Raw genomic sequence first — 141,951 nt, forward strand, 5'->3', positions numbered from 1 at the left:
TTACAGAGGCCATTCGATTATGGACAGCTCTCGTGGAGGTGGACAAAAAGCGGGTCAACTACCAGCCTCGGCACCAGCCTCAGCTTTCACACGGCCGCTTTAAGGCACCAAAACGCTCCGGGGTGACACCAGGAGTGGAAAGTGTGAAAAGGTGTCTCATTGGACATCCTGGGGGTCCAGCTCAGTGGCCAAGCACCAGCCGCTTGGTTGAGGCTATTTGCATTAAGCTTAGCCGTTTGCACAAGACGCCCACCAAGAAGGCTGGAGTTAGCACCCCAAGGTGGTCCAAAATCCTCAGGGATTACCACCATATCCGGGATTTAGTGCTAAGCAGTCGAAGGCTGATGGAGGAAACAATGATCCAGCTGTTTGAGCTCAATCAGAGGACACTCATTCAGTGGTGAGCACAGCGCCTTATTTTATTCTATTTCAATGACTTTTTCAAAACATTATCATAATACCGTTGATTCATTTCAGGTTTCAGCGGCGGCAGAAAAACCAAGAAAGGAGTGTCCTCGCCCAGGGATTGACACCACCCGAGCCAGTTGCTGTAGCTGCAAGCGACCTTCCTGCTCCAAGGCAAAAAATGGATGAGGCACCATCCACATCTGGGCCCAAATTCAAATTCATTCTTCCTCTAAATAGAGCAGGACAGGCTCCTATTCTGAGACCAGGTCGCAGGCCTGCTGCTGCTACTGCTACTGCTACTGCTTCTTCCTCTGCTGCTGCTGCTGACAGTAGGATGTGCCCCATCACACCTGCCACCAGTGTAACTGCTTTTATTCCACCTGTGTCAGCACCTGGATTATTGTTGGGGACCATAATTCCTTTCCCAGTTATGGCTGTGCCAACCGCTTATCTATTTCCTGGAGCAACAACAAGCAGTGCAGGCTTCGTTCCACCTGCGACTGCCCCAGCTGTCCCTACTGTCCCTGTGTCACGCTCCACACAGAAGAACAGCCAAAGACGGGCCTTGGAGGAAGAAAGTGGCATCCACAAAAGAAAATACATACGAGGAGTGAACTATAATACGTGCAGCAAATGTGGACAGCCCAAAACAAAAGAATACGGTCATAGTCGCTACAAAAATGCCACATTTTGCTCGCGGGCTTCAAATGGACGATCATTGGATGACTGGTTGGCAGAACAGCGCCAACAGCACAAACGCAGATCACCTCCTCCTCCTCCTCTTTCATAGGTACTCTTCGGTAATATCATCGTAATGTAGATGGTAAATTATTGTTGTATGTACATTCTTTAGTTATTTAAAAAATTTTTTTTTTTTGTTATTTTCTAATATTTACTTTTTGTCAATGTGATTCATGTTAGTTTTCTGTGTCTTCATTTTAATAAAACATTTTACATTTGAAGTATCATTTGTCTGGTCAAATAAAGCTACAAAATTTCCCAGAATTTGTCCCCTCCACACCCCACTCAAGAAAAAAAGAAGAAAAGATTTTTTTTTTTAAATCTGTTATGTTTAATAATGTAAACATGTCAAAGGCTTCTTTTTTTTGGGAAAATAATACAATTCGAAAGCTGTAAATAGGTTTTGTGACACGTCACAGACAACTTGTAAAAACAAAGTAATAAAATACATAAATAATATGTAACTATCATATGTATTATACAGTTATAGATAATTATACAGCCGCAAAAAGGTCCTGCACACAAGTGTCAACACAAAGAAACATTCATTTATTGTCAAAATAAGCAAGTTAACATGCTTCTTTTGCATTAATATCCATGGCATAATAGTAATAATCGATAAATAACTTGTGAAAACTGCAGAAGACATGAGCTTGCATATTTATCAATGAAGAAAGATTCATGATAACATGACTGAGCGTCTGAGCATTAGCGTTTTACGTTTCAAATACGTCATCCGAAAGACGGCGACGAACAGCGTCCTTGGATACCTGAGCGGACGGACAGACCTTCGGTTCGAGTCCAGCTTCGGGAGAGAGTCTCGTTTCACATATTACTGAAAACGATCCACAATATGTAGACGTATATCCAGAGTCTTTCAGCGTGAAAACCGCGCCAAAGATTTCCGGTTTGCGCGTGCTTTTGCCTCGTGGGCGAGCGGGAAGATCAGCCCCCTGCTGTTGCGCAGCGAGCGCTCTACAATTTTAACTAATTCCCCCACACTTCTAGTGGAATCTTTTGAAATTGAAACTTTTGCATGTTTACAGCACAAGTCTTTTGAACTTTGTTGCAAACCCAAACACCGTGGTTTTAACTTTTACTCATAAAAATCTCAACTTGCTCCAGTGGTTGCGAACCACAGGATTGCGTAGTATCCACAGTGACAAAGCTTTTGCCCGCACGCTTGGTGGCACCACATTAACAAAAGATAAATATGTGGGCCATTTAAAAAAAACAGCTAGATTGTAAGTTGACCCATCACCTATTTAGTTCTGCCAAATAAAACATCCTAGTCCACCAGCTTTTCCTGATGTTTGCCTTTCCTAAGGAGCAATCTGCATGCATTTTTTTTCAGTTATTCACTTCTTGTGAGCATGTAAATAGACTCATTTGTTACCATGATCTGGTGTCTTCAATCAGTCTCAGTCTTGCATTTTGTACAGCATACTTGATTTCAATCATTGACATAAACATCTGAAAGCCAGCAGGGCACTGGCCCTGAGGACCAGCAAGCCCTGATCAAGAAGCTTTCACAAACGTTACAAGCCATACCAACAACAGACTTAAGTCTTCTACTCATGCCTTAATGTCTTGATCCATTAGCTTTTAAAGGCTTAAATACAAAGGAGAACATTTAAACATCTTCACAATTAAAACTGTCATTTATTTGGTGATGAAGAAAAATCTTTACAGTAACTTTCATGAACTTTTCCGCTTGTTTCTTTGTTTTCTGATTTCATTGTTTGGTCTTGGTCATAATGATGGTGCAGATTCTCAGTCATCTAGGTCACGATAAAATAAAAAGTTGTGAAAAATTCAACTGGACAAAATTTCTGGTTTGAAGACTCATCCGAGGGGCTTCTTACATTCCTGACTTCACATAACAGCATACACCTCGCTGCTCAGTTTGTCTTGGGTTTTTTGTCCTTGGGCCGGACTAGTCTTTGCCTCAAGGTGTTCCCTGGTTTGATGACGGGATGTTGTGGCTCACTATCCAGATGTGAAACCCAGGACAGGTGAGAAAACTTGGCGACATGGGGGACAACCACTCAGTGGTTAGGGGACTTTGTTGGCCATCATCCAGAAAGGAGAATATTTACATGTCTAGCTCAACACCAGTCAGACAGCACGGAAGAAGCTGCTCGGATAAAAGGCGAAACGTCTTCAAACCAGAAATTTTGTCCAGATGAATTTTCTGAACTTTTACCTTCGTCGCAATATTAAAACAAATGGCAGTGGCTGTCGGCAAGCTGACTGACCTACTTGCACGAAAACAGAAACAACGTCTGGAAGAAGTATATTGTGTTGCAGTACTAGGGTATTTTGAAAAGCATTGCTATTTATTTTACAGAGATCACAGGCTTCTGTTCAGGAGAATGAGAGCATCGATGCCTCTGCCCGTCGCCTGCAAAACAAGTGCTCTGCCATTTGCGCTAATACCCCAAGAAAAGCCTACAATTTTTTGCTCAAATTCGAAAACACTTTTTGCCTTACTGATAGCACAGCTCCTGCAAACCTTGTTGCATACCACAAGGTTTTGTCTATTTTTTCGTTCCTTCTAAAATGTTCCAACTTGGTGGAGTGGCTGGAATGAACAGGCTACCTCAAGATAACACATGCCATAGAAAGCCTGTGACACCAGTGATGTGTGCAAAGGTACTTCGTGGCAAGATGGGGTGTCCGAGTGGTTAAGGAGATGGACTGCTAATCCATTGTGCTTTGCACGCATGGGTTCAAATCCCATCCTCATCGCACATGCTGTTTTGTTTTACAAGGAAAACAGGCTCTTCCAGTCATTTGTTGGTGTCTACGTGTTGTGGTCACATACAGTTTAAAGAACCTTGAGCACATCAACAATGCCCAAAGGAAAAAGATGTTGGAAATGAGACTGGTCTTGTACATGTGTTACCATGTCTCTGTCAAATCCATGTGTCATTTCATTGTCAATGTTTACACTGAATAGGTCTTTGAGAACTTGTTGTAAAGAACCTTGGAAAACGCACTGGAATAAAGGCATTTGTCATGAAAAACGGACAACTACAAGCGTCCAACATGTTAGGCCGCATTTATACTGCATGGTTCAAGTGACCCAATTGTGATATTTTCCTCTTACAGATCGGATATGACCGGTGAACTTGTAAGCAGGAAAAAAAAACATGGATTCCGTTTTACTCAGATCGGAATCAGGCCTCACTCCTATGTGTAAATAAATCGGACATGAATCGTATACGAGCATTTGCGTGTGCCATGTAAGAAGACAAATCGGGTATTCCACAGTAAATGCGAGTTGTAGGTGAGTGAGGTCAACCCAGGACACCACCAACTGAGATCACATGACTTTTTAAGGTGCTTTTGTGTGCTGATTTTGCTGTTCGAGGACAGCTGGAGCCCCATCAGCGTGTTAGCTTTCAGCCTTAGGCTTCGTTATTTCCGGTCCGGTCCCGGTCGGGATGCAAACGGTAACTAATCAAGCGGGACACCGTTGCTCTGGAACAGGCTAGAAGCCGTTTATTTCTTTGCTTGGATCAAACTGTTAGTACAGCACAACATCTGCAAACACTTCCTCATTCAAAACTCAGCAAGAGCACATAAGCCGGCCGAGCAGCCCTTCTTTTCCCACTCCCGCGCATCCCCTCAGGAGCGCCCAAGGCAACGCCTCCTTCCGTGGCTGCGTTGCCTCCATGACAACAGGAGTCACACAAAAGTCCAAAGGAGGTCCGCGGATGGCGGAAATGCTGCTACGCAGTGCTCAGAACATGTACATTTGATAGTTTCAGCATTGTATAGTGTAAATGCAAAAATCGGATACGGGTCACTTTTAATAGTTGATGTGAGCGGGTCGTCAAAAAAATCGGATATAGTCAGAAAATCGGATTTGGGCATCAAGACCTGCAGTGTCAATGCAGCCTTAGTGACAATGAGGCAGTGTTGACAAAGGAGATTGTTTGCCTTTTGGGTAAGTCCAACAAAAGGGCAGTTAATGAACTTTGCACAAGATCAGGGCACACATATTGGAGAATGAGGGCATCGATCCCTCTACCTCTCACACGCTAAGCGAGCGCTCTACCATTTGAGCTAATTCCCCCAAACTTCTAATGGAATCTTTTGAAATTGAAACTTTTGCATGTTTACAGCACAAGTCTTTTGAACTTTGTTGCAAACCCAAACACCGTGGTTTTAACTTTTACTCATAAAAATCTCAACTTGCTCCAGTGGTTGCGAACCACAGGATTGCGTAGTATCCACAGTGACAAAGCTTTTGCCCGCACGCTTGGTGGCACCACATTAACAAAAGATAAATATGTGGGCCATTTAAAAAAAACAGCTAGATTGTAAGTTGACCCATCACCTATTTAGTTCTGCCAAATAAAACATCCTAGTCCACCAGCTTTTCCTGATGTTTGCCTTTCCTAAGGAGCAATCTGCATGCATTTTTTTTCAGTTATTCACTTCTTGTGAGCATGTAAATAGACTCATTTGTTACCATGATCTGGTGTCTTCAATCAGTCTCAGTCTTGCATTTTGTACAGCATACTTGATTTCAATCATTGACATAAACATCTGAAAGCCAGCAGGGCACTGGCCCTGAGGACCAGCAAGCCCTGATCAAGAAGCTTTCACAAACGTTACAAGCCATACCAACAACAGACTTAAGTCTTCTACTCATGCCTTAATGTCTTGATCCATTAGCTTTTAAAGGCTTAAATACAAAGGAGAACATTTAAACATCTTCACAATTAAAACTGTCATTTATTTGGTGATGAAGAAAAATCTTTACAGTAACTTTCATGAACTTTTCCGCTTGTTTCTTTGTTTTCTGATTTCATTGTTTGGTCTTGGTCATAATGATGGTGCAGATTCTCAGTCATCTAGGTCACGATAAAATAAAAAGTTGTGAAAAATTCAACTGGACAAAATTTCTGGTTTGAAGACTCATCCGAGGGGCTTCTTACATTCCTGACTTCACATAACAGCATACACCTCGCTGCTCAGTTTGTCTTGGGTTTTTTGTCCTTGGGCCGGACTAGTCTTTGCCTCAAGGTGTTCCCTGGTTTGATGACGGGATGTTGTGGCTCACTATCCAGATGTGAAACCCAGGACAGGTGAGAAAACTTGGCGACATGGGGGACAACCATTCAGTGGTTAGGGGACTTTGTTGGCCATCATCCAGAAAGGAGAATATTTACATGTCTAGCTCAACACCAGTCAGACAGCACGGAAGAAGCTGCTCGGATAAAAGGCGAAACGTCTTCAAACCAGAAATTTTGTCCAGATGAATTTTCTGAACTTTTACCTTCGTCGCAATATTAAAACAAATGGCAGTGGCTGTCGGCAAGCTGACTGACCTACTTGCACGAAAACAGAAACAACGTCTGGAAGAAGTATATTGTGTTGCAGTACTAGGGTATTTTGAAAAGCATTGCTATTTATTTTACAGAGATCACAGGCTTCTGTTCAGGAGAATGAGAGCATCGATGCCTCTGCCCGTCGCCTGCAAAACAAGTGCTCTGCCATTTGCGCTAATACCCCAAGAAAAGCCTACAATTTTTTGCTCAAATTCGAAAACACTTTTTGCCTTACTGATAGCACAGCTCCTGCAAACCTTGTTGCATACCACAAGGTTTTGTCTATTTTTTCGTTCCTTCTAAAATGTTCCAACTTGGTGGAGTGGCTGGAATGAACAGGCTACCTCAAGATAACACATGCCATAGAAAGCCTGTGACACCAGTGATGTGTGCAAAGGTACTTCGTGGCAAGATGGGGTGTCCGAGTGGTTAAGGAGATGGACTGCTAATCCATTGTGCTTTGCACGCATGGGTTCAAATCCCATCCTCATCGCACATGCTGTTTTGTTTTACAAGGAAAACAGGCTCTTCCAGTCATTTGTTGGTGTCTACGTGTTGTGGTCACATACAGTTTAAAGAACCTTGAGCACATCAACAATGCCCAAAGGAAAAAGATGTTGGAAATGAGACTGGTCTTGTACATGTGTTACCATGTCTCTGTCAAATCCATGTGTCATTTCATTGTCAATGTTTACACTGAATAGGTCTTTGAGAACTTGTTGTAAAGAACCTTGGAAAACGCACTGGAATAAAGGCATTTGTCATGAACAACGGACAACTACAAGCGTCCAACATGTTAGGCCGCATTTATACTGCATGGTTCAAGTGACCCAATTGTGATATTTTCCTCTTACAGATCGGATATGACCGGTGAACTTGTAAGCAGGAAAAAAAAACATGGATTCCGTTTTACTCGGATCGGAATCAGGCCTCACTCCTATGTGTAAATAAATCGGACATGAATCGTATACGTGCATTTGCGTGTGCCATGTAAGAAGACAAATCGGGTATTCCACAGTAAATGCGAGTTGTAGGTGAGTGAGGTCAACTCAGGACACCACCAACTGAGATCACATGACTTTTTAAGGTGCTTTTGTGTGCTGATTTTGCTGTTCGAGGACAGCTGGAGCCCCATCAGCGTGTTAGCTTTCAGCCTCAGGCTTCGTTATTTCCGGTCTGGTGCCGGGTCCGGTCCCGGTCGGGACGCAAACGGTAACTAATCAAGCGGGGCACCGTTGCTCTGGAACAGGCTAGAAGCCGTTTATTTCTTTGCTTGGATCAAACTGTAAGTACAGCACAACAACTGTAAAGACTTCCTCATTCAAAACTCAGCGAGAGCACATAAGCCGGCCGAGCAGCCCTTCTTTTCCCACTCCCGCGCATCCCCTCAGGAGCGCCCAAAGCAACGCCTCCTTCCGTGGCTGCGTTGCCTCCATGACAACAGGAGTCACACAAAAGTCCAAAGGAGGTCCGCGGATGGCGGAAATGCTGCTACGCAGTGCTCAGAACATGTACATTTGATAGTTTCAGCATTGTATAGTGTAAATGCAAAAATCGGATACGGGTCACTTTTAATAGTTGATGTGAGCGGGTCGTCAAAAAAATCGGATATAGTCAGAAAATCGGATTTGGGCATCAAGACCTGCAGTGTAAATGCAGCCTTAGTGACAATGAGGCAGTGTTGACAAAGGAGATTGTTTGCCTTTTGGGTGAGTCCAACAAAAGGGCAGTTAATGAACTTTGCACAAGATCAGAGCACACATATTGGAGAATAAGGGCATGGATCCCACTACCTCTCACACGCTAAGCGAGCGCTCTACCATTTGAGCTAATTCCCCCACAGTTCTAGTGGAATCTTTTGAAATTGAAACTTTTGCATGTTTACAGCACAAGTCTTTTGAACTTTGTTGCAAACCCAAACACCGTGGTTGTAACTTTTACTCATAAAAATCTCAACTTGCTCCAGTGGTTGCGAACCACAGGATTGCGTAGTATCCACAGTGACAAAGCTTTTGCCCACACGCTTGGTGGCACCACATTAACAAAAGATAAATATGTGGGCCATTTAAAAAAAACAGCTAGATTGTAAGTTGACCCATCACCTATTTAGTTCTGCCAAATAAAACATCCTAGTCCACCAGCTTTTCCTGATGTTTGCCTTTCCTAAGGAGCAATCTGCATGCATTTTTTTTCAGTTATTCACTTCTTGTGAGCATGTAAATAGACTCATTTGTTACCATGATCTGGTGTCTTCAATCAGTCTCAGTCTTGCATTTTGTACAGCATACTTGATTTCAATCATTGACATAAACATCTGAAAGCCAGCAGGGCACTGGCCCTGAGGACCAGCAAGCCCTGATCAAGAAGCTTTCACAAACGTTACAAGCCATACCAACAACAGACTTAAGTCTTCCACTCATGCCTTAAACTCTTAATCCATTAGCTTTTGAAAGCTTAAATACAAAGGAGAACATTTAAACATCTTCACAATTAAAACTGTCATTTATTTGGTGATGAAGAAAAATCTTTACAGTAACTTTCATGAACTTTTCCGCTTGTTTCTTTGTTTTCTGATTTCATTGTTTGGTCTTGGTCATAATGATGGTGCAGATTCTCAGTCATCTAGGTCACGATAAAATGAAAAGTTGTGAAAATTTCAACTGGACAAAATTTCTGGTTTGAAGACTCATCCGAGCGGCTTCTTACATTCCTGACTTCACATAACAGCATACACCTCGCTGCTCAGTTTGTCTTGGTTGGTTTTGTCCTTGGGCCGGACTAGTCTTTGCCTCAAGGTGTTCCCTGGTTTGATGACGGGATGTTGTGGCTCACTATCCAGATGTGAAACCCAGGACAGGTGAGAAAACTTGGCGACCTGGGAGACAACCACTCAGTGGTTAGGGGACTTTGTTGGCCATCATCCAGAAAGGAGAATATTTACATGTCTAGCTCAACACCAGTCAGACAGCACGGAAGAAGCTGCTCGGATAAGAGGCGAAACGTCTTCAAACCAGAAATTTTGTCCAGATGAATTTTCTGAACTTTTAACTTCGTCGCAATATTAAAACAAATGGCAGTGGCTGTCGGCAAGCTGACTGACCTACTTGCACGAAAACAGAAACAACGTCTGGAAGAAGTATATTGTGTTGTAGTACTAGGGTATTTTGAAAAGCATTGCTATTTATTTTACAGAGAGCACAGGCTTCTGTTCAGGAGAATGAGAGCATCGATGCCTCTGCCCGTCGCCTGCAAAACAAGTGCTCTGCCATTTGCGCTATTACCCCAAGAAAAGCCTACAATTTTTTGCTCAAATTCGAAAACACTTTTTGCCTTACTGATAGCACAGCTCCTGCAAACCTTGTTGCATACCACAAGGTTTTGTCTATTTTTTCGTTCCTTCTAAAATGTTCCAACTTGGTGGAGTGGCTGGAATGAACAGGCTACCTCAAGATAACACATGCCATAGAAAGCCTGTGACACCAGTGATGTGTGCAAAGGTACTTCGTGGCAAGATGGGGTGTCCGAGTGGTTAAGGAGATGGACTGCTATTCCGTTGTGCTTTGCACGCATGGGTTCAAATCCCATCCTCATCGCACATGCTGTTTTGTTTTACAAGGAAAACAGGCTCTTCCAGTCATTTGTTGGTGTCTACGTGTTGTGGTCACATACAGTTTAAAGAACCTTGAGCACATCAACAATGCCCAAAGGAAAAAGATGTTGGAAATGAGACTGGTCTTGTACATGTGTTACCATGTCTCTGTCAAATCCATGTGTCATTTCATTGTCAATGTTTACACTGAATAGGTCTTTGAGAACTTGTTGTAAAGAACCTTGGAAAACGCACTGGAATAAAGGCATTTGTCATGAACAACGGACAACTACAAGCGTCCAACATGTTAGGCCGCATTTATACTGCATGGTTCAAGTGACCCAATTCTGATATTTTCCTCTTACAGATCGGATATGACCGGTGAACATGTAAGCAGGAAAAAAAAACATGGATTCTGTTTTACTCAGATCGGAATCAGGCCTCACTCCTATGTGTAAATAAATCGGACATGAATCGTATACGTGCATTTGCGTGTTCCATGTAAGAAGACAAATCGGGTATTCCATAGTAAATGCGAGTTGTAGGTGAGTGAGGTCAACTCAGGACACCACCAACTGAGATCACATGACTTTTTAAGGTGCTTTTGTGTGCTGATTTTGCTGTTCGAGGACAGCTGGAGCCCCATCAGTGTGTTAGCTTTCAGCCTCAGGCTTCGTTATTTCCGGTCTGGTCCCGGGTCCGGTCCCGGTCGGGACGCAAACGGTAACTAATCAAGCGGGACACCGTTGCTCTGGAACAGGCTAGAAGCCGTTTATTACTTTGCTTGGATCAAACTGTTAGTACAGCACAACATCTGCAAACACTTCCTCATTCAAAACTCAGCGAGAGCACATAAGCCGGCCGAGCAGCCCTTCTTTTCCCACTCCCGCGCATCCCCTCAGGAGCGCCCAAGGCAACGCCTCCTTCCGTGGCTGCGTTGCCTCCATGACAACAGGAGTCACACAAAAGTCCAAAGGAGGTCCGCGGATGGCGGAAATGCTGCTACGCAGTGCTCAGAACATCTACATTTGATAGTTTCAGCATTGTATAGTGTAAATGCAAAAATCGGATACGGGTCACTTTTAATAGTTGATGTGAGCGGGTCGTCAAAAAAATCGGATATAGTCAGAAAATCGGTTTTGGGCATCAAGACCTGCAGTGTAAATGCAGCCTTAGTGACAATGAGGCAGTGTTGACAAAGGAGATTGTTTGCCTTTTACGCTAAGCGAGCGCTCTACCATTTGAGCTAATTCCCCCACACTTCTAATGGAATCTTTTGAAATTGAAACTTTTGCATGTTTACAGCACAAGTCTTTTGAACTTTGTTGCAAACCCAAACACCGTGGTTTTAACTTTTACTCATAAAAATCTCAACTTGCTCCAGTGGTTGCGAATCACAGGATTGCGTAGTATCCACAGTGACAAAGCTTTTGCCCGCACGCTTGGTGGCACCACATTAACAAAAGATAAATATGTGGGCCATTTAAAAAAAACAGCTAGATTGTAAGTTGACCCATCACCTATTTAGTTCTGCCAAATAAAACATCCTAGTCCACCAGCTTTTCCTGATGTTTGCCTTTCCTAAGGAGCAATCTGCATGCATTTTTTTTCAGTTATTCACTTCTTGTGAGCATGTAAATAGACTCATTTGTTACCATGATCTGGTGTCTTCAATCAGTCTCAGTCTTGCATTTTGTACAGCATACTTGATTTCAATCATTGACATAAACATCTGAAAGCCAGCAGGGCACTGGCCCTGAGGACCAGCAAGCCCTGATCAAGAAGCTTTCACAAACGTTACAAGCCATACCAACAACAGAGTTTAGTCTTCCACTCATGCCTTAAACTCTTAATCCATTAGCTTTTGAAAGCTTAAATACAAAGGAGAACATTTAAACATCTTCACAATTAAAACTGTCATTTATTTGGTGATGAAGAAAAATCTTTACAGTAACTTTCATGAACTTTTCCGCTTGTTTCTTTGTTTTCTGATTTCATTGTTTGGTCTTGGCCATAATGATGGTGCAGATTCTCAGTCATCTAGGTCACGATAAAATGAAAAGTTGTGAAAAATTCAACTGGACAAAATTTCTGGTTTGAAGACTCATCCGAGCGGCTTCTTACATTCCTGACTTCACATAACAGCATACACCTCGCTGCTCAGTTTGTCTTGGGTTGTTTTGTCCTTGGGCTGGACTAATCTTTGCCTCAAGGTGTTAACTGGTTTGATGACGGGATGTTGTGGCTCACTATCCAGATGTGAAACCCAGGACAGGTGAGAAAACTTGGCGACCTGGGGGACAACCACTCAGTGGTTAGGGGACTTTGTTGGCCATCATCCAGAAAGGAGAATATTTACATGTCTAGCTCAACACCAGTCAGACAGCACGGAAGAAGCTGCTCGGATAAGAGGCGAAACGTCTTCAAACCAGAAATTTTGTCCAGATGAATTTTCTGAACTTTTAACTTCGTCGCAATATTAAAACAATGGCAGTGGCTGTCGGCAAGCTGACTGACCTACTTGCACGAAAACAGAAACAACGTCTGGAAGAAGTATATTGTGTTGCAGTACTAGGGTATTTTGAAAAGCATTGCTATTTATTTTACAGAGAGCACAGGCTTCTGTTCAGGAGAATGAGAGCATCGATGCCTCTGCCCGTCGCCTGCAAAACAAGTGCTCTGCCATTTGCGCTAATACCCCAAGAAGAGCCTACAATTTTTTGCTCAAATTCGAAAACACTTTTTGCCTTACTGATAGCACAGCTCCTGCAAACCTTGTTGCATACCACAAGGTTTTGTCTATTTTTTCGTTCCTTCTAAAATGTTCCAACTTGGTGGAGTGGCTGGAATGAACAGGCTACCTCAAGATAACACATGCCATAGAAAGCCTGTGACACCAGTGATGTGTGCAAAGGTACTTCGTGGCAAGATGGGGTGTCCGAGTGGTTAAGGAGATGGACTGCTAATCCATTGTGCTTTGCACGCATGGGTTCAAATCCCATCCTCATCGCACATGCTGTTTTGTTTTACAAGGAAAACTGGCTCTTCCAGTCATTTGTTGGTGTCTATGTGTTGTGGTCACATACAGTTTAAAGAACCTTGAGCACATCAACGATGCCCAAAGGAAAAAGATGTTGGAAATGAGACTGGTCTTGTACATGTGTTACCATGTCTCTGTCAAATCCATGTGTCATTTCATTGTCAATGTTTACACTGAATAGGTCTTTGAGAACTTGTTGTAAAGAACCTTGGAAAACGCACTGGAATAAAGGCATTTGTCATGAACAACGGACAACTACAAGCGTCCAACATGTTAGGCCGCATTTATACTGCATGGTTCAAGTGACCCAAATCTGATATTTTCCTCTTACTGATCGGATATGACCGGTGAACTTGTAAGCAGGAAAAAAAAACATGGATTCCGTTTTACTCAGATCGGAATCAGGCCTCACTCCTATGTGTAAATAAATCGGACATGAATCGTATACGAGCATTTGCGTGTGCATTGTAAGAAGACAAATCGGGTATTCCACAGTAAATGCGAGTTGTAGGTGAGTGAGGTCAACCCAGGACACCACCAACTGAGATCACATGACTTTTTAAGTCATGTGATCTCAGTTGGTGCTTTTGTGTGCTGATTTTGCTGTTCGAGGACAGCTGGAGCCCCATCAGCGTGTTAGCTTTCAGCCTTAGGCTTCGTTATTTCCGGTCCGGTCCCGGTCGGGATGCAAACGGTAACTAATCAAGCGGGACACCGTTGCTCTGGAACAGGCTAGAAGCCGTTTATTTCTTTGCTTGGATAAAACTGTTAGTACAGCACAACATCTGCAAACACTTCCTCATTCAAAACTCAGCGAGAGCACATAAGCCGGCCGAGCAGCCCTTCTTTTCCCACTCCCGCGCATCCCCTCAGGAGCGCCCAAGGCAACGCCTCCTTCCGTGGCTGCGTTGCCTCCATGACAACAGGAGTCACACAAAAGTCCAAAGGAGGTCCGCAGATGGCGGAAATGCTGCTACGCAGTGCTCAGAACATGTACATTTGATAGTTTCAGCATTGTATAGTGTAAATGCAAAAATCGGATACGGGTCACTTTTAATAGTTGATGTGAGCGGGTCGTCAAAAAAATCGGATATAGTCAGAAAATCGGATTTGGGCATCAAGACCTACAGTGTCAATGCAGCCTTAGTGACAATGAGGCAGTGTTGACAAAGGAGATTGTTTGCCTTTTGGGTAAGTCCAACAAAAGGGCAGTTAATGAACTTTGCACAAGATCAGGGCACACATATTGGAGAATGAGGGCATCGATCCCTCTACCTCTCACACGCTAAGCGAGCGCTCTACCATTTGAGCTAATTCCCCCACACTTCTAATGGAATCTTTTGAAATTGAAACTTTTGCATGTTTACAGCACAAGTCTTTTGAACTTTGTTGCAAACCCAAACACCGTGGTTTTAACTTTTACTCATAAAAATCTCAACTTGCTCCAGTGGTTGCGAACCACAGGATTGCGTAGTATCCACAGTGACAAAGCTTTTGCCCGCACGCTTGGTGGCACCACATTAACAAAAGATAAATATGTGGGCCATTTAAAAAAAACAGCTAGATTGTAAGTTGACCCATCACCTATTTAGTTCTGCCAAATAAAACATCCTAGTCCACCAGCTTTTCCTGATGTTTGCCTTTCCTAAGGAGCAATCTGCATGCATTTTTTTTCAGTTATTCACTTCTTGTGAGCATGTAAATAGACTCATTTGTTACCATGATCTGGTGTCTTCAATCAGTCTCAGTCTTGCATTTTGTACAGCATACTTGATTTCAATCATTGACATAAACATCTGAAAGCCAGCAGGGCACTGGTCCTGAGGACCAGCAAGCCCTGATCAAGAAGCTTTCACAAACGTTACAAGCCATACCAACAACAGACTTAAGTCTTCCACTCATGCCTTAAACTCTTAATCCATTAGCTTTTGAAAGCTTAAATACAAAGGAGAACATTTAAACATCTTCACAATTAAAACTGTCATTTATTTGGTAAAGAAGAAAAATCTTTACAGTAACTTTCATGAACTTTTCCGCTTGTTTCTTTGTTTTCTGATTTCATTGTTTGGTCTTGGTCATAATGATGGTGCAGATTCTCAGTCATCTAGGTCACGATAAAATGAAAAGTTGTGAAAATTTCAACTGGACAAAATTTCTGGTTTGAAGACTCATCAGAGCGGCTTCTTACATTCCTGACTTCACATAACAGCATACACCTCGCTGCTCAGTTTGTCTTGGGTTGTTTTGTCCTTGGGCCGGACTAATCTTTGCCTCAAGGTGTTTCTGGTTTGATGACGGGATGTTGTGGCTCACTATCCAGATGTGAAACCCAGGACAGGTGAGAAAACTTGGCGGGACAACCACTCAGTGGTTAGGGGACTTTGTTGGCCATCATCCAGAAAGGAGAATATTTACATGTCTAGCTCAACACCAGTCAGACAGCACGGAAGAAGCTGCTCGGATAAGAGGCGAAACGTCTTCAAACCAGAAATTTTGTCCAGATGAATTTTCTGAACTTTTAACTTCGTCGCAATATTAAAACAAATGGCAGTGGCTGTCGGCAAGCTGACTGACCTACTTGCACGAAAACAGAAACAACGTCTGGAAGAAGTATATTGTGTTGCAGTACTAGGGTATTTTGAAAAGCATTGCTATTTATTTTACAGAGAGCACAGGCTTCTGTTCAGGAGAATGAGAGCATCGATGCCTCTGCCCGTCGCCTGCAAAACAAGTGCTCTGCCATTTGCGCTAATACCCCAAGAAGAGCCTACAATTTTTTGCTCAAATTCGAAAACACTTTTTGCCTTACTGATAGCACAGCTCCTGCAAACCTTGTTGCATACCACAAGGTTTTGTCTATTTTTTCGTTCCTTCTAAAATGTTCCAACTTGGTGGAGTGGCTGGAATGAACAGGCTACCTCAAGATAACACATGCCATAGAAAGCCTGTGACACCAGTGATGTGTGCAAAGGTACTTCGTGGCAAGATGGGGTGTCCGAGTGGTTAAGGAGATGGACTGCTAATCCATTGTGCTTTGCACGCATGGGTTCAAATCCCATCCTCATCGCACATGCTGTTTGGTTTTACAAGGAAAACAGGCTCTTCCAGTCATTTGTTGGTGTCTACGTGTTGTGGTCACATACAGTTTAAAGAACCTTGAGCACATCAACAATGCCCAAAGGAAAAAGATGTTGGAAATGAGACTGGTCTTGTACATGTGTTACCATGTCTCTGTCAAATCCATGTGTCATTTCATTGTCAATGTTTACACTGAATAGGTCTTTGAGAACTTGTTGTAAAGAACCTTGGAAAACGCACTGGAATAAAGGCATTTGTCATGAACAACGGACAACTACAAGCGTCCAACATGTTAGGCCGCATTTATACTGCATGGTTCAAGTGACCCAATTGTGATATTTTCCTCTTACAGATCGGATATGACCGGTGAACTTGTAAGCAGGAAAAAAAAACATGGATTCCGTTTTACTCAGATCGGAATCAGGCCTCACTCCTATGTGTAAATAAATCGGACATGAATCGTATACGAGCATTTGCGTGTGCCATGTAAGAAGACAAATCGGGTATTCCACAGTAAATGCGAGTTGTAGGTGAGTGAGGTCAACCCAGGACACCACCAACTGAGATCACATGACTTTTTAAGGTGCTTTTGTGTGCTGATTTTGCTGTTCGAGGACAGCTGGAGCCCCATCAGCGTGTTAGCTTTCAGCCTTAGGCTTCGTTATTTCCGGTCCGGTCCCGGTCGGGATGCAAACGGTAACTAATCAAGCGGGACACCGTTGCTCTGGAACAGGCTAGAAGCCGTTTATTTCTTTGCTTGGATCAAACTGTTAGTACAGCACAACATCTGCAAACACTTCCTCATTCAAAACTCAGCAAGAGCACATAAGCCGGCCGAGCAGCCCTTCTTTTCCCACTCCCGCGCATCCCCTCAGGAGCGCCCAAGGCAACGCCTCCTTCCGTGGCTGCGTTGCCTCCATGACAACAGGAGTCACACAAAAGTCCAAAGGAGGTCCGCGGATGGCGGAAATGCTGCTACGCAGTGCTCAGAACATGTACATTTGATAGTTTCAGCATTGTATAGTGTAAATGCAAAAATCGGATACGGGTCACTTTTAATAGTTGATGTGAGCGGGTCGTCAAAAAAATCGGATATAGTCAGAAAATCGGATTTGGGCATCAAGACCTGCAGTGTCAATGCAGCCTTAGTGACAATGAGGCAGTGTTGACAAAGGAGATTGTTTGCCTTTTGGGTAAGTCCAACAAAAGGGCAGTTAATGAACTTTGCACAAGATCAGGGCACACATATTGGAGAATGAGGGCATCGATCCCTCTACCTCTCACACGCTAAGCGAGCGCTCTACCATTTGAGCTAATTCCCCCAAACTTCTAATGGAATCTTTTGAAATTGAAACTTTTGCATGTTTACAGCACAAGTCTTTTGAACTTTGTTGCAAACCCAAACACCGTGGTTTTAACTTTTACTCATAAAAATCTCAACTTGCTCCAGTGGTTGCGAACCACAGGATTGCGTAGTATCCACAGTGACAAAGCTTTTGCCCGCACGCTTGGTGGCACCACATTAACAAAAGATAAATATGTGGGCCATTTAAAAAAAACAGCTAGATTGTAAGTTGACCCATCACCTATTTAGTTCTGCCAAATAAAACATCCTAGTCCACCAGCTTTTCCTGATGTTTGCCTTTCCTAAGGAGCAATCTGCATGCATTTTTTTTCAGTTATTCACTTCTTGTGAGCATGTAAATAGACTCATTTGTTACCATGATCTGGTGTCTTCAATCAGTCTCAGTCTTGCATTTTGTACAGCATACTTGATTTCAATCATTGACATAAACATCTGAAAGCCAGCAGGGCACTGGCCCTGAGGACCAGCAAGCCCTGATCAAGAAGCTTTCACAAACGTTACAAGCCATACCAACAACAGACTTAAGTCTTCCACTCATGCCTTAAACTCTTAATCCATTAGCTTTTGAAAGCTTAAATACAAAGGAGAACATTTAAACATCTTCACAATTAAAACTGTCATTTATTTGGTAAAGAAGAAAAATCTTTACAGTAACTTTCATGAACTTTTCCGCTTGTTTCTTTGTTTTCTGATTTCATTGTTTGGTCTTGGTCATAATGATGGTGCAGATTCTCAGTCATCTAGGTCACGATAAAATGAAAAGTTGTGAAAATTTCAACTGGACAAAATTTCTGGTTTGAAGACTCATCCGAGCGGCTTCTTACATTCCTGACTTCACATAACAGCATACACCTCGCTGCTCAGTTTGTCTTGGGTTTTTTGTCCTTGGGCTGGACTAATCTTTGCCTCAAGGTGTTCCCTGGTTTGATGACGGGATGTTGTGGCTCACTATCCAGATGTGAAACCCAGGACAGGTGAGAAAACTTGGCGACATGGGGGACAACCACTCAGTGGTTAGGGGACTTTGTTGGCCATCATCCAGAAAGGAGAATATTTACATGTCTAGCTCAACACCAGTCAGACAGCACGGAAGAAGCTGCTCGGATAAGAGGCGAAACGTCTTCAAACCAGAAATTTTGTCCAGATGAATTTTCTGAACTTTTAACTTCGTCGCAATATTAAAACAAATGGCAGTGGCTGTCGGCAAGCTGACTGACCTACTTGCACGAAAACAGAAACAACGTCTGGAAGAAGTATATTGTGTTGCAGTACTAGGGTATTTTGAAAAGCATTGCTATTTATTTTACAGAGAGCACAGGCTTCTGTTCAGGAGAATGAGAGCATCGATGCCTCTGCCCGTCGCCTGCAAAACAAGTGCTCTGCCATTTGCGCTAATACCCCAAGAAGAGCCTACAATTTTTTGCTCAAATTCGAAAACACTTTTTGCCTTACTGATAGCACAGCTCCTGCAAACCTTGTTGCATACCTCAAGGTTTTGTCTATTTTTTCGTTCCTTCTAAAATGTTCCAACTTGGTGGAGTGGCTGGAATGAACAGGCTACCTCAAGATAACACATGCCATAGAAAGCCTGTGACACCAGTGATGTGTGCAAAGGTACTTCGTGGCAAGATGGGGTGTCCGAGTGGTTAAGGAGATGGACTGCTAATCCATTGTGCTTTGCACGCATGGGTTCAAATCCCATCCTCATCGCACATGCTGTTTGGTTTTACAAGGAAAACAGGCTCTTCCAGTCATTTGTTGGTGTCTACGTGTTGTGGTCACATACAGTTTAAAGAACCTTGAGCACATCAACAATGCCCAAAGGAAAAAGATGTTGGAAATGAGACTGGTCTTGTACATGTGTTACCATGTCTCTGTCAAATCCATGTGTCATTTCATTGTCAATGTTTACACTGAATAGGTCTTTGAGAACTTGTTGTAAAGAACCTTGGAAAACGCACTGGAATAAAGGCATTTGTCATGAACAACGGACAACTACAAGCGTCCAACATGTTAGGCCGCATTTATACTGCATGGTTCAAGTGACCCAATTGTGATATTTTCCTCTTACAGATCGGATATGACCGGTGAACTTGTAAGCAGGAAAAAAAAACATGGATTCCGTTTTACTCAGATCGGAATCAGGCCTCACTCCTATGTGTAAATAAATCGGACATGAATCGTATACGAGCATTTGCGTGTGCCATGTAAGAAGACAAATCGGGTATTCCACAGTAAATGCGAGTTGTAGGTGAGTGAGGTCAACCCAGGACACCACCAACTGAGATCACATGACTTTTTAAGGTGCTTTTGTGTGCTGATTTTGCTGTTCGAGGACAGCTGGAGCCCCATCAGCGTGTTAGCTTTCAGCCTTAGGCTTCGTTATTTCCGGTCCGGTCCCGGTCGGGATGCAAACGGTAACTAATCAAGCGGGACACCGTTGCTCTGGAACAGGCTAGAAGCCGTTTATTTCTTTGCTTGGATCAAACTGTTAGTACAGCACAACATCTGCAAACACTTCCTCATTCAAAACTCAGCAAGAGCACATAAGCCGGCCGAGCAGCCCTTCTTTTCCCACTCCCCCGCATCCCCTCAGGAGCGCCCAAGGCAACGCCTCCTTCCGTGGCTGCGTTGCCTCCATGACAACAGGAGTCACACAAAAGTCCAAAGGAGGTCCGCGGATGGCGGAAATGCTGCTACGCAGTGCTCAGAACATGTACATTTGATAGTTTCAGCATTGTATAGTGTAAATGCAAAAATCGGATACGGGTCACTTTTAATAGTTGATGTGAGCGGGTCGTCAAAAAAATCGGATATAGTCAGAAAATCGGATTTGGGCATCAAGACCTGCAGTGTCAATGCAGCCTTAGTGACAATGAGGCAGTGTTGACAAAGGAGATTGTTTGCCTTTTGGGTAAGTCCAACAAAAGGGCAGTTAATGAACTTTGCACAAGATCAGGGCACACATATTGGAGAATGAGGGCATCGATCCCTCTACCTCTCACACGCTAAGCGAGCGCTCTACCATTTGAGCTAATTCCCCCAAACTTCTAATGGAATCTTTTGAAATTGAAACTTTTGCATGTTTACAGCACAAGTCTTTTGAACTTTGTTGCAAACCCAAACACCGTGGTTTTAACTTTTACTCATAAAAATCTCAACTTGCTCCAGTGGTTGCGAACCACAGGATTGCGTAGTATCCACAGTGACAAAGCTTTTGCCCGCACGCTTGGTGGCACCACATTAACAAAAGATAAATATGTGGGCCATTTAAAAAAAACAGCTAGATTGTAAGTTGACCCATCACCTATTTAGTTCTGCCAAATAAAACATCCTAGTCCACCAGCTTTTCCTGATGTTTGCCTTTCCTAAGGAGCAATCTGCATGCATTTTTTTTCAGTTATTCACTTCTTGTGAGCATGTAAATAGACTCATTTGTTACCATGATCTGGTGTCTTCAATCAGTCTCAGTCTTGCATTTTGTACAGCATACTTGATTTCAATCATTGACATAAACATCTGAAAGCCAGCAGGGCACTGGCCCTGAGGACCAGCAAGCCCTGATCAAGAAGCTTTCACAAACGTTACAAGCCATACCAACAACAGACTTAAGTCTTCCACTCATGCCTTAAACTCTTAATCCATTAGCTTTTGAAAGCTTAAATACAAAGGAGAACATTTAAACATCTTCACAATTAAAACTGTCATTTATTTGGTAAAGAAGAAAAATCTTTACAGTAACTTTCATGAACTTTTCCGCTTGTTTCTTTGTTTTCTGATTTCATTGTTTGGTCTTGGTCATAATGATGGTGCAGATTCTCAGTCATCTAGGTCACGATAAAATGAAAAGTTGTGAAAATTTCAACTGGACAAAATTTCTGGTTTGAAGACTCATCAGAGCGGCTTCTTACATTCCTGACTTCACATAACAGCATACACCTCGCTGCTCAGTTTGTCTTGGGTTGTTTTGTCCTTGGGCTGGACTAATCTTTGCCTCAAGGTGTTCCCTGGTTTGATGACGGGATGTTGTGGCTCACTATCCAGATGTGAAACCCAGGACAGGTGAGAAAACTTGGCGGGACAACCACTCAGTGGTTAGGGGACTTTGTTGGCCATCATCCAGAAAGGAGAATATTTACATGTCTAGCTCAACACCAGTCAGACAGCACGGAAGAAGCTGCTCGGATAAGAGGCGAAACGTCTTCAAACCAGAAATTTTGTCCAGATGAATTTTCTGAACTTTTAACTTCGTCGCAATATTAAAACAAATGGCAGTGGCTGTCGGCAAGCTGACTGACCTACTTGCACGAAAACAGAAACAACGTCTGGAAGAAGTATATTGTGTTGCAGTACTAGGGTATTTTGAAAAGCATTGCTATTTATTTTACAGAGAGCACAGGCTTCTGTTCAGGAGAATGAGAGCATCGATGCCTCTGCCCGTCGCCTGCAAAACAAGTGCTCTGCCATTTGCGCTAATACCCCAAGAAGAGCCTACAATTTTTTGCTCAAATTCGAAAACACTTTTTGCCTTACTGATAGCACAGCTCCTGCAAACCTTGTTGCATACCACAAGGTTTTGTCTATTTTTTCGTTCCTTCTAAAATGTTCCAACTTGGTGGAGTGGCTGGAATGAACAGGCTACCTCAAGATAACACATGCCATAGAAAGCCTGTGACACCAGTGATGTGTGCAAAGGTACTTCGTGGCAAGATGGGGTGTCCGAGTGGTTAAGGAGATGGACTGCTAATCCATTGTGCTTTGCACGCATGGGTTCAAATCCCATCCTCATCGCACATGCTGTTTTGTTTTACAAGGAAAACAGGCTCTTCCAGTCATTTGTTGGTGTCTACGTGTTGTGGTCACATACAGTTTAAAGAACCTTGAGCACATCAACAATGCCCAAAGGAAAAAGATGTTGGAAATGAGACTGGTCTTGTACATGTGTTACCATGTCTCTGTCAAATCCATGTGTCATTTCATTGTCAATGTTTACACTGAATAGGTCTTTGAGAACTTGTTGTAAAGAACCTTGGAAAACGCACTGGAATAAAGGCATTTGTCATGAACAACTGACAACTACAAGCGTCCAACATGTTAGGCCGCATTTATACTGCATGGTTCAAGTGACCCAATTGTGATATTTTCCTCTTACAGATCGGATATGACCGATGAACTTGTAAGCAGGAAAAAAAAACATGGATTCCGTTTTACTCAGATCGGAATCAGGCCTCACTCCTATGTGTAAATAAATCGGACATGAATCGTATACGAGCATTTGCGTGTGCCATGTAAGAAGACAAATCGGGTATTCCACAGTAAATGCGAGTTGTAGGTGAGTGAGGTCAACCCAGGACACCACCAACTGAGATCACATGACTTTTTAAGGTGCTTTTGTGTGCTGATTTTGCTGTTCGAGGACAGCTGGAGCCCCATCAGCGTGTTAGCTTTCAGCCTTAGGCTTCGTTATTTCCGGTCCGGTCCCGGTCGGGATGCAAACGGTAACTAATCAAGCGGGACACCGTTGCTCTGGAACAGGCTAGAAGCCGTTTATTTCTTTGCTTGGATCAAACTGTTAGTACAGCACAACATCTGCAAACACTTCCTCATTCAAAACTCAGCAAGAGCACATAAGCCGGCCGAGCAGCCCTTCTTTTCCCACTCCCCCGCATCCCCTCAGGAGCGCCCAAGGCAACGCCTCCTTCCGTGGCTGCGTTGCCTCCATGACAACAGGAGTCACACAAAAGTCCAAAGGAGGTCCGCGGATGGCGGAAATGCTGCTACGCAGTGCTCAGAACATGTACATTTGATAGTTTCAGCATTGTATAGTGTAAATGCAAAAATCGGATACGGGTCACTTTTAATAGTTGATGTGAGCGGGTCGTCAAAAAAATCGGATATAGTCAGAAAATCGGATTTGGGCATCAAGACCTGCAGTGTCAATGCAGCCTTAGTGACAATGAGGCAGTGTTGACAAAGGAGATTGTTTGCCTTTTGGGTAAGTCCAACAAAAGGGCAGTTAATGAACTTTGCACAAGATCAGGGCACACATATTGGAGAATGAGGGCATCAATCCCTCTACCTCTCACACGCTAAGCGAGCGCTCTACCATTTGAGCTAATTCCCCCAAACTTCTAATGGAATCTTTTGAAATTGAAACTTTTGCATGTTTACAGCACAAGTCTTTTGAACTTTGTTGCAAACCCAAACACCGTGGTTTTAACTTTTACTCATAAAAATCTCAACTTGCTCCAGTGGTTGCGAACCACAGGATTGCGTAGTATCCACAGTGACAATGCTTTTGCCCGCACGCTTGGTGGCACCACATTAACAAAAGATAAATATGTGGGCCATTTAAAAAAAACAGCTAGATTGTAAGTTGACCCATCACCTATTTAGTTCTGCCAAATAAAACATCCTAGTCCACCAGCTTTTCCTGATGTTTGCCTTTCCTAAGGAGCAATCTGCATGCATTTTTTTTCAGTTATTCACTTCTTCTGAGCATGTAAATAGACTCATTTGTTACCATGATTTGGTGTCTTCAATCAGTCTCAGTCTTGCATTTTGTACAGCATACTTGATTTCAATCATTGACATAAACATCTGAAAGCCAGCAGGGCACTGGCCCTGAGGACCAGCAAGCCCTGATCAAGAAGCTTTCACAAACGTTACAAGCCATACCAACAACAGACTTAAGTCTTCCACTCATGCCTTAAACTCTTAATCCATTAGCTTTTGAAAGCTTAAATACAAAGGAAAACATTTAAACATCTTCACAATTAAAACTGTCATTTATTTGGTAAAGAAGAAAAATCTTTACAGTAACTTTCATGAACTTTTCCGCTTGTTTCTTTGTTTTCTGATTTCATTGTTTGGTCTTGGTCATAATGATGGTGCAGATTCTCAGTCATCTAGGTCACGATAAAATGAAAAGTTGTGAAAATTTCAACTGGACAAAATTTCTGGTTTGAAGACTCATCCGAGCGGCTTCTTACATTCCTGACTTCACATAACAGCATACACCTCGCTGCTCAGTTTGTCTTGGGTTGTTTTGTCCTTGGGCTGGACTAATCTTTGCCTCAAGGTGTTCCCTGGTTTGATGACGGGATGTTGTGGCTCACTATCCAGATGTGAAACCCAGGACAGGTGAGAAAACTTGGCGACATGGGGGACAACCACTCAGTGGTTAGGGGACTTTGTTGGCCATCATCCAGAAAGGAGAATATTTACATGTCTAGCTCAACACCAGTCAGACAGCACGGAAGAAGCTGCTCGGATAAGAGGCGAAACGTCTTCAAACCAGAAATTTTGTCCAGATGAATTTTCTGAACTTTTAACTTCGTCGCAATATTAAAACAAATGGCAGTGGCTGTCGGCAAGCTGACTGACCTACTTGCACGAAAACAGAAACAACGTCTGGAAGAAGTATATTGTGTTGCAGTACTAGGGTATTTTGAAAAGCATTGCTATTTATTTTACAGAGAGCACAGGCTTCTGTTCAGGAGAATGAGAGCATCGATGCCTCTGCCCGTCGCCTGCAAAACAAGTGCTCTGCCATTTGCGCTAATACCCCAAGAAGAGCCTACAATTTTTTGCTCAAATTCGAAAACACTTTTTGCCTTACTGATAGCACAGCTCCTGCAAACCTTGTTGCATACCACAAGGTTTTGTCTATTTTTTCGTTCCTTCTAAAATGTTCCAACTTGGTGGAGTGGCTGGAATGAACAGGCTACCTCAAGATAACACATGCCATAGAAAGCCTGTGACACCAGTGATGTGTGCAAAGGTACTTCGTGGCAAGATGGGGTGTCCGAGTGGTTAAGGAGATGGACTGCTAATCCATTGTGCTTTGCACGCATGGGTTCAAATCCCATCCTCATCGCACATGCTGTTTGGTTTTACAAGGAAAACAGGCTCTTCCAGTCATTTGTTGGTGTCTACGTGTTGTGGTCACATACAGTTTAAAGAACCTTGAGCACATCAACAATGCCCAAAGGAAAAAGATGTTGGAAATGAGACTGGTCTTGTACATGTGTTACCATGTCTCTGTCAAATCCATGTGTCATTTCATTGTCAATGTTTACACTGAATAGGTCTTTGAGAACTTGTTGTAAAGAACCTTGGAAAACGCACTGGAATAAAGGCATTTGTCATGAACAACGGACAACTACAAGCGTCCAACATGTTAGGCCGCATTTATACTGCATGGTTCAAGTGACCCAATTGTGATATTTTCCTCTTACAGATCGGATATGACCGGTGAACTTGTAAGCAGGAAAAAAAAACATGGATTCCGTTTTACTCAGATCGGAATCAGGCCTCACTCCTATGTGTAAATAAATCGGACATGAATCGTATACGAGCATTTGCGTGTGCCATGTAAGAAGACAAATCGGGTATTCCACAGTAAATGCGAGTTGTAGGTGAGTGAGGTCAACCCAGGACACCACCAACTGAGATCACATGACTTTTTAAGGTGCTTTTGTGTGCTGATTTTGCTGTTCGAGGACAGCTGGAGCCCCATCAGCGTGTTAGCTTTCAGCCTTAGGCTTCGTTATTTCCGGTCCGGTCCCGGTCGGGATGCAAACGGTAACTAATCAAGCGGGACACCGTTGCTCTGGAACAGGCTAGAAGCCGTTTATTTCTTTGCTTGGATCAAACTGTTAGTACAGCACAACATCTGCAAACACTTCCTCATTCAAAACTCAGCAAGAGCACATAAGCCGGCCGAGCAGCCCTTCTTTTCCCACTCCCGCGCATCCCCTCAGGAGCGCCCAAGGCAACGCCTCCTTCCGTGGCTGCGTTGCCTCCATGACAACAGGAGTCACACAAAAGTCCAAAGGAGGTCCGCGGATGGCGGAAATGCTGCTACGCAGTGCTCAGAACATGTACATTTGATAGTTTCAGCATTGTATAGTGTAAATGCAAAAATCGGATACGGGTCACTTTTAATAGTTGATGTGAGCGGGTCGTCAAAAAAATCGGATATAGTCAGAAAATCGGATTTGGGCATCAAGACCTGCAGTGTAAATGCAGCCTTAGTGACAATGAGGCAGTGTTGACAAAGGAGATTGTTTGCCTTTTGGGTAAGTCCAACAAAAGGGCAGTTAATGAACTTTGCACAAGATCAGGGCACACATATTGGAGAATGAGGGCATCGATCCCTCTACCTCTCACACGCTAAGCGAGCGCTCTACCATTTGAGCTAATTCCCCCAAACTTCTAATGGAATCTTTTGAAATTGAAACTTTTGCATGTTTACAGCACAAGTCTTTTGAACTTTGTTGCAAACCCAAACACCGTGGTTTTAACTTTTACTCATAAAAATCTCAACTTGCTCCAGTGGTTGCGAACCACAGGATTGCGTAGTATCCACAGTGACAAAGCTTTTGCCCGCACGCTTGGTGGCACCACATTAACAAAAGATAAATATGTGGGCCATTTAAAAAAAACAGCTAGATTGTAAGTTGACCCATCACCTATTTAGTTCTGCCAAATAAAACATACTAGTCCACCAGCTTTTCCTGATGTTTGCCTTTCCTAAGGAACAATCTGCATGCATTTTTTTTTTCAGTTATTCACTTCTTGTGAGCATGTAAATAGACTCATTTGTTACCATGATTTGGTGTCTTCAATCAGTCTCAGTCTTGCATTTTGTACAGCATACTTGATTTCAATCATTGACATAAACATCTGAAAGCCAGCAGGGCACTGGCCCTGAGGACCAGCAAGCCCTGATCAAGAAGCTTTCACAAACGTTACAAGCCATACCAACAACAGACTTAAGTCTTCCACTCATGCCTTAAACTCTTAATCCATTAGCTTTTGAAAGCTTAAATACAAAGGAGAACATTTAAACATCTTCACAATTAAAACTGTCATTTATTTGGTAAAGAAGAAAAATCTTTACAGTAACTTTCATGAACTTTTCCGCTTGTTTCTTTGTTTTCTGATTTCATTGTTTGGTCTTGGTCATAATGATGGTGCAGATTCTCAGTCATCTAGGTCACGATAAAATGAAAAGTTGTGAAAATTTCAACTGGACAAAATTTCTGGTTTGAAGACTCATCCGAGCGGCTTCTTACATTCCTGACTTCACATAACAGCATACACCTCGCTGCTCAGTTTGTCTTGGGTTTTTTGTCCTTGGGCTGGACTAATCTTTGCCTCAAGGTGTTCCCTGGTTTGATGACGGGATGTTGTGGCTCACTATCCAGATGTGAAACCCAGGACAGGTGAGAAAACTTGGCGACATGGGGGACAACCACTCAGTGGTTAGGGGACTTTGTTGGCCATCATCCATAAAGGAGAATATTTACATGTCTAGCTCAACACCAGTCAGACAGCACGGAAGAAGCTGCTCGGATAAGAGGCGAAACGTCTTCAAACCAGAAATTTTGTCCAGATGAATTTTCTGAACTTTTAACTTCGTCGCAATATTAAAACAAATGGCAGTGGCTGTCGGCAGGCTGACTGACCTACTTGCACGAAAACAGAAACAACGTCTGGAAGAAGTATATTGTGTTGCAGTACTAGGGTATTTTGAAAAGCATTGCTATTTATTTTACAGAGAGCACAGGCTTCTGTTCAGGAGAATGAGAGCATCGATGCCTCTGCCCGTCGCCTGCAAAACAAGTGCTCTGCCATTTGCGCTAATACCCCAAGAAGAGCCTACAATTTTTTGCTCAAATTCGAAAACACTTTTTGCCTTACTGATAGCACAGCTCCTGCAAACCTTGTTGCATACCACAAGGTTTTGTCTATTTTTTCGTTCCTTCTAAAATGTTCCAACTTGGTGGAGTGGCTGGAATGAACAGGCTACCTCAAGATAACACATGCCATAGAAAGCCTGTGACACCAGTGATGTGTGCAAAGGTACTTCGTGGCAAGATGGGGTGTCCGAGTGGTTAAGGAGATGGACTGCTAATCCATTGTGCTTTGCACGCATGGGTTCAAATCCCATCCTCATCGCACATGCTGTTTGGTTTTACAAGGAAAACAGGCTCTTCCAGTCATTTGTTGGTGTCTACGTGTTGTGGTCACATACAGTTTAAAAAACCTTGAGCACATCAACAATGCCCAAAGGAAAAAGATGTTGGAAATGAGACTGGTCTTGTACATGTGTTACCATGTCTCTGTCAAATCCATGTGTCATTTCATTGTCAATGTTTACACTGAATAGGTCTTTGAGAACTTGTTGTAAAGAACCTTGGAAAACGCACTGGAATAAAGGCATTTGTCATGAACAACGGACAACTACAAGCATCCAACATGTTAGGCCGCATTTATACTGCATGGTTCAAGTGACCCAATTGTGATATTTTCCTCTTACAGATCGGATATGACCGGTGAACTTGTAAGCAGGAAAAAAAAACATGGATTCCGTTTTACTCAGATCGGAATCAGGCCTCACTCCTATGTGTAAATAAATCGGACATGAATCGTATACGAGCATTTGCGTGTGCCATGTAAGAAGACAAATCGGGTATTCCACAGTAAATGCGAGTTGTAGGTGAGTGAGGTCAACCCAGGACACCACCAACTGAGATCACATGACTTTTTAAGGTGCTTTTGTGTGCTGATTTTGCTGTTCGAGGACAGCTGGAGCCCCATCAGCGTGTTAGCTTTCAGCCTTAGGCTTCGTTATTTCCGGTCCGGTCCCGGTCGGGATGCAAACGGTAACTAATCAAGCGGGACACCGTTGCTCTGGAACAGGCTAGAAGCCGTTTATTTCTTTGCTTGGATCAAACTGTTAGTACAGCACAACATCTGCAAACACTTCCTCATTCAAAACTCAGCGAGAGCACATAAGCCGGCCGAGCAGCCCTTCTTTTCCCACTCCCGCGCATCCCCTCAGGAGCGCCCAAGGCAACGCCTCCTTCCGTGGCTGCGTTGCCTCCATGACAACAGGAGTCACACAAAAGTCCAAAGGAGGTCCGCGGATGGCGGAAATGCTGCTACGCAGTGCTCAGAACATGTACATTTGATAGTTTCAGCATTGTATAGTGTAAATGCAAAAATCGAATACGGGTCACTTTTAATAGTTGATGTGAGCGGGTCGTCAAAAAAATCGGATATAGTCAGAAAATCGGATTTGGGCATCAAGACCTGCAGTGTAAATGTAGCCTTAGTGACAATGAGGCAGTGTTGACAAAGGAGATTGTTTGCCTTTTGGGTAAGTCCAACAAAAGGGCAGTTAATGAACTTTGCACAAGATCAGGGCACACATATTGGAGAATGAGGGCATCGATCCCTCTACCTCTCACACGCTAAGCGAGCGCTCTACCATTTGAGCTAATTCCCCCACACTTCTAATGGAATCTTTTGAAATTGAAACTTTTGCATGTTTACAGCACAAGTCTTTTGAACTTTGTTGCAAACCCAAACACGGTGGTTTTAACTTTTACTCATAAAAATCTCAACTTGCTCCAGTGGTTGCGAACCACAGGATTGCGTAGTATCCACAGTGACAAAGCTTTTGCCCGCACGCTTGGTGGCACCACATTAACAAAAGATAAATATGTGGGCCATTTAAAAAAAACAGCTAGATTGTAAGTTGACCCATCACCTATTTAGTTCTGCCAAATAAAACATCCTAGTCCACCAGCTTTTCCTGATGTTTGCCTTTCCTAAGGAACAATCTGCATGCATTTTTTTTTTCAGTTATTCACTTCTTGTGAGCATGTAAATAGACTCATTTGTTACCATGATCTGGTGTCTTCAATCAGTCTCAGTCTTGCATTTTGTACAGCATACTTGATTTCAATCATTGACATAAACATCTGAAAGCCAGCAGGGCACTGGCCCTGAGGACCAGCAAGCCCTGATCAAGAAGCTTTCACAAACGTTACAAGCCATACCAACAACAGACTTAAGTCTTCCACTCATGCCTTAAACTCTTAATCCATTAGCTTTTGAAAGCTTAAATACAAAGGAGAACATTTAAACATCTTCACAATTAAAACTGTCATTTATTTGGTAAAGAAGAAAAATCTTTACAGTAACTTTCATGAACTTTTCCGCTTGTTTCTTTGTTTTCTGATTTCATTGTTTGGTCTTGGTCATAATGATGGTGCAGATTCTCAGTCATCTAGGTCACGATAAAATGAAAAGTTGTGAAAATTTCAACTGGACAAAATTTCTGGTTTGAAGACTCATCCGAGCGGCTTCTTACATTCCTGACTTCACATAACAGCATACACCTCGCTGCTCAGTTTGTCTTGGGTTGTTTTGTCCTTGGGCTGGACTAATCTTTGCCTCAAGGTGTTCCCTGGTTTGATGACGGGATGTTGTGGCTCACTATCCAGATGTGAAACCCAGGACAGGTGAGAAAACTTGGCGACATGGGGGACAACCACTCAGTGGTTAGGGGACTTTGTTGGCCATCATCCAGAAAGGAGAATATTTACATGTCTAGCTCAACACCAGTCAGACAGCACGGAAGAAGCTGCTCGGATAAGAGGCGAAACGTCTTCAAACCAGAAATTTTGTCCAGATGAATTTTCTGAACTTTTAACTTCGTCGCAATATTAAAACAAATGGCAGTGGCTGTCGGCAAGCTGACTGACCTACTTGCACGAAAACAGAAACAACGTCTGGAAGAAGTATATTGTGTTGCAGTACTAGGGTATTTTGAAAAGCATTGCTATTTATTTTACAGAGAGCACAGGCTTCTGTTCAGGAGAATGAGAGCATCGATGCTTCTGCCCGTCGCCTGCAAAACAAGTGCTCTGCCATTTGCGCTAATACCCCAAGAAGAGCCTACAATTTTTTGCTCAAATTCGAAAACACTTTTTGCCTTACTGATAGCACAGCTCCTGCAAACCTTGTTGCATACCACAAGGTTTTGTCTATTTTTTCGTTCCTTCTAAAATGTTCCAACTTGGTGGAGTGGCTGGAATGAACAGGCTACCTCAAGATAACACATGCCATAGAAAGCCTGTGACACCAGTGATGTGTGCAAAGGTACTTCGTGGCAAGATGGGGTGTCCGAGTGGTTAAGGAGATGGACTGCTAATCCATTGTGCTTTGCACGCATGGGTTCAAATCCCATCCTCATCGCACATGCTGTTTTGTTTTACAAGGAAAACAGGCTCTTCCAGTCATTTGTTGGTGTCTACGTGTTGTGGTCACATACAGTTTAAAGAACCTTGAGCACATCAACAATGCCCAAAGGAAAAAGATGTTGGAAATGAGACTGGTCTTGTACATGTGTTACCATGTCTCTGTCAAATCCATGTGTCATTTCATTGTCAATGTTTACACTGAATAGGTCTTTGAGAACTTGTTGTAAAGAACCTTGGAAAACGCACTGGAATAAAGGCATTTGTCATGAACAACGGACAACTACAAGCGTCCAACATGTTAGGCCGCATTTATACTGCATGGTTCAAGTGACCCAATTGTGATATTTTCCTCTTACAGATCGGATATGACCGGTGAACTTGTAAGCAGGAAAAAAAAACATGGATTCCATTTTACTCAGATCGGAATCAGGCCTGACTCCTATGTGTAAATAAATCGGACATGAATCGTATACGAGCATTTGCGTGTGCCATGTAAGAAGACAAATCGGGTATTCCACAGTAAATGCGAGTTGTAGGTGAGTGAGGTCAACCCAGGACACCACCAACTGAGATCACATGACTTTTTAAGGTGCTTTTGTGTGCTGATTTTGCTGTTCGAGGACAGCTGGAGCCCCATCAGCGTGTTAGCTTTCAGCCTTAGGCTTCGTTATTTCCGGTCCGGTCCCGGTCGGGATGCAAACGGTAACTAATCAAGCGGGACACCGTTGCTCTGGAACAGGCTAGAAGCCGTTTATTTCTTTGCTTGGATCAAACTGTTAGTACAGCACAACATCTGCAAACACTTCCTCATTCAAAACTCAGCGAGAGCACATAAGCCGGCCGAGCAGCCCTTCTTTTCCCACTCCCGCGCATCCCCTCAGGAGCGCCCAAGGCAACGCCTCCTTCCGTGGCTGCGTTGCCTCCATGACAACAGGAGTCACACAAAAGTCCAAAGGAGGTCCGCAGATGGCGGAAATGCTGCTACGCAGTGCTCAGAACATGTACATTTGATAGTTTCAGCATTGTATAGTGTAAATGCAAAAATCGGATACGGGTCACTTTTAATAGTTGATGTGAGCGGGTCGTCAAAAAAATCGGATATAGTCAGAAAATCGGATTTGGGCATCAAGACCTGCAGTGTAAATGCAGCCTTAGTGACAATGAGGCAGTGTTGACAAAGGAGATTGTTTGCCTTTTGGGTAAGTCCAACAAAAGGGCAGTTAATGAACTTTGCACAAGATCAGGGCACACATATTGGAGAATGAGGGCATCGATCCCTCTACCTCTCACACGCTAAGCGAGCGCTCTACCATTTGAGCTAATTCCCCCAAACTTCTAATGGAATCTTTTGAAATTGAAACTTTTGCATGTTTACAGCACAAGTCTTTTGAACTTTGTTGCAAACCCAAACACCGTGGTTTTAACTTTTACTCATAAAAATCTCAACTTGCTCCAGTGGTTGCGAACCACAGGATTGCGTAGTATCCACAGTGACAAAGCTTTTGCCCGCACGCTTGGTGGCACCACATTAACAAAAGATAAATATGTGGGCCATTTAAAAAAAACAGCTAGATTGTAAGTTGACCCATCACCTATTTAGTTCTGCCAAATAAAACATCCTAGTCCACCAGCTTTTCCTGATGTTTGCCTTTCCTAAGGAGCAATCTGCATGCATTTTTTTTCAGTTATTCACTTCTTGTGAGCATGTAAATAGACTCATTTGTTACCATGATCTGGTGTCTTCAATCAGTCTCAGTCTTGCATTTTGTACAGCATACTTGATTTCAATCATTGACATAAACATCTGAAAGCCAGCAGGGAACTGGTCCTGAGGACCAGCAAGCCCTGATCAAGAAGCTTTCACAAACGTTACAAGCCATACCAACAACAGACTTAAGTCTTCCACTCATGCCTTAAACTCTTAATCCATTAGCTTTTGAAAGCTTAAATACAAAGGAGAACATTTAAACATCTTCACAATTAAAACTGTCATTTATTTGGTAAAGAAGAAAAATCTTTACAGTAACTTTCATGAACTTTTCCGCTTGTTTCTTTGTTTTCTGATTTCATTGTTTGGTCTTGGTCATAATGATGGTGCAGATTCTCAGTCATCTAGGTCACGATAAAATGAAAAGTTGTGAAAATTTCAACTGGACAAAATTTCTGGTTTGAAGACTCATCAGAGCGGCTTCTTACATTCCTGACTTCACATAACAGCATACACCTCGCTGCTCAGTTTGTCTTGGGTTGTTTTGTCCTTGGGCTGGACTAATCTTTGCCTCAAGGTGTTCCCTGGTTTGATGACGGGATGTTGTGGCTCACTATCCAGATGTGAAACCCAGGACAGGTGAGAAAACTTGGCGACCTGGGGGACAACCACTCAGTGGTTAGGGGACTTTGTTGGCCATCATCCATAAAGGAGAATATTTACATGTCTAGCTCAACACCAGTCAGACAGCACGGAAGAAGCTGCTCGGATAAGAGGCGAAACGTCTTCAAACCAGAAATTTTGTCCAGATGAATTTTCTGAACTTTTAACTTCGTCGCAATATTAAAACAAATGGCAGTGGCTGTCGGCAAGCTGACTGACCTACTTGCACGAAAACAGAAACAACGTCTGGAAGAAGTATATTGTGTTGCAGTACTAGGGTATTTTGAAAAGCATTGCTATTTATTTTACAGAGAGCACAGGCTTCTGTTCAGGAGAATGAGAGCATCGATGCTTCTGCCCGTCGCCTGCAAAACAAGTGCTCTGCCATTTGCGCTAATACCCCAAGAAGAGCCTACAATTTTTTGCTCAAATTCGAAAACACTTTTTGCCTTACTGATAGCACAGCTCCTGCAAACCTTGTTGCATACCACAAGGTTTTGTCTATTTTTTCGTTCCTTCTAAAATGTTCCAACTTGGTGGAGTGGCTGGAATGAACAGGCTACCTCAAGATAACACATGCCATAGAAAGCCTGTGACACCAGTGATGTGTGCAAAGGTACTTCGTGGCAAGATGGGGTGTCCGAGTGGTTAAGGAGATGGACTGCTAATCCATTGTGCTTTGCACGCATGGGTTCAAATCCCATCCTCATCGCACATGCTGTTTTGTTTTACAAGGAAAACAGGCTCTTCCAGTCATTTGTTGGTGTCTACGTGTTGTGGTCACATACAGTTTAAAGAACCTTGAGCACATCAACAATGCCCAAAGGAAAAAGATGTTGGAAATGAGACTGGTCTTGTACATGTGTTACCATGTCTCTGTCAAATCCATGTGTCATTTCATTGTCAATGTTTACACTGAATAGGTCTTTGAGAACTTGTTGTAAAGAACCTTGGAAAACGCACTGGAATAAAGGCATTTGTCATGAACAACGGACAACTACAAGCGTCCAACATGTTAGGCCGCATTTATACTGCATGGTTCAAGTGACCCAATTGTGATATTTTCCTCTTACAGATCGGATATGACCGGTGAACTTGTAAGCAGGAAAAAAAAACATGGATTCCATTTTACTCAGATCGGAATCAGGCCTCACTCCTATGTGTAAATAAATCGGACATGAATTGTATACGAGCATTTGCGTGTGCCATGTAAGAAGACAAATCGGGTATTCCACAGTAAATGCGAGTTGTAGGTGAGTGAGGTCAACCCAGGACACCACCAACTGAGATCACATGACTTTTTAAGGTGCTTTTGTGTGCTGATTTTGCTGTTCGAGGACAGCTGGAGCCCCATCAGCGTGTTAGCTTTCAGCCTTAGGCTTCGTTATTTCCGGTCCGGTCCCGGTCGGGATGCAAACGGTAACTAATCAAGCGGGACACCGTTGCTCTGGAACAGGCTAGAAGCCGTTTATTTCTTTGCTTGGATCAAACTGTTAGTACAGCACAACATCTGCAAACACTTCCTCATTCAAAACTCAGCGAGAGCACATAAGCCGGCCGAGCAGCCCTTCTTTTCCCACTCCCGCGCATCCCCTCAGGAGCGCCCAAGGCAACGCCTCCTTCCGTGGCTGCGTTGCCTCCATGACAACAGGAGTCACACAAAAGTCCAAAGGAGGTCCGCAGATGGCGGAAATGCTGCTACGCAGTGCTCAGAACATGTACATTTGATAGTTTCAGCATTGTATAGTGTAAATGCAAAAATCGGATACGGGTCACTTTTAATAGTTGATGTGAGCGGGTCGTCAAAAAAATCGGATATAGTCAGAAAATCGGATTTGGGCATCAAGACCTGCAGTGTAAATGCAGCCTTAGTGACAATGAGGCAGTGTTGACAAAGGAGATTGTTTGCCTTTTGGGTAAGTCCAACAAAAGGGCAGTTAATGAACTTTGCACAAGATCAGGGCACACATATTGGAGAATGAGGGCATCGATCCCTCTACCTCTCACACGCTAAGCGAGCGCTCTACCATTTGAGCTAATTCCCCCAAACTTCTAATGGAATCTTTTGAAATTGAAACTTTTGCATGTTTACAGCACAAGTCTTTTGAACTTTGTTGCAAACCCAAACACCGTGGTTTTAACTTTTACTCATAAAAATCTCAACTTGCTCCAGTGGTTGCGAACCACAGGATTGCGTAGTATCCACAGTGACAAAGCTTTTGCCCGCACGCTTGGTGGCACCACATTAACAAAAGATAAATATGTGGGCCATTTAAAAAAAACAGCTAGATTGTAAGTTGACCCATCACCTATTTAGTTCTGCCAAATAAAACATCCTAGTCCACCAGCTTTTCCTGATGTTTGCCTTTCCTAAGGAGCAATCTGCATGCATTTTTTTTCAGTTATTCACTTCTTGTGAGCATGTAAATAGACTCATTTGTTACCATGATCTGGTGTCTTCAATCAGTCTCAGTCTTGCATTTTGTACAGCATACTTGATTTCAATCATTGACATAAACATCTGAAAGCCAGCAGGGCACTGGTCCTGAGGACCAGCAAGCCCTGATCAAGAAGCTTTCACAAACGTTACAAGCCATACCAACAACAGACTTAAGTCTTCCACTCATGCCTTAAACTCTTAATCCATTAGCTTTTGAAAGCTTAAATACAAAGGAGAACATTTAAACATCTTCACAATTAAAACTGTCATTTATTTGGTAAAGAAGAAAAATCTTTACAGTAACTTTCATGAACTTTTCCGCTTGTTTCTTTGTTTTCTGATTTCATTGTTTGGTCTTGGTCATAATGATGGTGCAGATTCTCAGTCATCTAGGTCACGATAAAATGAAAAGTTGTGAAAATTTCAACTGGACAAAATTTCTGGTTTGAAGACTCATCCGAGCGGCTTCTTACATTCCTGACTTCACATAACAGCATACACCTCGCTGCTCAGTTTGTCTTGGGTTGTTTTGTCCTTGGGCTGGACTAATCTTTGCCTCAAGGTGTTCCCTGGTTTGATGACGGGATGTTGTGGCTCACTATCCAGATGTGAAACCCAGGACAGGTGAGAAAACTTGGCGACCTGGGGGACAACCACTCAGTGGTTAGGGGACTTTGTTGGCCATCATCCATAAAGGAGAATATTTACATGTCTAGCTCAACACCAGTCAGACAGCACGGAAGAAGCTGCTCGGATAAGAGGCGAAACGTCTTCAAACCAGAAATTTTGTCCAGATGAATTTTCTGAACTTTTAACTTCGTCGCAATATTAAAACAAATGGCAGTGGCTGTCGGCAAGCTGACTGACCTACTTGCACGAAAACAGAAACAACGTCTGGAAGAAGTATATTGTGTTGCAGTACTAGGGTATTTTGAAAAGCATTGCTATTTATTTTACAGAGAGCACAGGCTTCTGTTCAGGAGAATGAGAGCATCGATGCTTCTGCCCGTCGCTTGCAAAACAAGTGCTCTGCCATTTGCGCTAATACCCCAAGAAAAGCCTACAATTTTTTGGTCAAATTCGAAAACACTTTTTGCCTTACTGATAGCACAACTCCTGCAAACCTTGTTGCATACCACAAGGTTTTGTCTATTTTTTCGTTCCTTCTAAAATGTTCCAACTTGGTGGAGTGGCTGGAATGAACAGGCTACCTCAAGATAACACATGCCATAGAAAGCCTGTGACACCAGTGATGTGTGCAAAGGTACTTCGTGGCAAGATGGGGTGTCCGAGTGGTTAAGGAGATGGACTGCTAATCCATTGTGCTTTGCACGCATGGGTTCAAATCCCATCCTCATCGCACATGCTGTTTGGTTTTACAAGGAAAACAGGCTCTTCCAGTCATTTGTTGGTGTCTACGTGTTGTGGTCACATACAGTTTAAAGAACCTTGAGCACATCAACAATGCCCAAAGGAAAAAGATGTTGGAAATGAGACTGGTCTTGTACATGTGTTACCATGTCTCTGTCAAATCCATGTGTCATTTCATTGTCAATGTTTACACTGAATAGGTCTTTGAGAACTTGTTGTAAAGAACCTTGGAAAACGCACTGGAATAAAGGCATTTGTCATGAACAACGGACAACTACAAGCATCCAACATGTTAGGCCGCATTTATACTGCATGGTTCAAGTGACCCAATTGTGATATTTTCCTCTTACAGATCGGATATGACCGGTGAACTTGTAAGCAGGAAAAAAAACCATGGATTCCGTTTTACTCAGATCGGAATCAGGCCTCACTCCTATGTGTAAATAAATCGGACATGAATCGTATACGAGCATTTGCGTGTGCCATGTAAGAAGACAAATCGGGTATTCCACAGTAAATGCGAGTTGTAGGTGAGTGAGGTCAACCCAGGACACCACCAACTGAGATCACATGACTTTTTAAGGTGCTTTTGTGTGCTGATTTTGCTGTTCGAGGACAGCTGGAGCCCCATCAGCGTGTTAGCTTTCAGCCTTAGGCTTCGTTATTTCCGGTCCGGTCCCGGTCGGGATGCAAACGGTAACTAATCAAGCGGGACACCGTTGCTCTGGAACAGGCTAGAAGCCGTTTATTTCTTTGCTTGGATCAAACTGTTAGTACAGCACAACATCTGCAAACACTTCCTCATTCAAAACTCAGCGAGAGCACATAAGCCGGCCGAGCAGCCCTTCTTTTCCCACTCCCGCGCATCCCCTCAGGAGCGCCCAAGGCAACGCCTCCTTCCGTGGCTGCGTTGCCTCCATGACAACAGGAGTCACACAAAAGTCCAAAGGAGGTCCGCAGATGGCGGAAATGCTGCTACGCAGTGCTCAGAACATGTACATTTGATAGTTTCAGCATTGTATAGTGTAAATGCAAAAATCGGATACGGGTCACTTTTAATAGTTGATGTGAGCGGGTCGTCAAAAAAATCGGATATAGTCAGAAAATCGGATTTGGGCATCAAGACCTGCAGTGTAAATGCAGCCTTAGTGACAATGAGGCAGTGTTGACAAAGGAGATTGTTTGCCTTTTGGGTAAGTCCAACAAAAGGGCAGTTAATGAACTTTGCACAAGATCAGGGCACACATATTGGAGAATGAGGGCATCGATCCCTCTACCTCTCACACGCTAAGCGAGCGCTCTACCATTTGAGCTAATTCCCCCAAACTTCTAATGGAATCTTTTGAAATTGAAACTTTTGCATGTTTACAGCACAAGTCTTTTGAACTTTGTTGCAAACCCAAACACCGTGGTTTTAACTTTTACTCATAAAAATCTCAACTTGCTCCAGTGGTTGCGAACCACAGGATTGCGTAGTATCCACAGTGACAAAGCTTTTGCCCGCACGCTTGGTGGCACCACATTAACAAAAGATAAATATGTGGGCCATTTAAAAAAAACAGCTAGATTGTAAGTTGACCCATCACCTATTTAGTTCTGCCAAATAAAACATCCTAGTCCACCAGCTTTTCCTGATGTTTGCCTTTCCTAAGGAGCAATCTGCATGCATTTTTTTTCAGTTATTCACTTCTTGTGAGCATGTAAATAGACTCATTTGTTACCATGATCTGGTGTCTTCAATCAGTCTCAGTCTTGCATTTTGTACAGCATACTTGATTTCAATCATTGACATAAACATCTGAAAGCCAGCAGGGCACTGGTCCTGAGGACCAGCAAGCCCTGATCAAGAAGCTTTCACAAACGTTACAAGCCATACCAACAACAGACTTAAGTCTTCCACTCATGCCTTAAACTCTTAATCCATTAGCTTTTGAAAGCTTAAATACAAAGGAGAACATTTAAACATCTTCACAATTAAAACTGTCATTTATTTGGTAAAGAAGAAAAATCTTTACAGTAACTTTCATGAACTTTTCCGCTTGTTTCTTTGTTTTCTGATTTCATTGTTTGGTCTTGGTCATAATGATGGTGCAGATTCTCAGTCATCTAGGTCACGATAAAATGAAAAGTTGTGAAAATTTCAACTGGACAAAATTTCTGGTTTGAAGACTCATCAGAGCGGCTTCTTACATTCCTGACTTCACATAACAGCATACACCTCGCTGCTCAGTTTGTCTTGGGTTGTTTTGTCCTTGGGCTGGACTAATCTTTGCCTCAAGGTGTTCCCTGGTTTGATGACGGGATGTTGTGGCTCACTATCCAGATGTGAAACCCAGGACAGGTGAGAAAACTTGGCGACCTGGGGGACAACCACTCAGTGGTTAGGGGACTTTGTTGGCCATCATCCATAAAGGAGAATATTTACATGTCTAGCTCAACACCAGTCAGACAGCACGGAAGAAGCTGCTCGGATAAGAGGCGAAACGTCTTCAAACCAGAAATTTTGTCCAGATGAATTTTCTGAACTTTTAACTTCGTCGCAATATTAAAACAAATGGCAGTGGCTGTCGGCAAGCTGACTGACCTACTTGCACGAAAACAGAAACAACGTCTGGAAGAAGTATATTGTGTTGCAGTACTAGGGTATTTTGAAAAGCATTGCTATTTATTTTACAGAGAGCACAGGCTTCTGTTCAGGAGAATGAGAGCATCGATGCTTCTGCCCGTCGCTTGCAAAACAAGTGCTCTGCCATTTGCGCTAATACCCCAAGAAAAGCCTACAATTTTTTGGTCAAATTCGAAAACACTTTTTGCCTTACTGATAGCACAACTCCTGCAAACCTTGTTGCATACCACTAGGTTTTGTCTATTTTTTCGTTCCTTCTAAAATGTTCCAACTTGGTGGAGTGGCTGGAATGAACAGGCTACCTCAAGATAACACATGCCATAGAAAGCCTGTGACACCAGTGATGTGTGCAAAGGTACTTCGTGGCAAGATGGGGTGTCCGAGTGGTTAAGGAGATGGACTGCTAATCCATTGTGCTTTGCACGCATGGGTTCAAATCCCATCCTCATCGCACATGCTGTTTGGTTTTACAAGGAAAACAGGCTCTTCCAGTCATTTGTTGGTGTCTACGTGTTGTGGTCACATACAGTTTAAAGAACCTTGAGCACATCAACAATGCCCAAAGGAAAAAGATGTTGGAAATGAGACTGGTCTTGTACATGTGTTACCATGTCTCTGTCAAATCCGTGTGTCATTTCATTGTCAATGTTTACACTGAATAGGTCTTTGAGAACTTGTTGTAAAGAACCTTGGAAAACGCACTGGAATAAAGGCATTTGTCATGAACAACGGACAACTACAAGCATCCAACATGTTAGGCCGCATTTATACTGCATGGTTCAAGTGACCCAATTGTGATATTTTCCTCTTACAGATCGGATATGACCGGTGAACTTGTAAGCAGGAAAAAAAACCATGGATTCCGTTTTACTCAGATCGGAATCAGGCCTCACTCCTATGTGTAAATAAATCGGACATGAATCGTATACGAGCATTTGCGTGTGCCATGTAAGAAGACAAATCGGGTATTCCACAGTAAATGCGAGTTGTAGGTGAGTGAGGTCAACCCAGGACACCACCAACTGAGATCACATGACTTTTTAAGGTGCTTTTGTGTGCTGATTTTGCTGTTCGAGGACAGCTGGAGCCCCATCAGCGTGTTAGCTTTCAGCCTTAGGCTTCGTTATTTCCGGTCCGGTCCCGGTCGGGATGCAAACGGTAACTAATCAAGCGGGACACCGTTGCTCTGGAACAGGCTAGAAGCCGTTTATTTCTTTGCTTGGATAAAACTGTTAGTACAGCACAACATCTGCAAACACTTCCTCATTCAAAACTCAGCGAGAGCACATAAGCCGGCCGAGCAGCCCTTCTTTTCCCACTCCCGCGCATCCCCTCAGGAGCGCCCAAGGCAACGCCTCCTTCCGTGGCTGCGTTGCCTCCATGACAACAGGAGTCACACAAAAGTCCAAAGGAGGTCCGCAGATGGCGGAAATGCTGCTACGCAGTGCTCAGAACATGTACATTTGATAGTTTCAGCATTGTATAGTGTAAATGCAAAAATCGGATACGGGTCACTTTTAATAGTTGATGTGAGCGGGTCGTCAAAAAAATCGGATATAGTCAGAAAATCGGATTTGGGCATCAAGACCTGCAGTGTAAATGCAGCCTTAGTGACAATGAGGCAGTGTTGACAAAGGAGATTGTTTGCCTTTTGGGTAAGTCCAACAAAAGGGCAGTTAATGAACTTTGCACAAGATCAGGGCACACATATTGGAGAATGAGGGCATCGATCCCTCTACCTCTCACACGCTAAGCGAGCGCTCTACCATTTGAGCTAATTCCCCCAAACTTCTAATGGAATCTTTTGAAATTGAAACTTTTGCATGTTTACAGCACAAGTCTTTTGAACTTTGTTGCAAACCCAAACACCGTGGTTTTAACTTTTACTCATAAAAATCTCAACTTGCTCCAGTGGTTGCGAACCACAGGATTGCGTAGTATCCACAGTGACAAAGCTTTTGCCCGCACGCTTGGTGGCACCACATTAACAAAAGATAAATATGTGGGCCATTTAAAAAAAACAGCTAGATTGTAAGTTGACCCATCACCTATTTAGTTCTGCCAAATAAAACATCCTAGTCCACCAGCTTTTCCTGATGTTTGCCTTTCCTAAGGAGCAATCTGCATGCATTTTTTTTCAGTTATTCACTTCTTGTGAGCATGTAAATAGACTCATTTGTTACCATGATCTGGTGTCTTCAATCAGTCTCAGTCTTGCATTTTGTACAGCATACTTGATTTCAATCATTGACATAAACATCTGAAAGCCAGCAGGGCACTGGTCCTGAGGACCAGCAAGCCCCGATCAAGAAGCTTTCACAAACGTTACAAGCCATACCAACAACAGACTTAAGTCTTCCACTCATGCCTTAAACTCTTAATCCATTAGCTTTTGAAAGCTTAAATACAAAGGAGAACATTTAAACATCTTCACAATTAAAACTGTCATTTATTTGGTAAAGAAGAAAAATCTTTACAGTAACTTTCATGAACTTTTCCGCTTGTTTCTTTGTTTTCTGATTTCATTGTTTGGTCTTGGTCATAATGATGGTGCAGATTCTCAGTCATCTAGGTCACGATAAAATGAAAAGTTGTGAAAATTTCAACTGGACAAAATTTCTGGTTTGAAGACTCATCAGAGCGGCTTCTTACATTCCTGACTTCACATAACAGCATACACCTCGCTGCTCAGTTTGTCTTGGGTTGTTTTGTCCTTGGGCTGGACTAATCTTTGCCTCAAGGTGTTCCCTGGTTTGATGACGGGATGTTGTGGCTCACTATCCAGATGTGAAACCCAGGACAGGTGAGAAAACTTGGCGGGACAACCACTCAGTGGTTAGGGGACTTTGTTGGCCATCATCCAGAAAGGAGAATATTTACATGTCTAGCTCAACACCAGTCAGACAGCACGGAAGAAGCTGCTCGGATAAGAGGCGAAACTTCTTCAAACCAGAAATTTTGTCCAGATGAATTTTCTGAACTTTTAACTTCGTCGCAATATTAAAACAAATGGCAGTGGCTGTCGGCAAGCTGACTGACCTACTTGCACGAAAACAGAAACAACGTCTGGAAGAAGTATATTGTGTTGCAGTACTAGGGTATTTTGAAAAGCATTGCTATTTATTTTACAGAGAGCACAGGCTTCTGTTCAGGAGAATGAGAGCATCGATGCCTCTGCCCGTCGCCTGCAAAACAAGTGCTCTGCCATTTGCGCTAATACCCCAAGAAGAGCCTACAATTTTTTGCTCAAATTCGAAAACACTTTTTGCCTTACTGATAGCACAGCTCCTGCAAACCTTGTTGCATACCACAAGGTTTTGTCTATTTTTTCGTTCCTTCTAAAATGTTCCAACTTGGTGGAGTGGCTGGAATGAACAGGCTACCTCAAGATAACACATGCCATAGAAAGCCTGTGACACCAGTGATGTGTGCAAAGGTACTTCGTGGCAAGATGGGGTGTCCGAGTGGTTAAGGAGATGGACTGCTAATCCATTGTGCTTTGCACGCATGGGTTCAAATCCCATCCTCATCGCACATGCTGTTTGGTTTTACAAGGAAAACAGGCTCTTCCAGTCATTTGTTGGTGTCTACGTGTTGTGGTCACATACAGTTTAAAGAACCTTGAGCACATCAACAATGCCCAAAGGAAAAAGATGTTGGAAATGAGACTGGTCTTGTACATGTGTTACCATGTCTCTGTCAAATCCATGTGTCATTTCATTGTCAATCTTTACACTGAATAGGTCTTTGAGAACTTGTTGTAAAGAACCTTGGAAAACGCACTGGAATAAAGGCATTTGTCATGAACAACGGACAACTACAAGCGTCCAACATGTTAGGCCGCATTTATACTGCATGGTTCAAGTGACCCAATTGTGATATTTTCCTCTTACAGATCGGATATGACCGGTGAACTTGTAAGCAGGAAAAAAAAACCATGGATTCCGTTTTACTCAGATCGGAATCAGGCCTCACTCCTATGTGTAAATAAATCGGACATGAATCGTATACGAGCATTTGCGTGTGCCATGTAAGAAGACAAATCGGGTATTCCACAGTAAATGCGAGTTGTAGGTGAGTGAGGTCAACCCAGGACACCACCAACTGAGATCACATGACTTTTTAAGGTGCTTTTGTGTGCTGATTTTGCTGTTCGAGGACAGCTGGAGCCCCATCAGCGTGTTAGCTTTCAGCCTTAGGCTTCGTTATTTCCGGTCCGGTCCCGGTCGGGATGCAAACGGTAACTAATCAAGCGGGACACCGTTGCTCTGGAACAGGCTAGAAGCCGTTTATTTCTTTGCTTGGATCAAACTGTTAGTACAGCACAACATCTGCAAACACTTCCTCATTCAAAACTCAGCGAGAGCACATAAGCCGGCCGAGCAGCCCTTCTTTTCCCACTCCCGCGCATCCCCTCAGGAGCGCCCAAGGCAACGCCTCCTTCCGTGGCTGCGTTGCCTCCATGACAACAGGAGTCACACAAAAGTCCAAAGGAGGTCCGCGGATGGCGGAAATGCTGCTACGCAGTGCTCAGAACATGTACATTTGATAGTTTCAGCATTGTATAGTGTAAATGCAAAAATCCGATACGGGTCACTTTTAATAGTTGATGTGAGCGGGTCGTCAAAAAAATCGGATATAGTCAGAAAATCGGATTTGGGCATCAAGACCTGCAGTGTAAATGCAGCCTTAGTGACAATGAGGCAGTGTTGACAAAGGAGATTGTTTGCCTTTTGGGTAAGTCCAACAAAAGGGCAGTTAATGAACTTTGCACAAGATCAGGGCACACATATTGGAGAATGAGGGCATCAATCCCTCTACCTCTCACACGCTAAGCGAGCGCTCTACCATTTGAGCTAATTCCCCCACACTTCTAATGGAATCTTTTGAAATTGAAACTTTTGCATGTTTACAGCACAAGTCTTTTGAACTTTGTTGCAAACCCAAACACCGTGGTTTTAACTTTTACTCATAAAAATCTCAACTTGCTCCAGTGGTTGCGAACCACAGGATTGCGTAGTATCCACAGTGACAAAGCTTTTGCCCGCACGCTTGGTGGCACCACATTAACAAAAGATAAATATGTGGGCCATTTAAAAAAAACAGCTCGATTGTAAGTTGACCCATCACCTATTTAGTTCTGCCAAATAAAACATACTAGTCCACCAGCTTTTCCTGATGTTTGCCTTTCCTAAGGAACAATCTGCATGCATTTTTTTTTTCAGTTATTCACTTCTTGTGAGCATGTAAATAGACTCATTTGTTACCATGATCTGGTGTCTTCAATCAGTCTCAGTCTTGCATTTTGTACAGCATACTTGATTTCAATCATTGACATAAACATCTGAAAGCCAGCAGGGCACTGGTCCTGAGGACCAGCAAGCCCCGATCAAGAAGCTTTCACAAACGTTACAAGCCATACCAACAACAGACTTAAGTCTTCCACTCATGCCTTAAACTCTTAATCCATTAGCTTTTGAAAGCTTAAATACAAAGGAGAACATTTAAACATCTTCACAATTAAAACTGTCATTTATTTGGTAAAGAAGAAAAATCTTTACAGTAACTTTCATGAACTTTTCCGCTTGTTTCTTTGTTTTCTGATTTCATTGTTTGGTCTTGGTCATAATGATGGTGCAGATTCTCAGTCATCTAGGTCACGATAAAATGAAAAGTTGTGAAAATTTCAACTGGACAAAATTTCTGGTTTGAAGACTCATCCGAGCGGCTTCTTACATTCCTGACTTCACATAACAGCATACACCTCGCTGCTCAGTTTGTCTTGGGTTGTTTTGTCCTTGGGCTGGACTAATCTTTGCCTCAAGGTGTTCCCTGGTTTGATGACGGGATGTTGTGGCTCACTATCCAGATGTGAAACCCAGGACAGGTGAGAAAACTTGGCGGGACAACCACTCAGTGGTTAGGGGACTTTGTTGGCCATCATCCAGAAAGGAGAATATTTACATGTCTAGCTCAACACCAGTCAGACAGCACGGAAGAAGCTGCTCGGATAAGAGGCGAAACGTCTTCAAACCAGAAATTTTGTCCAGATGAATTTTCTGAACTTTTAACTTCGTCGCAATATTAAAACAAATGGCAGTGGCTGTCGGCAAGCTGACTGACCTACTTGCACGAAAACAGAAACAACGTCTGGAAGAAGTATATTGTGTTGCAGTACTAGGGTATTTTGAAAAGCATTGCTATTTATTTTACAGAGAGCACAGGCTTCTGTTCAGGAGAATGAGAGCATCGATGCCTCTGCCCGTCGCCTGCAAAACAAGTGCTCTGCCATTTGCGCTAATACCCCAAGAAGAGCCTACAATTTTTTGCTCAAATTCGAAAACACTTTTTGCCTTACTGATAGCACAGCTCCTGCAAACCTTGTTGCATACCACAAGGTTTTGTCTATTTTTTCGTTCCTTCTAAAATGTTCCAACTTGGTGGAGTGGCTGGAATGAACAGGCTACCTCAAGATAACACATGCCATAGAAAGCCTGTGACACCAGTGATGTGTGCAAAGGTACTTCGTGGCAAGATGGGGTGTCCGAGTGGTTAAGGAGATGGACTGCTAATCCATTGTGCTTTGCACGCATGGGTTCAAATCCCATCCTCATCGCACATGCTGTTTGGTTTTACAAGGAAAACAGGCTCTTCCAGTCATTTGTTGGTGTCTACGTGTTGTGGTCACATACAGTTTAAAGAACCTTGAGCACATCAACAATGCCCAAAGGAAAAAGATGTTGGAAATGAGACTGGTCTTGTACATGTGTTACCATGTCTCTGTCAAATCCATGTGTCATTTCATTGTCAATGTTTACACTGAATAGGTCTTTGAGAACTTGTTGTAAAGAACCTTGGAAAACGCACTGGAATAAAGGCATTTGTCATGAACAACGGACAACTACAAGCGTCCAACATGTTAGGCCGCATTTATACTGCATGGTTCAAGTGACCCAATTGTGATATTTTCCTCTTACAGATCGGATATGACCGGTGAACTTGTAAGCAGGAAAAAAAAACCATGGATTCCGTTTTACTCAGATCGGAATCAGGCCTCACTCCTATGTGTAAATAAATCGGACATGAATCGTATACGAGCATTTGCGTGTGCCATGTAAGAAGACAAATCGGGTATTCCACAGTAAATGCGAGTTGTAGGTGAGTGAGGTCAACCCAGGACACCACCAACTGAGATCACATGACTTTTTAAGGTGCTTTTGTGTGCTGATTTTGCTGTTCGAGGACAGCTGGAGCCCCATCAGCGTGTTAGCTTTCAGCCTTAGGCTTCGTTATTTCCGGTCCGGTCCCGGTCGGGATGCAAACGGTAACTAATCAAGCGGGACACCGTTGCTCTGGAACAGGCTAGAAGCCGTTTATTTCTTTGCTTGGATCAAACTGTTAGTACAGCACAACATCTGCAAACACTTCCTCATTCAAAACTCAGCGAGAGCACATAAGCCGGCCGAGCAGCCCTTCATTTCCCACTCCCGCGCATCCCCTCAGGAGCGCCCAAGGCAACGCCTCCTTCCGTGGCTGCGTTGCCTCCATGACAACAGGAGTCACACAAAAGTCCAAAGGAGGTCCGCGGATGGCGGAAATGCTGCTACGCAGTGCTCAGAACATGTACATTTGATAGTTTCAGCATTGTATAGTGTAAATGCAAAAATCGGATACGGGTCACTTTTAATAGTTGATGTGAGCGGGTCGTCAAAAAAATCGGATATAGTCAGAAAATCGGATTTGGGCATCAAGACCTGCAGTGTAAATGCAGCCTTAGTGACAATGAGGCAGTGTTGACAAAGGAGATTGTTTGCCTTTTGGGTAAGTCCAACAAAAGGGCAGTTAATGAACTTTGCACAAGATCAGGGCACACATATTGGAGAATGAGGGCATCGATCCCTCTACCTCTCACACGCTAAGCGAGCGCTCTACCATTTGAGCTAATTCCCCCACACTTCTAATGGAATCTTTTGAAATTGAAACTTTTGCATGTTTACAGCACAAGTCTTTTGAACTTTGTTGCAAACCCAAACACCGTGGTTTTAACTTTTACTCATAAAAATCTCAACTTGCTCCAGTGGTTGCGAACCACAGGATTGCGTAGTATCCACAGTGACAAAGCTTTTGCCCGCACGCTTGGTGGCACCACATTAACAAAAGATAAATATGTGGGCCATTTAAAAAAAACAGTTAGATTGTAAGTTGACCCATCACCTATTCAGTTCTGCCAAATAAAACATCCTAGTCCACCAGCTTTTCCTGATGTTTGCCTTTCCTAAGGAACAATCTGCATGCATTTTTTTTTTTCAGTTATTCACTTCTTGTGAGCATGTAAATAGACTCATTTGTTACCATGATCTGGTGTCTTCAATCAGTCTCAGTCTTGCATTTTGTACAGCATACTTGATTTCAATCATTGACATAAACATCTGAAAGCCAGCAGGGCACTGGTCCTGAGGACCAGCAAGCCCTGATCAAGAAGCTTTCACAAACGTTACAAGCCATACCAACAACAGACTTAAGTCTTCCACTCATGCCTTAAACTCTTAATCCATTAGCTTTTGAAAGCTTAAATACAAAGGAGAACATTTAAACATCTTCACAATTAAAACTGTCATTTATTTGGTAAAGAAGAAAAATCTTTACAGTAACTTTCATGAACTTTTCCGCTTGTTTCTTTGTTTTCTGATTTCATTGTTTGGTCTTGGTCATAATGATGGTGCAGATTCTCAGTCATCTAGGTCACGATAAAATGAAAAGTTGTGAAAATTTCAACTGGACAAAATTTCTGGTTTGAAGACTCATCAGAGCGGCTTCTTACATTCCTGACTTCACATAACAGCATACACCTCGCTGCTCAGTTTGTCTTGGGTTGTTTTGTCCTTGGGCTGGACTAATCTTTGCCTCAAGGTGTTCCCTGGTTTGATGACGGGATGTTGTGGCTCACTATCCAGATGTGAAACCCAGGACAGGTGAGAAAACTTGGCGGGAAAACCACTCAGTGGTTAGGGGACTTTGTTGGCCATCATCCAGAAAGGAGAATATTTACATGTCTAGCTCAACACCAGTCAGACAGCACGGAAGAAGCTGCTCGGATAAGAGGCGAAACGTCTTCAAACCAGAAATTTTGTCCAGATGAATTTTCTGAACTTTTAACTTCGTCGCAATATTAAAACAAATGGCAGTGGCTGTCGGCAAGCTGACTGACCTACTTGCACGAAAACAGAAACAACGTCTGGAAGAAGTATATTGTGTTGCAGTACTAGGGTATTTTGAAAAGCATTGCTATTTATTTTACAGAGAGCACAGGCTTCTGTTCAGGAGAATGAGAGCATCGATGCCTCTGCCCGTCGCCTGCAAAACAAGTGCTCTGCCATTTGCGCTAATACCCCAAGAAGAGCCTACAATTTTTTGCTCAAATTCGAAAACACTTTTTGCCTTACTGATAGCACAGCTCCTGCAAACCTTGTTGCATACCACAAGGTTTTGTCTATTTTTTCGTTCCTTCTAAAATGTTCCAACTTGGTGGAGTGGCTGGAATGAACAGGCTACCTCAAGATAACACATGCCATAGAAAGCCTGTGACACCAGTGATGTGTGCAAAGGTACTTCGTGGCAAGATGGGGTGTCCGAGTGGTTAAGGAGATGGACTGCTAATCCATTGTGCTTTGCACGCATGGGTTCAAATCCCATCCTCATCGCACATGCTGTTTGGTTTTACAAGGAAAACAGGCTCTTCCAGTCATTTGTTGGTGTCTACGTGTTGTGGTCACATACAGTTTAAAGAACCTTGAGCACATCAACAATGCCCAAAGGAAAAAGATGTTGGAAATGAGACTGGTCTTGTACATGTGTTACCATGTCTCTGTCAAATCCATGTGTCATTTCATTGTCAATGTTTACACTGAATAGGTCTTTGAGAACTTGTTGTAAAGAACCTTGGAAAACGCACTGGAATAAAGGCATTTGTCATGAACAACGGACAACTACAAGCGTCCAACATGTTAGGCCGCATTTATACTGCATGGTTCAAGTGACCCAATTGTGATATTTTCCTCTTACAGATCGGATATGACCGGTGAACTTGTAAGCAGGAAAAAAAAACATGGATTCCGTTTTACTCAGATCGGAATCAGGCCTCACTCCTATGTGTAAATAAATCGGACATGAATCGTATACGAGCATTTGCGTGTGCCATGTAAGAAGACAAATCGGGTATTCCACAGTAAATGCGAGTTGTAGGTGAGTGAGGTCAACCCAGGACACCACCAACTGAGATCACATGACTTTTTAAGGTGCTTTTGTGTGCTGATTTTGCTGTTCGAGGACAGCTGGAGCCCCATCAGCGTGTTAGCTTTCAGCCTTAGGCTTCGTTATTTCCGGTCCGGTCCCGGTCGGGATGCAAACGGTAACTAATCAAGCGGGACACCGTTGCTCTGGAACAGGCTAGAAGCCGTTTATTTCTTTGCTTGGATCAAACTGTTAGTACAGCACAACATCTGCAAACACTTCCTCATTCAAAACTCAGCGAGAGCACATAAGCCGGCCGAGCAGCCCTTCTTTTCCCACTCCCGCGCATCCCCTCAGGAGCGCCCAAGGCAACGCCTCCTTCCGTGGCTGCGTTGCCTCCATGACAACAGGAGTCAAACAAAAGTCCAAAGGAGGTCCGCGGATGGCGGAAATGTTGCTACGCAGTGCTCAGAACATGTACATTTGATAGTTTCAGCATTGTATAGTGTAAATGCAAAAATCGGATACGGGTCACTTTTAATAGTTGATGTGAGCGGGTCGTCAAAAAAATCGGATATAGTCAGAAAATCGGATTTGGGCATCAAGACCTGCAGTGTAAATGCAGCCTTAGTGACAATGAGGCAGTGTTGACAAAGGAGATTGTTTGCCTTTTGGGTAAGTCCAACAAAAGGGCTGTTAATGAACTTTGCACAAGATCAGGGCACACATATTGGAGAATGAGGGCATCAATCCCTCTACCTCTCACACGCTAAGCGAGCGCTCTACCATTTGAGCTAATTCCCCCACACTTCTAATGGAATCTTTTGAAATTGAAACTTTTGCATGTTTACAGCACAAGTCTTTTGAACTTTGTTGCAAACCCAAACACCGTGGTTTTAACTTTTACTCATAAAAATCTCAACTTGCTCCAGTGGTTGCGAACCACAGGATTGCGTAGTATCCACAGTGACAAAGCTTTTGCCCGCACGCTTGGTGGCACCACATTAACAAAAGATAAATATGTGGGCCATTTAAAAAAAACAGCTAGATTGTAAGTTGACCCATCACCTATTTAGTTCTGCCAAATAAAACATCCTAGTCCACCAGCTTTTCCTGATGTTTGCCTTTCCTAAGGAGCAATCTGCATGCATTTTTTTTCAGTTATTCACTTCTTGTGAGCATGTAAATAGACTCATTTGTTACCATGATCTGGTGTCTTCAATCAGTCTCAGTCTTGCATTTTGTACAGCATACTTGATTTCAATCATTGACATAAACATCTGAAAGCCAGCAGGGCACTGGTCCTGAGGACCAGCAAGCCCTGATCAAAAAGCTTTCACAAACGTTACAAGCCATACCAACAACAGACTTAAGTCTTCCACTCATGCCTTAAATTCTTAATCCATTAGCTTTTGAAAGCTTAAATACAAAGGAGAACATTTAAACATCTTCACAATTAAAACTGTCATTTATTTGGTAAAGAAGAAAAATCTTTACAGTAACTTTCATGAACTTTTCCGCTTGTTTCTTTGTTTTCTGATTTCATTGTTTGGTCTTGGTCATAATGATGGTGCAGATTCTCAGTCATCTAGGTCACGATAAAATGAAAAGTTGTGAAAAATTCAACTGGACAAAATTTCTGGTTTGAAGACTCATCCGAGCGGCTTCTTACATTCCTGACTTCACATAACAGCATACACCTCACTGCTCAGTTTGTCTTGGGTTGTTTTGTCCTTGGGCCGGACTAATCTTTGCCTCAAGGTGTTTCCTGGTTTGATGACGGGATGTTGTGGCTCACTATCCAGATGTGAAACCCAGGACAGGTGAGAAAACTTGGCGACCTGGGGGACAACCACTCAGTGGTTAGGGGACTTTGTTGGCCATCATCCAGAAAGGAGAATATTTACATGTCTAGCTCAACACCAGTCAGACAGCACGGAAGAAGCTGCTCGGATAAGAGGCGAAACGTCTTCAAACCAGAAATTTTGTCCAGATGAATTTTCTGAACTTTTAACTTCGTCGCAATATTAAAACAAATGGCAGTGGCTGTCGGCAAGCTGACTGACCTACTTGCACGAAAACAGAAACAACGTCTGGAAGAAGTATATTGTGTTGCAGTACTAGGGTATTTTGAAAAGCATTGCTATTTATTTTACAGAGAGCACAGGCTTCTGTTCAGGAGAATGAGAGCATCGATGCCTCTGCCCGTCGCCTGCAAAACAAGTGCTCTGCCATTTGCGCTAATACCCCAAGAAGAGCCTACAATTTTTTGCTCAAATTCGAAAACACTTTTTGCCTTACTGATAGCACAGCTCCTGCAAACCTTGTTGCATACCACAAGGTTTTGTCTATTTTTTCGTTCCTTCTAAAATGTTCCAATTTGGTGGAGTGGCTGGAATGAACAGGCTACCTCAAGATAACACATGCCATAGAAAGCCTGTGACACCAGTGATGTGTGCAAAGGTACTTCGTGGCAAGATGGGGTGTCCGAGTGGTTAAGGAGATGGACTGCTAATCCATTGTGCTTTGCACGCATGGGTTCAAATCCCATCCTCATCGCACATGCTGTTTTGTTTTACAAGGAAAACAGGCTCTTCCAGTCATTTGTTGGTGTCTACGTGTTGTGGTCACATACAGTTTAAAGAACCTTGAGCACATCAACAATGCCCAAAGGAAAAAGATGTTGGAAATGAGACTGGTCTTGTACATGTGTTACCATGTCTCTGTCAAATCCATGTGTCATTTCATTGTCAATGTTTACACTGAATAGGTCTTTGAGAACTTGTTGTAAAGAACCTTGGAAAACGCACTGGAATAAAGGCATTTGTCATGAACAACGGACAACTAAGAGCGTCCAACATGTTAGGCCGCATTTATACTGCATGGTTCAAGTGACCCAATTGTGATATTTTCCTCTTACAGATCGGATATGACCGGTGAACTTGTAAGCAGGAAAAAAAAACATGGATTCCGTTTTACTCAGATCGGAATCAGGCCTCACTCCTATGTGTAAATAAATCGGACATGAATCGTATACGAGCATTTGCGTGTGCCATGTAAGAAGACAAATCGGGTATTCCACAGTAAATGCGAGTTGTAGGTGAGTGAGGTCAACCCAGGACACCACCAACTGAGATCACATGACTTTTTAAGGTGCTTTTGTGTGCTGATTTTGCTGTTCGAGGACAGCTGGAGCCCCATCAGCGTGTTAGCTTTCAGCCTTAGGCTTCGTTATTTCCGGTCCGGTCCCGGTCGGGATGCAAACGGTAACTAATCAAGCGGGACACCGTTGCTCTGGAACAGGCTAGAAGCCGTTTATTTCTTTGCTTGGATCAAACTGTTAGTACAGCACAACATCTGCAAACACTTCCTCATTCAAAACTCAGCGAGAGCACATAAGCCGGCCGAGCAGCCCTTCTTTTCCCACTCCCGCGCATCCCCTCAGGAGCGCCCAAGGCAACGCCTCCTTCCGTGGCTGCGTTGCCTCCATGACAACAGGAGTCGCACAAAAGTCCAAAGGAGGTCCGCGGATGGCGGAAATGCTGCTACGCAGTGCTCAGAACATGTACATTTGATAGTTTCAGCATTGTATAGTGTAAATGCAAAAATCGGATACGGGTCACTTTTAATAGTTGATGTGAGCGGGTCGTCAAAAAAATCGGATATAGTCAGAAAATCGGATTTGGGCATCAAGACCTGCAGTGTAAATGCAGCCTTAGTGACAATGAGGCAGTGTTGACACAGGAGATTGTTTGCCTTTTGGGTAAGTCCAACAAAAGGGCAGTTAATGAACTTTGCACAAGATCAGGGCACACATATTGGAGAATGAGGGCATCGATCCCTCTACCTCTCACACGCTAAGCGAGCGCTCTACCATTTGAGCTAATTCCCCCACACTTCTAATGGAATCTTTTGAAATTGAAACTTTTGCATGTTTACAGCACAAGTCTTTTGAACTTTGTTGCAAACCCAAACACCGTGGTTTTAACTTTTACTCATAAAAATCTCAACTTGCTCCAGTGGTTGCGAACCACAGGATTGCGTAGTATCCACAGTGACAAAGCTTTTGCCCGCACGCTTGGTGGCACCACATTAACAAAAGATAAATATGTGGGCCATTTAAAAAAAACAGCTCGATTGTAAGTTGACCCATCACCTATTTAGTTCTGCCAAATAAAACATCCTAGTCCACCAGCTTTTCCTGATGTTTGCCTTTCCTAAGGAGCAATCTGCATGCATTTTTTTTTTCAGTTATTCACTTCTTGTGAGCATGTAAATAGACTCATTTGTTACCATGATCTGGTGTCTTCAATCAGTCTCAGTCTTGCATTTTGTACAGCATACTTGATTTCAATCATTGACATAAACATCTGAAAGCCAGCAGGGCACTGGTCCTGAGGACCAGCAAGCCCTGATCAAGAAGCTTTCACAAACGTTACAAGCCATACCAACAACAGACTTAAGTCTTCCACTCATGCCTTAAACTCTTAATCCATTAGCTTTTGAAAGCTTAAATACAAAGGAGAACATTTAAACATCTTCACAATTAAAACTGTCATTTATTTGGTAAAGAAGAAAAATCTTTACAGTAACTTTCATGAACTTTTCCGCTTGTTTCTTTGTTTTCTGATTTCATTGTTTGGTCTTGGTCATAATGATGGTGCAGATTCTCAGTCATCTAGGTCACGATAAAATGAAAAGTTGTGAAAATTTCAACTGGACAAAATTTCTGGTTTGAAGACTCATCCGAGCGGCTTCTTACATTCCTGACTTCACATAACAGCATACACCTCGCTGCTCAGTTTGTCTTGGGTTGTTTTGTCCTTGGGCCGGACTAATCTTTGCCTCAAGGTGTTTCTGGTTTGATGACGGGATGTTGTGGCTCACTATCCAGATGTGAAACCCAGGACAGGTGAGAAAACTTGGCGACCTGGGGGACAACCACTCAGTGGTTAGGGGACTTTGTTGGCCATCATCCAGAAAGGAGAATATTTACATGTCTAGCTCAACACCAGTCAGACAGCACGGAAGAAGCTGCTCGGATAAGAGGCGAAACGTCTTCAAACCAGAAATTTTGTCCAGATGAATTTTCTGAACTTTTAACTTCGTCGCAATATTAAAACAAATGGCAGTGGCTGTCGGCAAGCTGACTGACCTACTTGCACGAAAACAGAAACAACGTCTGGAAGAAGTATATTGTGTTGCAGTACTAGGGTATTTTGAAAAGCATTGCTATTTATTTTACAGAGAGCACAGGCTTCTGTTCAGGAGAATGAGAGCATCGATGCCTCTGCCCGTCGCCTGCAAAACAAGTGCTCTGCCATTTGCGCTAATACCCCAAGAAGAGCCTACAATTTTTTGCTCAAATTCGAAAACACTTTTTGCCTTACTGATAGCACAGCTCCTGCAAACCTTGTTGCATACCACAAGGTTTTGTCTATTTTTTCGTTCCTTCTAAAATGTTCCAACTTGGTGGAGTGGCTGGAATGAACAGGCTACCTCAAGATAACACATGCCATAGAAAGCCTGTGACACCAGTGATGTGTGCAAAGGTACTTCGTGGCAAGATGGGGTGTCCGAGTGGTTAAGGAGATGGACTGCTAATCCATTGTGCTTTGCACGCATGGGTTCAAATCCCATCCTCATCGCACATGCTGTTTTGTTTTACAAGGAAAACAGGCTCTTCCAGTCATATGTTGGTGTCTACGTGTTGTGGTCACATACAGTTTAAAGAACCTTGAGCACATCAACAATGCCCAAAGGAAAAAGATGTTGGAAATGAGACTGGTCTTGTACATGTGTTACCATGTCTCTGTCAAATCCATGTGTCATTTCATTGTCAATGTTTACACTGAATAGGTCTTTGAGAACTTGTTGTAAAGAACCTTGGAAAACGCACTGGAATAAAGGCATTTGTCATGAACAACGGACAACTACAAGCGTCCAACATGTTAGGCCGCATTTATACTGCATGGTTCAAGTGACCCAATTGTGATATTTTCCTCTTACAGATCGGATATGACCGGTGAACTTGTAAGCAGGAAAAAAAAACATGGATTCCGTTTTACTCAGATCGGAATCAGGCCTCACTCCTATGTGTAAATAAATCGGACATGAATTGTATACGAGCATTTGCGTGTGCCATGTAAGAAGACAAATCGGGTATTCCACAGTAAATGCGAGTTGTAGGTGAGTGAGGTCAACCCAGGACACCACCAACTGAGATCACATGACTTTTTAAGGTGCTTTTGTGTGCTGATTTTGCTGTTCGAGGACAGCTGGAGCCCCATCAGCGTGCTAGCTTTCAGCCTTAGGCTTCGTTATTTCCGGTCCGGTCCCGGTCGGGATGCAAACGGTAACTAATCAAGCGGGACACCGTTGCTCTGGAACAGGCTAGAAGCCGTTTATTTCTTTGCTTGGATCAAACTGTTAGTACAGCACAACATCTGCAAACACTTCCTCATTCAAAACTCAGCGAGAGCACATAAGCCGGCCGAGCAGCCCTTCTTTTCCCACTCCCGCGCATCCCCTCAGGAGCGCCCAAGGCAACGCCTCCTTCCGTGGCTGCGTTGCCTCCATGACAACAGGAGTCACACAAAAGTCCAAAGGAGGTCCGCGGATGGCGGAAATGCTGCTACGCAGTGCTCAGAACATGTACATTTGATAGTTTCAGCATTGTATAGTGTAAATGCAAAAATCGGATACGGGTCACTTTTAATAGTTGATGTGAGCGGGTCGTCAATCGGATATAGTCAGAAAATCGGATTTGGGCATCAAGACCTGCAGTGTAAATGCAGCCTTAGTGACAATGAGGCAGTGTTGACAAAGGAGATTGTTTGCCTTTTGGGTAAGTCCAACAAAAGGGCAGTTAATGAACTTTGCACAAGATCAGGGCACACATATTGGAGAATGAGGGCATCGATCCCTCTACCTCTCACACGCTAAGCGAGCGCTCTACCATTTGAGCTAATTCCCCCACACTTCTAATGGAATCTTTTGAAATTGAAACTTTTGCATGTTTACAGCACAAGTCTTTTGAACTTTGTTGCAAACCCAAACACCGTGGTTTTAACTTTTACTCATAAAAATCTCAACTTGCTCCAGTGGTTGCGAACCACAGGATTGCGTAGTATCCACAGTGACAAAGCTTTTGCCCGCACGCTTGGTGGCACCACATTAACAAAAGATAAATATGTGGACCATTTAAAAGAAACAGCTCGATTGTAAGTTGACCCATCACCTATTTAGTTCTGCCAAATAAAACATACTAGTCCACCAGCTTTTCCTGATGTTTGCCTTTCCTAAGGAACAATCTGCATGCATTTTTTTTTTCAGTTATTCACTTCTTGTGAGCATGTAAATAGACTCATTTGTTACCATGATCTGGTGTCTTCAATCAGTCTCAGTCTTGCATTTTGTACAGCATACTTGATTTCAATCATTGACATAAACATCTGAAAGCCAGCAGGGCACTGGTCCTGAGGACCAGCAAGCCCTGATCAAGAAGCTTTCACAAACGTTACAAGCCATACCAACAACAGACTTAAGTCTTCCACTCATGCCTTAAACTCTTAATCCATTAGCTTTGGAAAGCTTAAATACAAAGGAGAACATTTAAACATCTTCACAATTAAAACTGTCATTTATTTGGTAAAGAAGAAAAATCTTTACAGTAACTTTCATGAACTTTTCCGCTTGTTTCTTTGTTTTCTGATTTCATTGTTTGGTCTTGGTCATAATGATGGTGCAGATTCTCAGTCATCTAGGTCACGATAAAATGAAAAGTTGTGAAAATTTCAACTGGACAAAATTTCTGGTTTGAAGACTCATCCGAGCGGCTTCTTACATTCCTGACTTCACATAACAGCATACACCTCGCTGCTCAGTTTGTCTTGGGTTGTTTTGTCCTTGGGCAGGACTAATCTTTGCCTCAAGGTGTTAACTGGTTTGATGACGGGATGTTGTGGCTCACTATCCAGATGTGAAACCCAGGACAGGTGAGAAAACTTGGCGACATGGGGGACAACCACTCAGTGGTTAGGGGACTTTGTTGGCCATCATCCAGAAAGGAGAATATTTACATGTCTAGCTCAACACCAGTCAGACAGCACGGAAGAAGCTGCTCGGATAAGAGGCGAAACGTCTTCAAACCAGAAATTTTGTCCAGATGAATTTTCTGAACTTTTAACTTCGTCGCAATATTAAAACAAATGGCAGTGGCTGTCGGCAAGCTGACTGACCTACTTGCACGAAAACAGAAACAACGTCTGGAAGAAGTATATTGTGTTGCAGTACTAGGGTATTTTGAAAAGCATTGCTATTTATTTTACAGAGAGCACAGGCTTCTGTTCAGGAGAATGAGAGCATCGATGCCTCTGCCCGTCGCCTGCAAAACAAGTGCTCTGCCATTTGCGCTAATACCCCAAGAAGAGCCTACAATTTTTTGCTCAAATTCGAAAACACTTTTTGCCTTACTGATAGCACAGCTCCTGCAAACCTTGTTGCATACCACAAGGTTTTGTCTATTTTTTCGTTCCTTCTAAAATGTTCCAACTTGGTGGAGTGGCTGGAATGAACAGGCTACCTCAAGATAACACATGCCATAGAAAGCCTGTGACACCAGTGATGTGTGCAAAGGTACTTCGTGGCAAGATGGGGTGTCCGAGTGGTTAAGGAGATGGACTGCTAATCCATTGTGCTTTGCACGCATGGGTTCAAATCCCATCCTCATCGCACATGCTGTTTGGTTTTACAAGGAAAACAGGCTCTTCCAGTCATTTGTTGGTGTCTACGTGTTGTGGTCACATACAGTTTAAAGAACCTTGAGCACATCAACAATGCCCAAAGGAAAAAGATGTTGGAAATGAGACTGGTCTTGTACATGTGTTACCATGTCTCTGTCAAATCCATGTGTCATTTCATTGTCAATGTTTACACTGAATAGGTCTTTGAGAACTTGTTGTAAAGAACCTTGGAAAACGCACTGGAATAAAGGCATTTGTCATGAACAACGGACAACTACAAGCGTCCAACATGTTAGGCCCATTTATACTGCATGGTTCAAGTGACCCAATTGTGATATTTTCCTCTTACAGATCGGATATGACCGGTGAACTTGTAAGCAGGAAAAAAAACCATGGATTCCGTTTTACTCAGATCGGAATCAGGCCTCACTCCTATGTGTAAATAAATCGGACATGAATCGTATACGAGCATTTGCGTGTGCCATGTAAGAAGACAAATCGGGTATTCCACAGTAAATGCGAGTTGTAGGTGAGTGAGGTCAACCCAGGACACCACCAACTGAGATCACATGACTTTTTAAGGTGCTTTTGTGTGCTGATTTTGCTGTTCGAGGACAGCTGGAGCCCCATCAGCGTGTTAGCTTTCAGCCTTAGGCTTCGTTATTTCCGGTCCGGTCCCGGTCGGGATGCAAACGGTAACTAATCAAGCGGGACACCGTTGCTCTGGAACAGGTTAGAAGCCGTTTATTTCTTTGCTTGGATCAAACTGTTAGTACAGCACAACATCTGCAAACACTTCCTCATTCAAAACTCAGCGAGAGCACATAAGCCGGCCGAGCAGCCCTTCTTTTCCCACTCCCGCGCATCCCCTCAGGAGCGCCCAAGGCAACGCCTCCTTCCGTGGCTGCGTTGCCTCCATGACAACAGGAGTCACACAAAAGTCCAAAGGAGGTCCGCAGATGGCGGAAATGCTGCTACGCAGTGCTCAGAACATGTACATTTGATAGTTTCAGCATTGTATAGTGTAAATGCAAAAATCGGATACGGGTCACTTTTAATAGTTGATGTGAGCGGGTCGTCAAAAAAATCGGATATAGTCAGAAAATCGGATTTGGGCATCAAGACCTGCAGTGTAAATGCAGCCTTAGTGACAATGAGGCAGTGTTGACAAAGGAGATTGTTTGCCTTTTGGGTAAGTCCAACAAAAGGGCAGTTAATGAACTTTGCACAAGATCAGGGCACACATATTGGAGAATGAGGGCATCGATCCCTCTACCTCTCACACGCTAAGCGAGCGCTCTACCATTTGAGCGAATTCCCCCACACTTCTAATGGAATCTTTTGAAATTGAAACTTTTGCATGTTTACAGCACAAGTCTTTTGAACTTTGTTGCAAACCCAAACACCGTGGTTTTAACTTTTACTCATAAAAATCTCAACTTGCTCCAGTGGTTGCGAACCACAGGATTGCGTAGTATCCACAGTGACAAAGCTTTTGCCCGCACGCTTGGTGGCACCACATTAACAAAAGATAAATATGTGGGCCATTTAAAAAAAACAGCTAGATTGTAAGTTGACCCATCACCTATTTAGTTCTGCCAAATAAAACATCCTAGTCCACCAGCTTTTCCTGATGTTTGCCTTTCCTAAGGAGCAATCTGCATGCATTTTTTTTCAGTTATTCACTTCTTGTGAGCATGTAAATAGACTCATTTGTTACCATGATCTGGTGTCTTCAATCAGTCTCAGTCTTGCATTTTGTACAGCATACTTGATTTCAATCATTGACATAAACATCTGAAAGCCAGCAGGGCACTGGCCCTGAGGACCAGCAAGCCCTGATCAAGAAGCTTTCACAAACGTTACAAGCCATACCAACAACAGACTTAAGTCTTCCACTCATGCCTTAAACTCTTAATCCATTAGCTTTTGAAAGCTTAAATACAAAGGAGAACATTTAAACATCTTCACAATTAAAACTGTCATTTATTTGGTAAAGAAGAAAAATCTTTACAGTAACTTTCATGAACTTTTCCGCTTGTTTCTTTGTTTTCTGATTTCATTGTTTGGTCTTGGTCATAATGATGGTGCAGATTCTCAGTCATCTAGGTCACGATAAAATGAAAAGTTGTGAAAATTTCAACTGGACAAAATTTCTGGTTTGAAGACTCATCCGAGCGGCTTCTTACATTCCTGACTTCACATAACAGCATACACCTCGCTGCTCAGTTTGTCTTGGGTTGTTTTGTCCTTGGGCTGGACTAATCTTTGCCTCAAGGTGTTAACTGGTTTGATGACGGGATGTTGTGGCTCACTATCCAGATGTGAAACCCAGGACAGGTGAGAAAACTTGGCGACATGGGGGACAACCACTCAGTGGTTAGGGGACTTTGTTGGCCATCATCCAGAAAGGAGAATATTTACATGTCTAGCTCAACACCAGTCAGACAGCACGGAAGAAGCTGCTCGGATAAGAGGCGAAACGTCTTCAAACCAGAAATTTTGTCCAGATGAATTTTCTGAACTTTTAACTTCGTCGCAATATTAAAACAAATGGCAGCGGCTGTCGGCAAGCTGACTGACCTACTTGCACGAAAACAGAAACAACGTCTGGAAGAAGTATATTGTGTTGCAGTACTAGGGTATTTTGAAAAGCATTGCTATTTATTTTACAGAGAGCACAGGCTTCTGTTCAGGAGAATGAGAGCATCGATGCCTCTGCCCGTCGCCTGCAAAACAAGTGCTCTGCCATTTGCGCTAATACCCCAAGAAGAGCCTACAATTTTTTGCTCAAATTCGAAAACACTTTTTGCCTTACTGATAGCACAGCTCCTGCAAACCTTGTTGCATACCACAAGGTTTTGTCTATTTTTTCGTTCCTTCTAAAATGTTCCAACTTGGTGGAGTGGCTGGAATGAACAGGCTACCTCAAGATAACACATGCCATAGAAAGCCTGTGACACCAGTGATGTGTGCAAAGGTACTTCGTGGCAAGATGGGGTGTCCGAGTGGTTAAGGAGATGGACTGCTAATCCATTGTGCTTTGCACGCATGGGTTCAAATCCCATCCTCATCGCACATGCTGTTTGGTTTTACAAGGAAAACAGGCTCTTCCAGTCATTTGTTGGTGTCTACGTGTTGTGGTCACATACAGTTTAAAGAACCTTGAGCACATCAACAATGCCCAAAGGAAAAAGATGTTGGAAATGAGACTGGTCTTGTACATGTGTTACCATGTCTCTGTCAAATCCATGTGTCATTTCATTGTCAATGTTTACACTGAATAGGTCTTTGAGAACTTGTTGTAAAGAACCTTGGAAAACGCACTGGAATAAAGGCATTTGTCATGAACAACGGACAACTACAAGCATCCAACATGTTAGGCCGCATTTATACTGCATGGTTCAAGTGACCCAATTGTGATATTTTCCTCTTACAGATCGGATATGACCGGTGAACTTGTAAGCAGGAAAAAAAACCATGGATTCCGTTTTACTCAGATCGGAATCAGGCCTCACTCCTATGTGTAAATAAATCGGACATGAATCGTATACGAGCATTTGCGTGTGCCATGTAAGAAGACAAATCGGGTATTCCACAGTAAATGCGAGTTGTAGGTGAGTGAGGTCAACCCAGGACACCACCAACTGAGATCACATGACTTTTTAAGGTGCTTTTGTGTGCTGATTTTGCTGTTCGAGGACAGCTGGAGCCCCATCAGCGTGTTAGCTTTCAGCCTTAGGCTTCGTTATTTCCGGTCCGGTCCCGGTCGGGATGCAAACGGTAACTAATCAAGCGGGACACCGTTGCTCTGGAACAGGCTAGAAGCCGTTTATTTCTTTGCTTGGATAAAACTGTTAGTACAGCACAACATCTGCAAACACTTCCTCATTCAAAACTCAGCGAGAGCACATAAGCCGGCCGAGCAGCCCTTCTTTTCCCACTCCCGCGCATCCCCTCAGGAGCGCCCAAGGCAACGCCTCCTTCCGTGGCTGCGTTGCCTCCATGACAACAGGAGTCACACAAAAGTCCAAAGGAGGTCCGCGGATGGCGGAAATGCTGCTACGCAGTGCTCAGAACATGTACATTTGATAGTTTCAGCATTGTATAGTGTAAATGCAAAAATCGGATACGGGTCACTTTTAATAGTTGATGTGAGCGGGTCGTCAAAAAAATCGGATATAGTCAGAAAATCGGATTTGGGCATCAAGACCTGCAGTGTAAATGCAGCCTTAGTGACAATGAGGCAGTGTTGACAAAGGAGATTGTTTGCCTTTTGGGTAAGTCCAACAAAAGGGCAGTTAATGAACTTTGCACAAGATCAGGGCACACATATTGGAGAATGAGGGCATCGATCCCTCTACCTCTCACACGCTAAGCGAGCGCTCTACCATTTGAGCGAATTCCCCCACACTTCTAATGGAATCTTTTGAAATTGAAACTTTTGCATGTTTACAGCACAAGTCTTTTGAACTTTGTTGCAAACCCAAACACCGTGGTTTTAACTTTTACTCATAAAAATCTCAACTTGCTCCAGTGGTTGCGAACCACAGGATTGCGTAGTATCCACAGTGACAAAGCTTTTGCCCGCACGCTTGGTGGCACCACATTAACAAAAGATAAATATGTGGGCCATTTAAAAAAAACAGCTAGATTGTAAGTTGACCCATCACCTATTTAGTTCTGCCAAATAAAACATCCTAGTCCACCAGCTTTTCCTGATGTTTGCCTTTCCTAAGGAGCAATCTGCATGCATTTTTTTTCAGTTATTCACTTCTTGTGAGCATGTAAATAGACTCATTTGTTACCATGATCTGGTGTCTTCAATCAGTCTCAGTCTTGCATTTTGTACAGCATACTTGATTTCAATCATTGACATAAACATCTGAAAGCCAGCAGGGCACTGGTCCTGAGGACCAGCAAGCCCTGATCAAGAAGCTTTCACAAACGTTACAAGCCATACCAACAACAGACTTAAGTCTTCCACTCATGCCTTAAACTCTTAATCCATTAGCTTTTGAAAGCTTAAATACAAAGGAGAACATTTAAACATCTTCACAATTAAAACTGTCATTTATTTGGTAAAGAAGAAAAATATTTACAGTAACTTTCATGAACTTTTCCGCTTGTTTCTTTGTTTTCTGATTTCATTGTTTGGTCTTGGTCATAATGATGGTGCAGATTCTCAGTCATCTAGGTCACGATAAAATGAAAAGTTGTGAAAATTTCAACTGGACAAAATTTCTGGTTTGAAGACTCATCCGAGCGGCTTCTTACATTCCTGACTTCACATAACAGCATACACCTCGCTGCTCAGTTTGTCTTGGGTTGTTTTGTCCTTGGGCTGGACTAATCTTTGCCTCAAGGTGTTAACTGGTTTGATGACGGGATGTTGTGGCTCACTATCCAGATGTGAAACCCAGGACAGGTGAGAAAACTTGGCGACATGGGGGACAACCACTCAGTGGTTAGGGGACTTTGTTGGCCATCATCCAGAAAGGAGAATATTTACATGTCTAGCTCAACACCAGTCAGACAGCACGGAAGAAGCTGCTCGGATAAGAGGCGAAACGTCTTCAAACCAGAAATTTTGTCCAGATGAATTTTCTGAACTTTTAACTTCGTCGCAATATTAAAACAAATGGCAGCGGCTGTCGGCAAGCTGACTGACCTACTTGCACGAAAACAGAAACAACGTCTGGAAGAAGTATATTGTGTTGCAGTACTAGGGTATTTTGAAAAGCATTGCTATTTATTTTACAGAGAGCACAGGCTTCTGTTCAGGAGAATGAGAGCATCGATGCCTCTGCCCGTCGCCTGCAAAACAAGTGCTCTGCCATTTGCGCTAATACCCCAAGAAGAGCCTACAATTTTTTGCTCAAATTCGAAAACACTTTTTGCCTTACTGATAGCACAGCTCCTGCAAACCTTGTTGCATACCACAAGGTTTTGTCTATTTTTTCGTTCCTTCTAAAATGTTCCAACTTGGTGGAGTGGCTGGAATGAACAGGCTACCTCAAGATAACACATGCCATAGAAAGCCTGTGACACCAGTGATGTGTGCAAAGGTACTTCGTGGCAAGATGGGGTGTCCGAGTGGTTAAGGAGATGGACTGCTAATCCATTGTGCTTTGCACGCATGGGTTCAAATCCCATCCTCATCGCACATGCTGTTTGGTTTTACAAGGAAAACAGGCTCTTCCAGTCATTTGTTGGTGTCTACGTGTTGTGGTCACATACAGTTTAAAGAACCTTGAGCACATCAACAATGCCCAAAGGAAAAAGATGTTGGAAATGAGACTGGTCTTGTACATGTGTTACCATGTCTCTGTCAAATCCATGTGTCATTTCATTGTCAATGTTTACACTGAATAGGTCTTTGAGAACTTGTTGTAAAGAACCTTGGAAAACGCACTGGAATAAAGGCATTTGTCATGAACAACGGACAACTACAAGCGTCCAACATGTTAGGCCGCATTTATACTGCATGGTTCAAGTGACCCAATTGTGATATTTTCCTCTTACAGATCGGATATGACCGGTGAACTTGTAAACAGGAAAAAAAAACATGGATTCCGTTTTACTCAGATCGGAATCAGGCCTCACTCCTATGTGTAAATAAATCGGACATGAATCGTATACGAGCATTTGCGTGTGCCATGTAAGAAGACAAATCGGGTATTCCACAGTAAATGCGAGTTGTAGGTGAGTGAGGTCAACCCAGGACACCACCAACTGAGATCACATGACTTTTTAAGGTGCTTTTGTGTGCTGATTTTGCTGTTCGAGGACAGCTGGAGCCCCATCAGCGTGTTAGCTTTCAGCCTTAGGCTTCGTTATTTCCGGTCCGGTCCCGGTCGGGATGCAAACGGTAACTAATCAAGCGGGACACCGTTGCTCTGGAACAGGTTAGAAGCCGTTTATTTCTTTGCTTGGATCAAACTGTTAGTACAGCACAACATCTGCAAACACTTCCTCATTCAAAACTCAGCGAGAGCACATAAGCCGGCCGAGCAGCCCTTCTTTTCACACTCCCGCGCATCCCCTCAGGAGCGCCCAAGGCAACGCCTCCTTCCGTGGCTGCGTTGCCTCCATGACAACAGGAGTCACACAAAAGTCCAAAGGAGGTCCGCAGATGGCGGAAATGCTGCTACGCAGTGCTCAGAACATGTACATTTGATAGTTTCAGCATTGTATAGTGTAAATGCAAAAATCGGATACGGGTCACTTTTAATAGTTGATGTGAGCGGGTCGTCAAAAAAATCGGATATAGTCAGAAAATCGGATTTGGGCATCAAGACCTGCAGTGTAAATGCAGCCTTAGTGACAATGAGGCAGTGTTGACAAAGGAGATTGTTTGCCTTTTGGGTAAGTCCAACAAAAGGGCAGTTAATGAACTTTGCACAAGATCAGGGCACACATATTGGAGAATGAGGGCATCGATCCCTCTACCTCTCACACGCTAAGCGAGCGCTCTACCATTTGAGCGAATTCCCCCACACTTCTAATGGAATCTTTTGAAATTGAAACTTTTGCATGTTTACAGCACAAGTCTTTTGAACTTTGTTGCAAACCCAAACACCGTGGTTTTAACTTTTACTCATAAAAATCTCAACTTGCTCCAGTGGTTGCGAACCACAGGATTGCGTAGTATCCACAGTGACAAAGCTTTTGCCCGCACGCTTGGTGGCACCACATTAACAAAAGATAAATATGTGGGCCATTTAAAAAAAACAGCTAGATTGTAAGTTGACCCATCACCTATTTAGTTCTGCCAAATAAAACATCCTAGTCCACCAGCTTTTCCTGATGTTTGCCTTTCCTAAGGAGCAATCTGCATGCATTTTTTTTCAGTTATTCACTTCTTGTGAGCATGTAAATAGACTCATTTGTTACCATGATCTGGTGTCTTCAATCAGTCTCAGTCTTGCATTTTGTACAGCATACTTGATTTCAATCATTGACATAAACATCTGAAAGCCAGCAGGGCACTGGCCCTGAGGACCAGCAAGCCCTGATCAAGAAGCTTTCACAAACGTTACAAGCCATACCAACAACAGACTTAAGTCTTCCACTCATGCCTTAAACTCTTAATCCATTAGCTTTTGAAAGCTTAAATACAAAGGAGAACATTTAAACATCTTCACAATTAAAACTGTCATTTATTTGGTAAAGAAGAAAAATCTTTACAGTAACTTTCATGAACTTTTCCGCTTGTTTCTTTGTTTTCTGATTTCATTGTTTGGTCTTGGTCATAATGATGGTGCAGATTCTCAGTCATCTAGGTCACGATAAAATGAAAAGTTGTGAAAATTTCAACTGGACAAAATTTCTGGTTTGAAGACTCATCCGAGCGGCTTCTTACATTCCTGACTTCACATAACAGCATACACCTCGCTGCTCAGTTTGTCTTGGGTTGTTTTGTCCTTGGGCTGGACTAATCTTTGCCTCAAGGTGTTAACTGGTTTGATGACGGGATGTTGTGGCTCACTATCCAGATGTGAAACCCAGGACAGGTGAGAAAACTTGGCGACATGGGGGACAACCACTCAGTGGTTAGGGGACTTTGTTGGCCATCATCCAGAAAGGAGAATATTTACATGTCTAGCTCAACACCAGTCAGACAGCACGGAAGAAGCTGCTCGGATAAGAGGCGAAACGTCTTCAAACCAGAAATTTTGTCCAGATGAATTTTCTGAACTTTTAACTTCGTCGCAATATTAAAACAAATGGCAGTGGCTGTCGGCAAGCTAACTGACCTACTTGCACGAAAACAGAAACAACGTCTGGAAGAAGTATATTGTGTTGCAGTACTAGGGTATTTTGAAAAGCATTGCTATTTATTTTACAGAGAGCACAGGCTTCTGTTCAGGAGAATGAGAGCATCGATGCCTCTGCCCGTCGCCTGCAAAACAAGTGCTCTGCCATTTGCGCTAATACCCCAAGAAGAGCCTACAATTTTTTGCTCAAATTCGAAAACACTTTTTGCCTTACTGATAGCACAGCTCCTGCAAACCTTGTTGCATACCACAAGGTTTTGTCTATTTTTTCGTTCCTTCTAAAATGTTCCAACTTGGTGGAGTGGCTGGAATGAACAGGCTACCTCAAGATAACACATGCCATAGAAAGCCTGTGACACCAGTGATGTGTGCAAAGGTACTTCGTGGCAAGATGGGGTGTCCGAGTGGTTAAGGAGATGGACTGCTAATCCATTGTGCTTTGCACGCATGGGTTCAAATCCCATCCTCATCGCACATGCTGTTTTGTTTTACAAGGAAAACAGGCTCTTCCAGTCATTTGTTGGTGTCTACGTGTTGTGGTCACATACAGTTTAAAGAACCGTGAGCACATCAACAATGCCCAAAGGAAAAAGATGTTGGAAATGAGACTGGTCTTGTACATGTGTTACCATGTCTCTGTCAAATCCATGTGTCATTTCATTGTCAATGTTTACACTGAATAGGTCTTTGAGAACTTGTTGTAAAGAACCTTGGAAAACGCACTGGAATAAAGGCATTTGTCATGAACAACGGACAACTACAAGCGTCCAACATGTTAGGCCCATTTATACTGCATGGTTCAAGTGACCCAATTGTGATATTTTCCTCTTACAGATCGGATATGACCGGTGAACTTGTAAGCAGGAAAAAAAAACATGGATTCCGTTTTACTCAGATCGGAATCAGGCCTCACTCCTATGTGTAAATAAATCGGACATGAATCGTATACGAGCATTTGCGTGTGCCATGTAAGAAGACAAATCGGGTATTCCACAGTAAATGCGAGTTGTAGGTGAGTGAGGTCAACCCAGGACACCACCAACTGAGATCACATGACTTTTTAAGGTGCTTTTGTGTGCTGATTTTGCTGTTCGAGGACAGCTGGAGCCCCATCAGCGTGTTAGCTTTCAGCCTTAGGCTTCGTTATTTCCGGTCCGGTCCCGGTCGGGATGCAAACGGTAACTAATCAAGCGGGACACCGTTGCTCTGGAACAGGTTAGAAGCCGTTTATTTCTTTGCTTGGATCAAACTGTTAGTACAGCACAACATCTGCAAACACTTCCTCATTCAAAACTCAGCGAGAGCACATAAGCCGGCCGAGCAGCCCTTCTTTTCCCACTCCCGCGCATCCCCTCAGGAGCGCCCAAGGCAACGCCTCCTTCCGTGGCTGCGTTGCCTCCATGACAACAGGAGTCACACAAAAGTCCAAAGGAGGTCCGCAGATGGCGGAAATGCTGCTACGCAGTGCTCAGAACATGTACATTTGATAGTTTCAGCATTGTATAGTGTAAATGCAAAAATCGGATACGGGTCACTTTTAATAGTTGATGTGAGCGGGTCGTCAAAAAAATCGGATATAGTCAGAAAATCGGATTTGGGCATCAAGACCTGCAGTGTAAATGCAGCCTTAGTGACAATGAGGCAGTGTTGACAAAGGAGATTGTTTGCCTTTTGGGTAAGTCCAACAAAAGGGCAGTTAATGAACTTTGCACAAGATCAGGGCACACATATTGGAGAATGAGGGCATCGATCCCTCTACCTCTCACACGCTAAGCGAGCGCTCTACCATTTGAGCTAATTCCCCCACACTTCTAATGGAATCTTTTGAAATTGAAACTTTTGCATGTTTACAGCACAAGTCTTTTGAACTTTGTTGCAAACCCAAACACCGTGGTTTTAACTTTTACTCATAAAAATCTCAACTTGCTCCAGTGGTTGCGAACCACAGGATTGCGTAGTATCCACAGTGACAAAGCTTTTGCCCGCACGCTTGGTGGCACCACATTAACAAAAGATAAATATGTGGGCCATTTAAAAAAAACAGCTAGATTGTAAGTTGACCCATCACCTATTTAGTTCTGCCAAATAAAACATACTAGTCCACCAGCTTTTCTTGATGTTTGCCTTTCCTAAGGAACAATCTGCATGCATTTTTTTTTTCAGTTATTCACTTCTTGTGAGCATGTAAATAGACTCATTTGTTACCATGATCTGGTGTCTTCAATCAGTCTCAGTCTTGCATTTTGTACAGCATACTTGATTTCAATCATTGACATAAACATCTGAAAGCCAGCAGGGCACTGGTCCTGAGGACCAGCAAGCCCTGATCAAGAAGCTTTCACAAACGTTACAAGCCATACCAACAACAGACTTAAGTCTTCCACTCATGCCTTAAACTCTTAATCCATTAGCTTTTGAAAGCTTAAATACAAAGGAGAACATTTAAACATCTTCACAATTAAAACTGTCATTTATTTGGTAAAGAAGAAAAATCTTTACAGTAACTTTCATGAACTTTTCCGCTTGTTTCTTTGTTTTCTGATTTCATTGTTTGGTCTTGGTCATAATGATGGTGCAGATTCTCAGTCATCTAGGTCACGATAAAATGAAAAGTTGTGAAAATTTCAACTGGACAAAATTTCTGGTTTGAAGACTCATCCGAGCGGCTTCTTACATTCCTGACTTCACATAACAGCATACACCTCGCTGCTCAGTTTGTCTTGGGTTGTTTTGTCCTTGGGCTGGACTAATCTTTGCCTCAAGGTGTTCCCTGGTTTGATGACGGGATGTTGTGGCTCACTATCCAGATGTGAAACCCAGGACAGGTGAGAAAACTTGGCGACATGGGGGACAACCACTCAGTGGTTAGGGGACTTTGTTGGCCATCATCCAGAAAGGAGAATATTTACATGTCTAGCTCAACACCAGTCAGACAGCACGGAAGAAGCTGCTCGGATAAGAGGCGAAACGTCTTCAAACCAGAAATTTTGTCCAGATGAATTTTCTGAACTTTTAACTTCGTCGCAATATTAAAACAAATGGCAGCGGCTGTCGGCAAGCTGACTGACCTACTTGCACGAAAACAGAAACAACGTCTGGAAGAAGTATATTGTGTTGCAGTACTAGGGTATTTTGAAAAGCATTGCTATTTATTTTACAGAGAGCACAGGCTTCTGTTCAGGAGAATGAGAGCATCGATGCTTCTGCCCGTCGCCTGCAAAACAAGTGCTCTGCCATTTGCGCTAATACCCCAAGAAGAGCCTACAATTTTTTGCTCAAATTCGAAAACACTTTTTGCCTTACTGATAGCACAGCTCCTGCAAACCTTGTTGCATACCACAAGGTTTTGTCTATTTTTTCGTTCCTTCTAAAATGTTCCAACTTGGTGGAGTGGCTGGAATGAACAGGCTACCTCAAGATAACACATGCCATAGAAAGCCTGTGACACCAGTGATGTGTGCAAAGGTACTTCGTGGCAAGATGGGGTGTCCGAGTGGTTAAGGAGATGGACTGCTAATCCATTGTGCTTTGCACGCATGGGTTCAAATCCCATCCTCATCGCACATGCTGTTTTGTTTTACAAGGAAAACAGGCTCTTCCAGTCATTTGTTGGTGTCTACGTGTTGTGGTCACATACAGTTTAAAGAACCTTGAGCACATCAACAATGCCCAAAGGAAAAAGATGTTGGAAATGAGACTGGTCTTGTACATGTGTTACCATGTCTCTGTCAAATCCATGTGTCATTTCATTGTCAATGTTTACACTGAATAGGTCTTTGAGAACTTGTTGTAAAGAACCTTGGAAAACGCACTGGAATAAAGGCATTTGTCATGAACAACGGACAACTACAAGCGTCCAACATGTTAGGCCGCATTTATACTGCATGGTTCAAGTGACCCAATTGTGATATTTTCCTCTTACAGATCGGATATGACCGGTGAACTTGTAAACAGGAAAAAAAAACATGGATTCCGTTTTACTCAGATCGGAATCAGGCCTCACTCCTATGTGTAAATAAATCGGACATGAATCGTATACGAGCATTTGCGTGTGCCATGTAAGAAGACAAATCGGGTATTCCACAGTAAATGCGAGTTGTAGGTGAGTGAGGTCAACCCAGGACACCACCAACTGAGATCACATGACTTTTTAAGGTGCTTTTGTGTGCTGATTTTGCTGTTCGAGGACAGCTGGAGCCCCATCAGCGTGTTAGCTTTCAGCCTTAGGCTTCGTTATTTCCGGTCCGGTCCCGGTCGGGATGCAAACGGTAACTAATCAAGCGGGACACCGTTGCTCTGGAACAGGCTAGAAGCCGTTTATTTCTTTGCTTGGATCAAACTGTTAGTACAGCACAACATCTGCAAACACTTCCTCATTCAAAACTCAGCGAGAGCACATAAGCCGGCCGAGCAGCCCTTCTTTTCCCACTCCCGCGCATCCCCTCAGGAACGCCCAAGGCAACGCCTCCTTCCGTGGCTGCGTTGCCTCCATGACAACAGGAGTCACACAAAAGTCCAAAGGAGGTCCGCAGATGGCGGAAATGCTGCTACACAGTGCTCAGAACATGTACATTTGATAGTTTCAGCATTGTATAGTGTAAATGCAAAAATCGGATACGGGTCACTTTTAATAGTTGATGTGAGCGGGTCGTCAAAAAAATCGGATATAGTCAGAAAATCGGATTTGGGCATCAAGACCTGCAGTGTAAATGCAGCCTTAGTGACAATGAGGCAGTGTTGACAAAGGAGATTGTTTGCCTTTTGGGTAAGTCCAACAAAAGGGCAGTTAATGAACTTTGCACAAGATCAGGGCACACATATTGGAGAATGAGGGCATCGATCCCTCTACCTCTCACACGCTAAGTGAGTGCTCTACCATTTGAGCTAATTCCCCCACACTTCTAATGGAATCTTTTGAAATTGAAACTTTTGCATGTTTACAGCACAAGTCTTTTGAACTTTGTTGCAAACCCAAACACCGTGGTTTTAACTTTTACTCATAAAAATCTCAACTTGCTCCAGTGGTTGCGAACCACAGGATTGCGTAGTATCCACAGTGACAAAGCTTTTGCCCGCACGCTTGGTGGCACCACATTAACAAAAGATAAATATGTGGGCCATTTAAAAAAAACAGCTAGATTGTAAGTTGACCCATCACCTATTTAGTTCTGCCAAATAAAACATCCTAGTCCACCAGCTTTTCCTGATGTTTGCCTTTCCTAAGGAGCAATCTGCATGCATTTTTTTTCAGTTATTCACTTCTTGTGAGCATGTAAATAGACTCATTTGTTACCATGATCTGGTGTCTTCAATCAGTCTCAGTCTTGCATTTTGTACAGCATACTTGATTTCAATCATTGACATAAACATCTGAAAGCCAGCAGGGCACTGGCCCTGAGGACCAGCAAGCCCTGATCAAGAAGCTTTCACAAACGTTACAAGCCATACCAACAACAGACTTAAGTCTTCCACTCATGCCTTAAATTCTTAATCCATTAGCTTTTGAAAGCTTAAATACAAAGGAGAACATTTAAACATCTTCACAATTAAAACTGTCATTTATTTGGTAAAGAAGAAAAATCTTTACAGTAACTTTCATGAACTTTTCCGCTTGTTTCTTTGTTTTCTGATTTCATTGTTTGGTCTTGGTCATAATGATGGTGCAGATTCTCAGTCATCTAGGTCACGATAAAATGAAAAGTTGTGAAAATTTCAACTGGACAAAATTTCTGGTTTGAAGACTCATCCGAGCGGCTTCTTACATTCCTGACTTCACATAACAGCATACACCTCGCTGCTCAGTTTGTCTTGGGTTGTTTTGTCCTTGGGCTGGACTAATCTTTGCCTCAAGGTGTTAACTGGTTTGATGACGGGATGTTGTGGCTCACTATCCAGATGTGAAACCCAGGACAGGTGAGAAAACTTGGCGACATGGGGGACAACCACTCAGTGGTTAGGGGACTTTGTTGGCCATCATCCAGAAAGGAGAATATTTACATGTCTAGCTCAACACCAGTCAGACAGCACGGAAGAAGCTGCTCGGATAAGAGGCGAAACGTCTTCAAACCAGAAATTTTGTCCAGATGAATTTTCTGAACTTTTAACTTCGTCGCAATATTAAAACAAATGGCAGCGGCTGTCGGCAAGCTGACTGACCTACTTGCACGAAAACAGAAACAACGTCTGGAAGAAGTATATTGTGTTGCAGTACTAGGGTATTTTGAAAAGCATTGCTATTTATTTTACAGAGAGCACAGGCTTCTGTTCAGGAGAATGAGAGCATCGATGCTTCTGCCCGTCGCCTGCAAAACAAGTGCTCTGCCATTTGCGCTAATACCCCAAGAAGAGCCTACAATTTTTTGCTCAAATTCGAAAACACTTTTTGCCTTACTGATAGCACAGCTCCTGCAAACCTTGTTGCATACCACAAGGTTTTGTCTATTTTTTCGTTCCTTCTAAAATGTTCCAACTTGGTGGAGTGGCTGGAATGAACAGGCTACCTCAAGATAACACATGCCATAGAAAGCCTGTGACACCAGTGATGTGTGCAAAGGTACTTCGTGGCAAGATGGGGTGTCCGAGTGGTTAAGGAGATGGACTGCTAATCCATTGTGCTTTGCACGCATGGGTTCAAATCCCATCCTCATCGCACATGCTGTTTTGTTTTACAAGGAAAACAGGCTCTTCCAGTCATTTGTTGGTGTCTACGTGTTGTGGTCACATACAGTTTAAAGAACCTTGAGCACATCAACAATGCCCAAAGGAAAAAGATGTTGGAAATGAGACTGGTCTTGTACATGTGTTACCATGTCTCTGTCAAATCCATGTGTCATTTCATTGTCAATGTTTACACTGAATAGGTCTTTGAGAACTTGTTGTAAAGAACCTTGGAAAACGCACTGGAATAAAGGCATTTGTCATGAACAACGGACAACTACAAGCGTCCAACATGTTAGGCCGCATTTATACTGCATGGTTCAAGTGACCCAATTGTGATATTTTCCTCTTACAGATCGGATATGACCGGTGAACTTGTAAACAGGAAAAAAAAACATGGATTCCGTTTTACTCAGATCGGAATCAGGCCTCACTCCTATGTGTAAATAAATCGGACATGAATCGTATACGAGCATTTGCGTGTGCCATGTAAGAAGACAAATCGGGTATTCCACAGTAAATGCGAGTTGTAGGTGAGTGAGGTCAACCCAGGACACCACCAACTGAGATCACATGACTTTTTAAGGTGCTTTTGTGTGCTGATTTTGCTGTTCGAGGACAGCTGGAGCCCCATCAGCGTGTTAGCTTTCAGCCTTAGGCTTCGTTATTTCCGGTCCGGTCCCGGTCGGGATGCAAACGGTAACTAATCAAGCGGGACACCGTTGCTCTGGAACAGGCTAGAAGCCGTTTATTTCTTTGCTTGGATCAAACTGTTAGTACAGCACAACATCTGCAAACACTTCCTCATTCAAAACTCAGCGAGAGCACATAAGCCGGCCGAGCAGCCCTTCTTTTCCCACTCCCGCGCATCCCCTCAGGAGCGCCCAAGGCAACGCCTCCTTCCGTGGCTGCGTTGCCTCCATGACAACAGGAGTCACACAAAAGTCCAAAGGAGGTCCGCAGATGGCGGAAATGCTGCTACACAGTGCTCAGAACATGTACATTTGATAGTTTCAGCATTGTATAGTGTAAATGCAAAAATCGGATACGGGTCACTTTTAATAGTTGATGTGAGCGGGTCGTCAAAAAAATCGGATATAGTCAGAAAATCGGATTTGGGCATCAAGACCTGCAGTGTAAATGCAGCCTTAGTGACAATGAGGCAGTGTTGACAAAGGAGATTGTTTGCCTTTTGGGTAAGTCCAACAAAAGGGCAGTTAATGAACTTTGCACAAGATCAGGGCACACATATTGGAGAATGAGGGCATCGATCCCTCTACCTCTCACACGCTAAGTGAGTGCTCTACCATTTGAGCTAATTCCCCCACACTTCTAATGGAATCTTTTGAAATTGAAACTTTTGCATGTTTACAGCACAAGTCTTTTGAACTTTGTTGCAAACCCAAACACCGTGGTTTTAACTTTTACTCATAAAAATCTCAACTTGCTCCAGTGGTTGCGAACCACAGGATTGCGTAGTATCCACAGTGACAAAGCTTTTGCCCGCACGCTTGGTGGCACCACATTAACAAAAGATAAATATGTGGGCCATTTAAAAAAAACAGCTAGATTGTAAGTTGACCCATCACCTATTTAGTTCTGCCAAATAAAACATCCTAGTCCACCAGCTTTTCCTGATGTTTGCCTTTCCTAAGGAGCAATCTGCATGCATTTTTTTTCAGTTATTCACTTCTTGTGAGCATGTAAATAGACTCATTTGTTACCATGATCTGGTGTCTTCAATCAGTCTCAGTCTTGCATTTTGTACAGCATACTTGATTTCAATCATTGACATAAACATCTGAAAGCCAGCAGGGCACTGGCCCTGAGGACCAGCAAGCCCTGATCAAGAAGCTTTCACAAACGTTACAAGCCATACCAACAACAGACTTAAGTCTTCCACTCATGCCTTAAACTCTTAATCCATTAGCTTTTGAAAGCTTAAATACAAAGGAGAACATTTAAACATCTTCACAATTAAAACTGTCATTTATTTGGTAAAGAAGAAAAATCTTTACAGTAACTTTCATGAACTTTTCCGCTTGTTTCTTTGTTTTCTGATTTCATTGTTTGGTCTTGGTCATAATGATGGTGCAGATTCTCAGTCATCTAGGTCACGATAAAATGAAAAGTTGTGAAAATTTCAACTGGACAAAATTTCTGGTTTGAAGACTCATCCGAGCGGCTTCTTACATTCCTGACTTCACATAACAGCATACACCTCGCTGCTCAGTTTGTCTTGGGTTGTTTTGTCCTTGGGCTGGACTAATCTTTGCCTCAAGGTGTTAACTGGTTTGATGACGGGATGTGGTGGCTCACTATCCAGATGTGAAACCCAGGACAGGTGAGAAAACTTGGCGACATGGGGGACAACCACTCAGTGGTTAGGGGACTTTGTTGGCCATCATCCAGAAAGGAGAATATTTACATGTCTAGCTCAACACCAGTCAGACAGCACGGAAGAAGCTGCTCGGATAAGAGGCGAAACGTCTTCAAACCAGAAATTTTGTCCAGATGAATTTTCTGAACTTTTAACTTCGTCGCAATATTAAAACAAATGGCAGCGGCTGTCGGCAAGCTGACTGACCTACTTGCACGAAAACAGAAACAACGTCTGGAAGAAGTATATTGTGTTGCAGTACTAGGGTATTTTGAAAAGCATTGCTATTTATTTTACAGAGAGCACAGGCTTCTGTTCAGGAGAATGAGAGCATCGATGCCTCTGCCCGTCGCCTGCAAAACAAGTGCTCTGCCATTTGCACTAATACCCCAAGAAGAGCCTACAATTTTTTGCTCAAATTCGAAAACACTTTTTGCCTTACTGATAGCACAGCTCCTGCAAACCTTGTTGCATACCACAAGGTTTTGTCTATTTTTTCGTTCCTTCTAAAATGTTCCAACTTGGTGGAGTGGCTGGAATGAACAGGCTACCTCAAGATAACACATGCCATAGAAAGCCTGTGACACCAGTGATGTGTGCAAAGGTACTTCGTGGCAAGATGGGGTGTCCGAGTGGTTAAGGAGATGGACTGCTAATCCATTGTGCTTTGCACGCATGGGTTCAAATCCCATCCTCATCGCACATGCTGTTTGGTTTTACAAGGAAAACAGGCTCTTCCAGTCATTTGTTGGTGTCTACGTGTTGTGGTCACATACAGTTTAAAGAACCTTGAGCACATCAACAATGCCCAAAGGAAAAAGATGTTGGAAATGAGACTGGTCTTGTACATGTGTTACCATGTCTCTGTCAAATCCATGTGTCATTTCATTGTCAATGTTTACACTGAATAGGTCTTTGAGAACTTGTTGTAAAGAACCTTGGAAAACGCACTGGAATAAAGGCATTTGTCATGAACAACGGACAACTACAAGCGTCCAACATGTTAGGCCGCATTTATACTGCATGGTTCAAGTGACCCAATTGTGATATTTTCCTCTTACAGATCGGATATGACCGGTGAACTTGTAAACAGGAAAAAAAAACATGGATTCCGTTTTACTCAGATCGGAATCAGGCCTCACTCCTATGTGTAAATAAATCGGACATGAATCGTATACGAGCATTTGCGTGTGCCATGTAAGAAGACAAATCGGGTATTCCACAGTAAATGCGAGTTGTAGGTGAGTGAGGTCAACCCAGGACACCACCAACTGAGATCACATGACTTTTTAAGGTGCTTTTGTGTGCTGATTTTGCTGTTCGAGGACAGCTGGAGCCCCATCAGCGTGTTAGCTTTCAGCCTTAGGCTTCGTTATTTCCGGTCCGGTCCCGGTCGGGATGCAAACGGTAACTAATCAAGCGGGACACCGTTGCTCTGGAACAGGCTAGAAGCCGTTTATTTCTTTGCTTGGATCAAACTGTTAGTACAGCACAACATCTGCAAACACTTCCTCATTCAAAACTCAGCGAGAGCACATAAGCCGGCCGAGCAGCCCTTCTTTTCCCACTCCCGCGCATCCCCTCAGGAACGCCCAAGGCAACGCCTCCTTCCGTGGCTGCGTTGCCTCCATGACAACAGGAGTCACACAAAAGTCCAAAGGAGGTCCGCAGATGGCGGAAATGCTGCTACACAGTGCTCAGAACATGTACATTTGATAGTTTCAGCATTGTATAGTGTAAATGCAAAAATCGGATACGGGTCACTTTTAATAGTTGATGTGAGCGGGTCGTCAAAAAAATCGGATATAGTCAGAAAATCGGATTTGGGCATCAAGACCTGCAGTGTAAATGCAGCCTTAGTGACAATGAGGCAGTGTTGACAAAGGAGATTGTTTGCCTTTTGGGTAAGTCCAACAAAAGGGCAGTTAATGAACTTTGCACAAGATCAGGGCACACATATTGGAGAATGAGGGCATCGATCCCTCTACCTCTCACACGCTAAGCGAGCGCTCTACCATTTGAGCTAATTCCCCCACACTTCTAATGGAATCTTTTGAAATTGAAACTTTTGCATGTTTACAGCACAAGTCTTTTGAACTTTGTTGCAAACCCAAACACCGTGGTTTTAACTTTTACTCATAAAAATCTCAACTTGCTCCAGTGGTTGCGAACCACAGGATTGCGTAGTATCCACAGTGACAAAGCTTTTGCCCGCACGCTTGGTGGCACCACATTAACAAAAGATAAATATGTGGGCCATTTAAAAAAAACAGCTAGATTGTAAGTTGACCCATCACCTATTTAGTTCTGCCAAATAAAACATCCTAGTCCACCAGCTTTTCCTGATGTTTGCCTTTCCTAAGGAGCAATCTGCATGCATTTTTTTTCAGTTATTCACTTCTTGTGAGCATGTAAATAGACTCATTTGTTACCATGATCTGGTGTCTTCAATCAGTCTCAGTCTTGCATTTTGTACAGCATACTTGATTTCAATCATTGACATAAACATCTGAAAGCCAGCAGGGCACTGGCCCTGAGGACCAGCAAGCCCTGATCAAGAAGCTTTCACAAACGTTACAAGCCATACCAACAACAGACTTAAGTCTTCCACTCATGCCTTAAACTCTTAATCCATTAGCTTTTGAAAGCTTAAATACAAAGGAGAACATTTAAACATCTTCACAATTAAAACTGTCATTTATTTGGTAAAGAAGAAAAAGCTTTACAGTAACTTTCATGAACTTTTCCGCTTGTTTCTTTGTTTTCTGATTTCATTGTTTGGTCTTGGTCATAATGATGGTGCAGATTCTCAGTCATCTAGGTCACGATAAAATGAAAAGTTGTGAAAATTTCAACTGGACAAAATTTCTGGTTTGAAGACTCATCCGAGCGGCTTCTTACATTCCTGACTTCACATAACAGCATACACCTCGCTGCTCAGTTTGTCTTGGGTTGTTTTGTCCTTGGGCTGGACTAATCTTTGCCTCAAGGTGTTAACTGGTTTGATGACGGGATGTTGTGGCTCACTATCCAGATGTGAAACCCAGGACAGGTGAGAAAACTTGGCGACATGGGGGACAACCACTCAGTGGTTAGGGGACTTTGTTGGCCATCATCCAGAAAGGAGAATATTTACATGTCTAGCTCAACACCAGTCAGACAGCACGGAAGAAGCTGCTCGGATAAGAGGCGAAACGTCTTCAAACCAGAAATTTTGTCCAGATGAATTTTCTGAACTTTTAACTTCGTCGCAATATTAAAACAAATGGCAGCGGCTGTCGGCAAGCTGACTGACCTACTTGCACGAAAACAGAAACAACGTCTGGAAGAAGTATATTGTGTTGCAGTACTAGGGTATTTTGAAAAGCATTGCTATTTATTTTACAGAGAGCACAGGCTTCTGTTCAGGAGAATGAGAGCATCGATGCCTCTGCCCGTCGCCTGCAAAACAAGTGCTCTGCCATTTGCACTAATACCCCAAGAAGAGCCTACAATTTTTTGCTCAAATTCGAAAACACTTTTTGCCTTACTGATAGCACAGCTCCTGCAAACCTTGTTGCATACCACAAGGTTTTGTCTATTTTTTCGTTCCTTCTAAAATGTTCCAACTTGGTGGAGTGGCTGGAATGAACAGGCTACCTCAAGATAACACATGCCATAGAAAGCCTGTGACACCAGTGATGTGTGCAAAGGTACTTCGTGGCAAGATGGGGTGTCCGAGTGGTTAAGGAGATGGACTGCTAATCCATTGTGCTTTGCACGCATGGGTTCAAATCCCATCCTCATCGCACATGCTGTTTGGTTTTACAAGGAAAACAGGCTCTTCCAGTCATTTGTTGGTGTCTACGTGTTGTGGTCACATACAGTTTAAAGAACCTTGAGCACATCAACAATGCCCAAAGGAAAAAGATGTTGGAAATGAGACTGGTCTTGTACATGTGTTACCATGTCTCTGTCAAATCCATGTGTCATTTCATTGTCAATGTTTACACTGAATAGGTCTTTGAGAACTTGTTGTAAAGAACCTTGGAAAACGCACTGGAATAAAGGCATTTGTCATGAACAACGGACAACTACAAGCATCCAACATGTTAGGCCGCATTTATACTGCATGGTTCAAGTGACCCAATTGTGATATTTTCCTCTTACAGATCGGATATGACCGGTGAACTTGTAAGCAGGAAAAAAAAACATGGATTCCGTTTTACTCAGATCGGAATCAGGCCTCACTCCTATGTGTAAATAAATCGGACATGAATCGTATACGAGCATTTGCGTGTGCCATGTAAGAAGACAAATCGGGTATTCCACAGTAAATGCGAGTTGTAGGTGAGTGAGGTCAACCCAGGACACCACCAACTGAGATCACATGACTTTTTAAGGTGCTTTTGTGTGCTGATTTTGCTGTTCGAGGACAGCTGGAGCCCCATCAGCGTGTTAGCTTTCAGCCTTAGGCTTCGTTATTTCCGGTCCGGTCCCGGTCGGGATGCAAACGGTAACTAATCAAGCGGGACACCGTTGCTCTGGAACAGGCTAGAAGCCGTTTATTTCTTTGCTTGGATAAAACTGTTAGTACAGCACAACATCTGCAAACACTTCCTCATTCAAAACTCAGCGAGAGCACATAAGCCGGCCGAGCAGCCCTTCTTTTCCCACTCCCGCGCATCCCCTCAGGAGCGCCCAAGGCAACGCCTCCTTCCGTGGCTGCGTTGCCTCCATGACAACAGGAGTCACACAAAAGTCCAAAGGAGGTCCGCAGATGGCGGAAATGCTGCTACGCAGTGCTCAGAACATGTACATTTGATAGTTTCAGCATTGTATAGTGTAAATGCAAAAATCGGATACGGGTCACTTTTAATAGTTGATGTGAGCGGGTCGTCAAAAAAATCGGATATAGTCAGAAAATCGGATTTGGGCATCAAGACCTGCAGTGTAAATGCAGCCTTAGTGACAATGAGGCAGTGTTGACAAAGGAGATTGTTTGCCTTTTGGGTAAGTCCAACAAAAGGGCAGTTAATGAACTTTGCACAAGATCAGGGCACACATATTGGAGAATGAGGGCATCGATCCCTCTACCTCTCACACGCTAAGCGAGCGCTCTACCATTTGAGCTAATTCCCCCACACTTCTAATGGAATCTTTTGAAATTGAAACTTTTGCATGTTTACAGCACAAGTCTTTTGAACTTTGTTGCAAACCCAAACACCGTGGTTTTAACTTTTACTCATAAAAATCTCAACTTGCTCAAGTGGTTGCGAACCACAGGATTGCGTAGTATCCACAGTGACAAAGCTTTTGCCCGCACGCTTGGTGGCACCACATTAACAAAAGATAAATATGTGGGCCATTTAAAAAAAACAGCTAGATTGTAAGTTGACCCATCACCTATTTAGTTCTGCCAAATAAAACATCCTAGTCCACCAGCTTTTCCTGATGTTTGCCTTTCCTAAGGAGCAATCTGCATGCATTTTTTTTCAGTTATTCACTTCTTGTGAGCATGTAAATAGACTCATTTGTTACCATGATCTGGTGTCTTCAATCAGTCTCAGTCTTGCATTTTGTACAGCATACTTGATTTCAATCATTGACATAAACATCTGAAAGCCAGCAGGGCACTGGCCCTGAGGACCAGCAAGCCCTGATCAAGAAGCTTTCACAAACGTTACAAGCCATACCAACAACAGACTTAAGTCTTCCACTCATGCCTTAAACTCTTAATCCATTAGCTTTTGAAAGCTTAAATACAAAGGAGAACATTTAAACATCTTCACAATTAAAACTGTCATTTATTTGGTAAAGAAGAAAAATCTTTACAGTAACTTTCATGAACTTTTCCGCTTGTTTCTTTGTTTTCTGATTTCATTGTTTGGTCTTGGTCATAATGATGGTGCAGATTCTCACTCATCTAGGTCACGATAAAATGAAAAGTTGTGAAAATTTCAACTGGACAAAATTTCTGGTTTGAAGACTCATCCGAGCGGCTTCTTACATTCCTGACTTCACATAACAGCATACACCTCGCTGCTCAGTTTGTCTTGGGTTGTTTTGTCCTTGGGCCGGACTAATCTTTGCCTCAAGGTGTTTCTGGTTTGATGACGGGATGTTGTGGCTCACTATCCAGATGTGAAACCCAGGACAGGTGAGAAAACTTGGCGACCTGGGGGACAACCACTCAGTGGTTAGGGGACTTTGTTGGCCATCATCCAGAAAGGAGAATATTTACATGTCTAGCTCAACACCAGTCAGACAGCACGGAAGAAGCTGCTCGGATAAGAGGCGAAACGTCTTCAAACCAGAAATTTTGTCCAGATGAATTTTCTGAACTTTTAACTTCGTCGCAATATTAAAACAAATGGCAGCGGCTGTCGGCAAGCTGACTGACCTACTTGCACGAAAACAGAAACAACGTCTGGAAGAAGTATATTGTGTTGCAGTACTAGGGTATTTTGAAAAGCATTGCTATTTATTTTACAGAGAGCACAGGCTTCTGTTCAGGAGAATGAGAGCATCGATGCCTCTGCCCGTCGCCTGCAAAACAAGTGCTCTGCCATTTGCGCTAATACCCCAAGAAGAGCCTACAATTTTTTGCTCAAATTCGAAAACACTTTTTGCCTTACTGATAGCACAGCTCCTGCAAACCTTGTTGCATACCACAAGGTTTTGTCTATTTTTTCGTTCCTTCTAAAATGTTCCAACTTGGTGGAGTGGCTGGAATGAACAGGCTACCTCAAGATAACACATGCCATAGAAAGCCTGTGACACCAGTGATGTGTGCAAAGGTACTTCGTGGCAAGATGGGGTGTCCGAGTGGTTAAGGAGATGGACTGCTAATCCATTGTGCTTTGCACGCATGGGTTCAAATCCCATCCTCATCGCACATGCTGTTTTGTTTTACAAGGAAAACAGGCTCTTCCAGTCATTTGTTGGTGTCTACGTGTTGTGGTCACATACAGTTTAAAGAACCTTGAGCACATCAACAATGCCCAAAGGAAAAAGATGTTGGAAATGAGACTGGTCTTGTACATGTGTTACCATGTCTCTGTCAAATCCATGTGTCATTTCATTGTCAATGTTTACACTGAATAGGTCTTTGAGAACTTGTTGTAAAGAACCTTGGAAAACGCACTGGAATAAAGGCATTTGTCATGAACAACGGACAACTACAAGCGTCCAACATGTTAGGCCCATTTATACTGCATGGTTCAAGTGACCCAATTGTGATATTTTCCTCTTACAGATCGGATATGACCGGTGAACTTGTAAGCAGGAAAAAAAAACATGGATTCCGTTTTACTCAGATCGGAATCAGGCCTCACTCCTATGTGTAAATAAATCGGACATGAATCGTATACGAGCATTTGCGTGTGCCATGTAAGAAGACAAATCGGGTATTCCACAGTAAATGCGAGTTGTAGGTGAGTGAGGTCAACCCAGGACACCGCCAACTGAGATCACATGACTTTTTAAGGTGCTTTTGTGTGCTGATTTTGCTGTTCGAGGACAGCTGGAGCCCCATCAGCGTGTTAGCTTTCAGCCTTAGGCTTCGTTATTTCCGGTCCGGTCCCGGTCGGGATGCAAACGGTAACTAATCAAGCGGGACACCGTTGCTCTGGAACAGGCTAGAAGCCGTTTATTTCTTTGCTTGGATCAAACTGTTAGTACAGCACAACATCTGCAAACACTTCCTCATTCAAAACTCAGCGAGAGCACATAAGCCGGCCGAGCAGCCCTTCTTTTCCCACTCCCGCGCATCCCCTCAGGAGCGCCCAAGGCAACGCCTCCTTCCGTGGCTGCGTTGCCTCCATGACAACAGGAGTCACACAAAAGTCCAAAGGAGGTCCGCAGATGGCGGAAATGCTGCTACGCAGTGCTCAGAACATGTACATTTGATAGTTTCAGCATTGTATAGTGTAAATGCAAAAATCGGATACGGGTCACTTTTAATAGTTGATGTGAGCGGGTCGTCAAAAAAATCGGATATAGTCAGAAAATCGGATTTGGGCATCAAGACCTGCAGTGTAAATGCAGCCTTAGTGACAATGAGGCAGTGTTGACAAAGGAGATTGTTTGCCTTTTGGGTAAGTCCAACAAAAGGGCAGTTAATGAACTTTGCACAAGATCAGGGCACACATATTGGAGAATGAGGGCATCGATCCCTCTACCTCTCACACGCTAAGCGAGCGCTCTACCATTTGAGCTAATTCCCCCAAACTTCTAATGGAATCTTTTGAAATTGAAACTTTTGCATGTTTACAGCACAAGTCTTTTGAACTTTGTTGCAAACCCAAACACCGTGGTTTTAACTTTTACTCATAAAAATCTCAACTTGCTCCAGTGGTTGCGAATCACAGGATTGCGTAGTATCCACAGTGACAAAGCTTTTGCCCGCACGCTTGGTGGCACCACATTAACAAAAGATAAATATGTGGGCCATTTAAAAGAAACAGCTAGATTGTAAGTTGACCCATCACCTATTTAGTTCTGCCAAATAAAACATCCTAGTCCACCAGCTTTTCCTGATGTTTGCCTTTCCTAAGGAGCAATCTGCATGCATTTTTTTTCAGTTATTCACTTCTTGTGAGCATGTAAATAGACTCATTTGTTACCATGATCTGGTGTCTTCAATCAGTCTCAGTCTTGCATTTTGTACAGCATACTTGATTTCAATCATTGACATAAACATCTGAAAGCCAGCAGGGCACTGGCCCTGAGGACCAGCAAGCCCTGATCAAGAAGCTTTCACAAACGTTACAAGCCATACCAACAACAGACTTAAGTCTTCCACTCATGCCTTAAACTCTTAATCCATTAGCTTTTGAAAGCTTAAATACAAAGGAGAACATTTAAACATCTTCACAATTAAAACTGTCATTTATTTGGTAAAGAAGAAAAAGCTTTACAGTAACTTTCATGAACTTTTCCGCTTGTTTCTTTGTTTTCTGATTTCATTGTTTGGTCTTGGTCATAATGATGGTGCAGATTCTCAGTCATCTAGGTCACGATAAAATGAAAAGTTGTGAAAATTTCAACTGGACAAAATTTCTGGTTTGAAGACTCATCCGAGCGGCTTCTTACATTCCTGACTTCACATAACAGCATACACCTCGCTGCTCAGTTTGTCTTGGGTTGTTTTGTCCTTGGGCTGGACTAATCTTTGCCTCAAGGTGTTCCCTGGTTTGATGACGGGATGTTGTGGCTCACTATCCAGATGTGAAACCCAGGACAGGTGAGAAAACTTGGCGACATGGGGGACAACCACTCAGTGGTTAGGGGACTTTGTTGGCCATCATCCAGAAAGGAGAATATTTACATGTCTAGCTCAACACCAGTCAGACAGCACGGAAGAAGCTGCTCGGATAAGAGGCGAAACGTCTTCAAACCAGAAATTTTGTCCAGATGAATTTTCTGAACTTTTAACTTCGTCGCAATATTAAAACAAATGGCAGTGGCTGTCGGCAAGCTGACTGACCTACTTGCACGAAAACAGAAACAACGTCTGGAAGAAGTATATTGTGTTGCAGTACTAGGGTATTTTGAAAAGCATTGCTATTTATTTTACAGAGAGCACAGGCTTCTGTTCAGGAGAATGAGAGCATCGATGCCTCTGCCCGTCGCCTGCAAAACAAGTGCTCTGCCATTTGCGCTAATACCCCAAGAAGAGCCTACAATTTTTTGCTCAAATTCGAAAACACTTTTTGCCTTACTGATAGCACAGCTCCTACAAACCTTGTTGCATACCACAAGGTTTTGTCTATTTTTTCGTTCCTTCTAAAATGTTCCAACTTGGTGGAGTGGCTGGAATGAACAGGCTACCTCAAGATAACACATGCCATAGAAAGCCTGTGACACCAGTGATGTGTGCAAAGGTACTTCGTGGCAAGATGGGGTGTCCGAGTAGTTAAGGAGATGGACTGCTAATCCATTGTGCTTTGCACGCATGGGTTCAAATCCCATCCTCATCGCACATGCTGTTTTGTTTTACAAGGAAAACAGGCTCTTCCAGTCATTTGTTGGTGTCTACGTGTTGTGGTCACATACAGTTTAAAGAACCTTGAGCACATCAACAATGCCCAAAGGAAAAAGATGTTGGAAATGAGACTGGTCTTGTACATGTGTTACCATGTCTCTGTCAAATCCATGTGTCATTTCATTGTCAATGTTTACACTGAATAGGTCTTTGAGAACTTGTTGTAAAGAACCTTGGAAAACGCACTGGAATAAAGGCATTTGTCATGAACAACGGACAACTACAAGCGTCCAACATGTTAGGCCGCATTTATACTGCATGGTTCAAGTGACCCAATTGTGATATTTTCCTCTTACAGATCGGATATGACCGGTGAACTTGTAAGCAGGAAAAAAAAACATGGATTCCGTTTTACTCAGATCGGAATCAGGCCTCACTCCTATGTGTAAATAAATCGGACATGAATCGTATACGAGCATTTGCGTGTGCCATGTAAGAAGACAAATCGGGTATTCCACAGTAAATGCGAGTTGTAGGTGAGTGAGGTCAACCCAGGACACCACCAACTGAGATCACATGACTTTTTAAGGTGCTTTTGTGTGCTGATTTTGCTGTTCGAGGACAGCTGGAGCCCCATCAGCGTGTTAGCTTTCAGCCTTAGGCTTCGTTATTTCCGGTCCGGTCCCGGTCGGGATGCAAACGGTAACTAATCAAGCGGGACACCGTTGCTCTGGAACAGGCTAGAAGCCGTTTATTTCTTTGCTTGGATCAAACTGTTAGTACAGCACAACATCTGCAAACACTTCCTCATTCAAAACTCAGCGAGAGCACATAAGCCGGCCGAGCAGCCCTTCTTTTCCCACTCCCGCGCATCCCCTCAGGAGCGCCCAAGGCAACGCCTCCTTCCGTGGCTGCGTTGCCTCCATGACAACAGGAGTCACACAAAAGTCCAAAGGAGGTCCGCGGATGGCGGAAATGCTGCTACGCAGTGCTCAGAACATGTACATTTGATAGTTTCAGCATTGTATAGTGTAAATGCAAAAATCGGATACGGGTCACTTTTAATAGTTGATGTGAGCGGGTCGTCAAAAAAATCGGATATAGTCAGAAAATCGGATTTGGGCATCAAGACCTGCAGTGTAAATGCAGCCTTAGTGACAATGAGGCAGTGTTGACAAAGGAGATTGTTTGCCTTTTGGGGTAAGTCCAACAAAAGGGCAGTTAATGAACTTTGCACAAGATCAGGGCACACATATTGGAGAATGAGGGCATCGATCCCTCTACCTCTCACACGCTAAGCGAGCGCTCTACCATTTGAGCTAATTCCCCCACACTTCTAATGGAATCTTTTGAAATTGAAACTTTTGCATGTTTACAGCACAAGTCTTTTGAACTTTGTTGCAAACCCAAACACCGTGGTTTTAACTTTTACTCATAAAAATCTCAACTTGCTCCAGTGGTTGCGAACCACAGGATTGCGTAGTATCCACAGTGACAAAGCTTTTGCCCGCACGCTTGGTGGCACCACATTAACAAAAGATAAATATGTGGGCCATTTAAAAAAAACAGCTAGATTGTAAGTTGACCCATCACCTATTTAGTTCTGCCAAATAAAACATACTAGTCCACCAGCTTTTCTTGATGTTTGCCTTTCCTAAGGAACAATCTGCATGCATTTTTTTTCAGTTATTCACTTCTTGTGAGCATGTAAATAGACTCATTTGTTACCATGATCTGGTGTCTTCAATCAGTCTCAGTCTTGCATTTTGTACAGCATACTTGATTTCAATCATTGACATAAACATCTGAAAGCCAGCAGGGCACTGGTCCTGAGGACCAGCAAGCCCTGATCAAGAAGCTTTCACAAACGTTACAAGCCATACCAACAACAGACTTAAGTCTTCCACTCATGCCTTAAACTCTTAATCCATTAGCTTTTGAAAGCTTAAATACAAAGGAGAACATTTAAACATCTTCACAATTAAAACTGTCATTTATTTGGTAAAGAAGAAAAATCTTTACAGTAACTTTCATGAACTTTTCCGCTTGTTTCTTTGTTTTCTGATTTCATTGTTTGGTCTTGGTCATAATGATGGTGCAGATTCTCAGTCATCTAGGTCACGATAAAATGAAAAGTTGTGAAAAATTCAACTGGACAAAATTTCTGGTTTGAAGACTCATCCGAGCGGCTTCTTACATTCCTGACTTCACATAACAGCATACACCTCGCTGCTCAGTTTGTCTTGGGTTGTTTTGTCCTTGGGCTGGACTAATCTTTGCCTCAAGGTGTTCCCTGGTTTGATGACGGGATGTTGTGGCTCACTATCCAGATGTGAAACCCAGGACAGGTAAGAAAACTTGGCGGGACAACCACTCAGTGGTTAGGGGACTTTGTTGGCCATCATCCAGAAAGGAGAATATTTACATGTCTAGCTCAACACCAGTCAGACAGCACGGAAGAAGCTGCTCGGATAAGAGGCGAAACGTCTTCAAACCAGAAATTTTGTCCAGATGAATTTTCTGAACTTTTAACTTCGTCGCAATATTAAAACAAATGGCAGTGGCTGTCGGCAAGCTGACTGACCTACTTGCACGAAAACAGAAACAACGTCTGGAAGAAGTATATTGTGTTGCAGTACTAGGGTATTTTGAAAAGCATTGCTATTTATTTTACAGAGAGCACAGGCTTCTGTTCAGGAGAATGAGAGCATCGATGCCTCTGCCCGTCGCCTGCAAAACAAATGCTCTGCCATTTGCGCTAATACCCCAAGAAGAGCCAACAATTTTTTGCTCAAATTCGAAAACACTTTTTGCCTTACTGATAGCACAGCTCCTGCAAACCTTGTTGCATACCACAAGGTTTTGTCTATTTTTTCGTTCCTTCTAAAATGTTCCAACTTGGTGGAGTGGCTGGAATGAACAGGCTACCTCAAGATAACACATGCCATAGAAAGCCTGTGACACCAGTGATGTGTGCAAAGGTACTTCGTGGCAAGATGGGGTGTCCGAGTGGTTAAGGAGATGGACTGCTAATCCATTGTGCTTTGCACGCATGGGTTCAAATCCCATCCTCATCGCACATGCTGTTTTGTTTTACAAGGAAAACAGGCTCTTCCAGTCATTTGTTGGTGTCTACGTGTTTTGGTCACATACAGTTTAAAGAACCTTGAGCACATCAACAATGCCCAAAGGAAAAAGATGTTGGAAATGAGACTGGTCTTGTACATGTGTTACCATGTCTCTGTCAAATCCATGTGTCATTTCATTGTCAATGTTTACACTGAATAGGTCTTTGAGAACTTGTTGTAAAGAACCTTGGAAAACGCACTGGAATAAAGGCATTTGTCATGAACAACGGACAACTACAAGCGTCCAACATGTTAGGCCGCATTTATACTGCATGGTTCAAGTGACCCAATTGTGATATTTTCCTCTTACAGATCGGATATGACCGGTGAACTTGTAAGCAGGAAAAAAAAACATGGATTCCGTTTTACTCAGATCGGAATCAGGCCTCACTCCTATGTGTAAATAAATCGGACATGAATCGTATACGAGCATTTGCGTGTGCCATGTAAGAAGACAAATCGGGTATTCCACAGTAAATGCGAGTTGTAGGTGAGTGAGGTCAACCCAGGACACCACCAACTGAGATCACATGACTTTTTAAGGTGCTTTTGTGTGCTGATTTTGCTGTTCGAGGACAGCTGGAGCCCCATCAGCGTGTTAGCTTTCAGCCTTAGGCTTCGTTATTTCCGGTCCGGTCCCGGTCGGGATGCAAACGGTAACTAATCAAGCGGGACACCGTTGCTCTGGAACAGGTTAGAAGCCGTTTATTTCTTTGCTTGGATCAAACTGTTAGTACAGCACAACATCTGCAAACACTTCCTCATTCAAAACTCAGCGAGAGCACATAAGCCGGCCGAGCAGCCCTTCTTTTTCCACTCCCGCGCATCCCCTCAGGATAGTTTCAGCATTGTATAGTGTAAATGCAAAAATCGGATACGGGTCACTTTTAATAGTTGATGTGAGCGGGTCGTCAAAAAAATCGGATATAGTCAGAAAATCGGATTTGGGCATCAAGACCTGCAGTGTAAATGCAGCCTTAGTGACAATGAGGCAGTGTTGACAAAGGAGATTGTTTGCCTTTTGGGGTAAGTCCAACAAAAGGGCAGTTAATGAACTTTGCACAAGATCAGGGCACACATATTGGAGAATGAGGGCATCGATCCCTCTACCTCTCACACGCTAAGCGAGCGCTCTACCATTTGAGCTAATTCCCCCACACTTCTAATGGAATCTTTTGAAATTGAAACTTTTGCATGTTTACAGCACAAGTCTTTTGAACTTTGTTGCAAACCCAAACACCGTGGTTTTAACTTTTACTCATAAAAATCTCAACTTGCTCCAGTGGTTGCGAACCACAGGATTGCGTAGTATCCACAGTGACAAAGCTTTTGCCCGCACGCTTTGTGGCACCACATTAACAAAAGATAAATATGTGGGCCATTTAAAAAAAACAGCTAGATTGTAAGTTGACCCATCACCTATTTAGTTCTGCCAAATAAAACATACTAGTCCACCAGCTTTTCTTGATGTTTGCCTTTCCTAAGGAACAATCTGCATGCATTTTTTTTTCAGTTATTCACTTCTTGTGAGCATGTAAATAGACTCATTTGTTACCATGATCTGGTGTCTTCAATCAGTCTCAGTCTTGCATTTTGTACAGCATACTTGATTTCAATCATTGACATAAACATCTGAAAGCCAGCAGGGCACTGGTCCTGAGGACCAGCAAGCCCTGATCAAGAAGCTTTCACAAACGTTACAAGCCATACCAACAACAGACTTAAGTCTTCCACTCATGCCTTAAACTCTTAATCCATTAGCTTTTGAAAGCTTAAATACAAAGGAGAACATTTAAACATCTTCACAATTAAAACTGTCATTTATTTGGTAAAGAAGAAAAATCTTTACAGTAACTTTCATGAACTTTTCCGCTTGTTTCTTTGTTTTCTGATTTCATTGTTTGGTCTTGGTCATAATGATGGTGCAGATTCTCAGTCATCTAGGTCACGATAAAATGAAAAGTTGTGAAAAATTCAACTGGACAAAATTTCTGGTTTGAAGACTCATCAGAGCGGCTTCTTACATTCCTGACTTCACATAACAGCATACACCTCGCTGCTCAGTTTGTCTTGGGTTGTTTTGTCCTTGGGCTGGACTAATCTTTGCCTCAAGGTGTTCCCTGGTTTGATGACGGGATGTTGTGGCTCACTATCCAGATGTGAAACCCAGGACAGGTGAGAAAACTTGGCGGGACAACCACTCAGTGGTTAGGGGACTTTGTTGGCCATCATCCAGAAAGGAGAATATTTACATGTCTAGTTCAACACCAGTCAGACAGCACGGAAGAAGCTGCTCGGATAAGAGGCGAAACGTCTTCAAACCAGAAATTTTGTCCAGATGAATTTTCTGAACTTTTAACTTCGTCGCAATATTAAAACAAATGGCAGTGGCTGTCGGCAAGCTGACTGACCTACTTGCACGAAAACAGAAACAACGTCTGGAAGAAGTATATTGTGTTGCAGTACTAGGGTATTTTGAAAAGCATTGCTATTTATTTTACAGAGAGCACAGGCTTCTGTTCAGGAGAATGAGAGCATCGATGCCTCTGCCCGTCGCCTGCAAAACAAGTGCTCTGCCATTTGCGCTAATACCCCAAGAAGAGCCAACAATTTTTTGCTCAAATTCGAAAACACTTTTTGCCTTACTGATAGCACAGCTCCTGCAAACCTTGTTGCATACCACAAGGTTTTGTCTATTTTTTCGTTCCTTCTAAAATGTTCCAACTTGGTGGAGTGGCTGGAATGAACAGGCTACCTCAAGATAACACATGCCATAGAAAGCCTGTGACACCAGTGATGTGTGCAAAGGTACTTCGTGGCAAGATGGGGTGTCCGAGTGGTTAAGGAGATGGACTGCTAATCCATTGTGCTTTGCACGCATGGGTTCAAATCCCATCCTCATCGCACATGCTGTTTGGTTTTACAAGGAAAACAGGCTCTTCCAGTCATTTGTTGGTGTCTACGTGTTGTGGTCACATACAGTTTAAAGAACCTTGAGCACATCAACAATGCCCAAAGGAAAAAGATGTTGGAAATGAGACTGGTCTTGTACATGTGTTACCATGTCTCTGTCAAATCCATGTGTCATTTCATTGTCAATGTTTACACTGAATAGGTCTTTGAGAACTTGTTGTAAAGAACCTTGGAAAACGCACTGGAATAAAGGCATTTGTCATGAACAACGGACAACTACAAGCGTCCAACATGTTAGGCCGCATTTATACTGCATGGTTCAAGTGACCCAATTGTGATATTTTCCTCTTACAGATCGGATATGACCGGTGAACTTGTAAGCAGGAAAAAAAAACATGGATTCCGTTTTACTCAGATCAGAATCAGGCCTCACTCCTATGTGTAAATAAATCGGACATGAATCGTATACGAGCATTTGCGTGTGCCATGTAAGAAGACAAATCGGGTATTCCACAGTAAATGCGAGTTGTAGGTGAGTGAGGTCAACCCAGGACACCACCAACTGAGATCACATGACTTTTTAAGGTGCTTTTGTGTGCTGATTTTGCTGTTCGAGGACAGCTGGAGCCCCATCAGCGTGTTAGCTTTCAGCCTTAGGCTTCGTTATTTCCGGTCCGGTCCCGGTCGGGATGCAAACGGTAACTAATCAAGCGGGACACCGTTGCTCTGGAACAGGCTAGAAGCCGTTTATTTCTTTGCTTGGATCAAACTGTTAGTACAGCACAACATCTGCAAACACTTCCTCATTCAAAACTCAGCGAGAGCACATAAGCCGGCCGAGCAGCCCTTCTTTTCCCACTCCCGCGCATCCCCTCAGGATAGTTTCAGCATTGTATAGTGTAAATGCAAAAATCGGATACGGGTCACTTTTAATAGTTGATGTGAGCGGGTCGTCAAAAAAATCGGATATAGTCAGAAAATCGGATTTGGGCATCAAGACCTGCAGTGTAAATGCAGCCTTAGTGACAATGAGGCAGTGTTGACACAGGAGATTGTTTGCCTTTTGGGTAAGTCCAACAAAAGGGCAGTTAATGAACTTTGCACAAGATCAGGGCACACATATTGGAGAATGAGGGCATCGATCCCTCTACCTCTCACACGCTAAGCGAGCGCTCTACCATTTGAGCTAATTCCCCCACACTTCTAATGGAATCTTTTGAAATTGAAACTTTTGCATGTTTACAGCACAAGTCTTTTGAACTTTGTTGCAAACCCAAACACCGTGGTTTTAACTTTTACTCATAAAAATCTCAACTTGCTCCAGTGGTTGCGAACCACAGGATTGCGTAGTATCCACAGTGACAAAGCTTTTGCCCGCACGCTTGGTGGCACCACATTAACAAAAGATAAATATGTGGGCCATTTAAAAAAAACAGCTCGATTGTAAGTTGACCCATCACCTATTTAGTTCTGCCAAATAAAACATCCTAGTCCACCAGCTTTTCCTGATGTTTGCCTTTCCTAAGGAGCAATCTGCATGCATTTTTTTTCAGTTATTCACTTCTTGTGAGCATGTAAATAGACTCATTTGTTACCATGATCTGGTGTCTTCAATCAGTCTCAGTCTTGCATTTTGTACAGCATACTTGATTTCAATCATTGACATAAACATCTGAAAGCCAGCAGGGCACTGGTCCTGAGGACCAGCAAGCCCTGATCAAGAAGCTTTCACAAACGTTACAAGCCATACCAACAACAGACTTAAGTCTTCCACTCATGCCTTAAACTCTTAATCCATTAGCTTTTGAAAGCTTAAATACAAAGGAGAACATTTAAACATCTTCACAATTAAAACTGTCATTTATTTGGTAAAGAAGAAAAATCTTTACAGTAACTTTCATGAACTTTTCCGCTTGTTTCTTTGTTTTCTGATTTCATTGTTTGGTCTTGGTCATAATGATGGTGCAGATTCTCACTCATCTAGGTCACGATAAAATGAAAAGTTGTGAAAATTTCAACTGGACAAAATTTCTGGTTTGAAGACTCATCCGAGCGGCTTCTTACATTCCTGACTTCACATAACAGCATACACCTCGCTGCTCAGTTTGTCTTGGGTTGTTTTGTCCTTGGGCCGGACTAATCTTTGCCTCAAGGTGTTTCTGGTTTGATGACGGGATGTTGTGGCTCACTATCCAGATGTGAAACCCAGGACAGGTGAGAAAACTTGGCGACCTGGGGGACAACCACTCAGTGGTTAGGGGACTTTGTTGGCCATCATCCAGAAAGGAGAATATTTACATGTCTAGCTCAACACCAGTCAGACAGCACGGAAGAAGCTGCTCGGATAAGAGGCGAAACGTCTTCAAACCAGAAATTTTGTCCAGATGAATTTTCTGAACTTTTAACTTCGTCGCAATATTAAAACAAATGGCAGTGGCTGTCGGCAAGCTGACTGACCTACTTGCACGAAAACAGAAACAACGTCTGGAAGAAGTATATTGTGTTGCAGTACTAGGGTATTTTGAAAAGCATTGCTATTTATTTTACAGAGAGCACAGGCTTCTGTTCAGGAGAATGAGAGCATCGATGCCTCTGCCCGTCGCCTGCAAAACAAGTGCTCTGCCATTTGCGCTAATACCCCAAGAAGAGCCAACAATTTTTTGCTCAAATTCGAAAACACTTTTTGCCTTACTGATAGCACAGCTCCTGCAAACCTTGTTGCATACCACAAGGTTTTGTCTATTTTTTCGTTCCTTCTAAAATGTTCCAACTTGGTGGAGTGGCTGGAATGAACAGGCTACCTCAAGATAACACATGCCATAGAAAGCCTGTGACACCAGTGATGTGTGCAAAGGTACTTCGTGGCAAGATGGGGTGTCCGAGTGGTTAAGGAGATGGACTGCTAATCCATTGTGCTTTGCACGCATGGGTTCAAATCCCATCCTCATCGCACATGCTGTTTTGTTTTACAAGGAAAACAGGCTCTTCCAGTCATATGTTGGTGTCTACGTGTTGTGGTCACATACAGTTTAAAGAACCTTGAGCACATCAACAATGCCCAAAGGAAAAAGATGTTGGAAATGAGACTGGTCTTGTACATGTGTTACCATGTCTCTGTCAAATCCATGTGTCATTTCATTGTCAATGTTTACACTGAATAGGTCTTTGAGAACTTGTTGTAAAGAACCTTGGAAAACGCACTGGAATAAAGGCATTTGTCATGAACAACGGACAACTACAAGCGTCCAACATGTTAGGCCGCATTTATACTGCATGGTTCAAGTGACCCAATTGTGATATTTTCCTCTTACAGATCGGATATGACCGGTGAACTTGTAAGCAGGAAAAAAAAACATGGATTCCGTTTTACTCAGATCGGAATCAGGCCTCACTCCTATGTGTAAATAAATCGGACATGAATCGTATACGAGCATTTGCGTGTGCCATGTAAGAAGACAAATCGGGTATTCCACAGTAAATGCGAGTTGTAGGTGAGTGAGGTCAACCCAGGACACCACCAACTGAGATCACATGACTTTTTAAGGTGCTTTTGTGTGCTGATTTTGCTGTTCGAGGACAGCTGGAGCCCCATCAGCGTGCTAGCTTTCAGCCTTAGGCTTCGTTATTTCCGGTCCGGTCCCGGTCGGGATGCAAACGGTAACTAATCAAGCGGGACACCGTTGCTCTGGAACAGGCTAGAAGCCGTTTATTTCTTTGCTTGGATCAAACTGTTAGTACAGCACAACATCTGCAAACACTTCCTCATTCAAAACTCAGCGAGAGCACATAAGCCAGCCGAGCAGCCCTTCTTTTCCCACTCCCGCAAATCCCCTCAGGAGCGCCCAGGGCAACGCCTCCTTCCGTCGCTGCGTTGCCTCCATGACAACAGGAGTCACACAAAAGTCCAAAGGAGGTCCGTGGATGGCGGAAATGCTGCTACGCAGTGCTCAGAATATCTACATTTGATAGTTTCAGCATTGTATAGTGTAAATGCAAAAATCGGATACGGGTCACTTTTAATAGGTGATGTGTATGGGATTACAAATCTGTCAAAAACTGAAAGGGCGTAAAAACAACTGAGCGAGCGTATTTAGGAACTGAGTGAGCGAACCTTACCGCAGGCGCATTTCTAAACTGCACGGCTTCAATCCTGACTGAGTGGGGATCCTGCGCGGTCAGTTTCTATCTGCGCGTTCACCTGGATTTACACTCAGTGTTAAGGGGGCGTTTTTGTCACTTGGGGGCGGAAACCTTTCTGGTCGATCTGATTGGCCGAAATTTGCATCTCAAAACCGCCAAGGCAGCGGGGCGGGACTTTCATTTTCATGAGGCTTTGAAAGAAAAAATGTGGACGAAAACGTGAACCAATGGCCATAAAGAACAAGGTAAGAAAGTGCAGTGGGTTTTTTTGTGCTGTATGTTTTTCTCATGTGAAATCACTTTATTAAATATACATATAAACTTCAGTTAGCCCGAGACAGAGCTGCTACGCAACTCAAAGTACAGGAAGCGTGTATTAGCATGTTGTTAACAAATTCAATTCAATTCAATTCAATTCAATTTTATTTGTATAGCCCAAAATCACAACAACAGTCGTCTCGATGGGCTTCGAAGTAAAACATGAAATCAAAAGGATCACGAATACAAAGAGTTCAATAGAATAATACTAAAATGAACTAACAAACTGACTAAGCTCTACTGGCATCCCTGCCCTTAGACCCCCCTTCGCGGTAAGGAAAAACTCCCAAAAAAAACGGATTCCGGAAAAAATGAAGAAACCTCAGGGGTGCCCACATGAAGGAGGGATCCTCCCCCAGGACGGACAGGCGATTTACCAGAAATCTTAGAGAAGAATTAACTTATCTAAATCTACAACTACATATATAAAAGTCCAGCAGATGAGCTTCATCCAGCCGTGGTTGTGGGGACAGTCAAAGGCGCGAGTCGAGCTGGAGACAGGAACCACAGCCAGGTGTAGGAGCAGGAGCAGAGGGGAGGTACTCGGTCAGGTACAGAGCAGAGACGAGCCAGAGATGAGCCAGAGGCAGGATCCACAGCCAGGTGTAGGAGCAGGAGCAAAGGCGAGGTAAACGGTCAGGAACTGGAGCACGGATGAGCCAACTGGAGTCTGGAAGCACTCCCACTCCCCAGGAGGGGAGAGGAAAAGAGGGACAATACATGAATCGCACTGTACCAAACAGAGGCATGGAGAACTAAATGATAAATTATGATCAAGAATAGAGGAGAGGAAGGGTAGAAGTAAAACAGGAAAGAGGACAGAACCCCAGTGCACCATAGTTACCCCAGCTTCAACTTCTAGCAGCCTTTTAAAAGAAATAGTTATTATTAAGTTTAATTTAAACAAATTAACATTAAGTTAAATAATCTCTGAATACTAACTAGTCTGACAATAAGCCTGTCCAAAGAGGAATGTTTTCAGTCTAGCTTTGAATGTAGAAACTGAGTCGGCCTCTCTTACATGAGCTGGGAGTTTATTCCATAAGACAGGGGCTTGGTGACGAAACGCTCTACCTCCAACCGTACTTTTACTAATTCTAGGAACCACAAGCAGTCCTGCATTTTGCGAGCGAAGTGTTCTCATTGGATGGTAAGGGACTATGAGGTCCTTAATATAGGACGGGGCCATTCCATGTAAGGCCTTATAGGTTAACAGGAGGATCTTGAACTTGATTCTGGAATCAACTGGGAGCCAATGGAGCGAAACTAACACAGGAGTGATGTGATCTCTTCTGCTAGTTCCAGCTAACAATCTAGCTGCTGCGTTCTGAACAAGCTGGAGACTTCTTAAGGAACTCTTAGGACACGCTGCTAACAAGGAGTTACAGTAATCCAGCCTCGACGTAACAAATGCATGGATGAGTTTTTCAGCATCACTCTTAGAAAGTATATTTCTGATCTTAGCAATATTCCGCAGGTGAAAAAAGGCAGTTCTGCACGCCTGAGATATGTGAGCCTTAAATGATAAATCCTGGTCAAGTAAAACCCCAAGGTTTCTAACTGTGGAATTGGGGGCTATACTTATGCCATCCAGGGAGACTATCTGAGCAGACAGAGTATCTCTGAGGTTTTTAGGACCAAGTATAATGACCTCAGATTTTTCTGGGTTCAAGAGGAGGTAATTAATTGTCATCCAGGTCTTGATGTCACTGATGCAGGCGTTCAGTTTCTCTATCTGGTCATTCTGGTCAGGCTTCATGGATAAATACAACTGCGTATCGTCGGCATAACAATGAAAATTAATGCTGTGTTTCCTGATTATGTTTCCTAGGGGTAGCATATAAAGCGTAAACAGGATCGGTCCCAAGACTGAGCCCTGTGGGACTCCATAGTTGACTCGAGTGCACTGAGAGGAATGGCCATTTACATTAACGAACTGATACCTATCGGACAGATAGGATTTAAACCACTGGAGAGCAGATCCTCTGATCCCTATGTCCTGCTCTAATCTATGGAGTAAAATACCGTGGTCGATAGTGTCAAAGGCTGCACTGAGGTCCAACAGGACCAGAATAGAAAGTAGTCCCTTTTCTGAGGCTAATAACAAGTCATTAGAGACTCTAACTAGTGCAGTTTCCGTACTGTGGTGAGGTCTAAACCCCGACTGAAAGTCTTCAAAGTGGCTGTTGTCCTGTAGGTGGCAGTAAAGCTGCTTAACTACAACTCTTTCTAGGATTTTAGAAATAAAGGGCAGGTTTGATATCGGTCTATAGTTGGCCAAGATGCTAGGATCCAAACTGGGCTTTTTCAGAAGAGGTTTAACAACTGCATATTTAAAAGACTGTGGCACGTAACCCGTTTCCAGAGAGGCATTTATCATTGTTAATATGGGATCATTAATTAGGGGAAAAGTTTCTTTAAAAAGTCTAGTGGGAATTGGGTCTAACAGACACGTTGAGGATTTGGAGGACGTAATAATTGATGTTATTTCCGCTTGATCCACAGCAGTGAAGCAGTCCAATGTTACAGAGGTTTCTATGGATGCCTCCACTTCTACCGCTTCAGCCTGCTCTGGGCTGATAGTAGGAATAACTTGATTTAACTTATGTCTAATATTTGAGATTTTACTGTCGAAAAATGTAAGAAAATCATCAGAGCTGAGAGAAACCGGAACATGTGGTTCTACTGAGCTCTGACTGCGAGTTACCGTAAATTCCGGACTACAAAGCGCACCCGATTACAAGCCGCACCCACCCACTTTCACGTGTTTAATTAGTTTTATACATACACAAGCCGCGTCAGAGTACAAGCCGCGCATGTGTTAGGCGATATTGTCATCCTGACAGATCACGGCCAGCATCACAGAGTGAGTGCAATTCATTAGTACATTGTTGGTGGTGCCAGCTTTGCCTCAGGCTCATGTATTTGAGTGTATCGACATCTGTCAAACAGCATGGACCTCTATTTTGTTCACAAGTTCCTCAGTTATGGTGTTTTTATTTCATTTTTTTTTTACTTATTGACAATCTAGGTATCATACATAAAATTACAAACAGTAACCATATAATCAACATTACATCCCTCAGTTATGATGAGGAAATTTACATCTGCGATTCCACATTTCCCATGAGTCTTAGGGGCTAAAGGCGGGGCCAATGCCCGGCTCGCCATTCTGTTGTACGTGTTTAAGAATGAGCAAGTATCAGCAGTGCATGGAGGGGTGAACGGGTACAGCTCTCCTTCCGCTTGTGTCGCGGCAGCGTTATGGGAGTAACAGGGCTGGTTAGAAAACACACCGGTAAAATAAAGCAGCGGCGACTGAAAAGCGCGCGCCTCAGCGTGATACGCGCGCCTCAGTGCGGCGCGTGCGTCATAATTCAGAAGCCTCTGCACTCCGCGGACGCCTCTGCGCTCCGCTCCCGCCCCGCGCGCTCCTTGTCTCTTCTTCCTATCTACTCCGACACCTCAGGCCAGGGCGGCTTCAAGGAGGAGCACTTCGTCCCCGTTGCGCCGGTGGATGGAGCAAATCGTTTCTGTGCAAAGCAATCAGACTTAATACTGTACGTTTTGTGTATGAGGGGCGGATGCGTTGTTACGTGTGGGAGCCTTCAGACTGCCATTGGCCCCGCAGCTCAATCAGCAGGAGAAGATGTCTCCAGCTCACACGGAGGCTGTGAATTTTTCAAAGCAAAATTCCGCTTTTACGGTTTCCTTAGAAACCGTAAATGGAGTGTAAATTCACTCCATGCGCTGTTCTCTCCGTCACGCAGCAAACCGGCTTTTCCAAACCCGTTGGTGACGGTGGACTTTTTTACGCTGCTTTTAACGATTGCTTTTAACTTGAAAGCTTCATCATATTGCAGCGGCGATCTGGTGCACGTTGGGTCTAATGGCACCAAAGGGTTCTGGGATGCGGCCGGGCATGCGTGTTTCATTTTGTTGAACCATAACTGAAGTTTCTAAGACCTGAAGTCAAGTCCATGCTGTTTGGCTGCTTAGAGGTGTGTTGAATATAAATGCCTTGTGCTTGGTGTTAGATAAAGAATTCAAACTATTCACTGAGTTCGAAAGTACGTACATGGCTGCCGCTAATTAAATCCATAAATTAGCCGCGTCACTGAATAAGCCGCAGGGCTGTAAACGCAGGAAAAAAGTAGCGGCTTGTAGTCCGGAAATTACGGTAATTTAGCAATAGTGCTAAAAAGAAATCTTGGATTATTTCCATTCTCTGATATTAAGGTTGAATAGTACTGGCTTCTAGCTCTACGCAGATCTTTTTTATAATTTAAAAGGCTATGTTTCCAGATATTCAGAGACTGCTCTGAACCGGAGCGGCGCCATTCCCTTTCCAACTTACGGGTTTCTTGTTTAAGAGAACGAGTTTCAGCGTTAAACCACGGTGCTACTCGGTTTTGTCTGACGAACTTAGGTTTCAAGGGGGCAACAACATCGAGTGTACTCCTGAGGGCTTGTAAGGAATCATTAACAAAGTGGTCATTTATATTAGGACTGATAATATGGGAGCTGGTCTCAGAGTATTTTCTCAGAATATCACTAAGTACTGGCTGAACTGTGTGTTTAAACTCAGACACAGAACGGTCAGTTAAGGTTCTTCTAAGCTGTTTCTTATTCACTGGGACATACAGACACAAGGATGTTCCAGTGTAAACTGGAAGGTAATCAGAAAGTGATCAGAAATAATGGGGTTAAGAGGAAGGACACTCAGCTGGCTGATCTCTATACCATGGGTTAGAACAAGGTCCAGGGTGTGCTTATGACAGTGAGTGGGTTCATTCACACTTTGGGTGAAACCAACATCATCTAATAAAGCTGCAAAAGCCTTTCCTAGGCAGTCACTGGGGTCATCAACATGAATATTAAAATCCCCTAATATTATAGTTTGATCAGAATCTAAGACAATAGTCGATAGGAAGTCGGAAAACTCAGTTAAAAATTCTGAATATGGGCCGGGGGGGCGATAAATAATTATGAGTAAAACAGGTTTTGGAGTTTTCCTGTTTGGGTGACTTAAAGACAATATGATGTTTTCAAATGAATTATAAGCATTTTTAACTTTAGGGCTGAGAAGTAAGCTAGACTGTGATATTACTGCCAAACCACCTCCTTTACCTGAAATCCTGGATTTCTGATAGTTAGCATAAGTGGGGGGGTTGCTTCATTCAATCTAACATAGTCATCCTGATGGAGCCAAGTTTCTGTTAAGGCTAAAAGACTAAGGTTTTTATCAGTAATTAACTCGTTGACTAAGAGGGACTTGGAGGAAATGGATCTAATGTTTAATAAACCGCATTTAATGACATCATAATTCTGCTTGTGAGAACTGCTGTCTGTCACTTTAAGGTTTCTAAGACGCGCTCCTTTCATTTGTCTTTCAGCACATAAGCTAAAGCTAGGACCTGCTTGACTTTCCCTGCATGGGTTTTGCACCGGCACTAACCCTAAGGGAGGCTCAGAGGAGCGTTTTACACTGCTGCTCTGCGCCCGGGTCTCGTCTCTGGATTGTCAGGTTGACAGACTAAAGCTAGCAGAAATGTTTCTAGAAAGAAGAGCGGCACCGTCCCGGGTGGGATGGACGCCGTCTCTCCGCATGAGACCGGGCTTCCCCCAAAACGCGCTCCAGTTATCCACAAAACCAACGCCGTTTTCTGGGCACCATCTAGAAAGCCAGCGGTTAAATGATGAAAAGCGGCTGTACATTTCATCACTGACTAAGTTCGGCAGGGGACCAGAGAAAATTACAGTGTCGGACATCGTCTTAGCCAGTTTACACACCGAAGTTACGTTTAACTTAACCACCTCTGACTGTCTCCGTCGGGCATCATTACCGGCTGCGTGAATCACGACTCGACGGAACCTGGACTTATTCTGAGCTAACATCCTAAGGTTCCCCTTGATGTCACCAACTCTGGCCCCCGGATAACACCTGACTGTAGCCGCTGGGAGCTCCACGTTTCTAACTTCAGAAGAGCCTATAACCAGAGTTGAGTGTTCAGCGGGTGTGTCGCCGAGGGGGGAGAACCTATTACTAACGTGGAGTCTCGGGTGCTCTAAGTTTTTGCGTTTAGCACTATGTTTCCTCCCAACCGGTACAAACCCCTGACTGTCTCCCGGCTGTTGGGAGGGCGCTGGGGTGCTAGCTAAGTTAGCCCTGGAAGCGCGGCCCGCGCTACGAGTAACGACCTGGCTAGCTTCCACTGTGCGGAGCCGCGCTTCTAACTGCTCCAGCCTGGCCTCCAAGTCTAACACAAGACTATACTTAACACAACTACCGCTATTTTCACTAAAGGAGGCAGGATCATCACTAAACATATGGCACATGGGGCAGGAGAGAGGAGGAGAGGCGGAAGGAGTGGTGGCCATGCCAACAAATGCTAACAATGTAACAGCATCTCATGATGTAGTATCAAACTAATCTTTGTTTTCTGCTTGATTTTTGAATAACAGCTTTAATTTTTGTTTCATTGTAGGCCTGGGCGATAATCAATTGAATGCATTAATACGAATTTCATGTTACGGGCGATTTAAAAAAATAACTAATCGAGTTTTTCTGTAATGGCGCATTTTGGCTTCCGGGAGTTTCCGTAGCGTTACTTTCATACGGCGCTATGTATCGCAAGCGACAAACAACATTAGCACATACGAAAAACAGCTAGCAACAGCATGGCTACCGGTGAAAGTGGGAAGTTTGTTCCCAAGAAAGGAATTAATCATCTGTTATTAGGAACTGGTGAGTTTGCTGCCACAGACGTGGAGGAAGGGACCCCACGCTGCAACATTGCCTAAAAATTACACACACATACTCATTCTACATCGCCTATATTGGCATTTCATTACTTAGATAGTTACTGTTATTTGTTGATAAATAGTACAGCGTTGTAATTATTACTTGTACCGAAATGTTCATTTGCGACGCGGCCGCCGTAGGATTTTGTTTTCGGAGGACGCGGCCGCGAGGGGGGGGGGGTCTGACCGCTACTCATGCTGCTTCATCATCTTCTCCGTGGAGAAGACGGGGTTTATTAATTTATTTAAAACCTTAGATTAGACACCAGATATGAGCTGTATTGTTAATCCCTTAGAAACTGGTGCTACTCTCAAGGTGAATGTTTCCCTCCTTTAAGTCTAGACTACAAAGTAGAATAAAAAAAATAAGACAAAATTATATAAAACAAGACGAGACAAAAAGCTATAAACAACACAAGTTCAAATGTGAGCAAGAAGAAAAATGTTTGATTCCAAGAGTGTGTTCATTTATTTATAATTTATCCCAGAAATGGGGGTTACATTTGTCTTGCGTTTGATTAAATAAAAGCAAAATTTGCTTTAAGTTGTCTGCCGTTTGTACTTATTGCTTTCCTTAAGTGGGGTGGGGGGTCGGAAATCAAATAAAAAAAATAAAATCGGAGATTTTTTTATTTTTAGGCCATATAGCCCAGCCCTATTTCATTGTTTATTATTTTTGTCCTTTTTGGATGTTTATACAGTTATATGCTTGTTATATGCTCTTTAGTTATTGGTGACTTACTTAACTTTTAATTTCTGCTTATCTTCCCATAAATGACAGACCCGAAAGAGGTAAAGCTTATAAACGTGATGAAGGAAAATAGATCAACATTTCAGTCACTGTTGTCTGCTAGTGTATTTATTAATTTCACTGAATTTCTTTAGGATGACTTGCACAGCGCTGCAATTAGTTTGCTACAAATGCTTAGAAAATCCTTAAATAATCCACCATCAAGTAAGTATCAAAAGTAATTGACAGTTTTTTATACCAATGATTAATGCGACTGTAGGTGAGCTGTTGATGAGAAACATCCCTGATTAACTTACCAGCAAGACTTTTGTATTACTGAGTTGATGATGTTAATGCTCAATGTATTATTTATTAAGTTGAGGGGCAGCCACAGGCAGCTAGGGACTCCAGGCCTGAGACATCAGAGAGACCATCACAACCAATGTCTTTGACAGTTCCTACGCAGGGGCCTTCAGGCAGCACTGTGCAGCAAAGCATGGCCAGGTTCGGTTGTTGTTAGTCAAAAGATATGTCTACATAATTCTCATTAAGATAGATCTGCTTGTGTTATTGCTTATTCTGGATTTTCTCTTGTTTTTATGCTGTACAGCTCTTTAGGCAACTGAGGTTGTTAGTAGTGCTGCTTAAATAAAGTTAAAATAAATTAATAACGATACGAGTGAGTAAATGTAACTGAAGATAAATCAGGTTTGTGCTTTAAATTACAGTGCCACATTACTATTATTATTATTACTATTATTATTGTTAGAGAGATAAGTGGTTAGTAATAGATAATTTTAGTTGTACAGATGACACATCTTTAACCCCCTCCCCCAAATTCTTTTAGAAGTTTCCCCGGGTTATTTAAACACAGGACCAATTCAAGACCCCAGTTACGGGTGACTAATAAAAGGCTCTGCAGCAAAACGTCCTCCGTCCAGTTCTGCCTACTGCCGAGTGCCTCGGAAAAAAGTCCTAAACCCTCAGAGGAGCTCATGCTGTTACAGGCTGGGTTGGGGAAAAGGACCATCAATATTCCTGAGGATGCTGGATAGAAGCAGGTACGTTACCTCACATCAAAATAATAAAAGTGGATTTAGGTGCAGGTGGGGGGGAAAATGTTTGATTAAAATGTTTACTACTGGCACCCACAGATCACAGACATTCTTTGTGAGGTGTACCCCAAAATGGGTGAACTGGAAGGGGCATGGATGCTTTACAAAGCCATGGGTAAAACTTTGTTGTCTCTTTTTAAATATTTCTCAGTTTGAATTTATTTAATTACTGATGAAGGTACGTTTGAGAATTTTTCTCTTAACAAAGAGCTGATGATTTTTAATGTTGATGGAAACAGGAGGATTAGGCCAACAGAAACTTATCCTTGTGCCACCTGACGATGAGGGGTACTCTTGGACCAGCATTACCAAGACAGGAAAGTCTTGGCTGTATATTATGCCTATCCAGCAGACTCTTGACACCACTCCGCTGCCTATGTCTGCTCCAGAGTTCCAGGCAATGCCAAAAGCACGGTGTCTCTCATGTTAAAGCTATGTGCCACTGCAGCTCCTGGGGCTGCATGTCAAAGAGTGCAGCATTAATGAGGTATGGCTTTGAGAGTAAAATATACAATCTGAAATCAAGCCTTTCTCTTGATGTTTGTTTGTATCACTACAAACATGTCTTATGTTCTAGTCATTGTCCCACTTCAAGTCAATGGAGCAGCATTCTTAGCAGACATTTCCATGTCTTTTTCCCCATACCTTCCTCTAGTTCTTTTGTAAAACACCAAAAGGTTTTTGGACCAGCTAATAGATATGTTCTCAGAAATGGGTCAGCAGATAGCCCCTTCCTCGTCTTGTTGATCCTGGCCAAAATACCTAACTATGATTCTTAATTCTGTCTGATAAAAGCTAGCAACCGGATATTGATAAATCATGTAATAAAATGGTTATAGTATAACAGGGTGGGATTATATAAGTTCGCTTCCTTCCACTCCCTTTCAAGCTTTGACAGCTTTTCAAACAGTAGTTACAAAGTACCAACTTATAACATTTATACAGTTAACGTAGCCAGATGTTCACGAACGATTAAGAACAGGCTTCTGTTGTCCAGATCTCTGTTGTCATCAATAAAATTCTGACATTCCACCAGCTGGTCTTCTGTTATGGGACAGTCAAATTCAGGGACCACAACAGCACCCTGCACATCTCCAAAATCAGTTGCAACATCCCAATCAAGGTCTGGCTCATAAATGTCCTGAAAGTAAGATGGGTGGATTGTTTTATTTTGTTTTTCCACCCCCCCACCCCAACAGTTTTTGCCTTTTTTGAAACGGGACCGTTTCCTTTAAAGTATTTTGAAATGAAAACCTGAAGATTCTCTGGTTCGTTGGTGGGGTGGAGCATCATTCCAGTTTGCCAAAACTGCTCAGGGGTTTTGTTTCCTTCAGTTCTGAGTGGATGGTAGTTCCAACCTTCCACAAAAGCATCCAGGTCCTTCTGGAGTTTGTGAAGGAATGTCAGGTGGACTGCAAACAAATCCTCTGTAAAGAAATGTTTACAAATAGGTTAAAGAAATAAAACAAGTTAATAAATTACCGTAATGCATTTGACTTTTTAATATTACCTTTTGAAAATTTCCTGTACAACTGTTATTTATTAATTGAAGTATTTTTTTGCCAGATTAACATTTAACTTAACTCAGAATGGTAATGAAAGTTTTTTTTTCCTATCCACAAACATCACAATATTGCCTTACCACAGGAGGATACATCAAGTAGGTGTTCCATCTCCAGCAGGTGAAGTTCATTGTAATATTTTGATGTTACACATGCTCTGACATCACGCCACAAGCGCTCGATTCTAAGAGCACACAACTTAAGCCATGTAATGTCAAGGACTTGGAGACATGGAAAGTGCAAATTATTTTTCAATCGAGTTAATGGTAGTGTGTAAATGGATATAAAGAAAATATTAATCAAATCAAACCGTTGATTGTGGACACTTTTTCCTGAAATGAAACTCCCATGATCAGTTCCACGGATGGTGAACATATATCTAGCTATATCCACATTTTCTACTCCCTGATCACCTCTCACCCTATTTCACAAATGAATAAAAAAGAACTTTAAAAACAATTATTGGATCAGAACACAGCTTTCCATATTTAAAGTCAATTTCCAAATTGACTTTACATAATCTGTGATAAAAGGTTTAGGTCTGCATATCAGAAAGATTTGTAACCATGCCTTGAGGGTATGCCATGGACCTCTGTTGCTTTTTTGAATGCTGCAAAAGCTGTTGATGCACGGTAATTGGTGGCGGCCTCCAAACACATCACCTACATAACAATAAGAAAAGTATGGTAAACCAGTCTAAATGTAAAGCAAAAAACTGCAAAGCTTGTTACCTTTCTGGAGTAGCCATCAATTCCACCAAAAAGGACAATGTTGTACCTGGTGGCATTAAGAAAAGCATTTTTATGGTAACAGTTATAATTAAGATAACTCATCATTTCACTAATACCCCCCCCACTCCAAAAAAAAAAAAAAAACAAGCATACAAACCTTATCAACTTGTGGTTAGTGTCCACATGCCACAGTGAAAGGGGTCCTCTGACTGAATAGGTTCTCCGTACAACACAGCCAAGTTCAGTCAGTCTGGAAATAATACCAAGCGAGTCCACACGATGCATTGATGCTGCAAGTCTTCTCCATTGCACATTGATACCCATTGACCTCAGCCTTCCTTTCACCATCCGATAGCCTGCTGTCGGAATTTCCATTTTTATGATCCGGATTGAATCATCCAGCTCTTCATCTGTAAGATTACTGTCACGGTGCCCCCAGCTTGCTCCTCCTCCTCGTCAGGTCCACCTGCGGACACCAGCTGTCCCGCCTCTTCCTCATCAGCGGCTGGACTCATAAGGAGAACCAGGACCTGTACTCAACGCTAGTTCGTTGTACTCCACGGTGCATCCTCTGGCCCTGTTCACGATTATTGTTCATGCTTCGTATACCTCGCCTAACTCTGTCTTGTTTCTGCCTGCATAGGATCACATCCACGTCAGTCACGCTCTGGACTCACAGACTCACCGTTTCTCTGGTCCCTCCTCATCACCCCTCTGGACATCCTCCGGGAAGAACGGTGTTCGCCGCCAAGACCCTCCAACCATCCTCTAAACGTTCTCTCCTGGAACTCTGTCATTCCTCAAATTAAATCCATTACTACTCATCCTCTTCGCCTGCCGAGTATTCCTTCCGGGTTCCAGCATCTGGGTCTGCCACAGCCTCGCTAGCCATGACAGAACGAACTAGCCAAAACCTCGACCCAGCTGACCCGGATGGACTCCGCGCAGCCTTACACCAGCAAGGTATGTTACTCTCTCGTCAAGCCGATGCCCTCGCTCAGATGTCCGCCACCCAACAGGAATTATTTCGCCGGGTGGATAATCTCACACAAGCTTTAGCAAACCAAGCCTCTAGCTCCGTTACCACTGCATCTCCTGCTTCCGGCGACCTCACTTCCGCCTCTCCAGATGAAAACATCCGGTCCCAGCCTGAACCGTACTACGGCGACGTGGAGGCGTGCAGCGGTTTTCTTCTACAATGTCGGCTACTGTTTCAACAATCCCCCAGGTACTATCAGTCTGATCAACGTAAAATTACTTTGGTGGTTAACTCGCTCCGCAGCAGAGCGCTCCAGTGGGCTCAGGCTTATTTAGCCGCTAATCCCCTCACGCATCTGCCCTTTGAACGTTTCATCGGGGAATTCCGGCTCGTTTTCGACCAGCCACGCAAGCAGGAAGAAGCTACCCGGCGGTTACTCGGCCTCAAGCAGCGTGACCGTCCGGTGAGTGACCACCTAATAGACTTCCGTATTTTAGCGGTCGAATCGGGCTGGCCGGACATTGCCCTCAAGGGAATATTCTATCAATCCCTAAATGAGAACATCAAGGATCATTTATGTACTCAACCGGAAGCGGACAGTTTCGAGGAACTTGTTACTGCAGCCCTCCGATCTGACATACGACTCCGAGAACGTCATCATGAGCGGAGTTTTGCCAACCGTCGACCCGCCTCGGAGGTTCTCCCTCGCCTTCAACAATCGCCTGCCGGCGCCGAAGCTCCTTTCACTTCTGCTGAAGAACCCATGCAAATTGGTCACTCAAAACTTTCCCCTGAAGAAAGACTTAAGCACCGAAATGAAGGATTGTGCTTTTATTGTGGAAATCCCAAACACACGGTCTCGCAATGCCCAAAGCGTTTAAACTCCCGAACCCCTCGCTAAGTGACGGGTCGCGAGGGGATCCGTCTGATAGAAAAGCCAAGCCTTTCCTATTTATCCCTGTCAAGTTTCCTAGCCTTAATCACGTCCATGAACTTCACGCTCTCATTGATTCTGGAGCAGAACACAGCCTCATCGATTCAAGTTTAGTTCGCCATCTTGGGTTACCGGTTGAACCCTTAGACGCTCCTGTTAAAGCCGCTTGTTTAGGTGGTAAATTACTATCCAAAATAACGTTGCGTACTGAACCTATCCAGCTCATAACTTCCGGAAACCATCGCGAATATCATCAATTTTTTGTCACTAATGCTCCCCAGACCCCCGTCATTCTGGGTTTTTCCTGGTTACGCCTTCACAACCCCCAAATCGACTGGTCTAACTCTCGAATAATAAATTGGAGTACGTATTGTATGGCAAACTGTTTACACTCTGCGCTTCCCACCACTACCAAAGCTAATTCTCCCGAAGAAGAGCATATTGATCTTTCTAAAGTGCCGTCATGTTACCATGACCTCAAAACGGTGTTCAGCAAGGCTAAGGCGTGTGCTTTACCCCCTCACAGACCCTATGACTGCGCTATCGAGCTTCTCGGCGGTGCCCCCCTTCCCAAAGGGAGACTATTCAATCTGTCAGGTCCGGAGAAGCTCTCTATGGAAAACTACATCCAAGAAGCTCTTTCACTGGGGCACATTCGGCCTTCCTCATCCCCTGTCGGTGCAGGGTTCTTCTTCGTAGAGAAGAAAGATAAAACCCTCAGGCCCTGCATTGATTACCGTGAGCTTAACCAGATAACTGTAAAAGATAAATATTCTCTTCCACTCATTAACTCTGTTTTCGACTCCAGGGAGCCAACATTTTCTCCAAATTAGACCTCCGTAATGCGTATCATCTCGTCAGAGTCCGGGAGGGGGACGAATGGAAAACTGCCTTCAAGACCCCACCTTCTTTTCAAGGAAACTCAGTCCTACTGAACAGAACTACGACATCGGCAACCGTGAGTTACTTGCCATCAAACTCGCTTTGGAAGAGTGGAGACATTGGTTGGAGGGGGCTGAACAACCGTTTCTTGTTTTGACTGATCATAAGAATCTGGAGTATTTACGCTCTGCCAAGAGACTTAATTCCAGACAGGCGCGATGGTGCTTGTTCTTTGACCGGTTCAGGTTTTCCATCTCCTACCGCCCGGGCAGTAAAAACGGCAAACCCGACGCCCTGTCAAGAAAATACAACACCACGGACATACCCAGCACAGCCCCTATCATTCCAGACTCCCTTTTTGTGGGGAACGTCACTTGGGACATTGAAACTAAGTTGTTACAGGCCCAAGGTGAGAAACCCGATTCAATTATATGTCCTCCTGGCACTTTGTTTGTCCCAGACAGGCTCAGATTTGACGTCATCGCCTGGGGACACAGCTCTAAGATCGCCTGCCATGGTGGTGTCCGCCGGACCCTTATGCTTCTCCGGCGTCGATTCTTTTGGCCCTCCATGGATGAAGATGTGCGTCAATACATCGCCGCCTGTACCACCTGCGCCAGGGCCAAGTCCTCCAACTCGCCACCAGCAGGCCATCTCCATCCTCTATCCACGCCAAGTCGACCCTGGTCCCACATTGCTGTGGACTTTGTGACCGGTCTGCCCCCCTTTCATGGGTTCACAGTTATCCTCACAGTTATTGATCGTTTCTCCAAAGCTGTTCAGTTCATTCCTCTGCCCCACCTGCCTTCTGCCACCGAAACTGCCAACACCATTGTTAATGTTGTTTTCCGCCATCATGGCATTCCCTCCGATATTGTTTCTGACCGAGGTCCACAATTCACTTCGCAGGTGTGGAAGGCCTTCTGCTCCGCCCTCGGAGCCACCATCAGCCTAACTTCTGGTTACCACCCTCAATCCAATGGCCAGGCCGAACGGGCTAATCAGGAGTTGGAGGCGGCCCTGCGCTGTTTTGCGGCTCAAAACCAGGAGGACTGGTCGGACTATCTCATCTGGGTGGAATATGCCCATAATAATCATCCTTCCACTGCTACGGGTATGTCGCCGTTCGAAGCCTCGTTGGGTTATTCTCCCCCCTTGTTCCCATCCCAGGAGCTTGATCTGGCGGTGCCCTCCGTCCAACTCCATCTGCAACGCTGCCAGGAGGTTTGGCGCCAGGCTCGCGCCGCCCTTCTCCGGACTAAGGAGGGTAACCGCCAGATCGCGGACCGTCACCGGATCCCGAGCCCCCCTTACGAGCCTGGACAGCAAGTCTGGCTGTCCTCTAAAAACATCCCGCTCCAGGCCACGTCCCGTAAGTTGGCTCCTCGTTTCATCGGTCCATTTGTCATAGAACGCATCATCAATCCCAACTGTGTCCGCCTGAAACTACCCGCCACCCTCAAAATTCATCCCTCGTTTCATGTGTCACAAATCAAACCCGTCCGCCAGAGCCCTCTTTGCCCGCCATCCGCTTCCCCGCCACCCGCCCGGCTCATCGACGGTGGTCCTGCCTATACCGCCAGCCGGGTTCTGGATGTTCGGCGCCGGGGACGTGGTTTCCAGTACCTTGTGGACTGGGAGGGTTACGGCCCGGAGGAGCGGTCGTGGATCCCTCGCTCCTTCATCTTGGACCACACCCTCATAGATGACTTTTTCCGGGGCCATCCCGATCGCCGTCCTGTTCCGCCTGGAGGCGGTCGTCGGGGAGGGGGTACTCTCACGGTGCCCCCAGCCAGCTCCTCCTCCTCGTCAGGTCCACCTGCGGACACCAGCTGTCCCGCCTCTTCCTCATTAGCGGCTGGACTCATAAGGAGAACCAGGACCTGTACTCGACGCTAGTTCGTTGTACTCCACGGTGCATCCTCTGGCCCTGTTCACGATTATTGTTCATGCTTCGTATACCTCGCCTAACTCTGTCTGGTTTCTGCCTGCATAGGATCACATCCACGTCAGTCACGCTCTGGACTCACAGACTCACCGTTTCTCTGGTCCCTCCTCGTCACCCCTCTGGACATCCTCCGGGAAGAACGGTGTTCGCCGCCAAGACCCTCCAACCATCCTCTAAACGTTCTCTCCTGGAACTCTGTCATTCCTCAAATTAAATCCATTACTACTCATCCTCTTCGCCTGCCGAGTATTCCTTCCGGGTTCCAGCATCTGGGTCTGCCACTGCCTCGCTAGCCATGACAATTACTATAAGTCTGTTTGACAGACAGGCCAAATTCAGTCATTCGTCGATGGACAGTTCTGGTTGAAATCCCCTGTAATTTTGCTATGCTTTTCACCGGAAGATTTAATGCAATAAGTTCAACCAGTCTCTCCTTTTCCACCACATACATGGGGCGCCCCCTTGCTCCGCTTACAGTTTCAACTGTGGTCAGTGCCACATTATTACGATCAATGTGGTCCAACACCAGTCTGAGGAACTCTTGTAAGGCTTGGACAATCTCTGGCTGGATATTTACATGTCTGGACAGTGCTTCCCAGAGGTACAGTTCTTGCCTACAAGTGAACAGCAGAAAGTCCAAGTCCAGGGGTTGTGAAAGTCCAGACTCTAATTTACTGATCAGTCTTAAAATCATTTCTTGTCTGAGAATTTCCTATTGACAAAAAACAAAATGAAAATCAACACTGGACAAAAGAATGGGAAAAAATATTGATAGAAATTCTTGATAATTAAAAGAAGTATCCTAGCAAAACTGGCATACTAATAAGAAATGAAACCACAGTAACCAATATAAACAAAAACTGCTTACTGAATTGGGTTTAAAGACTTACTTGCTCTGCCATCTCACAAGATCAGTTGTTCAGTGGTTTAGGGATTTTAGCTGAATGAAAGAAAAAGCAGTTATAATATGTCTAGAGTTAAGAAAACCTAATCTCAGAATTACTTTAGAGGATTAACAGCTACAAGTAATGATTAACCACAGTGTCTTAATTTAACTAGCTATACATGAAAATCAAGCGGTAAAACAAAGATTAGTTTGATACTACATCATGAGATGCTGTTACATTGTTAGCATTTGTTAACAACATGCTAATACACGCTTCCTGTACTTTGAGTTGCGTAGCAGCTCTGTCTCGGGCTAACTGAAGTGTATATGTATATTTAATAAAGTGATTTCACATGAGAAAAACGTACAGCACAAAAAAAAACACTGTACTTTCTTACCTCGTTCTTTATGGCCGTTTCACGTTTTCGTCCACGATACATCCATCATTTTAACATTTGTTAATAAAGTTTTTGAAAAAAAGCCCCGCTGCCTTGCCTGTTTTAAGATGCAAATTTCGGCCAATCAGATCGACCAGAAAGGTTTCCGCCCCCAAGTGACAAAAACGCCCCCTTAACACTGAGTGTAAATCCAGGTGAACGCGCAAATAGAAACTGACCGCGCAGGATCCCCACTCAGTCAGGATTGAAGTCGTGAAGTTTAGAATTGCGCCTGCGCGGTTATAAGGTTCGCTCACTCAGTTCCTAAATACGCTCGCTCAGTTGTTTTTACGCCCTTTCACTTTTTGACAGATTTGTAATCCCATAGATGTGAGCGGGTCGTCAAAAAAATCGGATATAGTCAGAAAATTGGATTTGGGCATCAAGACCTGCAGTGTAAATGCAGCCTTAGTGACAATGAGGCAGTGTTGACAAAGGAGATTGTTTGCCTTTTGGGTAAGTCCAACAAAAGGGCAGTTAATGAACTTTGCACAAGATCAGGGCACACATATTGGAGAATGAGGGCATCGATCCCTCTACCTCTCACACGGTAAGCGAGCGCTCTACCATTTGAGCTAATTCCCCCACACTTCTAGTGGAATCTTTTGAAATTGAAACTTTTGCATGTTTACAGCACAAGTCTTTTGAACTTTGTTGCAAACCCAAACACCGTGGTTTTAACTTTTACTCATAAAAATCTCAACTTGCTCCAGTGGTTGCGAACCACAGGATTGCGTAGTATCCACAGTGACAAAGCTTTTGCCCGCACGCTTGGTGGCACCACATTAACAAAAGATAAATATGTGGGCCATTTAAAAAAAACAGCTAGATTGTAAGTTGACCCATCACCTATTTAGTTCTGCCAAATAAAACATCCTAGTCCACCAGCTTTTCCTGATGTTTGCCTTTCCTAAGGAGCAATCTGCATGCATTTTTTTTCAGTTATTCACTTCTTGTGAGCATGTAAATAGACTCATTTGTTACCATGATCTGGTGTCTTCAATCAGTCTCAGTCTTGCATTTTGTACAGCATACTTGATTTCAATCATTGACATAAACATCTGAAAGCCAGCAGGGCACTGGTCCTGAGGACCAGCAAGCCCTGATCAAGAAGCTTTCACAAACGTTACAAGCCATACCAACAACAGACTTAAGTCTTCCACTCATGCCTTAAACTCTTAATCCATTAGCTTTTAAAGCTTAAATACAAAGGAGAACATTTAAACATCTTCACAATTAAAACTGTCATTTATTTGGTAAAGAAGAAAAATCTTTACAGTAACTTTCATGAACTTTTCCGCTTGTTTCTTTGTTTTCTGATTTCATTGTTTGGTCTTGGTCATAATGATGGTGCAGATTCTCAGTCATCTAGGTCACGATAAAATGAAAAGTTGTGAAAAATTCAACTGGACAAAATTTCTGGTTTGAAGACTCATCCGAGCGGCTTCTTACATTCCTGACTTCACGTAACAGCATACACCTCGCTGCTCAGTTTGTCTTGGGTTGTTTTGTCCTTGGGCCGGACTAATCTTTGCCTCAAGGTGTTTCCTGGTTTGATGACGGGATGTTGTGGCTCACTATCCAGATGTGAAACCCAGGACAGGTCAGAAATCTTGGCGACATGGGGGACAACCACTCAGTGGTTAGGGGACTTTGTTGGCCATCATCCAGAAAGGAGAATATTTACATGTCTAGCTCAACACCAGTCAGACAGCACGGAAGAAGCTGCTCGGATAAGAGGCGAAACGTCTTCAAACTAGAAATTTTGTCCAGATGAATTTTCTGAACTTTTAACTTCGTCGCAATATTAAAACAAATGGCAGTGGCTGTCGGCAAGCTGACTGACCTACTTGCACGAAAACAGAAACAACGTCTGGAAGAAGTATATTGTGTTCCAGTACTAGGGTATTTTGAAAAGCATTGCTATTTATTTTACAGAGAGCACAGGCTTCTGTTCAGGAGAATGAGAGCATCGATGCCTCTGCCCGTCGCCTGCAAAACAAGTGCTCTGCCATTTGAGCTAATACCCCAAGAAAAGCCTACAATTTTTTGCTCAAATTCGAAAACACTTTTTGCCTTACTGATAGTACAGCTCCTGCAAACCTTGTTGCATACCACAAGGTTTTGTCTATTTTTTCGTTCCTTCTAAAATGTTCCAACTTGGTGGAGTGGCTGGAATGAACAGGCTACCTCAAGATAACACATGCCATAGAAAGCCTGTGACACCAGTGATGTGTGCAAAGGTACTTCGTGGCAAGATGGGTGTTCGAGTGGTTAAGGAGATGGACTGCTAATCCATTGTGCTTTGCACGCATGGGTTCAAATCCCATCCTCATCGCACATGCTGTTTTGTTTTACAAGGAAAACAGGCTCTTCCAGTCATTTGTTGGTGTCTACGTGTTGTGGTCACATACAGTTTAAAGAACCTTGAGCACATCAACAATGCCCAAAGGAAAAAGATGTTGGAAATGAGACTGGTCTTGTACATGTGTTACCATGTCTCTGTCAAATCCATGTGTCATTTCATTGTCAATGTTTACACTGAATAGGTCTTTGAGAACTTGTTGTAAAGAACCTTGGAAAACGCACTGGAATAAAGGCATTTGTCATGAACAACGGACAACTACAAGCGTCCAACATGTTAGGCCGCATTTATACTGCATGGTTCAAGTGACTCAATTCTGATATTTTCCTCTTACAGATCGGATATGACCGGTGAACTTGTAAGCAGGAAAAAAAAAACATGGATTCCGTTTTACTCAGATCGGAATCAGGCCTCACTCCTATGTGTAAATAAATCGGACATGAATCGTATACGTGCATTTGCGTGTGCCATGTAAGAAGACAAATCGGGTATTCCACAGTAAATGCGAGTTGTAGGTGAGTGAGGTCAACTCAAGACACCACCAACTGAGATCACATGACTTTTTAAGGTGCTTTTGTGTGCTGATTTTGCTGTTCGAGGACAGCTGGAGCCCCATCAGCTTGTTAGCTTTCAGCCTCAGGCTTCGTTATTTCTGGTCCAGTCCCGGTCGGGACGCAAACGGTAACTAATCAAGCGGGACACCGTTGCTCTGGAACAGGCTAGAAGCCGTTTATTTCTTTGCTTGGACCAAACTGTTAGTACAGCACAACATCTGCAAACACTTCCTCATTCAAAACTCAGCGAGAGCACATAAGCCGGCCGAGCAGCCCTTCTTCTCCCACTCCCGCGCATCCCCTCAGGAGCGCCCAAGGCAAAACCGTCGGCAGATGGAAGAAACACGTGAAAGTGAAAATGACAATACTGCCTCTCAGAAATTACATGAAGACTTTACAAAACAAGTCTTACAATTAACAGCCTACACGAACACCCGTTTGATCGATCAGCAGTGAAACAAATAAAAAAAAAATCAAACGAAAATTACAACAGAAATTCAAATGAACACTTATTTGCAAAAGAAAAGTGAAATATGTTCTGCAATATTGGCATGTTGTGCAATTCATCCTCATAAATAATATAGTTAACACAACGAAATAATGTACAAAACTGATATTCTCGTCAGTGTTTCCGCCTGGCGGAGCAGATATAGGTGCAATTAGACAGACAGATGGATAGATAAAGAGAGATGCATTAATTGTCCACTGGGGAAAGTTGTTTTCATAGTAAAACATTTCTTCATAAGCTACGGAATTATGGTATTCATGCATATGACTTCATTTTGTTTTATTTTTGATAAAAAATGTATGGCGTATGTCTCAACCATTCAAAAAGCAACAAGAAATTACATTTGCGCTGAACAATTTCCCATTTCCACGTCGATTATTACTGACATCTGTAGCTTGTCAGATGTATTAAATGGAGGGAAATAAAATGCCCCATCTGCCCCATCACAGTGCGTAATGACCCACAATGGCTGATCTTGCGCTCTTAGAAGATGTGGCAAATGGAAGAATTCGGAGTAAACGCATCTTTAGACAGCAAGAAGACTTGCTGGCAAACGAGGACGAGTGGCTTATGAGCCGGTTCCGACTTCCTCGAGCCGTACTGTTGGCGCTTTTGGGGGTGTGTCACCCGGTGCATCTGGCGCGTCGTGTCCCCCTCCGCCTCAGTCACCACTCCACTTAAAATGGGATTCCCCAATTATTGCTGCCAGTCTGTCATCAAGAGGGGTCAGCTCCGGTAGCTTTCAGCCTCAGGCTTCGTTATTTCTGGTCCGGTCCCGGTCCAGTCCCGGTCGGGACGCAAACGGTAACTAATCAAGCGGGACACCGTTGCTCTGGAACAGGCTAGAAGCCGTTTATTTCTTTGCTTGGATCAAACTTTTAGTACAGCACAACATCTGCCAACACTTCCTCATTCAAAACTCAGCGAGAGCACATAAGCCCGCCGAGCAGCCCTTCTTTTCCCACTCCCGCGCATCCCCTTCCGTCGCTGCGTTGCCTCCATGACAACAGGAGTCACACAAAAGTCCAAAGGAGGTCAGCGGATGGCGGAAATGCTGCTACACAGTGCTCAGAACATCTACATTTGATAGTTTCAGCATTGTATAGTGTAAATGCAAAAATCGGATACGGGTCACTTTTAATAGGTGATGTGAGCGGGTCGTCAAAAAAATCGGATAAAGTCAGAAAATCGGATTTGGGCATCAAGACCTGCAGTGTAAATGCAGCCTTAGTGACAATGAGGCAGTATTGACAAAGGAGATTGTTTGCCTTTTGGGTAAGTCTAACAAAAGGGCAGTTAATCATCTTTGCACAAGATGAGGGCACAGATATTTGAGAATTAGGGCATCGATCCCTCTACCTCTCACACGCTAAGCGAGCGCTCTACCATTTGAGCTAATTCCCCCACAGTTCTAACGGAATCTTTTGAAATTGAAACTTTTGCATGTTTACAGCACAAGTCTTTTGAACTTTGTTGCAAACCCAAACACAGTGGTTTTAGCTTTTACTCATAAAAATCTCAACTTGCTCCAGTGGTTGCGAACCACAGGATTGCGTAGTATTAGAAGGAAAACAGGCTCTTCCAGTCATATGTTGGTGTCTACGTGAACCTTGAGCACATCAACAATGCCCAAAGGAAAAAGATGTTGTAAATGAGACTGGTCTTTTACATGTGTTACCATGTCTCTGTCAAACCCATGTGTCATTTCATTGTCAATGTTTACACTGAATAGGTGTTTGAGAACTTAGGCCTGTTGCACAAAAGGAGAATTAAGACATCCGGGATAAATGAATAAGCTGAGCTCAATAAATCCAAACATGTGCGTCCAGGCTTAATTGGTTGCACAAAGACCAAGCCAGGATGAGCAGACACGGATTCATCAAGCCAGGTGTAACCAATCCTGGATAGGTGCGCGCTCACGGCTCACTCAAACAGACCCCGCCGAAGATCACAGATAAACTGATTCACCATGGCAACTAGAGCCGCGTACCTTTCCCCGTCGGAAGAACAAATCCTCATGGAGGCATGCGAGGAGGTAGAAGATATAATTAAGAAGAAAGGCAACACTGCCACAGTGATAAAGCACACTCAAGATTTTTTTAATTAAATTACCAGCCAATTAATTTTATGAAAATGTAACTTGTCATTTCAACAAGAAAATGTTATGTTTGTAAATCTTACGTCAATGAATCTTGTCGATCGTACATAAAAATAATCCATTTAAAAGTTACTAATTTCAATCATGTTGATCCAAGATGATACCATTAAATCGGATACATTAGTAATCGCAAGGAATTGTGGGATTCCATTTTCTTTGTCTGTCTGGGCAGATTGGGATCTAAGTGTGAGTTTTTGTCCATGAGTTTTATTGTCTAGTTGTTTAAATCTGTTCTAACTAGTGATTTAAATTGTTATGTTTCTTTTTTTTCTGCACCATGAGTTAGAGTGTGGGAGAGGATGACGACCAACCCCCTTGTGCGGTAAAATGTTCATATAACAAAACCTATGACAGAATTCGCGTCATTAGAGTTTCTGTCTTGTGATATAATCAACTTAAATGTATTAGTTTGAACCTAAGTACATTAAGTAGGTCCAATATGATTCATTTTTGTTCAAGTAACGCTATCTAATCATGTGGAAATCATTTCCATAATTTTTTATGTTCACTCAAAGTGAATGTTTTTTGAGTGTAGTTTACCTGCTTTGTTTTGTCCTTATTCAATAAGGAAATATAATGTTACACATTGTGTTTTTATATTCATATGGAATGTGTATTTGTTTATATGACAGAGTACTAGGGCCCCACTGAGGAAAAAGGATAAAGTCATAAATTTATGAGACTGGTTCTTTCTGCAGAAAAGCAACATATTTTTTTTACAGTTTTGATAGTTATGACAATGTGATACTTCATATTCTGGCACATCAGCATGTCTTCGTTTATGAAACCATACTGAAGTACAATTTCACGTAATGCCCCACATCTGTCATTTTAACAACTGTCCTCCTTTAAAACAACTGGTTACAATATTATGACTTGTCTTTTTTTCCCTCTGTGGCCCTAATGTTCTATCATTTTATATATAGCCTTATAGTCTATGGGAAACTGTAAATTATCTAATGATAGCAACATCATCTAAAACTCATTATTTATCCAAAATGATTGAAATTAATGATCACAAACGTTTAAATAATGATAGCGGGTCTAGTCATATGTGATAACAATGTATAGTGAGCAGTGAAATAACTATTGGTTTCCATTTGTAGCAACTGCTGACTGACATTAGGGATGAGATTAAATAGATCCTGGAAGTTATCCTGTTCTGGAGCAGGCTAGCTCCACAGAATAAATCTCCATGGTAATTTATACCATAACATATTCTCCCTCCCCCTATCCAGCTTTAGTGCAACCGGATTGGGGATCAATTGAGCCAGGATCACCAAGATATCCTGGCTTAATCCCTTATCCTACTTTTGTGCAACAGGCCCCAGAGCCTAATCACCACAGATTATGGATTTATTATAAACACATTTTTCTGTGATACAAATACATTTTTAGTCGCATTCCTAATATCTCTCCTTGATAAATATCATTTGAAGTTCCAAAGCAACATATTCCAGACATCAAATCATAGGTTTTAAACCATTTTATGGTACTTTGGCAGATCTAAGAAAGAAAACAGTAATTGTTTCAACATTTCTTTATTTATTGAGAGAAACTGTCAACTCAATTTTCCCGCTGAGGTCGTCCCACCATTAATTACCAAACATCAAAACTAATGGCACGTCCCACTTTAGTGTGTACTATCCAAAGAAGGTTGATGAACTTCACTTTGTCTTTAATTTAAGTTTCCATTTAGACGCCTTCAGTTCTCATCTGTGCCCAGCTGTTGGATAGGACAAGTTTAAAAAAAATAAATAATAAAATAAAATAAAAAAGGACATGTTATTGGCTGAAAAGTGACACATGGTGTACATTTGTTCCCAATAATACTGCCAAAGACGGTCGTCTCACAAAAGCCTTAGTTGGCCTTAGGAGCTTGATTAAAAATATGAAGTAACATTCGGGAGTGGACACCTCCTTCTGGGACGACTGAATGAATGTGTTTGGATGATACAAGACGTTGGTCTCCTTTACCCTGATTGCCATTATTATCTGTGCATCTATTTTGATTGTTTGTGGATGTTGTGCTCCCTGTATCTGTCAACTCCTAGTCAGGTCAGAGCCGACCCCAAAGGTCAATACGCTGCCCTGCCTCCCTCACTAGCTCCCGCCTACGAGGCTGACGACCTGGAGGGGACCGTCCTGCTGTGAGATTAATGTGTTTTTGATGCTTTTCATTTGTTTATCATTTAATCTGCTTTACTTTTACATTTAGGTTTTGAGAATCCTTGATACTTTGAAATGCATTGTTTTTACTCGAGTTTAGTTGATTTAGGAATGATGGTTTGAAGCTTCGGGATGTTCTGTGCCTTGAAGCAGTGTGTCCCGTACATGGAATGGTCCAGTCCTGGCTCCAGAAGGTTTTCTCATCATTACATTTTATATTTTTGCTTTTTCTACATTTTATATGATACAGTGCATTCAGTCTTAAAGGGTTTAGTCTGGGGTTTAAACGTATTTCCTGACCCAGTCGTTAGGAGGTTTTGTTATGACCTCTTTCGAGGCCAACAAAGCCTCGAATGAAGAATATAAAAACTCACAGAACTGTTTTAGAATCACTGTTCGCAGATAATGCGCCATAAAAAACCCCACTTAAAGCTACAAGGAGCAGATGTCAGGAGTTGGAGCAGGGGTGTCAGGAACTCATGGTGTGTGTGGGGGGGGGGACCTTTGAAGTTTGTGTTCTTCTCTTATCTATACAGATGCCTGCGGGACAGCTAACATGCCTTGAAGCCGTGGAGGCCACTGACCAGGCGGATTCTACACCCCCTCTGGATTTACATATTCATTAATACATTGTATAAATTGCTGGGCAGGAACAGAATAAGGGCTCTTTCTTTGTGTTCCTGATGTGAGCCCTGTTTTAAGGAAAAGGCATTCAGGGAAATTGATTGAGCCCGGATTTCTGTATTAAAAATATTGTTAGGGTAATAAATCTTTGGCTTGAATTGGATACCCCCGTCTGTGCGCTTTCATTCCAACAGAATCTCCACGCTTCAGACCTCAGACACAAACTTTCATTTATCAACTGTCACCAACTTTATACCATCACAGCTTTGGCATGTTGGATTTTTAGACTTGCTGTCAGTTCGTTAGTTTTCTGAGAGACTTTAGATTCAAACTTTACATGTGAACTCACTCCAGTAGAGGATTATAGAATCTACACACTGACTGTGAAGAATAGTTAGAAACTGCCTTTAACTTTTATTACACTAATGGTTTAAACTTAATTCACTAAGCATGTATTGTCATCTCAAAATCATATTACATTTGAAGACAGCACAGCCAAGCTATTGTTTTCACAGTTTATTCTCATCCTCCCTTTTTTCTGTGCATGTGTGTTCTGCTGAGCAGGCCTCAGACTTATCTTCACTTTAGCCTTGGAGCTTCTCTCCAGCAGTAACCTGTGGGCGTGATTTTCACACGAGGTCCATCGGACGATCTTCTGAATATGCAATTGCAGGGTTTTTATACCAAGCCCATCCCTGAGCTCGTTGGTTCGGACTTTGAATGCACCATGTTCATCTGTCTGTCCCCTTCGTGTTTGTGCAAAGTAAAACCTCCACAAAAGATAAGTTTTGTCTCTGAGTCATTATTCATTATTTCTGTGTGTAAGAAACTGACGGGTACGAACCTAAAATTTTATACAGTCCTTTCTAGAGAATCCAGTTTCTTCACATTTGGTCCTTCGAGCTGGCCGACGTGTGCCCTGGACATCGCTGGAATCCCTGGGGGGGGGGTTGCCCGAAAACCGAGCTCGGTCTGAGATCACAGCCTCAGCATTGAAACATCCGCCTTCAGGATCGGCGGCCCTCGCCCTGGATCCAGTTGTGCCCTCGGCGTCGTCAGACCCTCATCAAATAACGAGGTTCATTGCTTGAAGTGAGTACGCCACACAGAAAGTCTGTCCTCTCTTTACTTGTTAGGGCTTTATGTTGACTGTGTCTGTGTCATTGTGTGTGCATGCATCAACGTTGGGGGAAGAATAGAGAAATGGCTGCAGTCCGCTGCGCGAGCACGCTGAACAGAGCACCGCTTGCAGGCAAGTCGCTGCGCGTGCACGAGTCATCTTGCGCAGACGGGACAAGTGTGGGACGGCACGCGAGGCCGCGATTGTAGCCGCCTTCCTTCCGCGGAGGAATGGCAGTGTAGGGATGGAAGTGTAGGCATAAGTGTAGGGAAATAAGTCCTCCAGGGAAGGAGAAGAAGTGTAGGGACGTCAGTGTAGGCCGGAAGTGTAGGCATAAGTGTAGGTGCAGCCGCGGCGAGTGAAGCCGAAGAAATAGAGTCTTGGGATGGCTGAGTATGACTTTTGAGACGAAACGGAGCTCCAGGGAAAATATGTGTGCGTAACGCTTTTTATGTCTCTCTGTCTGTGTCTGAGTTTGCCCTTTTTCGACGGACCCTGTCATGTGTGCTCGCTTTGAGTAATGACTCGTTGTAAAACAAAAATAGTGACTCAGTTGACAAATAATTAGGTTTCTTTTCTGATTCTCCAAGCTTTTTCTGCTGATTAGATTCAGCGCTGGAGAATCCATAAAACGGGTTACTTGGGTGGGAACTCTGGTTTGTGATTGAAATTGAGAAGCTGGTTCTCAGGACAGCCACGTCCGCAAAGACTATCTTTGTAGAAGCTTGACGTGGTCGATGAATTCCTGAGAGCGTTTGTGGCTGATCGTCGATCATACACCTCAAAAAGATGGGGGGGGCTCATTCACAAAATCTCACTAAAAAGAAAAACGGCACATTGCTCAGGTCCAGAAAGCTTTTCATAAAGTTTGGAAGTATGTGGAAAGTCAGGATCAGACATAAATCAAGTATTTGGATAAATGGGTTAATGATTACGGATTTCATAGAAAGTTAAGCAGCCTCAGAGTGCAGGACAGAGCAGAAGGGGGGGTAACACCTTTACAGATCAGAGTGCGCGTGCCCGAGCCTGCAGACAGGCTGATGAGAACTCGCAGAAAGGAGGGGTGATTTCTCCATTGTAAGCAGATGTAACGACTTTCTATCCTCTCAGAATAAAAATAGGTTGTGTTTTAGTGTGTTTTTTGGGGGTATTTCAGTGTTTAGGACATGGACAAAGGTAGATGTTCAGAAAAAGCTATAGAAAGTATCATTTCTTACAAAGCAGACGTGGATCAGTTTGTGCAGGACACAAGTCCCTCTTGAATAAACATGATCAGACTCAGATGGCAGGAGTCGCCTTCCCTTTTTTTTAGTTCACTCTCCCCTGCTCATAAAAAGTTTGATTGCAGCCTTCTGACCCCACTGATCAGGTCCCTGCATTTCTGCTTGTAAATCAGGATTGACCCCTTAAAAGCATTCCTGAGGATCTCTGGTTCCCTAACTCGCCTTACATTTTTTTTTTAATGGGCATGTCTGTTAATCTTTCTAAGTTTCAACTCTCAGGGCAATAAGTGCGGTAAAACTAAACTCCAGCTGGCCCAAACTCAGGTTAAAATTTTTTGGGACATTTAGTTTCTGTTTCTAGCAAAATTATTTCTCTCCCCGGACCTCACCACCTTATCTGATCAGCCCCCCACCCTCACTCAGTCGCTGTAAACTGCTTGCGCGGCTGATAGTTGAAACAATGTGACCTGTGATTCTCTTGTGCGAATTCTCCAGAAGATGCTACACTCCCTTCCGTCCAAGCATTCCCATTAGTCAAACAGTTATCAGTTATGGTGCTGTTGAAATGAGATGCGGTTCTTGTCTGTTTCCCTTTTAATGTGTTTTTCACAATTTTTTTATTTTTTGCCTATTTTTTTCTATTCTCATGCCTGGCTCCACTGACACCATTGATGATTTACATGATTATTTGAAGGAAGCTGTGAGAACAAAGGAAACATTGAGTGTGCCTCCAGCTCTCTCCTCCCCACAGACTCTGCATCCCCACCAGAAGGCCTCTGTCGGTGACCGGGTTTTCCTGCAGACCATTTAACGGACTGATTGGTCACACCTGAGGTGGACAGGACCCTTCAAGGTTCTCCTCACCATGCCAACCGCAGTACGAATTGCTGTACGACCCTTCTGGATTCATGTGAGCCACTGTAAATTGCTGAGAGCCTATGAGACTGACATTTTGAGACACATCCCTGGTTGAAGTCCAGCTATGGAGCCGCCGCAGTGTCACACTGCTCCTGGCGAGGGGCGCTACCTGGAGTGTTTCCTCTAGCAATCCTCTCTTCCAGCTACATTGAGCTTTGAACCAGCTAACATGGGTCCAGCTGTTCCTCATGGTTTCATCTTGTACTTTTATTCCCTCTTCCTCTGGAGATCTCACTCACATCATCAGTGAGGTCAAGGCCCTTAAATCACACATTTCTTCTCAGATGACTGACGCCTACTGGTCTGGGTCCCCACTTTATTGGTTTACTTCTGGTGGAGTGTACTGATAAAACTAGTCACTCCGGTCCTCTGTGTGTTGTTTTTCTTTTCGTCACCTGTTTGATTCCATGTGTCAAATGAATGATCGCTGTCAGGCCAACTCTATCAGCACTATGCCAACAATTCACCTGATTCGCATCCGCTCGTGGTTGAAATTGGTCTTTACAGATTTATTTTATTGTTTTTCTTTTGTTTGATTTGATTTTTTTATTTTCTTTATTTCCTAATTTGTTTCTTGTTCTATGTAACTTTAATTAATGAAATTGTGCCGAGGTCTGGACTGGTGATGCATGCGTATCCTTAGTGATGACTGCTGAGGGGCACAGAGCCGTTGATGAGTTTGGCCCTCCCTGACTGCTCACTGAATGTTTCACACAGATGGTATAAGTTTAGCCCTGGAGGTTTTCACATCAACACTCATGTATCACCTACCACCTCTGATATGCTCATTTATTCACGTTGATTTTATGTTTTCTTTTTTATTTACATGTACCTATACACTTTTGTTTTCGATGCAGAGCCAATATGCTGCCTATACTGAAAATCTTCGTGAAATGGTATTTGGTTGACGATGAGAAGAGTTCTGCTGACTTTCCATATGTAATTTTGATATGACAAACAGGGGGGTATGTGAAGAATAGTTAGAAACTGCCTTTAACTTTTATTACACTAATGGTTTAAACTTAATTCACTAAGCATGTATTGTCATCTCAAAATTATATTACATTTGAAGACAGCATAGCCAAGCTATTGTTTTCACAGTTTATTCTCATCCTCCCTTTTTTCTGTGCATGTGTGTTCTGCTGAGCAGGCCTCAGACTTATCTTCACTTTAGCCTTGGAGCTTCTCTCCAGCAGTAACCTGTGGGCGTGATTTTCACACGAGGTCCATCGGACGATCTTCTGAATATGCAATTGCAGGGTTTTTATACCAAGCCCATCCCTGAGCTCGTTGGTTCGGACTTTGAATGCACCATGTTCATCTGTCTGTCCCCTTCGTGTTTGTGCAAAGTAAAACCTCCACAAAAGATAAGTTTTGTCTCTGAGTCATTATTCATTATTTCTGTGTGTAAGAAACTGACGGGGTACGAACCTAAAATTTAATACAGTCCTTTCTAGAGAATCCAGTTTCTTCACACTGACAGATATGTTTTTTCAAAATGTTTCATCATGTCAGAAAAACGCCACATTAATAAATGTATACAACTTTTGTATTTACAAAAGGTTGTTGTTTTTTTTACAAGAAAATGTGTGGAATTAGAAACAATTTAAAAATAATAGTTTTATTTGAATCCCCTAAATGTCAGAACAGCCTTGGTATGTTGAATGTTTAGATTTAAACGCTACCTTTGGGCGCCCTCGAGTGGATGATTGAAATTAGAACACTTTGCTTTGTGTGGCAGATTTCTCATGTCTCATTGTGACAAAAAATCAAAATCAAACAGATCTATTCAACTTTTCTAAAGCTATTTACATATGGTTGTTTGCACATTTGAAAATATGGCAAAAATATCAAGTAAATACAAACAATGTTAGAGAATAATTTAAAAGTTGTTAAACTAAATGTTAGAGTTCAATTTTCGGCAGCTGGTATCTGTCTGTCAGCGTTTCTTCTTTGTGTTCAAGTCACATCTGTCCGAAGAAGTATACTTGTTGAGAGGAAGGCAGAGGGTGACAGCAGGGACATAGAGAACGGGAAGAAATGTAGAATGCAGCTGAGGAGAAACTTGTGCAGCAGATTGGATGAATTTATTATTTTCAGGGATGTGCTTGAACCTGTTTTTAACTGGGTCCTTGTCAGTCCAGGTAGACAATCTTCTACCAACGTGATGACGGCTGTGCTTGTGGAAGAGGCGGCTGTTCAATATGAACTGATTGATATCATGTTAGTGATGATACGAAGGGCGCTGTCCATGGTGCTAAAAGCTTTAGTGCCATTTAGGCAATTTCCCCTCCAAGAGTTTGAGTCTCTGTTGCTATTTATGTGCTAACTATGTTCAGAGCAACATGCACCAGTGAAGCTGCATTCTTAACAAGCAACTCCATCAAAATAAAAGGAGAACTGACTTTGGAAGAAAATGGAGCATAAATCTAAGTAGTCAAACTTAAGGGTAAAAATATAGCAAGAGAAAACAGGAAAAAACTCCGGTTGACCCAAACCAGGTCAAAGGTTAACCCAAGCCCCGCCTTAATGGTCAGTTCCAGCAAGGAAACTGGAACAGTTACGGACATGTACTCATGTCTGAAACAAATCAGCTTTCGTTGACATGATTGATCTTTTCAAATTCTGCAATTGCTCCATGAAAGTCATACTGACTGCAGAGTTTCTGCTTGATAAATTTAGGAAATGCCTTTAAACTACCAAGAAATGCGCAGAAACTTCAAACTGTTAATAAATCGTAAACTGTCAAGTTTGTCAAATATATCAGGTCTGGAGGACTGGAATCCTTCTGGAATTTTACATCTCCTGTCTCGCCTGGTGCTGATTATCAAGTGTGTTTTACTAATTGAAAGCTGGTTACCAAAACGAGTTGAGTTAAATCTTGCTCTTGCAACTTCCTTGACTGTCGAAACAAAATAGATACCTTTTCCAAACAATATATGAATATCATAGAAATTTGTTTTGTATTTTCTTAAAATATATATACATATATATTTTTTATATTTATAAAAATATATATATCTATAAATATATATATTTATATTTATAAAGAATAAACACAGGACCCTCTGCCGAGGTTGCGATCATCTTTTTACAAAAATCTGTACACAGGATAAAGTGTGTCCAAAACCTCCTTGACTGGTCCACTTTAGACATCATTAATGTCAAGAATTCAAATGTTTTAAGGCATCTAATTCATGAAGACAAGGCAAAAAAACTTAAATAATGGAACAAAACAGTATACTGTGAAGTGGTGTTAATGAAGATGATAAAAAATAAAAACTTATCATTAAGCCAAAGACCATTTAACCCATGACTCTGCCATCATTTGTAGAGTTATACATAACAATAATCCATTTTTTCTTCTTTTTTTATTGGAAAATCAGAACTTGAAAAAAAATGCAGTTTATGTAATTAAAAACAACAACAGAATAGTTGATCTCTGATTTACCCTAACTGAACCTTACATTTCTGCTTGTGGCGAAGAAAAAAAGCAATAAGAACCTTCTTTAAAACAACAAACAGAAAATCCAGTACTTATGTATAAAAGATCAATGGTGTGTATTTAGATTGTATCAGCAACTCATTGTAATGCTCATTTTAGTATGTGCATGAAATCAATAATCATAATCAAACTGCTGAATAACTAACTGGCCAAAGTTGTTCAGAAAACAAACACTTTAGAAATGTTTCCTGGCCAGGCACTTTGATTTCAGTAGCCATCATCATTGTCTGTTTAATTTATCCAAACAAATAATTAAAGGCACAAACTTTTGTTTGTTGTTATTAAATAACAATTATTCAAGCTATAGTTGTATAACCAGTTCATTTCAGTTGCTATATGTTAATTAGTCCTATACAGTTTGCTATTGATATATAATTTTGTTCTTTTGCTGCATTCATACCAGACACGATTTGCACGTCAGGGCCGTTGAGTTTCAATTCTAGGTCAATGTACAAACGCGATCTGAGGTCCTGCGGCACGATTTGAGCATTGGGCGCAGCGAGTCCAGGACTTTGTGCATGTGACGTTTTCAGTGACCCAATCAAAAGGTGGAAAAATAAATCCAATACGGCTGCTCAATGCGGGGATTTTCATCCTGAATTTACAACCATTTTCTTAACCCGCTTGGGCAGTGGGGTTGCCCAAAAATGCCCAGGTTACTGTTGAGCCAAGGCAGAATACACCCTTGACAGGTCGCCAGCCTATTACAGCTAATAGAGCTGGAGCAATCGAGCCCACTACGCTAGCCAGCCACCCGGTGGACAGTGTAGGGAGCTAGTGAGCTCCACTGGCAGAGCTAGCGAACGTAACCACCCAGGGACTGGCAGCGCACGCCAGCTCTACCAAACCATGGGTGGCAGAAGAGCTTGCTCTGCTGACCCGCCGGAGGTTGGCATATTGTCATAGCGGGTCAGAACGCTCCAGCTCCATGGGATTATGATGTTTTTCTTCTTTTCATCGAGAGAATAATAAAACGATCCTCCAGTCTTATTTATATCTTTTGCCCCTCTGGTTAATGCTCAAACTGGGCCACAGACAGATGGAAGTAACGTTTAAAATGGCCGTAAGCCAGGCGCAGCTCTCGATGCAGGAGTGAAGGGCACGGCGACGTGCTTGCAGGCGCCTCTGTAGAGCCAGGGCGTCAAAGGGGCAAGGGCAGGCATCGAATAGTAAATTTGATGCGCCTCAAAAGAGGGCAGCAGACGCGAACTTGATGCATGAATTGCATCCAGTGTTAATGCAGCATTTGTTTTCTTGTTTTCTTCTGTCGTATTCTATTGCAGGCTATGATCTTCAGAAGAAGTAGACAGTGGTGGTATTCTATATCTCACAGATCCAGTTTTGTTTGACACTGCAGCCCTCGTCATTCCAGTCGCCAATCCCCTTTGAACGATGCCAAAATTCAACACAGTCCTGATCTCTTCCCTGATGGCTGTTGGGCTGACCTTTAGCCCAGAACCTAAATAAAATGATATCTGAAATTAGAACAAAAAATCCTTCATCAACACATTAACACCACTAAGAACATGTTTTCCTACGTTAGGGTAAGTGGTGTCCCATCCACCCATTTCCATTGCCCCTCCACTCCTCCATCAGTCAATCCAATCCAGGCTTCTTGGTCACTTTTGTACAAAGTGTTGATGAAGGCCTAGGAAATGAGAAACATACAAGCTCCATTACTGGATTCTCTCTCGTAATGTATCGTCATATAAATGGATAAAGTTTTACTCTAAAAGGCTTAAGACAAGCATGAAATAGGCCCTGTAAGGTTTTCTTTGACCGAGTTGAACACACCATTTCCTCTTCGCTGTTGATGATTGCCAGGTCCCCCGTTTTATTTCGGCAAAATTCTCTGCTCTGTTCCCAGGTATTCTTCTCTGAAGATGTGAAGTAGCAGCTGTATTTAAACTTCATCCATCCTGCTGGGCATTTCTTTTCTGAGATCAAAAGATATTTCTTGGTCACTCCAGACTGACTGCTTGTTATTCTAATAAGATCTCAGGCTGTACCTAGACCGAGGTTTGTATTTTCACTTTGTTTCTGCTTACCTTGAATTGTTGAGTTCAGCTTGTTAACACTCTCTTGTAGTCGGTTTCCCTCGGCTGTCAGATTTTGCACTTTGATTTTCAGGAGGTCTCTTTCTTCACTAATGTTTTTAATTCTAGTTTGAAGCTGTTGTTTTTCTTGAACAACAGAATTGTAAGAAGCCTGTAGCTCATTTTGAGCCGTTTTGATAATTTCACATGTTGTCTGCAGAGTTTTCAGCTCAATTGTTAGATTTTGGTGACTACTAGTTATTTTATCTTTCTCACTTGTTGAGAAATTGAATTGGTCCTGTAAATGTTCTACCTTCTGAATTAAGCTGTTGTAACTCAGCTGGAGCTGATCCCGTGATCTGGTTGCATTATTGTATTTATTTTGCCAAATGTCCCTGTCTTTGCTCACAAAGCTGACACTTTCCTGCAGATTCTTCTTTAGTTTGATGGCAGATTCGTATTGTGCTTGTAAAGCAGTTTGGGCTGTAGCCAGGGTTTCTTTATCTCTCTGCAGTTGAGCCTTATCAGCTTTTAATTGAACCAACTCCTTGTTTAAACCAGAGTTAGCAGTCTCCAACTGACTGTGTTTGTTTTTAAGCTCACGTAATTCGTCACCTTGTGTATTAAGATCTGAACGCAATTGGTTTTTCATCATCAATGACAAATTGTTTTCTTCCCGTAACTGACTGCAGGTCTTTTCCAGGTTCTTTTTTTCTTGCTGAAGTGTCTTTGCGTTTTGTTGCAGGTTCTCTTTTTCTGTAGTCAGGTCTTTTACATTGCTCTCTTGGTTTTGTACTACATTTGAGTCTGCCCAAAAGAGAGAAGATAATATGGTGACTGTTACCTTAGGATGAAAGACCTTGAGTACTAACAGAAAAAAATTCCAAGTAGACTTACAGTGGACTTTTACTCCTATGACGCAAGCTAACAGGAGTACACAAAGCAGTCCGAAGCACACTGAAGCCACCTTGAAAGGGCTGTTTCTCACTGCAGAAACTAAAAGGTAGCAAAGAAATGTTTTTATTTTTATTAATGGAATAATTTGACTTAATTGTAGTAAATACCACACATTTTGCAAATTTGCAAAGGTTTTGAGTAATTCTAAAACATAAATGTAAGTGTTGCTAAAACAATTGCAGTGGTAGGATGCAAGTGTACAAAATCTTAACATACATATGTCTTTTTTTTGGAATCCAAATTTGCCGTTTTTATCTTTCCTCACGATAAATTGTAAAAATTATGGCTTGCTTTATAAAGGCTTTCAAAAGTAGGCAGGTGGACAGCAGTTATTTTAAGAATAAATAACTGAAGAAAGAAATTTTACTGTTTTTTTTACCTGAAAAGCGAAAATTCCTGGAATCCGCAAAAAGTCTCCTGTAGGCAATTTGACTGTCATCAACATCCATATTTGTCGTTGTGGAGACGTGGTACTCAACTGCCATATCTGCAAGTGCATCAAGGAAAATACATCCATCAGCCATAATAGATCAATGAATACAGACATGGCAGAAAGGTAGCAGTCTCTGAAAATGTCCTTGCTGACCTAGACTTTAAAAGATCAAAAGGTACAACTTTACCCGTGGCCCCGTTGACTTCTTTTTTTTTTTTTTGCTAAATCTTCTTGCAGGTCTAATCAAAATAAGTCTGTCTGTCTTGTGTGTTTCACACTCAATAAAGCAAAAAGTGATGCCTTGTCATTATAAACTGACTTAACTTCCTTCCTCATTGGATCACGAGCCAATGAAACCAGGAAATAGGTTGCATGTGTGAAACTCTACCTCTAGATTAGATAGTGTATGCTGAGCGGAGTCTACTTTAACAAAAACTCAAGATTCAAAACTTATACAATCTACTCAACAAACTGGAAATACTTTGAAGTAACTCAAGTTAATTAGGGCTCTGAGAATTCAAAATTACCATTAATATGTCCGCAGTAGACAGCATAAATAATCATTTTCTCACTTAGGCAAACACACGGATTAGTTTAAAACAATGAGCTCAATTGTAGTCAAAATAAAAAAAGTATAAAATGATTTTTTTCCAAATTACTGGTGTATTTGACAGTAGTTTAGGGAATAAGTACTTGCTTATTCTGCATGCTTCAAAGTGTATGTCAAAAGTGATCTTAAACTTCTCTTTCAAGGGTGCTGGCAAGGAACTTGAACAACCGCCTTTACCAAAATAGATAAATCTCTGTCAGCAGTTTTTGGATTGTGAAATATTTCCCTCCTTTTGCATCTCCCATTTGTGTGTTTCATGTAGAAAATCTTTTTATCTTTTTAATCTTTCTCATTTTTAATACATGAGCCAAAACTGATCTGATGTCAAAGCTTTTTTTTTCCTTTAGACATTTTTGTTGTGTCTCTTGTATCTGTTTCTAATTTTCACTCCTTCATTTGAAAATTTATATTTTGAAATAATAGTGTTTTGAAACAGGAGAGCTCTGCTTGTAACCTTTGTTTTTTGTCTTACCTGTAATTTGCTCTTGAGCTTTGGGGAATTGGTCATTTCCATTTTCATCTTAAGTACCGGTAGGTTGTGTCTCTCCTTGAATTTTTCCACCATCCGTAAAACCCTCTTCAAGATTCACAGAAGTTGTAATAAAATGTCTGTAGACCTTTGACCTTGTCTATTCAAACTAATCCTCCCTTTTCTTTGTGCAGAGTTTTTAGGTGCAGACAGGTGAGGTCAGTGGAGCTGGAGTTATCTGGTGAAACAGATTTTGTTGACTGTGATGGTGTTCCAGCCATAAAATTCTCCACTTGAGGTAATCTTTTGATTTTTCTGCATCTGTCATCTAACTTCTCTTTGTTCAGTGTGTCCATTTTGTCACAGATTTGACATCCTTCCATGTTTTTTTAAATAAGCTCTTTGTATGTTTTCCTGTCTGTGGTCTTGTGTGTCAACAGACAGTAGCCGCGGTTACATGGGCAGAATATCTTGATCGGATCAATGGTCGGGTTAAAATTCACCCGTGCACATGGGCAAAGAAAACCTTTTTCCGATTAGAAGAAACGCTCACACGGGTCACAATTTCGGTCGGAATAAATCATTTGGGCATGCGCAGTAGTCTCGAAAATACCGGAAGGGAAATGTGTCCCGTTGCAAACAAACCTTTGCTGTCACATATTTATGCAGCAGCTCGGTAATGTATGAGCTGATCTTCCAAACGGGCTTTTATTAATGTTATGAATGTTATGAAGTGCTTGTTAGCTCTTTCATTCTTTCATCTTCTTTACCGTTTATTACCTTTTGGGGTCACGGGTTTGCCGGAGCCTATCCCGGCCACTTGGGCGAAGGCAAGGGATGCCCAGGACTGGTCACCAGTCTGTCGCAGGGTAGAATATCTTCAATCACACATCCATTCACACTCACACCTATGGACAATTTAGAGTTGCCAATTAACCTATGAAGCATGTTTTTGGAAAGTGGGAGTAAGCCAGAGATCCCGGAGAAAACCCACGCATACGCGGGGAGAACATGCAAACTCCACACAGAAAGGTCCCCCATTGATGTTGTGTTTTTCACATCCCCCAGTCAGGACTTGAACTGGGGGCTTTCTTGCTGTGAGGCAAGAGCGCTAAACACTGCGCCACCGTGCAGCCATATTTATGCAGCAGCTCGGTAATATACGAGGCGATCTTCCAAACGGGCTTTTATTAATGTTATGAATATTATGAAGTGCCTGTTCACTCTTCAATTTATATTTAATCTGTGTGGTCAGTGTTTTCTTTGTGGAAGAACGGAGCTGGTAGAACCCAGTGTTAGGAGAGGCTAACAACACGGGCTAACAACATTAGCATTGGACAAAAAATCCAAGACCATGCGAGAAACGCTGCAATCTGCATTTTGGCTGCACGTAAATGTGTGGGAATAACATCAGCCTTTATTTTGTCGGGGCACAACTGGAAACACAATTCCATGTGATTTTTTTTTAACAGTTTTTAAGGACTGAGCGACATTTCTGCTCTGGAAAGCTCACACACTGCCCCAAAGCCACTGTAAGCTGGCAGCTCGAGCTCTGCTCGGTTTTCGTGAGCCCGGCAGCCGCTAACCCAGAGCGGCGGGTCGGCTCGGCTCGCAGTCCGAATTCTCACACATAACAAAACAACAAAACGCACACGTAACAAAGCACCCTCCCCTCAAACACATTAATAAATCCGTCTTCTCTGCTCAGAGAGGTTCACTCGGTCCACTGGCACCGGAGCCCGAACGCAGAGCTCGGGTGTCGGGTCCAGACGTCAGTGGGCACGCATCCCCCCTGCATCTCCCTCGTGATGGGTGAAAGAGAGGGGAGAGCCAGCGGGGCGAGAGCGGAGCGGTGCTTTACGCGGGGCCTCTGCAGAGCAGCTGGTCGGTCCCGTATGCGCTCCAAAGCTTTCTCTGAGCGAAACACCGTCTATGCATGACGTAAACCGGAGCAGTAGTGACACACGATCAGAATGACCGTTTACATGCTCCATCATCGGATAAACGATCGGTATAATCCACCTATCTCGATCGGAAACAAATTTTGATCCGAACGAGTCTGACCGGGGCAGAGTATTACAAACGGCGCGTTTACATGACGCATTTTCTTTCCGATCAGGCGTTCATTCCGATTACTTTTGCCCATGTAAACGCGGCTTGCATAAAATGCATAGAGTTGGGCGTGGAAGGCGGGTTGTGTCTGTGTTTACAGTGTTCCTTCATTTATTGTAGAAGTTATGTTTTAAAAATAACCTGTGGCAGGTGAACTCTGAGAAAGTAGAAATCTTTATTTTTTAACCATTATTTGTTTTAAGGTTGTAAAACCCCTCACTTCTCAGAAAAACAAGTCGAAAATGATAGATCAAAAAACAAGATCTGCCTGTAATCAAAGATTTATGAAAGATTTTAAAATCTGTATAAGTGACAACATTGATTGATTAAGGCTGCGAACGGTGAACTGCGTTACTGCAAGGAAACAATGCCCACATGCATTACAAATATAAAATAAATGGTTTAATGTAACACTAGCCGCGTTTACATAGGCAAAAGTAATCGGAATGAACGCCTGATTGGAAAGAAAATGTGTCATGTAAATGTGCCGTTCGGAATACTCTGCCCCGGTCAGACTCGTTCGGATCAGAATTTCTTTCCGATCGAGATAGGTGGGTTATACCGATCGTGGAGCCTGTAAACGGTCATTCCGATCGTGTGTCACTACTGCTCTGGGTTACGTCATGCATAGACGGTGTTTCGCTCAGAGAAAGCTTTGGAGTGCATACGGGACCGACCAGCTGCTCTGTGGACGCCCCGTGAAAAGCGCCGCTCCGCTCTCACCCCGCTGGCTCTCCCCTCTCTTTCACCCCTCACGAGGGAGATGCGGGGAAAGAGCGCTTGCCCCCCGACGCTCACTCGGTCCACTGGCACCCGAGTGAGCAGAACAGCTGGATTAATAACTTTGTGTCTGAGGGGAGGAGGATGCTTGTTACGTGTGCGGTTTTTTTGTTTTGTTATGTTTGGGAGAATTCATGATGCCTTACAAGCCCTCAGGAGTACACTCGATGTAGTTGCCCCCTTGAAACCTAGGTTCGTCAGACAAAACCGAGTAGCACCGTGGTTTAACGCTGAAACTCGTTCTATTAAACAAGAAACCCGTAAGTTGGAAAGAGAATGGCGCCGCTCCGGTTCAGAGCAGTCTCTGGATATCTGGAAACATAGCCTATTAAATTATAAAAAAGCTCTGCGTAGAGCTAGAATCCAGTACTATTCAACCTTAATATCAGAGAATGGAAACAATCCAAGATTAATATCAGAGAATGGAAACAATCCAAGATTTCTTTTTAGCACTATTGCTAAATTAACTCACAGTCAGAGCTCAGTAGAACCACATGTTCCTGTTTCTCTCAGCTCTGATGATTTTCTTACATTTTTCGATAGTAAAATCTCAAATATTAGACATAAGTTAAATCAAGTTATTCCTACTATCAGCCCAGAACAGGCTGAAGCGGTAGAAATGGAGGCATCCATAGAAACCTCTGTAACATTAGACTGCTTCACTATTGTGGATCAAGTGGAAATAGCATCAATTATTACGTCCTCCAAATCCTCAACGTGTCTGTTAGACCCAATTCCCACTAGACTTTTTAAAGAAACTTTTCACCTAATTAATGATCCCATATTAACAATGATAAATGCCTCTCTGGAAACGGGTTACGTGCCACAGTCTTTTAAATATGCAGTTGTTAAACCTCTTCTGAAAAAGCCCAGTTTGGATCCTAGCATCTTGGCCAACTATAGACCGATATCAAACCTGCCCTTTATTTCTAAAATCCTAGAAAGAGTTGTAGTTAAGCAGCTTTACTGCCACCTATAGGACAACAGCCACTTTGAAGACTTTCAGTCGGGGTTTAGACCCCACCACAGCACGGAAACTGCACTAGTTAGAGTCTCTAATGACTTGTTATTGGCCTCAGAAAAGGGACTACTTTCTATTCTTGTCCTGTTAGACCTCAGTGCTGCCTTTGACACTATCGACCACAGTATTTTACTCCATAGACTAGAGCAGGACGCCTGCATCAGTGACATCAAGACCTGGATGACAATCAATTACCTCCTCTTGAACCCAGAAAAAACTGAGGTCATTATACTTAGTCCTAAAAACCTCAGAGATGCTCTGTCTGCTCAGATAGTCTCCCTGGATGGCATAAGTATAGCCCCTAATTCCACAGTTAGAAACCTTGGGGTTTTACTTGACCAGGATTTATCATTTAAGGCTCACATATCTCAGGCGTGTAGAACTGCCTTTTTTCACCTGCGGAATATTGCTAAGATCAGAAATATACTTTCTAAGAGTGATGCTGAAAAACTCATCCATGCATTTGTTACGTCGAGGCTGGATTACTGTAACTCCTTGTTAGCAGCGTGTCCTAAGAGTTCCTTAAGAAGTCTCCAGCTTGTTCAGAACGCAGCAGCTAGATTGTTAGCAGGAACTAGCAGAAGAGATCACATCACTCCTGTGTTAGTTTCACTTCACTGGATCCCAGTTGATTCTAGAATCAAGTTCAAGATCCTCCTGTTAACCTATAAGGCCTTACATGGAATGGCCCCGTCCTATATTAAGGACCTCATAGTCCCTTACCATCCAATAAGAACACTTCGTTCGCAAAATGCAGGACTGCTTGTGGTTCCTAGAATTAGTAAAAGTACGGTTGGAAGTAGAGCGTTTAGCTACCAAGCCCCTGTCTTATGGAATAAACTCCCAGCTCATGTAAGAGAGGCCGACTCAGACTACTTAGTATTCAGAGATTATTTAACTTAATGTTAATTTGTTTAAATTAAACTTAATAACTATTTATTTTAAAAGGCTGCTAGAAGTTGAAGCTGGGGTAACTATGGTGCACTGGGGTTCTGTCCTCTTTTCTCTTCTACTTCTACCCTTCCTCTCCTCTATTCTTGACCATAATTTATCATTTAGTTCTACATGCCTCTGTTTGGTACAGTGCGATTCATGTATTGTCCCTCTTTTCCTCTCCCCTCCTGGGGAGTGGGAGTGCTTCCAGACTCCAGTTGGTTCATCCGTGCTCCAGTTCCTGACCGTTTACCTCGCCTTTGCTCGCGCTCCTGCACCTGGCTGTGTATTCTGCCTCTGGCTCATCTCTGGCTCGTCTCTGCTCTGTACCTGACCGAGTACCTCGCCTCTGCTCCTGCTCCTACACCTGGCTGTGGTTCCTGTCTCCGGCTCGACTCGCGCCTTTGACTGTCCCCCCCAACCACGGCTGGATGAAGCTCGTCTGCTGGACTTTAAATGTGTAGTTGTAGATTTAGATAAGTAATTTGGGCGGCCGTGGTGCAGAGGTAGGGCGGTCAACCCATGATCATAAGATTGCAGGTTTGATTCCCACCTTGCATGCCCATGAGTTGAAGTGTCCTTGGGCAAGACACTGAACCCCACCTTGCCTCTGGTGGTAGGCGGGCGCCTGTGTTTGGCAGCGGAGCCGCCACCAGTGTGTGAATGTGTGTGAGAATGTGTGTGTGACTGGGTGAATGGGTCTATGACTGTAAAGCGCTTTGTCCTTGTAGGAAGAAAGGCGCTATACAAGTATACGCCATTTACCATTTTTTACCAAATTCTTCTCTTTGAGTTCTGGTAAATCGCCTGTCCGTCCAGGGGGAGGATCCCTCCTTCATGTGGGCACCCCTGAGGTTTCTTTGTTTTTCCGGAATCTGTTTTTTTGGGAGTTTTTCCCTACCGCGAAGGGGGGTCTAAGGGCAGGGATGCCAGTATAGCTTAGTCAGTTTGTTAGTTCATTTTAGTATTTTACTATTGAACTCTTTGTATTCGTGATCCTTTTGAGTTCATGTTTCACTTCGAAGCCCATCGAGACGAGTGTTGTTGTGATTTTGGGCTATACAAATAAAATTGAATTGAATTGAATTGAATTCAGACTGCGATCCGTCCCGCCGCTCTGGGTTAGCGGCTGCAGGACTCAGGAGAGCCGCCAGCTCACGCAGCGAGTTTGGGGAAGCAGAAATGAATGTCGCTCAGTCTTTAGAATCATTCAAACAATCACGTGAATTTGTGTTTCCAGTTGTGTCCCGACAAAATAAAGGCTGATGTTATTCCCAGACATTTACGTGCAGCCAAGATGCAGATTGCAGGGTTTCATGGTCCTGGATTTTGTGTCCATCAGGCTAATGTTGCCTGTGTTTATAGCCTGCCCTTCTTCCAGCACTGATCACACGGATTAAATAAAACGATGAGCAAAAAGGTGCTTCATACCATTCATGACATTAATAAAAGCACGTTTGGAAGATAGTCTCGTATATTACCGAGCTGCTACATAAAATAAATGTCTGTGGCAGCTGTTTGTTTAGAACGGGACCTACTTCCTCATCCGGGGATTTTTTTACACTACTGCGCATGCCCAAATGATTCATTCCGATCGAAAGTGTGAGCCATGGGAACGTTCTAATCTAACGTTCTAATCGGAAAAAGGTTTTCTGATCCCATGTGCACGGGTGAATTTTAACCCGACCATTGATCCGATCAAGATATTCTGCCCATGTAACCGCGGCTACTGTTTCAAGCTTGTAGATCAAGCACAATACGAAATACTCAGATACAAAAAACACCTGCATCATTCCTGACCTATGGGACAAAAATTGTAATACAATGTACACACCAGGCATGTATTGCATTTTCAAGAACATGCTATAACCAAATTCATAAATGCGCATTCAGCCCATGGTGTTCACACCAAACAAGCAGGTACGTCTGTGTGTTTTGTTTTTCTCAGTTTACCCTCACATTTCCACCACCTACAGCTGGAAGAGGCTTGGTGGGAAATGTTGAAGCTGTGCAAATCATATGGATCTTGCTCCAGGCTTTTTCTTTCACAGCTTTATTTCAATATATGAAACACTTGGTGTCATAGCATTCCGGCCGGAAACAATCCACAATTATTAATTCATCCTTCATGATCACCAGCAGGCTACAATAACTTTTGCTGTCAAAAAAATAAATTATTGAATCCCCAAAACATAGCTTTAGCATATAGCATATTAGCTAGTAAGCTAACTTTCTAAAATGTCCTCCCAAACTTGTATAAAAATAAACTAACTTGACTCTTAGCCTTTACGCTTCCCAGAGATACGTCTGCGATAGCTTCAAGGCTACAGCTTACCTAACTATAAGTCAACAAAGCAGCTGTCAGAAGGAAATATGTCAATAAAATAAAAGTTTTAAGGAAGTTCATTTCATTTGGCAAGAGTCAGACTAATGTCATCAGTGAAGTGCTGGTTACAATCATGTAAAAAATGAGTGATTGCTCTGCAAACTTTTAAGGAAGTGGAGAAATTGCTATTTCGAAAGACTACATACCCTTTTGAAATTTACCATCTGAAGTAGATGATTTGCACTGTAAGCAAATTCAGGAAATGTGCTTACTGCTTTGAACATTTATTGTGTAGTAATGATGGCGGACCCTGCAGAAAATGCGCTCCAGTAAGGACTGTGTAGCATCGGGTGTGGCGTAACCGTGGTAATTTTCACACACCTGAACCCCAGGCTGTGGTAGAGTTGGTGGGCGGCATGAGTGTATG

The 141,951-nt window shown here is 43.0% G+C and overlaps 2 protein-coding genes, 2 long non-coding RNA genes and 31 other non-coding genes across 36 annotated transcripts in view; 33 read left to right on the top strand and 2 right to left on the bottom strand.

Annotated features, from left to right (window-relative positions):
* Window positions 1-1,370, top strand: part of LOC144993976 (uncharacterized) — a 10,758-nt gene extending 9,388 nt beyond the window's left edge. The window contains exons 3-4 of the mRNA XM_078950080.1: window positions 1-400; window positions 478-1,370. The exon at window positions 1-400 is cut by the window's left edge and continues 106 nt beyond it. Of these exons, the coding sequence (XP_078806206.1) occupies window positions 1-400; window positions 478-1,198 (1,121 nt within the window). The 3' untranslated portion in view covers window positions 1,199-1,370. The remainder of the gene's footprint in view (window positions 401-477) is intronic.
* A 2,448-nt stretch (window positions 1,371-3,818) lies between these two features.
* trnas-gcu (transfer RNA serine (anticodon GCU)) lies at window positions 3,819-3,900 on the top strand. Its single transcript has one exon. It is a non-coding gene; the product is annotated as a tRNA-Ser (tRNA).
* Window positions 3,901-6,905: 3,005 nt separating this feature from the next.
* On the top strand, window positions 6,906-6,987 carry trnas-gcu (transfer RNA serine (anticodon GCU)). The gene has a single exon. It is a non-coding gene; the product is annotated as a tRNA-Ser (tRNA).
* A 3,018-nt stretch (window positions 6,988-10,005) lies between these two features.
* On the top strand, window positions 10,006-10,087 carry trnas-gcu (transfer RNA serine (anticodon GCU)). Its single transcript has one exon. It is a non-coding gene; the product is annotated as a tRNA-Ser (tRNA).
* A 2,924-nt stretch (window positions 10,088-13,011) lies between these two features.
* On the top strand, window positions 13,012-13,093 carry trnas-gcu (transfer RNA serine (anticodon GCU)). Its single transcript has one exon. It is a non-coding gene; the product is annotated as a tRNA-Ser (tRNA).
* A 3,015-nt stretch (window positions 13,094-16,108) lies between these two features.
* trnas-gcu (transfer RNA serine (anticodon GCU)) lies at window positions 16,109-16,190 on the top strand. The gene has a single exon. It is a non-coding gene; the product is annotated as a tRNA-Ser (tRNA).
* Window positions 16,191-19,195: 3,005 nt separating this feature from the next.
* Window positions 19,196-19,277, top strand: trnas-gcu (transfer RNA serine (anticodon GCU)). Its single transcript has one exon. It is a non-coding gene; the product is annotated as a tRNA-Ser (tRNA).
* Window positions 19,278-22,276: 2,999 nt separating this feature from the next.
* Window positions 22,277-22,358, top strand: trnas-gcu (transfer RNA serine (anticodon GCU)). The gene has a single exon. It is a non-coding gene; the product is annotated as a tRNA-Ser (tRNA).
* Window positions 22,359-25,364: 3,006 nt separating this feature from the next.
* trnas-gcu (transfer RNA serine (anticodon GCU)) lies at window positions 25,365-25,446 on the top strand. Its single transcript has one exon. It is a non-coding gene; the product is annotated as a tRNA-Ser (tRNA).
* Window positions 25,447-28,453: 3,007 nt separating this feature from the next.
* Window positions 28,454-28,535, top strand: trnas-gcu (transfer RNA serine (anticodon GCU)). Its single transcript has one exon. It is a non-coding gene; the product is annotated as a tRNA-Ser (tRNA).
* A 3,008-nt stretch (window positions 28,536-31,543) lies between these two features.
* trnas-gcu (transfer RNA serine (anticodon GCU)) lies at window positions 31,544-31,625 on the top strand. The gene has a single exon. It is a non-coding gene; the product is annotated as a tRNA-Ser (tRNA).
* A 3,006-nt stretch (window positions 31,626-34,631) lies between these two features.
* On the top strand, window positions 34,632-34,713 carry trnas-gcu (transfer RNA serine (anticodon GCU)). The gene has a single exon. It is a non-coding gene; the product is annotated as a tRNA-Ser (tRNA).
* A 3,006-nt stretch (window positions 34,714-37,719) lies between these two features.
* Window positions 37,720-37,801, top strand: trnas-gcu (transfer RNA serine (anticodon GCU)). The gene has a single exon. It is a non-coding gene; the product is annotated as a tRNA-Ser (tRNA).
* A 3,006-nt stretch (window positions 37,802-40,807) lies between these two features.
* trnas-gcu (transfer RNA serine (anticodon GCU)) lies at window positions 40,808-40,889 on the top strand. The gene has a single exon. It is a non-coding gene; the product is annotated as a tRNA-Ser (tRNA).
* A 2,999-nt stretch (window positions 40,890-43,888) lies between these two features.
* On the top strand, window positions 43,889-43,970 carry trnas-gcu (transfer RNA serine (anticodon GCU)). Its single transcript has one exon. It is a non-coding gene; the product is annotated as a tRNA-Ser (tRNA).
* A 3,002-nt stretch (window positions 43,971-46,972) lies between these two features.
* Window positions 46,973-47,054, top strand: trnas-gcu (transfer RNA serine (anticodon GCU)). Its single transcript has one exon. It is a non-coding gene; the product is annotated as a tRNA-Ser (tRNA).
* Window positions 47,055-50,057: 3,003 nt separating this feature from the next.
* Window positions 50,058-50,139, top strand: trnas-gcu (transfer RNA serine (anticodon GCU)). Its single transcript has one exon. It is a non-coding gene; the product is annotated as a tRNA-Ser (tRNA).
* Window positions 50,140-53,145: 3,006 nt separating this feature from the next.
* On the top strand, window positions 53,146-53,227 carry trnas-gcu (transfer RNA serine (anticodon GCU)). The gene has a single exon. It is a non-coding gene; the product is annotated as a tRNA-Ser (tRNA).
* Window positions 53,228-56,234: 3,007 nt separating this feature from the next.
* Window positions 56,235-56,316, top strand: trnas-gcu (transfer RNA serine (anticodon GCU)). The gene has a single exon. It is a non-coding gene; the product is annotated as a tRNA-Ser (tRNA).
* A 3,003-nt stretch (window positions 56,317-59,319) lies between these two features.
* trnas-gcu (transfer RNA serine (anticodon GCU)) lies at window positions 59,320-59,401 on the top strand. The gene has a single exon. It is a non-coding gene; the product is annotated as a tRNA-Ser (tRNA).
* A 3,005-nt stretch (window positions 59,402-62,406) lies between these two features.
* Window positions 62,407-62,488, top strand: trnas-gcu (transfer RNA serine (anticodon GCU)). The gene has a single exon. It is a non-coding gene; the product is annotated as a tRNA-Ser (tRNA).
* Window positions 62,489-65,494: 3,006 nt separating this feature from the next.
* trnas-gcu (transfer RNA serine (anticodon GCU)) lies at window positions 65,495-65,576 on the top strand. The gene has a single exon. It is a non-coding gene; the product is annotated as a tRNA-Ser (tRNA).
* A 3,006-nt stretch (window positions 65,577-68,582) lies between these two features.
* Window positions 68,583-68,664, top strand: trnas-gcu (transfer RNA serine (anticodon GCU)). Its single transcript has one exon. It is a non-coding gene; the product is annotated as a tRNA-Ser (tRNA).
* Window positions 68,665-71,671: 3,007 nt separating this feature from the next.
* Window positions 71,672-71,753, top strand: trnas-gcu (transfer RNA serine (anticodon GCU)). Its single transcript has one exon. It is a non-coding gene; the product is annotated as a tRNA-Ser (tRNA).
* A 3,006-nt stretch (window positions 71,754-74,759) lies between these two features.
* On the top strand, window positions 74,760-74,841 carry trnas-gcu (transfer RNA serine (anticodon GCU)). Its single transcript has one exon. It is a non-coding gene; the product is annotated as a tRNA-Ser (tRNA).
* Window positions 74,842-77,847: 3,006 nt separating this feature from the next.
* trnas-gcu (transfer RNA serine (anticodon GCU)) lies at window positions 77,848-77,929 on the top strand. The gene has a single exon. It is a non-coding gene; the product is annotated as a tRNA-Ser (tRNA).
* Window positions 77,930-80,935: 3,006 nt separating this feature from the next.
* On the top strand, window positions 80,936-81,017 carry trnas-gcu (transfer RNA serine (anticodon GCU)). Its single transcript has one exon. It is a non-coding gene; the product is annotated as a tRNA-Ser (tRNA).
* Window positions 81,018-84,022: 3,005 nt separating this feature from the next.
* Window positions 84,023-84,104, top strand: trnas-gcu (transfer RNA serine (anticodon GCU)). The gene has a single exon. It is a non-coding gene; the product is annotated as a tRNA-Ser (tRNA).
* A 3,005-nt stretch (window positions 84,105-87,109) lies between these two features.
* Window positions 87,110-87,191, top strand: trnas-gcu (transfer RNA serine (anticodon GCU)). Its single transcript has one exon. It is a non-coding gene; the product is annotated as a tRNA-Ser (tRNA).
* A 3,000-nt stretch (window positions 87,192-90,191) lies between these two features.
* On the top strand, window positions 90,192-90,273 carry trnas-gcu (transfer RNA serine (anticodon GCU)). The gene has a single exon. It is a non-coding gene; the product is annotated as a tRNA-Ser (tRNA).
* A 2,873-nt stretch (window positions 90,274-93,146) lies between these two features.
* trnas-gcu (transfer RNA serine (anticodon GCU)) lies at window positions 93,147-93,228 on the top strand. The gene has a single exon. It is a non-coding gene; the product is annotated as a tRNA-Ser (tRNA).
* Window positions 93,229-96,105: 2,877 nt separating this feature from the next.
* On the top strand, window positions 96,106-96,187 carry trnas-gcu (transfer RNA serine (anticodon GCU)). Its single transcript has one exon. It is a non-coding gene; the product is annotated as a tRNA-Ser (tRNA).
* Window positions 96,188-108,430: 12,243 nt separating this feature from the next.
* Window positions 108,431-108,982, bottom strand: LOC144993977 (uncharacterized). Its single transcript, XR_013657317.1, has 3 exons — window positions 108,795-108,982; window positions 108,638-108,683; window positions 108,431-108,568 (listed from the first exon to the last, which is right to left on the bottom strand). It is a non-coding gene; the product is annotated as an uncharacterized LOC144993977 (long non-coding RNA).
* A 4,303-nt stretch (window positions 108,983-113,285) lies between these two features.
* On the top strand, window positions 113,286-113,612 carry LOC144993978 (uncharacterized). Its single transcript, XR_013657318.1, has 2 exons — window positions 113,286-113,347; window positions 113,429-113,612. It is a non-coding gene; the product is annotated as an uncharacterized LOC144993978 (long non-coding RNA).
* Window positions 113,613-129,694: 16,082 nt separating this feature from the next.
* LOC144993980 (uncharacterized) lies at window positions 129,695-133,556 on the bottom strand. Of its 2 annotated transcripts, none has more exons than XM_078950091.1 (7): window positions 133,461-133,556; window positions 133,220-133,327; window positions 132,781-132,879; window positions 131,896-132,690; window positions 131,642-131,784; window positions 131,386-131,495; window positions 129,695-131,306 (listed from the first exon to the last, which is right to left on the bottom strand). In XM_078950091.1, the coding sequence occupies exons 2-7, from the start codon at window positions 133,323-133,325 to the stop codon at window positions 131,168-131,170; spliced, it is 1,392 nt and encodes a 463-aa protein (XP_078806217.1). In that variant the 5' UTR covers window positions 133,326-133,327; window positions 133,461-133,556; the 3' UTR covers window positions 129,695-131,167. The 2 variants fall into 2 exon arrangements, with proteins under 2 accessions (XP_078806217.1, XP_078806219.1); XM_078950093.1 differs by having other exon boundaries at window positions 133,427-133,547.
* Window positions 133,557-141,951: the final 8,395 nt, after the last annotated feature.

The sequence above is a fragment of the Oryzias latipes genome, chromosome 1 (assembly GCF_053564925.1).
Source record: "Oryzias latipes strain Hd-rR chromosome 1, Olatipes_Hd-rR_3.1".
NCBI classification, from domain to species: Eukaryota; Metazoa; Chordata; class Actinopteri; order Beloniformes; family Adrianichthyidae; genus Oryzias; species Oryzias latipes.

Coding starts and splice junctions, on each gene's coding strand:
- LOC144993980 (XM_078950091.1), bottom strand. CDS start 133,325: ATGGCAGTTGAGTACCACGTCTCCACAACGACAAATATGGATGTTGAT. Junction 131,785..131,895: donor GCTGAACTCAACAATTCAAG/GTAAGCAGAAAC, acceptor TTTTGATCTCAG/AAAAGAAATGCCCAGCAGGA. Junction 131,307..131,385: donor GGGACACCACTTACCCTAAC/GTAGGAAAACAT, acceptor CATTTTATTTAG/GTTCTGGGCTAAAGGTCAGC.